This window comes from Lotus japonicus, chromosome 3, assembly GCF_012489685.1.
Source record: "Lotus japonicus ecotype B-129 chromosome 3, LjGifu_v1.2".
Taxonomy (NCBI): Eukaryota; Viridiplantae; Streptophyta; class Magnoliopsida; order Fabales; family Fabaceae; genus Lotus; species Lotus japonicus.
The window spans coordinates 37,827,875-37,938,206 of NC_080043.1; the positions used below are offsets into that span (position 1 = coordinate 37,827,875).

The window sequence follows — 110,332 nt, forward strand, 5'->3', positions numbered from 1 at the left end:
AGTCGGCATGCTTCCAGAATTCCTTTACCAGTTTCTCATACACCGGTCCTCGAAGTCAGTTGAAGTAATTTCCCCAACCTTGAGCTTGGACTTCAGGACGAAGATCATACCCATTTGCAGCCAGGTTGTCGAGGTTGAATCTCCATTCTGCCAGGACTTGGAGTTCCTCAGGAGCAAATACGCAGTGAACGGCACAGCCCCGTTCTGCAATTGGAACACTCTGCTCTTGAGCTTGACCTTGATCTGATGTCGGATTCTCAGGGCCCCTTTGACCCGTTGCTAGACCGACTACCATGTGAGGGAACTGAGGTGCATCTGCAGTAGATCTTCTTGTTTGTCTCACCATTTTTGAAGTGGTTGAAGGTTTGAGGTAGAAGATGAAGGTTGAAAGATGAAGAGAGATCGAGAGAGAAATCGAGAATAAACGGTTTTGAAAAGCAGAGAGAGCGAGAGTAAAAACCGGAAGTGATGGAGATCGTGTGTGTATAGTGGGTTTTATCAAATAACCGTTGTTGATTCAAAAAGCACTTTAAGATCAACGGTTGAAAATTAAAGATAGATAGTAACAGTAAAATACACAAATCACACACAGGAGAGAAGCATATCTACACACAATCATAACAGACTGTCACACGGGCACAAGGAACTATGCATCAGAAATTCTGACACATGTGTTGTTGTCTCAGCTTCAGAGTCAGTACCAGTGGGTACACACACTCTGATTGAGTTACCTTCTGGACTAGACATCTTCTGATCAAGAAGTATCATAGTCAGAGGTTCTGATCCATCTTCACTCTGGACAAAAGTCCATGTTTAGATTTTTCAGAATAAAATTAAATCTATCCTCTGCTAAGGGCTTTGTAAAGATATCTGCCCATTGATGGTCAGTATCAACAAACTTCAGAAGAAGTACGCCCTTCTGTACATAATCTCTAATAAAGTGATACTTTACCTCAATGTGCTTTGCCCTTGAATGCAAGATAGGATTCTTACTTAATGAGATTGCAGCAGTGTTATCACAATAGATTGGGATATTGCTCTCAAGGATCTGATAATCCTCCAGCTGATGTTTCATCCAGAGCATCTGAGTGCTGCATATTGCTGCTGAGATATATTCTGCCTCTGCAGTTGATAGTGCAATGGTTGATTGCCTCTTGCTTGCCCATGAGACTAGATTGCTTCCCAGAAATTGACAATTTCCAGAAGTACTTTTTCTCTCTGTTCTATCTCCAGCATAATCAGCATCACAATAACCTGAAAGCTTATACTCTGATGTTTTCTTATACATCAAGCCAAGGTTAGTGGTGCCTTTCAGATACCTTAGGATCCTCTTAACAGCAGTTAAGTGGGTTTCCCTTGGATCTGATTGGAAACGAGCACATAAATGAACACTAAATAGTATGTCTGGCCTAGATGCAGTTAAGTATAGAAGTGAACCTATCATGCCACGATAGAGCTTCTGACATACTTTACCACTTTTATCTTCTTTCTCCAGAATGCATGTAGGATGCATTGGAGTCTTGGCCACTGTAGATTCCAGCATATTGAACTTCTTCAGAAGTTCTTTAGTGTGCTTGCTCTGATGGATATATGTTCCTTCTGGTGTTTGATCAACTTGTATTCCCAGAAAGTACTTTAATTCTCCCATCATACTCATCTCGAATTCAGCCTGCATCATCTCAGAAAATTCTTTGCATAGAGATTGATGAGCAGAACCAAATATAATATCATCAACATAAATTTGCACAATTAAGATATCATCTTTATAAGTCTTGCAAAAAAGAGTTGTATCTACTTTACCCCTTACAAACTCATTCTCCAGAAGGAATGAGCTGAGTCTCTCATACCATGCTCTGGGAGCTTGCTTCAGACCGTAGAGTGATTTCTTCAATTTGAACACATGCTCTGGTTTCTTCTCATCTTCAAAACCTGGGGGTTGATGAACATATACTTCCTCTGAGATATAACCATTTAGGAAGGCACTCTTCACGTCCATCTGATGTAGAACTATGTTGTGATTTACTGAGAAGGAGATCAACAGTCTGATTGCCTCCAGTCTTGCTACTGGAGCAAATGTTTCAGTGTAGTCTATTCCTTCCTGCTGGCTGTAGCCTTGCGCAACTAGCCTTGCCTTGTTTCTGACTACATCTCCTTTCTCATTCAGCTTGTTTCTGAATACCCATTTCGTTCCAATAACATGGACATTCTCAGGTTTCTTCACTAAGCTCCAAACATCATTCTTAGAGAATTGATTCAATTCTTCTTCCATGGCCAGAATCCAATCCTTGTCCTGAAGAGCTTCATCTATGGACTTGGGTTCAATTAAGGACACCAATCCTTTCAGACTGAGCACGGTTTCTTCAGAGGGTCTGAAGGCAGATCTGGTTCTGACTGGTTCGTCTTTGTTGCCCAGAATCAATTCCTTAGGGTGAGCTGCAGTGATTCTGCTCTTCTTCAGAGTTTGTGAGTTAGAGGGACCAGCTTCTTCCTCTGGTTCATCTTCCTCTGGCTCATCTTCCTCTGGAGCTTTGCCTTTGTCAGAAACATTTATGCTTAAATCTGCAAACTTTTCAACTAGCTTTGACTGGTCAGAGTCAAGCTTATCATCAAATCTAACATGAATAGATTCTTCAATAGTCTTAGCATCAGTATTATAAAATCTAAAACCTTTAGATCTCTCAGAGTAACCGAGTAATAGACACTTAGAAGACTTAGCATCGAATTTATGCAATCTATCCTTAGTATTGAGAACATAACAAACACAGCCAAAAGGATGAAAATAAGAAATGTTGGGCTTTATGTTCTTCCACAATTCATAAGGAGTCTTATTCAGAATTGGTCTCACAGAGATTCTGTTCTGAATGTAACATGTTGTATTTACTGCCTCTGCCCAAAAGTGCTTAGCCATGCCAGTTTCTTGGAGCATGGTTCTAGCCATCTCCTGAAGAGTTCCGTTCTTCCTCTCAACAACACCGTTTTGTTGAGGAGTTCTGGGACAAGAGAAATCATGTGCAATTCCATAGGAATCAAACAGACTCTCAAACTTGTCATTCTCAAACTCTCCACCATGGTCACTTCTGACACGCACAATCCTACAAGCCTTCTCGTTTTGCACTTGAGCAATGAAGGTAGAGAACACAGCATGAGACTCATCCTTGCGGGTTAGAAACTTTACCCATGTCCAGCGGCTATAGTCATCAACGATAACCATCCCATATCTCTTGCCACCTATAGACTCAGTTTTCACTGGTCCAAACAGGTCGATATGCAGAAGTTCTAACGGCCTTGAGGTTGAGACAACATTCTTTGCCTTGAAAGGGACTTTTGTGAATTTGCCTTTCTGACATGCTTCACAAAGAGCGTCTGAAGCGAACTTCAGATTGGGTAAGCCCCTGACAAGGTTTAGCTTGCTCAGCTGAGAAATCTTTCTCATGCTGGCATGCCCTAACCGTCTATGCCATACCCACTGCTCTTCATTAACAGACAGAAGGCACTTCACATTCTGAGCCTCCAACTCAGATAATCTGATCTTATAAATGTTGTTCTTCCTCTTGCTGTTAAACAGAACAGAGCCATCGATCTGACTTACAGCCCGGCAGGACTTTTGATTGAATATAACATCATAACCCTTGTCAGCTAATTGACTTATAGACAATAAGTTATGTGTTAAGCCGTCTACCAATAACACATTATCAATGCATGGACTACTATCTACACAAATAGTACCAGTACCAACAATTTTACCCTTTTCGTTTCCTCCAAAGCCAACTTCGCCTCCAGGCTTAAGTTTCAGCTCTCGGAACATACGCTTTTCTCCCGTCATGTGACGCGAGCATCCACTGTCCAGATACCATGATTGGTGTTTCAGTGGAGCTATCAAGGATATCTGCAGCATAGATAATCTTGTCCTTAGGTACCCACTTTCTGGGTCCTCTTTTGTTAGTTATCCCAGAGGTTCTGATCACCTTGGGTGTCTCAACATGATATTTTAAAGGAATATTTGCATGATATTTAGTCATAGAGAAGGATCCCTTTTTAAGAGGATGTTTAGCAACTTTAGCAGGTACAGGATCAGGCAATATGGTACCAGAGGGAACAAAGCATTCATATAAAGATTTAGCTTTAGACACAGAGGGCTCATTTCTAATTGGTTTAGAATAGCCAATGCCATGCATTCCATTTCTGCTTACGCCATAGATCATTGAAGCCATTAAGCTTCTATCCACGCTTTTAGCTAGGAATCTTTGAAAAGACTTTTCATACTTAGATTCATTTCTACAATCAGAGGCATCACAGGCAACAATTTCTTCTAACTTAGCAATCTGGTTCTTAAGCACAGAGTTAGAATTGATCAAGGCATGATTATCATTTTTCAAATCAGAAATAATTTTCTCATGTTCAGAAGGAGTCTTAGAGACAGCAGATAAGTTCTTTTTCAGCTTCTTATGCTTAGACAATAAGGAGTTATACTTATCCATAATATCAGACAATGCATGTTTCAGTTCAGAGGTAGAGAAAGAAGCGAATACCTCATTTTCATCGTCTGAGTCGGGGTTTCCTTCTGATTCTGAGTCAGAGTCAACAACTCTCTTTGACTCTGCTTCCTTGTCTTTGACAATAGCCATGAGTCCTTGGACTTCACCATCAGAGTCAACATCCTCTGACTCTGATTCATCAAATGTCACCATCAGACTCTTCTTCGTCTTGAAGTGCTTCTTTGGCTTCTTGTTCTTCTTCAACTTTGGACAGTCACTTTTGTAGTGCCCTGATTCTTTGCACTCAAAGCATGTGACTTCCTTGATTGAAGACTTCTTCTGGCCTGAGGACTCATACTTTCCTTTTGCCTTTCCAGAGCCTTTGTACTTGCTCTGCCTGTGCTTCTAGATGCGGTTGAGTCTCTTGGAGATCAGAGTCAGCTCATCTTCATCAGAATCTTCTGATGCTTCTTCAGATTCCTCTTCTTCAGCTTGAAGAGCTTTTGACTTCTCAACCTTAGCCTTTTCAGATTTAGATTTCAAGGCTATGGACTTTTTCCTCAGATCTTGCATCTCTGAGCGCTTCAGCTCATGGCATTTCAAGATGCTGATGAGTTCTTCTAAACTCATATTCTCAACGTCTCTCGTGAGCTCTATTGAAGTCACTAAAGGCATCCAACTTTCAGGAAGACACCTGATGACCCTTATGACATGATCTTTTGTTGTGTAGCTCTTGTTGAGAGGTCGTATGCCTGCTACAAGCAACTGAAATCTGGAGAACATTTCTTCAATGGACTCATTTGGCTCCATGATGAAGGATTCATACTTTTGGATCAAAGACAATGCCTTTGATTCTTTGACTTTCTTGTTTCCTTCATGAGACATCTTCAGAGATTCGAAAATGCCTTTTGCAAACTCACGATCTGTAATCTTCTGGTACTCTTCATAGGAAATAGCACTTAGAAGAATTGCTCTTGCTTTGTGATGTTGTGAGTACAGCTTCTTTTGATCTGCAGTCATCTCTGACCTTGGGATCTTCTTGCCATCTGCATCAACTGGACGCTCGTAGCCATCCACAATAATATCCCAGAGATCTGCATCGAAACCCAGAAAGAAACTTTCCAGTCTATCTTTCCAATATTCGAACCTTTGACCGTCGAACATAGGAGGCTTTGCATTGTAACCATCTCTTTGAGTTTCACTGGTGGTGGCAGCCATTGTTTTTCACACCGGCCCGGATCACTGAACACTGTTAGGTGTGGTAATCAGAACTTGCGCACTGATACCAATTGAAGGTATGAAAAACGGTAGAAAGGGGGGGTTTGAATAACGTTTTCAGTATAAAACTTCCACCTTAAAGATTTTGACAAATCTTTTAAGAACTTAAGTGCTAAAGATAAGAGATAGAAAAGCACACAAGGATTTTATCCTGGTTCACTTGATAAATCACTCAAGCTACTCCAGTCCACCCGTTAAGGTGATTTCTTCCTTCTTAGAATGAAGGCAATCCACTAATCAGGTAAGAGTTACAACTGCACTTGAAACCTACAAGTGACTAACAATTACACTGACTTAGCTCACACTAAGATTCACTCTCTTACTCTTCTCTAGGATCCGATCAACCTTGATCTCCTAAAGGAACTAAACAAACTGTTTATCAAAGAATTGTTTACAAGAGATTTGCTTCTAAAAAGCTAATAGTAAACTCAATGAATTTCAGATGAAAGAAAACTTAGAAGATTTTGAATATGTCTTGCGTATGAATGCTTCTTCTAGCCGTTTCTTTCAGTCTTCAGCCTCTTTATATACTCCAACGATTAGGGTTGAGCGATGCATGGGAAATGCTACCGTTGGAGGGCAGTTCTGGAAAATCCAGCTTCTGCTGTGGCTGAGAACGTTAGGTAGGTCGTCAGGAAGGTACAGTTGCTTTTGTACTTGGATAGCGACGCGACCTTTAAACCTAGGAGACTTCTGATCAGGGGAATGCTTCATATTGGAACTTGTGAAGCCGGTTGATCAGAGTCAGAGGGAAAGCACAGATCCTCTGACCGTTGTATCTTCTGATTCTGAACTCAGAGGGAAGTACATGGTCTTCAGAGTTTCTTGCTTCTGGACTTCAGAGTTTCCACTATTCAGCTTCTGGATCTTCAGAGTCTTCTACACCATCAGAACATCTGAGCCTTCAGTGTTTCTTGGTTATCAGAACTTCTGGATCTTCAGAGCTTCTAGTGACTGAGTCCTCATCAGAGTTTGTGTAACTTCAATTCTTCTGAAGCTTTTCCACTGTTCATACTGAACATGGTGAATGCGAAAGCGTTGCTTGGGTCACTCTTTATACACAGTGCTTCTGATTTGTGTGAGATTGAGTTGAGGTCAGAGCCTGTAAATGGCACACTCAGAAAAACACGTTAGAGTACCACAATTGTTCATATCAAAAGGTTAACTTGTAATCATCAAAACATAGAGTTGTACTACTAGATCAAAACTTGATCTTACAGTAGCATGGGCACTAGGGTTAGCATAGGCTGAAGAAACAGATTGAAGCAACAACAATTCAAAACGCAATCTTGATAGATTCGGTTTACTTATTGCACAAGTAAAGATAGAAATCAATCTTTTACAAAGATTGTTTCAACAAATAACAACCTACAATTAAAACCCTTATGGAAAAGCTACTTGCTCCTAAAGTAACTCAAAAACATATCTTCAGTAAATCTTCAGAGGGCCCACAGTAAAAACTAAAGCTAAGAACTAATGCCCTAGCTACACGGATTCAGATGCCACGACATCTGCCTCGACAATTGGTTGTTTTGAAACAATGCAAGACAACATGTACCAACAATCTCCCCCTTTGTCAAATTTTGTCTAAAACAACACAAAAACCAGAGAGGATAAAAATAGAGAATTAAAGAAACAATTCTCCCCCTTAGTCAGAGCTCCCCCTCAAATGATGGATCCACACTAACAACTATCATACTCCAAAAGGCATAGTTGGAACAAAACACTTAGCAACAAAAACACATAAATAGAAGTACAATCAGTCCTTAGCATATGATGACTTCACAGTTGATCAGCTTGAACTTCAAAATCCAGAAAACACTATCAGAAGTTACTTGCACATAAAACTAAGCTAGCCACATAAAACCAGAAGATGCAACTTGAAACAATCATAGCCATTGTCTTGAACTTGTCTTCAAATTAAACCAGATCAAAGCTAACACTAGCAAAACACGCATAGTCTTCACAGAAGCAACTTCACAGTAGTAGGTCTTCACAGCAGTAGCACAAAATATTACAGACCATAGCAATATTTGGCACATATTTGGAAAAGAGGCACAAATACATCAAAAACAAAAAGAAACTAGCAAAAGAACATAGCAAACTAGTCTTCAGAACTAGACTCCTCTCCAGACTCTTCTGCACTTTCCTCTACACTCTCTTCATATCCTTCCTCCTCTTCATGGCTCTCATCCTGAGCAGCTGTAGCAGCAGCACTTTGCTCACCACCTTGACGTTCTTCTTCTTGTAGCTTGAGTAGCAAAGCATCAACCTTGAGCTTCCTGGCAGTGCTCACCCTGATTGTCTCCTACAAAGCCTTAGAGACTTCCTGTAATTCAGCAATTATGGTCTGAGTGCCAGATTCAGTCACAGGAGGGGCAGATGTCCTACTGGTGGGCATGGAAATGTCTAGGACATGAGGCTCCATAAACAAACGTTGATCCAAGGTGATTGGAACTCCACGAGACATAGCCACTTCATCAGCCATGAGAATCTGAGGATGCTGCTTGAGAATGATCTCAGTGAGAAGTGAAGGAAATGAAACAGGCAGCTTCACAGCACAAGTATCAGTATGCTTCAATGTCTGCTCAAACACAAAATTTCCAAAATCAAAAGCAATAGACTTGCCAATCCTATAGATCAATTTGGCAAGAGATGCAGAAAAACCAGAGGTATGTTGTGTAGGAACCTAATTCACAGCACCAATCCTGTTAAGGATTGCGTACTTCACAGTAAGATTCCTAGTGGACAACAACTTCTAACTGGGCCACTTCTTCACGTAACCAGCAGTAAGTTCCTTGGCAACATCATCCATGGAGACTTCCTCATCAGCAAATTCAATAGCACTTCTTCCAAGTGCTTGATTTATCACAGCAGGTGAGAACACAACACATTCAGCCCTCACAAAAACCTTCCTGAATTCATTATTCTCTGGAAGTCCAACATCCACAGAGAGATTCACCAAGAACTCTCTCACAAGCTTCTCATAGCACCTTCCAACATTCTGGATAGTCTTCATCATACCTGCTTTTTCAATAAGTGCAATAACATCTCTGCATTCAAGAACATCAGGGCCAACTTCCCTTTCCTTGGCCATTCTTCTCTTACAAACAAACTTCCACTTCTGAACATTCTCTTCCAAGTAAAAGACACTCTATCAATAGGAACATCAGGAACATTTTGAGGAATACGCTTACCAGAAAAATTCTTTTTCTCAGAGGGTCGAATGTCTTGGACATCGGCTTCGGCATCTGACTCAAATTCTACAACATCAACTGGAATCTTCCTTTTCTTCTTCTCACTTGGAGTCTTGACAGCCATTTGCTTTCCCTTATCCTTCACACTTGCTTGTCTAGATTTGTAGGTTACAAGAGATGACTTGGATCTCTTTGGTGGAGTAAGAGTGACTTCTAGAGGAGAGACCCTTCTTTTTCTTTTCATTCTGGCAGCAACGCTATCAGGAATGGACTTAACCAGGGGCTCATCATCAGAATCATCATCAGAGATGTCCTGAACAGGGGCTGGAGCCTGGGTTGGCTCTGCATAATTGGTATCCTCGGAATTGTCATTCTTTGGATCAACATCCTTTGAAGAGGATGATACAGAGATATCAGGCTAAGTAGCATCGCCTAAATCTTTATGAGAAGTGGAATGCTTTCCAGGATTTTCTTTGGCAGAAATTTCCTTAGACCCAGATGTCTCAACATCAGGCACAACATCAAGAGGCGATTTCACAGGAGAGTCTTCAGCATCGATTTCCTCTTCATCAGTAACATCCTCACAGAGAGGAACATTGGTGGGTTCTTTGTTCTGAACCTTGGACATGTATGTCTTTCTTGCTGGGTATCTTGTCTTCGTCTTCCTAGGAACCTTTTTGACACAGTAGATGGTTGGGAAGAACCACTCTTCAAACCCATGCATTTCACTCCTTTAGCAGTTCTTTCAATCTTTACCTTGACAGAGTCATTCTTTCCTGAACTTTGAGACATGATGAAATGAGAGCACACGCAAACAGAGCCCAAAACAATGAAGAAGAATTGAAAATGAGAGATAATGAGTCTTGATCAAAGTAGATGAACAAGCGGTTGAGTGAACACAATTTGCCTGTTGGAAGTAGTTATAGGGCAAGTAAGCCATAAATCAACCTTCTCTCTGCTGATGTCACAACGACAGTTAATGATGACCAAAAATAAACTAGTCGTTGACACAGAAGGGCACGCTAATTGCTATGCATCAAAAAGACAAATCCCTAGATTTCCTCTTAATTTCTCAAAAGTAATTGCATCAAGGGGTTTTGTGAAAATATCAGCCAACTGCTTGTCAGTTGCAACATGCTCCAAATTGACAATTTTATCCTCCACCAAATCTCTAATAAAATGATGTCTAATATCAATATGCTTGGTTCTGCTATGCTGTATGGGATTCTTGGAAATATAGATTGCACTGAGATTTTCGCAGTACAATGTCATGACATCCTGTTCAACATCATACTCTTTTAGCATTTGCTTCATCCACATGAGTTGAGTACCACTACTTCCTGCTGCAATATACTCTGCTTCAGCTATAGACAATGAGACACAATTCTGCTTCTTGCTAAACCACGAAATCAAATTATTCCCCAAGAAGAAACATCCACCAGATGTGCTCTTTCTATCATCTGCATTACCTGCCCAATCTGCATCACAAAATCCAACTAACGAAGAATTTGTATCATGAGTATAGAGAATACCATAGTCACTTGTGCCATTGATGTACTTGATAATTCTCTTGACCTGTAGCAGATGACTAGCATTAGGAGCTCCTTGATATCTTGCACATACACCAACAACAAAGGTGATGTCTGGTCTGCTAGCAGTAAGGTATAACAGGCTTCCAATCATACTTCTATAGAGACTTTGATCAACATCTTCTCCTTGCTCATCCTTGGACAGTTTGATGTGTGTAGCAGCAGGAGTTCTCTTGTGACCAGCCTTTTCAAGGCCAAACTTCTTGACTAATCCTTTAGCATACTTACTCTGTGATATGAACATAGAATCCTCCATTCTCTTGACTTGTAGCCCTAGAAAATAATTCAATTCACCAACTAAGCTCATCTCAAATTCAGATTTCATTTGTCGGACGAAATGCTCCACCATCGAGTTCGGCATTCCTCTAAAAACAATGTCATCCACATAAATCTGTGCTATCATGAGCTTACCTTTGTCATTCTTCACAAACAGAGTTTTATCAATTCCACCCTTACTGTAACCATTGCTTACAAGGAACTCAATTAACCTTTCATACCAAGCCCTAGGTGCTTGCTTCAAACCATACAAGGCTTTCCTCAGCTTGTACACATGGTCTGGATGATGTGGATCTGTAAATCCTTTAGGTTGTTCAACATAAACTTCTTCACTCAGATAGCCATTCAGAAAAGCACTCTTCACATCCATCTGATAGAGTCTGAACTTCAAGAGACAAGCAACACCTAACAAGAGTCTTATAGATTCCAGTCTAGCTACTGGAGCAAAAGTGTAAGGCCCAAGTTTTTAAGCTTATGCTAAGTGAATAAATTTCTTATTCACGATTAGGGATGATGTAATGTGAAGGAAAACCTGAACAAAAGTTTATTGAATGAAATAAATTTATGAAGGAGAAAGTTCAGGAAAAGTTCAAGGATTGCATTATGATCGATAAAAGTTATAGCACGATCGTTATACGCTTAACCTAGGTCAGAAACCCTAGTATATAGCTAATTTTCACTTTTAGGCACGACGGAAGTTAATTCCAAAAATCTTCAGAGAAATGTTAGAACTTCTCTTTTTCCATATATTACAATCGTTTCGAGGCGAAACTCTAGGATCTACGAACGTCCGATTCCAATCATCGGAAGTTTGCCGAAACTGAAACCCTGGTATTTCAAAACCCTAGAATTTCTCAACAATGAAGGCTTTTTCTATTCAGAGCTTCAAATGAATATTCTACACGCGTACACCCATTTCTCTTTATGATTTCAATCTTTCTTCAGAAGGAAGTTTTCTATTCCGACATTCGATGCAAAAAGCAACTTATCGGGTAAAATAGTTTTACACCGACTATGCATTAGTTGCCAAAAATACAAGGAGACCTCTTTATAGCTTTGGAATTCTTTTGCCAAAACATATCTATTAATTCACGGAGAATGACGCCGGAAAAATCAGATTCGCGAAACTTTCATTTTCCCGCGAATTTCCATCTTCTATATATAGCCAAGAAAGGAAGAAAAACACAAATTTTCCTCCATTTTCTCTCCTCAAACCCGCGGCCAAGAACAAGGAAGAAGGAAGAAGAATTTTGTTCATCTCTTGCTTGATCGTTGATCCGTTAGTTGCTACTTCAAGGTTTCGAGGTATAGTCGCTAATCCTTACCTCTGATCGCTTTTTCCATAGCTTTTCTGTAGGCTTTTCTGAGCTGATAGTTTATGGGTTTTTGCAAAACTATCCTGAATCTTTCATTTCTGATTCTAAACCTCTTCCTTATATGCCCAAGATCACTTCTGCCGGATTAGATTTTCCGTTATTCCGCCGGAATCAATTTTAGCCTAAAATACCCATTTTTGGAGTTTTTGGAGTAAAGCTTCAACCTTTAGGCTAAAAACTATCGCCTTAGCTTAGTGCTAGTAGGATTAGTTTTCATAAACGTCGTTGGTGACGTCCCTGCAAAATTTGGTTTTTGGGATTTCAGTTTTGAAATTTCTAAGTTAAAAATCATGACCAAAATACCCCTGCGACAGTTTTTGATCCGATAATTTTTCCGAGTTCAGAATACCCTTAGTTACGGCCAATGATAGCATAGGAACCAAGTTTGATCGAAGAAAAATCGAGTCTCCTAATTGTGAAAAGTGGCCGAACCTATTAAGGGGGGAGGAGGAAATTTCCTTTTTCCGAAAACTTGTCTTTCGCGCTAGATTATCGTACCTTAGAGTATAGATTACTTCGTGTAACCTTAGTAAGTATTGATAGCTTAGTTTCCGATAGATTTTGATTGATTTCTGTGGTTTTGTTCTAAAGGTGCTTTTGAAGAGTTTCCCGAGGAACAAGACTTTGCTTGCGAGGAAGCGTTAGACGATCATTCTGGAGAACCTACAGGTGAGGGCTTCTCACTGAATCTCTAGTTAATGCTTAGGGTCGATGTTTTCGACATTGTTTACTGTTTATGCACTGGATTGTGTGTGATTGGAAAATGTTTTCTGAGGCTTCGGCTGACAATGTAGATGATGAATCTACTGAATGCTTTTGAGATTGAATCTTCATGCTAAGTGCTAATTGGGTAATTTAGGATGTGTGGTGCATGCCTTATATGCTAAGTGCTATGTGGTTATTGCTTAAGATATTGACATATGACATGTTGATTGATTGTGATGAGTTAATTCTGCGTTTGCACTATAATCTGAGATTCTGAATCGTGAGAATAGCGGGCAGGTCATGCCGATTTTTATTTGAGAGTTTTGAGAAAGTTTGATAGGACGAATGAGATTCGGGCCTCGTTATGATGTTTATGGATCGAGACATTCTCTGGAGTCATTTGGGGATTTGGAGATCCCGAGAACTGATAGGATTTGCGATAAGACTAAAAAGGATATTATTTTGAAAAGAAAACTCATAAGACATTAAACAACCTCTAAATCTTTAAGTAATGATAACAAACTCGAAAGGAAGCGTCGGATGCAAATCTTAGTTTTGGAAAACGAGAAGTGTCGTCGGATCCAAGTGCTGAGTACGTTGTTGTTGTGCTGTCGGAGCAGCGTTTGTTGTGGTGCTGTTGGAGCAGCTATGTGTTGTTGGGCTATCCTGGGGATAAGTCCGGGAAACCGTTAGTTTTCGAGAGTGTGATACTCTGTGCTCGTTGAGCAGTTGTGACCATCGGATTGAGATGAGTCGGATGATTTGGAGATCGTCATGAGTTACTATGTTGAGGTGAAGAAGTGTCTTTTGTCGCAGAATCGACTTTACCTTAGGGTAAGCTTTTAGAGACATTAATTTAGCTAGAACACGTGGCGACGTGTCGAGTGAGGTCGGAGACATTGTTTGGCTAATCACTGCATTGCATGCACTCATTAAGTGGTTTAAACACGGCGAGATACCGGACCACGGCGGATTCCAAAATTGGTTATAAGACCAGGATTTCCGCGTAAGAGCGCTGCTAGGTGACTCTTAGTAGCAGACCGAAATGGCAGGCCTTCGGGTTTTATGCTGATCTGACTACATGTTGATGTTGGAGTAAGAGGCACACGGGCCGAAATGGTCCCACCGTGGCTGGTGCTAGGGCTGATCCGATGATGTCCATCCGTTCCGGAATGCATATTGGTTGACTGGGTTAACCTGCATTGCATATCATGCAACATGCATACTAATTTAGTTGTCGAGTGTGATTGTTATTTGTTAATCCTATTTTGGAACATGCTATTTGTTATTGTTGTCATTTACGTTCATTATGGAACATGAAACCCTAGGAATGATATCTCTAGTTATAAGCCTAAGTGGCTATCTATTAATTGTACCTATTGGGTTTATTACTTACACAGTTCTTTAGAGTTGACCCTCGCGTCTTCTGTGTGTGTTTTGGCGGACAAAGCCTTTTGTCAGATGTCCATTGCGGATTGGTTCACAATGGTCCACCCTTCGGGGGGGATCAGGTATGAGATGATCGATCAGGACGACCCCGGGTCGTGGGTGGTTGACCCCGCGAGCCATCGAGCGACGTATTCGGGGCGTATCATGGAGGACCACGTGGATAGTGGAGGACTCTTGAGGTCAGGAGTGTTGAGGAGATGCTCTATCAGCTTCAACTTGCCACCGGGCGTTCACTGTGGACCAGGACTTGGAGGACCACCACCACCACCGTTGTCTTCAGACGAGGAGGATCCCTCAGAGGAGGAGCTAGTGGGAGTGTCGTCGGCAGGGTCTAGTGCCCCCTCCGTTGCGATCATTGATGATCAGGGTTCGGGCCCTAAGCCCGTGAGTCCAGCATCGGAGCGCACTACGGTTGCGAGGGGAGGACGGATAGGGTTGGTAGACTTAGTTGTTCTGGATTCTGATTCAAACGACGATCATGCTAGCACATAGTTTTGAGTGTTGGTATGAGCTCCTCGAGTTAGGATTAGTGTAGGAGTAGAGTTTAGCTCTGACAGTCTTGCTTCATTTGCTTCTTTAGGGGACAGGGTAGTTCCGCCTATAGCTTTTTGTGTGGTTTCCTTATGGGAATCACAGAGAGTTGGTTGGACTTAGGAGGTCTTATTTTCAGGCCATTGGGTCAGCTTATTCTCAGTTTTGAGGGATAGTGTTGCGGACACTTACCTTTATATTCAGTTTGTACATATTGCCTACGGGCGCTACTCTTCTATTACCGTCACTGGAGGTTTACTCGTGACGAGGTTGTTACTTACAGCGGGGGCTGTTTATATATTGTATATTAGTTCTATTGTTTTTCGCATTTGGGTTTTATTTAATTCAGTCTTGTCTTAGTTATTATCGGAAAAAAAAAATATTCACGTTTTTCCGCACTAAGTTTACTTTTGGTTACTAAAGTGACGCCACCGAAATCGGGGTGTTACAAAAAGTCTCATCAAAATCAACCCCTTCTATCTGAGTATATCCTTGAGCAACAAGCCTTGCTTTATTCCTTGCGACTATTCCAGTTTCATCTGATTTGTTCTTGAAGATCCACTTGGTGCCTATGATGTTTACTTCTTCAGGCCTAGGCACTAACTCCCACACTTCATTTCTCCTGAACTGCTCTAGCTCCTCTTGCATAGCATTTATCCAGTATTCATCAGTGAGAGCTTCATTTACATTCTTGGGTTCTATCTTAGAGATGAAACAACCGTGAGCAATCATACTTCTGGATCTGGTAGTCACCCCTTCTTGAAGATTACCAATAATGTTTTCTTGACAATGATTCTTCTGAACCCTGATTGATGGAGCTTTGTTTGATGGGATGTCTTTGTCTTCCTTTTCATTAGCACTTGTCTCTGAATCATTGTCGAAGGCAGTTGCTGAAGCATCGGCTAGAACATCAGCATCATCATCATCTTCATTCAAATCTGCTTCTTCCTTCTTGCTTGGTTCATCATCCACAGTCACATTCACAGATTCCATCATGGTCCTTGTGCGAGAATTAAAAACTCTGTAAGCTTTGTTGTTCATAGAATACCCCATGAAAATCCCTTCATCACTTCTTGGATCAAGCTTCGTCCTAGGATCACGATCTGCAAGGATATAGCATTTACTTCCAAATAGATGAAAGTATTTTACAGAAGGCTTTCTACCATTTCATAGCTCATACTGTGTAGAGGATGTCCCTGCCGTGATGGTGACTCTGTTGTGTATGTAACAGGCAGTACTCATAGCTTCAGCCCAGAACTGGTGTGGAATCTTCTTAGCATGTAACATTACTCTAGCTGATTCCTGGAGAGTTCTATTTTTTCTTTCAACAATTTCATTCTGCTGTGGAGTGATGAGGGCATAAAACTCATGGCTAATACCTTCTGTTCCACAAAACTCCAAGAATTTTGAATTCTCAAACTCCCTTCCATGATCACTTCTGATTCTCACAATCACACAATCCTTCTCATTCTGAAGTCTCAAACATAGGTTCTTGAAAATTTCAAAAGTCTCTGATTTTTCTCTCATAAATTCAACCCATGTATACCTTGAAAAGTCATCTACACAGACAAACACATACCTTTTTCCTCCCAAGCTTTCAACCTGGATGGGACACATGAGATCCATGTGAAGCAATTCCAGAACCTTTGTCGTGGTCTGATGCTGGAGCATCTTGTGTGGCACTTTCGTTTGCTTACCAATCTGACATTCTCCACATACCTTTCCTTCTCCCAAGCTCAAACTGGGCAATCCTCTTATTGCTTCATCAGCAATAACCTTTTGCATGCTCCTGTAGTTGAGATGTCCTAGTCTTTGATGCCATACATTCACATCATCTTCTTTGGTTAACAAACATCTAGAAACATGAGCTTTTTCTTCTGATGTCCACATATAACAATTGTCTTTTGATCTGATTCCTCTCATCACAATTTTGTCCTCATCAGTGGTCACAACACATTCTATTTTATTGAACTTCACATCATACCCTTGGTCACATAGTTGGCTTATGCTGATCAGATTTGCAGTTAAACCATTGACAAGTAACACATTATTCAAGTTAGGAGATTCTGTGCTAACAAGCTTTCCTACTCCCTTGATCTTTCATTTAGCTCCATCTCCAAAGGTAACATAGTTGGTTGAGTGACTTCTGATGTCTTGTAAAAAACTCTTGTTCCCTGTCATGTGCTTTGAGCAGCCACTATCAAAATACCAGTCTTCCTTTGATGATGCTCTGAAAGATGTGCAGGCTACCTGACATTTGATTTCACCATTGGGCTTCCATTGCTGCCTCATCTAAATAGGCTTTGTTGTTGTGCATCTGAGGATAGCCATATAACTTGAAGCAGTAGGGCTTTATATGACCATTCCTACCACAGTAGTGACACTTCCAAGGCACAGTTTTGCCAAACTTAAGCTGAGGGTTCACATGCTGAGGCACATGTCGAGACAATGGGTCTGACAACTGATAATTCCTGGGCTTCTTGAATTCAGTTTGTTTTATAGCATAAACAAATTTCTTTGATCCTTTCTGATCTTCTTATTAGATGTCCTATAGTCAAAGCCAATTCCCTTCAAACTCCCTCCTTGCTTGCTGGTTTCTTTCAGAATTTCATCAAGCATATCAGAACCACTGTTCATCATTCTAACAGATTTGTGAGTAGCTTCAAGCTTTCTTGTCAGAGTTGCCACTTCCTCTTGAAGTCCTGCATTAATCAACATTAAATTAGCCTTTTCCATAACATCAGCATTATTAAACTTACTTTGTCATTCCTCCAGATCTTCCTTCAGCTTTGTGCTGAGCTCTTTCAGCCTTTCATTCTGAGAGACAAGTTGTTCTATCTCACTTTTCTTTTCTCTCACAAGTTTACATGCTTCTTCCCACTTGATATGTAGCAGCTTGTAAGTCTCAGCCAGTTCCTCATCTATAATGTCCTCATCACTTGTATCAGATTCATACATGGTTCCAGAGAAAGCATTGACTTTGTTTGCAGATATCTCCTCCTCATCTTTAGTGTCTTCATCTGACCAAGTTACCATCATACCTTTCTTCTGCTTCTTTAGATAAGTGGCACATTCAGACCTTATATGGTCATATCCTTCACATTCATGACACTGCACTCCTTTATTCTGACCAGATCTTTCTTCTTCTTTGGTCTTCCTCTGTGAATTAGAAAACTTGGGTTTGTTGTCGAACTTCATGTCCTGGACATTAGGCCTGGTTCTTTTGTCAATCTTTCTCAATACTCTGTTGAATTTTTTTGCTAGCATAGCCAGAGCCTCAGAAAGATTTTCACCCTCACAGTCTTTGTAAGATCCGGATTTGCAGAACTGGATTTAATGTTTAATTTCCGACTCACGCGTAGGACCGGTGTAAGCGTGACAGGAGTTTGCTGTTTGGGAAAGTTTAATGAAGAAGAAAGTTCAGGAATTTCTTGAGGATAGTACCATAGTCGTTTTAGGAGTTAGTGCGAGTCGTCTGCACACCCGCCTTATGGCGAGAGTGTCCAGAATAGGCTAATTCCGCTCTTAAAGCAACGTTTAAGCGAAATTTCAAATCCTTGGAAAAATAAGAAGTTCTCTTTATTTTTCCCTCGACCAGTGTTTCATTTCGGAACCCTGGACTGTACGCACGATAGGTTTCACTTCTCGGAAGTCCGACGGCGCTAAATTCTTTTCTTTAAAAACTCTAAATTCAAACACTGATTGAAGACTTTTTCTATTCGGAGCTTTTAACGAAGTTTCCATCCGCGCTGCCAGATTTCTTTCGATGTTTCTAATCTTTGTTCAGAACGAAGTTTTGTCATCTGACTTTCACAGCAAAAAGTAGTTTTTCGGGGCAATTTAACTTACACCGCTTTTGGATCATTTTTCTCAAATTCAAGAAACCTGTTTTGAGTTCAGGAATTCTGTCGCCAGAATCTCGCTTAGAATTCACCGATGAACGTGCTGCAAAAATCGGAATCGCGAAATATTCATTTTCCCGCGATTTCACTCTCCTATAAATAGACAAAAAAAATCACAAAACTTACCCATTCACCCATTGGAGGCCGCGAGCTTGGAGGAGAGAAGAGGGAGGAAGAACTTCGTCGTTTCTTGACCGATCTTCGAGCTGTTTGTCTCGATTTCACGGCACGGAGGTAACTTACTTGATTCTTACCTTCGATCATTCTTTTTATCGCGTTTCTTTATCTCTTTCTGAGCTCAAAGTTTCGAGCTTTTCGTAAAACTGTTCGATTTTCCCGATTTTTCTTTAGATCCATCTTCTATACTTACCCAACAACCTAGAACACTCGCCGTTGTGCGCCGATTTCGATCGAGTCGCCGAGGATCTGAAAAACTGTATAAAAAATCCTTTTGCGCACATATTGAAACTTTATCGTCGAAAAGCCACAATCCGACTTAGTGCTTTTAGGATTAGTTGCTACAAATGCCGTTGTGAACGTTCCCATCAAATTTATTTTCCGAAGTTTTAACTTTGAGTTTTTGAGCTTTAATTTTGGACCAAAATGCCCCTAACTAGTCGTATTTCGACCCGGTCGTTCTAAAATTTTTCCGACAGTTTCTTTACCCTAGTTTTACCCTAAAACTACCTAGGAATTAAATTAGATCGAAGAAAAAGCGTCAGAACCTTTTTCTCTTTATGGCCGAGAGCATGTTTTAAGGGGGGGAGGATTTCGTTTTTGCGATAACTCGTCCTCTCGTGCTCGATTGTTGTACTCTGAATCTTCGAACGCCTTTTCTATCTTTAATTAGCTGTTTTGTGATCGGGCTAATCGATTTTGTGTTGATTTCTGCTTCGTTTTCTCCAAGGTTCAGTTGAAGGAACTTTGGGTACTACGGAGCTTTATTGTGAGGAGAACCTATACCGCGAGGCTGGAACAACTCGAGGTTAACTTACCTATTAGCTAAGATTGCATGATAGGCGTCGATAAATTCGACTTGTATATTACTTTGATATTGGATATGATGATGAATTATTGCTATGTTGTTTTCATAACATGTGTTGTTGATGTTGTATTAAATTGTGCGCCTTAACGCGATTTCGGAGCGAAGAATCACTGAACTGATTCCTTTTGATCTTTCAGGTTGGATGAACAACCCTAGGCAAGTCCAAACTCGAGGTTTGAGACCTAGCCATCGTTTGTATACTTAGACTTTCCCCGGGGGTTACATTTGGGGGGATTTTGGCAAACTTAGAATGATTAGAATCTTGGAAACTAGAGACCTTAGGGAACTAAGTTTTCGAAAATGAAACTCATAACTTGACTAATTCAACTTGAAACATTTTTATTAATGAATAAAACCATAGGGAACTTAAATGGGTTATGATTGCGAAAGACGGGCAAATGTTGACAAGTCTTGTCACTATTCGGGAATTGGTGGAAGCCACGGAGGCGATCTACGGTGAAGAGAGGCGGTCACCGAGTACTCTGGTACTCTTTCATTGGGGTTTATGTCGTCTTGGTCGACATTAAACACTTGGGTTTACACATTGAGATCTTCTTTAAGATAAACACTTGCGTTGTGAGGACGATTCGATGTTTGGCTAACCATATTGCATCATGCATACATTCGAGGTTTGTACGATCGAAAGATTGGGCCTCGGTGAAGTTGGGACGGCTTCACGAAGGTTGGGACGACCTTCATCGAAGAACACTTGGATGTATCTTCGGCATAGCGGGCAGAGTGGTACGACCTAGGGTGGTTGGGACTGATCTGACTATGCATGGGTTGTAAGCGACACCCGAGCAGAGTTGTCGACACTAGGCCGGTGTAGGGCAGACTCGTCTTGCCCATCCCAAACAACTATCCGGTTCATATTGAATTGCATTTCACGCATACATTCACCCTGACTGGAATTGTGTGCTGTTTGCCTTACTGAATTAATGTTAGAGCCGATAACATGCTAGGAATATATATATATATATATCTATATATATATATATACACATATATATAAACCTTCTCACACATATATATATACCCCTTATCACATGATGTTTGTATAATTACTCTATTCCGTGAGTTGACCCTAGCGCCTTGGCTTTGGTTTCATGTTTGTGTTTGGGCGGTCGGCCTGCTGCCAAATGTCGATGGCTGATTGGGTTTCGATGGTCTCTCCCTCGGGGGGGATCAGGTTTGAGCTGGTTGACCGACATGCCCCCATCGCTTGGGTGATCGATCCTGTGGATAATCGGGCGACGTATCGGGGAAGGGTCATGGAGGACCGTACTGACGAGCGTGGACGTCTGACGAAGGGAGTACTACGACGCATGGAGCTGAGCTTCAACTTGCCGCCTTCAGTTCGCTGTGGACTCGGACTCCGACGCCGACGTTGACAGCTACTCGCCGAGCGACGAAGGAGAGGAGGAGGATATGTGAGCAGTACTGGGAGGGTAGGTTTAGGCAGGCGTCATATTTTGTGTAGAGCTCTGATTCGTTTGTTTTGGGACAGGGTAGGTTCCTGATGCATGGCTTTTTGTGTGGTTCTCTTACTGAGGGATCACAGTGACTTAGTCGGACCATAGGGGTCTTTGCTTAGGCCATTTCGAGGCCGACTTTCTCTTGGAGGATTGTATTTATAACTTTCTCACTCACATTTCTGGATCTGTATATTTGCCTACGGGCACACTACTTTGGAGTCACTGCGAGTGCGCGTGACGTTGGAGTGCAGCTGAGGCTGTACATGTTTATATGATGTACATCGGTTAGTTTAGTTTGCTGGTTTATGTCTTTATTTTCTATCGCCTTATTTAAAGAGAAAAAGAAAAAAAAATAATTGTTTTCCGCTTAAGGTTTATTTTTGAGTTACTTAAGTGACACCCGAAAATCGGGGTGTTACAGTCTTCATCATCACCTTCATCAGTGTTTGACACAAAAGCAATACTCTTATTCTTCTTTTCAAACCTCCCACTCAGTTTCAACTCAAATGTCTGCAAAGAGCCAATAAGTTCGTCAACCTTCATGTTCTCAATGTCTTGAGCCTCCTCAATCGCAGTGACTTTCATAGCAAATTTCTGAGGAAGAGATCTCAAGATCTTCCTTACAAGCTTCTCATCTGGCATAGGTTCTCCCAAAGCAAATGAAGCATTAGACAAGTCACGGACACGCATGTGGAATTCTGAGATAGTCTCTTACTTCAGTCATCATCAAATTTTCAAATTGAGTAGTGAGCATCTTAAGTCTTGACATCCTTACTCGAGTAGTTCCTTCATGTGCAGTCTTCAGAATTACCCAAGCATCCTTTGCCACAGTACACGTATTGATCAGCCTAAACATATTCTTGTCAACTCCATTAAAGATAGCATTTAGAGTCTTTGAGTTTCCAAGAGCAGCTTCATCTTCAACACTGGTCCATTACTCTTCAGGTTTCTCCACAACAGTAGTAGTGGTGCCTTCAACCTCAGCCTTAGTGGGGTGCTTCTAACCCTTGACAATAGCTTTCCAAGTCTTGTTGTCAATTGACTTGAGAAAGGCTGTCGTGCGAACCTTCCAGTAGTCATAGTTAGTACCATCCAGAATGGGTGGCCTATTGACTGATCCTCCCTCCTTGTTATCCATGAGAACTTGAATAAAACTCCCTGAAGCTCACCCAACCAGAACAAGGTGCCTGCTCTGATGCCAATTGTAATTCAGGTTCCCTGTAGTACGAATGTCCTGCACGATGCTAGGACAATAGGTTCGACAATCGCTTAACAGTAAAAACATAACTTAAACCAGAAACAACAAAACACAAGAATTGTTAACCCAGTTCAGTGAAAAACTTTCACCTACGTCTGGAGGGTTTGCACCCAAAGAAAGGAAATCCACTATCTCAAGATTCAGGAATTACATACACTCATGAACACGACAGTTCATATTTCACTTCCTAATCTACCCAGTGTATTTCTACTTAGAATCTCAACCTAAGTATGAGAGCCCCTCTCACTTTCTCTCAATCACTGCCACAGTGATTGGTGAATACAACGAACAATCAGAGTTTGAATGTAATCAAACACACAGAACCCTTCTTTGCTTTATAGAATCAGTGAGCAAAGAGGATTCACAACTAACAAAGGACAAAGCACAAACACAAATCCTAAAACACTTGATCTCTCTCTTTAGCTTCGGTGATCTTCAAGTTTTAGGTCTTCATCCTTTTATAGACTTCAGCAGCGGTAGCATGGGCTCTAGGGTTAGCATGGGCTGAAGAAACAGATTGCAGCAACATCAATTCAAAACGCAATCTTGATAGATTCGGTTTACTTATTGCACAAGTAAAGATAGAAATCAATCTTTTAACAAAGATTGTTTCAACAAATAACAACCCACAATTAAAACCCTTATGGAAAAGCTACTTGCTCCTAAAGTAACTCAAAAACATATCTTCAGTAAATCTTCAGAGGGCCCACAATAAAAACTCAAGCTAAGAACTGATGCCCTAGCTACACGGATTCATATGCCAGGACATCTGCCTCGACAATCGGTTGTTATGACACAATGCAAGACAACATGTACCAACATAATTGTTTTTACGAACGTTGTGGTTGCTAATACTTTTCACATGCGTAAATGACACCCGAGTTCAGAACTCTGACGCAGACCAGTTTTCTTTTTGTTTTGAGGGTTCCAATTTCTCTTTAACCATTAGAGGCGACTCTTTACTTTATACTATGTGTTAATCCTTTATAATATTATTTTTTTATTCGTCATCCCGCCGCGACTCTGGTTGCGATAGTTTGGCTCATTTTAATCCTTCATATTTTTCCCCAATGAAACTCTTGGCTCTAGAGATAGCTTTGATATTACCTGTTGTTGAAGGAGCTTTATCCACTATGAATATCAACAAGAATCGAATGCAAAATTGTATGGGAGATGAATGGTTAAATGATTGTTTAGTTACTTATATAGAGATACATATATTTAATAGCGTTGAAAATGAACAAATTGTACAGAGAGTATGAAAACTCGTAGAGAACAATTATGATGTGCTTTCTTTTAATAGTATACGTTTTATTTTTTATTTCAAATTTATATGTACATATTGCCAACACAACATCAAATTTCTAGATCCCTATATGTGTCTCATGTATCGTTACTATTGTGATTGTGATGATAAAAAATTAAAATTTAAAGAAAGAAGAGTTGCAAAAATGATGAGTGGGATGAAGGGTGAAGAGTCTCGGGTTCGAACCCGAAAGAATGATTAATTTACTAAAATTTCTAACAATTAACATTTCCCTATAAAAAAAATTGCTAAATGTAAGAAACTAGAGAAAGACGAGTATAATAGATGGTAGAACCGTCTTCAGTTTGGATCGTGTAAAGAAAACGAAAAAGAAAACGGCTCAATGATATAAGAGAAAGAGATTAATGTTACAATGTGGGCCTAGTTGTATCAAGCCTTGATGCTCTATTTTTTTTTTTGTGTCTGTTCAGACAACAGGTTTTTAAATTGACCAAAAATATATTAAGCAATAGGCTTTTTTTAACGTTAACAAGGTTCTATATGTAAATTTCAAAAAGAAAACTTTAACGTTACATGATCATTGTTGATGCAGATGAATTCCTATTGGGTAATATCATACTACGTCGGGAGAGTCCTCGTACCTCGATCAAAGTGACTGGCAAAATGAAATATGCATAACTTCCTTCAGATGCTTCTTACGAGTATTTCTAGATGCTCCACAACCGGTGAATCCTCCCTCTACCATAAGGGAGAAAAATCTCTATCGATGAATCACATATCCTCCTTAATGCATGTGATTCAGATCTTGTTCGCCTCTTATCTCACATCTTAGCCCTGAGGTTAGGGATATTCTTTCTATCTATTCTGCTGCCTTTGATCTCGACCATGAAGTGACCAGGAACTTTGACACCCTCAATGTTCTCTTCCATCCAGGCTCGGTGATCTACAATGCCAAAAGTTCTCATCTGTCCTAGCTCATGCATTTCTATCTCTTCGCTCATATCAACCTAGTTTTTCCATCTTCACCAATCTCTTGATTGCATCATGAAGAATGAGACACTTATCAATAGCGTGGTTGTACCTATAGTGGAATGTGTAGTGCTTCGAGGTGTCTGTGGTGTTGCTTACTTGGGGCGATGTTGGTCGGGAGATGCTAGCGAGCTCAAGGTATATGACTTAATTTTGGATGGGTTGGCGTTTAAGGGAGTATTTGAGGAAAAAATCCCCTTAGGACCATATTAGTAGAATCTTGAATGCTTAGAACAACTTTATTGGGCTTTTTGTTGTTTGGGCCTTTTGATTTCAACTTCCCTAGGTGGGTGGTCTCACATTCTATTGATCCAAATCCGCCTAGATGATGCTCCTTTGATGATGAATTTCATGGATCTTTCCTTGAATTTTGCTATCTTTTTGGGTTGATGAGTAGCCAAAAAAGTGCGAATGAATGTTCATTTTGGAGGGAATCCACCACTAAACGAAACATACTGTTAGGGAGGAGGCTTGGAATTAAAGAGGCCTCATGGTAGAATCTCGCTAGAAAGGATCACAAGAACTCACGATCCTATATCTAACTCGGGCCAAGGAGTGTGAGGTCCTAAACATGACTCTATTGTTGTGATGGAATAATTAGTTAGAAAGTTTATATTATCTAAGGATGGATCTTGGTGACATGGATCTAAACCGGGTTAGGGCGGCCTTACGTAATGTCTAAGGAAAAATTCAACTTAAGATGGGGGTTTTGGCCCCTAAGAAACTCATCTCATTCTCGTACTATCTTGAAGTGCTCACGTGAGCCAGTGTCACCTCGTGTATGGTTTAATAGTAGGTGGCTTTCGGAATCTATTAGGTAGTTGGAACACTGCAAGCCCAAAGGAGAATGAAGTGAAGAAAGGGCGTAATACCCCTATGATCTCTCTTGGGTGAGTTTTCACCGCTTTCTAACCCATGTTGTGTTTTGATTTAGGAGTCACAGTGTATGCTTTATTGTTCTATTGAGGGGCGCAGCTAAGCTCTGCAATTCGTAAATACACAGTTAGGCGGCTACATTTTCTAGTAAGATTGGGGGAGGTGGGACCTTAACATTCTCAACTAGGAGGGGAATTACAACTCTTTGATTATTCTCTTGGGCATGGTGCAAGTGACCATTCAACCTCCTTATGAGATTATAGTAGAGTTTTATTGTCACTCGTGCAACTTAGTTGTCGAGAGGTTTCTATTGTAGTGGTGAGCGCAGCTAGTTCACCTCTACGTCCATGTGAGCATCATTCTGATTATTATTGCCTTCGTGAATTGTAAAGGTACTCCTTCTCGCGAAGGGTTGTGAATCTCATGTTTACTTCTTATAACCACCATAATAGAGTTGAATGAGAGTATGAGTTAACGTTCCCCTAAAATCCTACCGGTGTTCGAATGTAGACATACCGAACCTTAATAGGGGTGAATCCGATTAAGGCTCAGTGTTCTGCAAGTTAGAAAGCTCCTTTGTGTAGAGCTTCAATCTTCTAGTATCCCGACGGTGACGGTGGGCACCAGGTTAGGTATTTACAAGACACTTTAACTCTCAAGTTAGAAAGACTGAGAAAAAGATAGGGCATAGAGAGAGAGAGAGAGAGAGAGAAAGTTAGGATTATGTTATAAAGAGTGTTTACATAAGCGATGCCTCTCTTTTATGTATATATATGTAGGGTTGTCGTAAACTTGAAAAGAATAAGTTAAGATATTATCTTGTAATAGATATATCAAATAATAATAGATATTACCTAAATTAATAATTCTTATTCCATTTGTTGTCAATGACCTATTTTTATTGGGTCAATGGATTGAGCCTATAATATTTTCCACAACAACAATATTTACCACCAGGGGCGGAGCCAGAAATTTTATGAGGGGGTGCTAAGATCTAAAGTAATATGAAATATAAGAAAATTCCATTTTTTATCACATAATACAATATATCAAGGGAACTGGGTAGTGTCAAGCCAACAAATAATTTCGTTCGAGCAGTAAAACTCAATTCGTCTTCTCGTAAACTATTGAATAACCATCATTTGAGCTTCCCCTCTGGTAGCTTCTAGCACTTATAGCAAGAGATGAATAAAACCAATGAGCACCCAACCAAGTCTAAAGAAGGTTGTTCATTTCATTGCCCCTTTTTACTAGTAGAATAGAAAAATTGTACAATCATTTACTTTTGAAAAGAAGAATCTATAGACCAGAAAAAAAAAAATTAGGGCAGCAACGTACCAATTGAGGAAGATGAAACAAGATTTTGTTGATCAAGTTTTTGAAGCAACCAGAAAAAAAAAACCCTACGTTGAAGGCTTGAAAGTTGAAGCAGAGGCAAGATTGAAGTTAGCGCAAAGTTTTTTTTGTTTTTGCTTTCAAAAAAAGGACAGTACTCACTTTATCTGTACTCAATTCGTGTGAAAGAAGCTAAAAGTGATAATATATTAAAGCTTTGCAAAGGTCACACACAGTACAAAATAGAAAAGAGAGCGTGAGTTATGGGTGCTATCCACTTGAAAAAACATATGATATGAACTTCAAATTTTTTTTGTTAATAGAAAGTGAAAACTTCAGGGTGGCTACAGTAGGGAGAAACCCCCATTGTGCCTCCGCCCCTGTTTACCACATAGAACAAGATAGGAAACATAACATGAAGAAGTGTGGAGCTACGTACAAGAACTGGATAAAGTTAGTTTAGTTAAGAAAGATGGGTCACATGACCATTTTTACTTTCATTTTAATTTGAGATTTTAAATTTAATTTAACTACTAATAGTACATAATTGTTCTCATTTCTCACAATAACAAAAATTCTCCTATACAACTTTTCACGACAAAGGAACTGGAAGATGTGCTTTTTTTATGCACTTGGAAAAGGCTCCAAGGTTGGATGGGTTTCTTGCGCTTTTCTACCAGCGATACTGGAACATTGTGGGGGATGATGTGGCACATGTATGTCTGCAAGTTATGGACATATCTTTCCATGTATGGTAAATAAGACGATTGTTGTCTTGATTCCTAAGCTTAAGAAGCTTGTGCATGCAAGTCAGTTTAGGCCAATTAGCATGTGTAATGTTATTTTCAAAATTATAAATGAGATGATAGCTAATAGGTTAAAAGTTATTTTGCCTAATATTATATGTTACACTCAGTGATTTACAAACAATGCTCTCAAAGCCTTTGAGTGCTTTCACCACATGAAGGAAAAATTGTTGGTCGTAATGGCATGATAGGATTCAAACTGGATATGTCTAAGGCATATGACCATGTAGAGTGGCCTTTCTTATCTTGTGTGTTGCAACAGATGAGTTTCCCGGTCATTTGCCTTAAGCTTATTATGGATTGTGTTTTAACTGTTAGTTTATCTATTCAGCTGAATGAGAATCCCAAGCGCCCTTTTCTCCGAAACGGGGTTTACGCCAGAGAGATCCTTTGTCCCTTACTTGTTTATTATACGTGGGGAGGTTTTCTTTGCTCTTATTCAAAGAGATATTTCTACTTCTGCCTTGTCTAGTATTAGTATTGCGCGTAATGCACTGTTATTTCACATTTGTTATTAGCAGATGATAATATTGTGTTTGCTAAGGCGGAGGCCCAAGTGACAAAGAACATTTTGGGTATCCTGTCCTCCGATGAGAGAGCTTTTTATCAAGCTACAAACCTTGATAAGTCGATGTTTTCGGTTAGCCAAAATGTGCATGGTAATCGATTTTATGAGCTTAAACAATTATTGAGTGTAATGGTTGTAGAAATCTTTGACAAGTACTTGGATTTTCCTACAATCATTGGCAAGTTAAAGATGCATATTTTGAATTTTGTCAAGGAAAGTGTGTGGAAGAAGCATAAGGGTTGGAAGGAGAAATCCATTTCTCGAGAGGGGTGGGAGGTTTTTATCAAGGCGGCTGCACATGCTATTCACTCCTATGTGATGACATGCTTTCTTTTGTCGGATGGGCTTTGTGACCAATTCGAAGGTAAGGTTAGTCAATTTTATTGGGGTTGTGATGTGACCCGATGAAGCTTGCATTGGATTAAGTGGAGTAAACTGTGTCGCTTAAAGTGGGATGGGGCCTTGGGTTTAGGGATATCAAGGATTTCTTTCAGCCCTGGTGGTGAAGATTTGGTGGAGGAACTATTCTCATCCTGAATCCCTCCTTAGTAAGATTTAGAAGGCAGTCTACGTCCCCAAGGGTTACGTGGGGCGAAAAAAATCCATAGATCGAGTTATAGTTGGTCAAGTATTCTTGGTGCTGGTTGGATCTTTGAGAAAGGCGGAATGTGGAGAATCGGGAATGGTCATGGGTTTACGTTTGGAGTGATGTTTACCCTATGGGTCTCCAGCTTGTGGTAACCGTATGGTGGCTGTCAACTTTGGGGTGCAGCGAGTTTCTCGTCTAATTTCTTCTCTTCACGGGGGTTGGAATCGGTCCCTCCTTGATATGATTTCCCTTGGTGATGGTGGCTCAAATCCTTGCAATTCTGCTGCTCCCAAAAAGATGGGATGATATGTTGTTCTGGCCCGATGCACAAGATTGTGTTTACACATAAATGTTGGGATATTAGTTTATTTTGAGGACAAAGAGTGCCTCCATAATGTCCAAGTCGGTTGCTAGTTCTTTCCCACCTTCATTCTGAGCAAAGGTCGAGAGCTCACAAACATTACAATAGTGTTAAGAGGTTTTGTGGAGGAGTTGTATGAAGGCACTGCCAGTACTCGTGGCATTGCTCCGTCGAGGTTTGGGAGTGCCTTCAATATGTCCCATATAAAATTCGAAGGATGAGACGGTGTAGCATGTGCTCCGTTCTGGTGTGATTTGGTGTTGTAGCCTGCTTGTGGGATGCAATCTAGTGCTGTCACGTGAAAAGACATGCAGAGGTAGCAATAGTTCTCTACCCTCTCGGTGGCAGTGATCGTGGGACGGTTTCTACAAGCTGAACTTTGATTCAGCGATGGATCGTGATGGTGGTCCGTGGCTTGGGGGTGATTCGTGATGGTGGTTGGCTGGTGTTTGCAGCTGCTACGACGACGCAGATTCAGGTTCTTTCACCTGTTCATGGTGAAGCTCTAAGTCTTCGTTGGGCCATGGCTCTTGCTATTAATGATCTTGGGTTCTGGGCGGTGTGCTTTGAGACAGATTGTTTCCAATTGTTTGAGATGTGGCGGAAGACTGGTAGAGGTCGCTCTTAATTATTAGCTTTGGTTTAGGAGTCTCGTCCTTTGATTTCTCAGTTTGATTTTGTTGATTTTCTTTTGTTTTTCGTTGTGGAAATTGTATCACAAACTTTTTGGATATATTCTAATGCTTGTTCTTTTGGCGATGTTGTTTGGGTGAAAGATGTTCCACGAGTCTTATGTCATTTGTAAACGCGGATATTGTGCCCTCAGTGCCTTCTTTTGAAATACCTTTAAAAATAAACAATTTTCATATTTCAAAAAGACTCCAAAAGAGAAGAGTAAGACTTAATCCACTTACCAATTTTGAGTTTGAGGCAAATAAATAAATATAATAGTAACATTATTATAATAGTAACATTATAGGGTCGATCACCTCATATATAATATAATAGTAACATTATTTTTCATCTATTATAGGTCTTATAGACTTAATCCACTTACCAATTTTGAGTTTGAGGCTAATAAATAAATATATACATGATAATTCATAAATTTATAATGGATCAAGTAACTATGTGGGCATTCGGGGGCAGCTTTCATATTCTCCATTTAACCCGTTTTACAGAACTTAAATCTGTCAATTACTCAAACCTAAAATGTTCTTATATTTATATATATCTATAGAACAAATCTAGAGAGCCCAACTTTATCACCGGTTTGCTTGACATCTATTTGGTTCTGCTCTCTATACTCCCTTAAAGTAAATTTCCTGTACATAGTTGGTTTGATGTGGCTTTGTATTACTGCCTGCTCAGAGGGGCAATAGAAAAATGCTATAGAAAACCTCTCTACCCTTTCAGCAGCAACCACACGGTGTTTTATACTTTTATAAACATCATTGCTCAATGCCTGCAAGGACATAATTAGTCAACCAATGTAGGACAGATTCAAAAAATAATATGATTATAGAAATTGAAAGTAATGTACAGAGATTTAACTTTTTGTTTGGAGCTTAATGATTGTAAAAAAGAAATAGAAAAGAAAAGGTTTTGTGAAAACTTGAAGCAACGGATGCATGTTAGAAATAACGTTTTAATTATTTCAATACTAATTAGGCTATGGTTATATACCTTCGAACATGTTAATTCTATATTTTAATTTGGTCACTAGAGTATATATTTTCTGATCCAAGAGGTAAAGATTGATGTTTTGAGTCTCTGTCCAATAGTATTCTTTTCTCCATACACGTGTACATAGAAGGCAGAATCATGTGCTTAAGAGATCTCTAGACCTTCTATTCAGAGACCAATGCATGTTACTGTTTTATTTGTTTTTAGTGGACTACTATATGATGATATTTTCAAATTTCAAGCTTTTGGTCTCTTCCATACTATTCGGTTGGAGAAAAATTAAAGGGGAGTGACTTTTTTTAATTTATCTTATTTGGTTTAACTTTAAAGGTAGGGAGGGAGGAATGAAAGAAGCAAAAATCACTCAGAAGTCAATTTTGCATTCCCTTTAAAAATGGAGAGAATTAAAAGGGAAATAAAAAAAATACAATTCTTGAGTTTTAAAACATACTCTTTTAAAAGTTTATAAAAAAGTGGTTATTTGTTATTTCTCCTCAACTCTCTTCCAGTCTTCCCCTCTCCTTCTCTTAACATAAGAATTTAAATTACGCATTCCCCACTCCATTATAAAATCTCTCCTCTCACCTCCCTTTGATTCAGTAATTCTAAATCCTCATGGAAATTTTCATACTTACTAAATAAAAAAAGTATTAACTACTTTTATATTTTCAGCATATAAATGTATTAAATTTCATTTTGTTAACGGTCAAAGAAAAAAAAAATTATATATATATATATATATATATATATATAGATAGATATATCATGATTATGAGAAGCTTTTAAAAAAATGTTATGGGAATAAGGTTTTTATGTGAGAATGTTTGAATAAATCACGACGATTAGATTTAATCATGAAAATTAAAATTAAAACATTAACCCTGTTTGGAAGAGCTTATTTAAGCTTATCTGATAGCATAAGCGCGTATGTCACTGTTTGGGAGAGCATATGCAAACAACTTATGACCAACCATAAGCTGTTTTCAACTTATTTTCATAAGCTATTCATGATAGCTTATGAAAAAGAACTTATGCTTATATATAACTTATTTTCAATTTATTTCAATAAAAATTTTAAAATAGCTTATGTCGTAAGCGCTTATGGTCATAAGTGCTTAATTTATAAGTTGTTTTCCAAGAAGGACCAGTCATGTGACTTTTTAAAAATGTCACATAACATTTTTAAGTAATCATGGGACTATGACTATTAAATTGTTTTAATTTTGATGATTCATGATTAGATCTAACAGTCGTGATTTATTTTCATATTCTCACATAAAAATCATCATTCTTATAAAAATATATATCCCAAAGAATATATGCACTAGAAATACCATTTTCAATTAAAAGAATCCCACCTGAAATAAGTCGCCAACGTTAACAACTAGAGCTCGTGGATTAGGCTTGACACCAATCCATTTTCCATCTTTTAGCAATTGCAATCCCCCAACATGATCCTGATAAACAATGGTAAGGAAACTAGTGTCATTGTGAGGCAATAAACCGTACACGTTTGAAGATATTGGGCATGGAGGATATCTGTTCAGTCGAATGTAAGAGCTTTTTGGCAAGCAATTCTGTGGAAAATAGCTGGATTTCACATTCACTTTGCAGGCTAGAATTTCAGCCAAGCTTTCCGCAAGTGGGGCCATTCTTGTTGCAAAAGCTTCAAGGCTTGATCTATAAATTAAAGAATATACCATTAATGAACGGTTATGATAAGTAGACCCTTAATTAAATAGTATAAGGAAAAAGTTGCATTGACAAGTGAAAAAGAGGTGGAAGTTGGAGAAAGTATAAAGAAAAGAAATAAAAGTATAAGATTTGGTAGGTGATGTGATTGAAAAAAAACAAAAGAGATAAAAATAAAATAGAGGCCAAAAAAGAATTGCAAAAATATTTAGTGTGAATAAATCATAGAGAAAAAGGATAACAGTTTAATTTCTATATGCACAGACGGTGTAAAGTTTTTTTACACAGTTAACCAATCAGATTTCAAAAATATGAGAAAATTTGTTTTTTTATTTAATTTCAATAATTGACACGACACATCCTTGCAATCTTATTGGTTGATGGTGTAAAAACTCATATACCAAATTTATTACCTCTTTATTTTTGTCTTCATTTCTACCTCTACATGCATCTCTACATTTCTTAATTGGCAATCCAACATTTGCCATTAATTAACCAAAGCTGATAAAAGTACCCTTTTAATGTTTCACTTTCCCACGCTAAAATGGGTGCGGACATCTCTAATATTAGAAGAGGAAAAAACAAAAACAAAAAAAAATTAACTGATATAAAATAATTTCATTGAAATAGAAAATATAAAAGATGAAATGTTTGCAAGGTGTTCAAACTACTTAGGTATTAAAGAGGCTTTGCTTCCAATGACTTATTTATAAAAGTTTTGTCCACTATTGAAAAAGAAAAATCTGGTTTATAAGAAAAAATAACTTCTCCACCATTTAATCTTAATATATATGAAACATATTATAAATAATATGTATTGAATATGAATTATAAAAATATGTTGATGAGTGGACCCAACCATGTATACAATAGAAAAAGAAAAAATATCTTCTCTCTAAATTAATTTTATAGGTTGTCTAAAAGATTTATGAGAAAATTTGGCTTAAATAACTCATCGTCCAATCGTTTTGAATACCGTTTGTCTTAATTTCTATATTTTATTTATTAATTTATATATAAAAAATCTTTTCAATCCATTGAGTTGTGAATTAGTAATCTACATAAGTCATTTAGACAACCTTAATCTAAGAACATAGCTATTATAAAAGATATGTACTGTTGTAGATATTATATGTGAACCATTTTTCAATACCGTTTGCCCATTAAAAAATAGGACTATTTCCAAATATCTAACGGTCAACGAAAAAGGAATTACACATATATACTTTCGTTATCCTGTTACTTAAAAAGGAAAAAAAGCTTATAACCATGTGCTGAAACTTTTGTTGCCTTAAATGATCATTCCGAATTAATGTACACGAATAATGCAAAAGTAGCAAGAAACACATAGGTCACTAGATATTACACCCGTGCGTTACATGGGTATACTTACAATATTTTTTAAAATTATATATAAACTATTATAATTAAATTAAATTAAAATTAAAATTGTTTTTCATTAAAAATATAGAAAATTTATGTTAAGAAATTTCAATAAATATAATTAGAGTTTTTTTGTCTGAAAATAATTAATAATACTCAAATCTAATTATTGATATTTTACTATAAGTATAAAAACAATTTATAAATTTATTTATAATTTTAATATTAAAAATTATTTAAATTATTTTGAAATATTTAAATTTAGGAAAAAAGGTTAAGTAATAAGTGTTAAATAATTATTTAAATTATTTTGAAATATTGAAATATTGTAACAAAAAATACCACAAAATAAGTTTTTTTCGTTGTTCTTTGGGTTAGTAATCTTAGGCTTTGGGGATGGTTACTATCTGACTTTGTCATTTTTTGATCCATTTGAGGAGAGTTGTGTATCTTGTTAATTCTCTCTCTTATAATGAATATATTTCTACTTTCTAAAAAATCATGAAATAAGTTCTAATATTATTTTTTATACTTTTAACCGGAAAAGTCAATATTTGTTGGGACGATATATAATTTGGTCCTATTACAAATATTATAAGTGACGATTTATAATTTGATCACTACTACAAGTAATATTAGTGACGATTTATGATTTAGTCACTACTACTAATAGTAGTAGTGACGATTTTTAAATTGGGTCACTACTATTAACACTATTAGTGACGACATAAAAAATGGTCACAAATAATAGATATTTAGTGACAAAATTAATGATCGTCACTTTAGTTTTGTCACTAAAACACATATTTCTTGTAGTGATTAATTTAAACTTTTGGAATTATAATAATTTATAACGTAAAATATTATCTAGTGAGTTTAAATTTATTCAACTTATTTGGTTTCTAAATGTTTCCTCACAAATGATTGCCATGAGACTCATCCTTTGAGACTCTACGATCACGTTAAGTGGATAGCTCTTCCACAACAAAAATTTATACAACTTTGGATATTATTATTTTTCTTTATTATGCTTCCTCGAGTAATTTACTCATGATATATTTTAATATTTTTTTCTATAATTCACATATATGTTATAGTTAATATTAAATACCTTTTAGCGGCATTTTTTAATTTTAAAATTTTTTATCTAAAATTATTTATTTAAAAATATTATTTCATTATTAAATAATTTTAACTTTTAACATTTGTCAAATGCAAAACTTAAGATAATTTCGGTTTTTTTTAAGTCAATTTTAAGTTGATGAATGTTGTTATTAATGTAAGAAGTTGAATAGTTTTTGACAATAATTTTTTTTCAGTTTTTAATATATTTTTTACAAAGAAAATTTATTGTTTCTTAATGCATTTTAATACAAATGTATGAGAGTTTTATGGTCTGATGGATTTAATGTATCCTGAAGTCTCATTCACGTATAAATAAAAATATTTTAATTTTAAAACTATTTTATTTAAATTATTTTTTAATAAATATTATTTTATCATTGATTTTTTTTGTTGAAAGTATTTTATATTATAATTTAGTTTTTAATATTTTAGAAATGTAAAACTCAAGCAAGTATGAAGTTTTTTAATGTTATTATTTAATGTAAGTAGTTGAATAGTTTTTGATAATATGATTTTTTTAATTTTTAATTTTATTGTTTAATATATTTATTATAAAGAAAATTTATTATTTAATACTATGCTTTTTGCAACACTTGTGTTTTGCTTATATATTTAATGTAAAACTCAAGTGTGCTTTACATATATAATCGATGCTTTACTCAATCATTCTTTGATTAGATTGATTTTAAAAATATGCATGTCCACCGAACAAATTTATTTAAATTATACATTTATAATTTATTTTTTAAATTTAGGTGGGAGCATGGTGCCGCAATTCAAATCATGAAGAAAAGTTGTAGGTCTAGAGAACTCTTACAAAAAAAAAGTATATTTACCTCAATGTAGGAAAGCAAGAATACTGATTTGGGTTCGAACCTATTATCTGGATGGTATGATACACTCATGCTCCACTAGGCGAAGGTCACACGTCCAGCTCTAGTTTTTGCTCTGTTCCTGTGTTTTTTGTTTTGTTTTGGTTTTGGGTCTTGACCCTTTTATTTGCTCTCTCTTTTTTTTCTGATAAGGTATTTGCACTTTTTTTGGGCTGGAATACCCCTAGTATTCTTATCTATTCAATTTTGGCTTACAAAAAAAAAGCATTTACAATATGTTTTAAAGAGTTTTTTTAATAAATACTTATAAGTATATGACAAAAAATAAATTATTGAAGAAAATGATGTTAATTAGATAGAAAATGGTAATAAGCAGTTATATGCAAATTAAATTAATACTAATTCATCTCAATAACTTTAAATAAATCAAAATAATTATTTTTATCTTTTTGAAAAAGAAAAAAAAAACATAATGTGGTACTTTAAATATTCTTAACTTTATTAAGCATATATAGTTCAATATTCCTACAAAGTTATATTTATTTGATTTCCATAGTATCTTTTGGGTAATTTCTGTTTTGCATAAATTGGTCTAATTAAATTGACTAAATCTCTATATTTCAAATCAATGAAAATTATATAAGTAGATTTTATTTTTAACTAAAGTATAATTTAAAAATGTTGCATGAATCATTTTGTAACTAAAATAATATATAAGTGGATTTATCAAAATATTGCATGAATCATTTTAATTGCAGTATAATTTATAACTTGCATGAATCAATTTACAATTAAAATGATAATAAAAATTTTATTTTTTCAAATTATAAAGACACTCTCAGATAGTTTAGAATTATAAAAGTAAATACTTCTATAGTGAAAATGCCAAAAGATTAAATTTAGCTCTGGCTAAAAGATAATGTTCTTGAATTGAACACTCACAAGAAATGTAACTCTCAAAGTCCTAGCGAATCGAAAACATGGATGCAAGAATGAAACTATGTTATTAGAATAATGAGCCAAAAGATCTTTTACAATGACCCCCCAACCCCTATTTATAGAGGTATGGTGTGGTGGCTCGCCTCTCGCCGCTGCTCCTTAGTATGTTGTTCTACTTACTCAGGAGTCCCTGCCAAAATGTCTAAAATCGACCCCATCCATGTACTTCCTCTATTAACACAACCAACCAACTCTCCTTCAATACTTGGATACATAAAAGTTTCTTGGATCATACTCCTATTATTCCCTGGCTTCCTAGTACTCGCCAGCTTAGCTAACGCGTTTGCCCTCTGACTCTGCATTCTAGACACATATTCCATTGTTACCTCCAGCAAGCGACTCATCATATAACCTACACGCTCCAGATATTTGGCTAGGTGAGGCTCCTTCACCTGATAAACTACCAACTGAGAATATGTCCTATTATGCAGGCTCTCAATCCTTACCTCTATCGCCAGCTTTAACTAGCCTAAAACTCAAACCGTAGAGATTGTTCTAACGTCAAATCCTCAGGCCCTTCCAAAGTTATTCCCGCTCCACTTCTCTTTCCATAAGAGCCATCCAAAAACAAAGTCCATTGAGCATTTACCTTCTAGCCAGAATCCGGCGTCAACTCAATCTACAAAATCCACCAAAACATGTGCCCCTATCATGCCACGTTTGTCATATTGCAATCGATACCAGCCTTCCTGACAAATCCGGCTTATGTAACACCTGTCTCAGAGGAAAATCTATATGTATCTTCACTTGAAACCTTTGAAAGTACGGTCGCAAGCGCTTGGAGATCACCAAAACGACCAACGCTGCCTTTTTAATTTTCTGATACCTAACCTCCGCCCCCCTGCAAGGCATGACTAACAAAATACACTATCTTCCGCTCACCATCCAGCTCCTGCAATAGTACGGAACTTATCGCGTTGTCATTAACTGCAAAATACATGTGCAATGGAGCGCCTTGGACTGGCTTTGGTTATAATGGCGACACGAACAATAACTCCTTTAGGCGAGAAAAAGCCTCTTCACATCCGACAGTCCACTCAAACGTCACGTTTTTCTTGAGACACTTGAAAAATGGAGGCCCCTGTCTCCCGAATGCGGTAAAAATCTAGACAAAGCCGCTATGCGCCCCTGCATTCTTCAGCTCGAACGGCATCGTTCGATAGCAATAGTTTACCCTTGCGGTAATGAAAGTGGTTTTGTCTTCATCCGCCAGATGCATTCGAATCTGGTGATACCTAGAGTATGTGTCCATTAAGTTGAGTAGCTCATTACCCAAAGCCCCATCAACTAACTTGTCAATACTCGACAATGGGTATAAGTCCTTGGGACAAGCCTTGTTAAGATCTGCGTAGTCGGTGCACATTCGCCACTTTCCATTTTCCTTTTTGACCATCACTACCTACGCCAGCTAGGTGGGGTACTTTATTTCTCGGATGAATTGGGCCGCAAAAAGCTTATCCACTTCTTTTTGTACCACCTTATCTTTCTCATCACCCATACGCCTCCTCAATTGCGCATCGGTTTGACTCCCGAATTTAGAGCTAACTTATGACAATGAAATTGGGATCAATTCCTAGCACATCCTTAATATTCCAAGCAAACAAATCCAAGTTCCCACACAAAAGTTTTGTTAGCCTGTCTTCTTGTTCTTTGGACAACATCGTCCCAATCTTCGGAACCCTTTCCCCAAACTTCACCACCTTGGTTTCTTCGATAGGAGTGGGCCTATTTAGGCGCCCCTCGAGTCCCAGACTTCCATTGGCGCGTCAATCTCATAACACTTTTGGCTTGTCGCCGCATTTTTCCTCTCATATAAATCTAAACAGTTATTGTAGCATTCCCTTGCTCGCACGCTGGTCTACCACTATTTTACCAACCTTTCCATTATCCAACGAGTATTTAACCGCCAAATGTGTCGTTGAAATTACCGCACGCAAGCGATTTAATGTGTTCCTCCCAATGATCACATTATATAAAGCCACTACCTGCAACACCAAATGTCACACCCTTAAAACTTTGGCGTTCTCCTTCTCACAAAAAATGGTGTCCAAATCCAAAGAGTCAAGAATCCACACATGCTCGCCTGCAAAACCCACAAGGGTTCCAATATACAATGTCAAGTCCTTGTTCGTCAGCCCAGGCTTATCGAGCGCATCTCGATATATCATGTCAGTTGAACTACCCTGATCAAGAAGCACTCGCATGATATTAAAACTATTCATCCTCAACTGAACCACAATTGAGTCATCCTTGTGTGGCTTGATTCTGAAAAAATCTGCCTTCGTAATTGTAATGTTAGGATGATCAAATCCCAGGGCACTTCATGAACCGTATTCACAGCACGCACATGCTTTTTCTCACCGCATGCATCCCACCTCACCCTCCAAATCCCCTAACAATAGTGTTACATGTCCCCGCTGGCGGACCTAAGTCTTGAGCAAACATTGCTTTCGTGCACCCTTGCAGCTAACGTCTCCTTCTTCTGATCTCCTGTCGGAGCCTGTGGGTGATCACTCCTTTGAACATAGCGCCGCAAGTTCCCCTCCTTTATCAAATTCTCAACCTTCCGCTTCAAAGTGAAACAATCATCAGTATCATGGCCCTCCGTGCAATGGTACTAGCACCCCTTGGCGGGCGCTTGGAGTAACTCCGTCTCGTCAACCATATTCACAGCCTTGATCTCGCGGAAAATATCAGTTAAATTCGCATTCGATTCCGTTCCAAGCTCCCCCCGCCGGTGGGTGGATTATTGCTGCTGCCAAGGTTTTTGGCGCTCGTAAGTCTCACGCGGGGGATACAAAGCCTGCTTGTTCTGCTTCGCCTCATGTGGGGCCTTCTCTTCCTTACGTTTACTTTTCTCGCCCTCGATATGTTCCTTTGTTGACCGCTTATAGGACACACCTTCTCTCTCTCTCGTCACCCGCATACGCTTGAACGCATTATCCTCCTCATCCAGGATGTACATGTGGGCCCTTGCTTGAACCTCTGCTATGAAGCTTCCGGCTTAACTTGCTATTCAGAGACCCAAGGAGCAAACCATTTTTAAATGCCTGAGTGCAAGCATTAGGCATTGAATCCTTAACCTTCTCTGATGTTGCACTATATCACGCCACGTATTGCTTGAGAGTCTCGTCTTCTCGCTGGCGAATGTTGAACAGATCGTTCAACGTCACATTCTGGATTTTGTTCGCCGAAAACTGAATCAGAAACTTAGACGAGAAATCTCTAAAATTGGATATGGACCCTGGTGAGAGAGTAGTAAACTCCGACACTTCACGGCGTCCGAAGCAGCACTAATCACCATTTTGGTGTTGAAGTACAAAAGATGCTCCTTCGGATATGTATCACCACTGTAAGAGTCCAATACCAAAGTCTTCATGTTCTTAGGAATCTCCACAGTCTCAACTTCCGTAGAAAATGGGATAAATTGTGCAACCGTCTACGCTTCGCGCATGCCATCATCCTATTGCTCATATCGCATGAAATCAAGCTGAGCCTGCAAGTGCTCGTTCCTCCGATGTATGTCGCCAATATTTTGCATCATCAACGCCCAATCCATTTGTGTAACCATCAGAGGAGAAGGTGGTGGAGGAGGTGCATGTGGCGAATGCACTGGAGTTCGCAGAAGCGAAGAAGACGGCGGCGAGGAAGGCGGTGTAGGTGATGACGGTGGTGGTGGTGGCGGCGGATGCGGCGATCGATCTCGCTGCAGATCGCGACGATCCGCACCGTCCAACACCGGCTGCTAAAAACGTCGTGGAGGCAAGATGCGCCTCTATTCCGGTCAATCTCTACGTCGACGACGTCGAGTTTCCATCAACTGAATCTGAATGCTAACACAAAAACAATCGTACTACCAATCCACGTGATCTTGGAATCCAAAGTTTACCGTTCCCCACAGACGATGCCAAAATGTTCTTGAATTGAACACTCACAGGAAATGTAACCCCTAAAATCCTAAGGAATCGAACACATGGATGCAAGAATGGAAGTTTGTTATTAGAATAATGAGCCAAAATATTTTTTACAATGACCCCCCAACCCCTATTTATAGAGGTATGGCGGGCTATACATGCTGTCCTAGTGGGCCTATTAGGCCTTGATATCCTAAGCCCAACTCCCTTACAAGTAGCTAACTTTCGCCTGAAGCCAATACGCTAAGCAAAGTCCAGCTCCGCTCTGCTAACTGCCTCTAGGCGAGCACCTTGCGTTGGGTCCAATGTCCCTTGGGCGAGCGACCCTTGGATGTGAGATGCTCACCTAGTCCAGCTATTATAATTAGGTAGAAGTATACGATTATTCGTTTTTGAAAAAAAAAATAAAATTAATTTAATTTAATAAATAAATACATTATGAGAAACATCTCTCAATGTGATAGAGATAAAGTTGAAACCCAAACTAGCATATAAAAGAACACCCAACAAAGTTTGAATAGATAGAAACTAAATTAACAAAATATAATGAATTTTTAATTTCTTATAATGCTCAATAGATCTATTATTTAATTTATTATAGTTTTTTTATAGGCTAATGTTAGTGTTAGTAATGTTAGGAAATTAGTTTCTTCACCAGGATTTGAACCCTTACCCCTTCACCCTTCACCCTTCAATTCCTCCCAATAGTATGAGTAGAGTACACTCATTGTGCCTCCAATTGTATTGGGTTGGAGCTCCCTTATGCCTCCTATTAATTCAATTCAGCTTAAAAGTTTGAGTAGATCACACTTATCCCTCAAGATTTGTCCGAACAACACTTCGTCTTATATTTATTTAAAATTTACACTTAAACTCACTCTCTTTCAAGTTAACACCATTAATTTAAAAGATACTAAAAGAATATTCTCTTAAATAAAAATCTTTTCTTCGAGTGATAGCTCAAACAGTAAGAGCTAGGGGACATATGAGTTAGGTGTGGGAGGTCCTGAGATCAATTCCTGGACGACACAATTTATATTTTCGATGTATAAAAAAAACTAGCACAACGATTCTTAACCCAAATAAATCAAAAAAATATTTTAACGGTCAAGAGTGAAGTTGGTATCCCCCTACTCTATCATTGCACATATAGGCCCTTGGCTTTCCCTTTAGGATGCCAAACCAAGGTCTATGATCATATCCTATAGTGTAACGGTCACCGTCACTATTTTTTACTCAATAATGACAATAAATTATTATGAGTTTGAAGGTCCCCGTTGATGCGTTGTCGACCTTCGTTATTAAGTCGTCAACTAATGAAGTTGAAGTGACTTGTGGACGATCCTCTATGTTCGTACAGGCTCGTTACATTGATATTGGGCCAAAGATAACATGGTCTTGGTAGCTGCCCCATCATGGCCCATCATAGGCATTTAGGAGGGGCTGCGTGTTCAATGAACTCGCGTCAGGTATGGAGGATCATTCTCGTATTTATATAATTAAGATATCTTATTTTTCTGTTAATGTTTATTTCAATAGATGTTAAAAATATTTTTTCTTCAACTGAAAATAACTCATATTTGGTGTAAAATAATATTTGTTATTAGTGTTACCTACCCTAAATTTGTAATAATGAATTATTTATTGTTATAGTTAAACTATAAATGTTTTTAGTGTATATTTTTAATTTCCTCTCATTGTTATGTAATTTAAATAAATATAGAGACTCAGTGTGGACTATTGAAATTCAAGTTTAGAACTAATTATACCCCAAAAGTTAATTTAAATATTTTGACTATATTTTTAGTTAATGCAAATTTCTTATCACGCCTCTCACATTCAAGGCCTGACTTATATAGCGTGAAATTTGTAGAAATGGACATCTACAAGTGGCCTATGCTTTGATATTTATTACGAACCGATTATCCTAAAAGCTTAAGTTATTGGGTAAATACACAAGAGTATTTTTATGCAAGCCCATTGAGCTAATTGGTTTTATCCAACACACTACGTACATAATTAAGATCTAATTGGGCTTGAAGCTTAAATAATATACAAGCTCACCTGTCATATGCATAAATATATTTTTTATTAGAAAAATTGGAGCAGCAAAATTTGAGCTTTAGAATCATTGGGACTATGATACCATATCAAAAATTTAGAGGTGAGAGTGTCTTTCCTATTTATAAGGACTATTTTCATCTTATCTTTAATCAATGTGACATTTCTCAACACAACAAATTATTTATTTTCTTTATATATATATTTATTTTCTTTATCCTCAATGGTCTTTGGAAAAGGGGGCACGCGCTGTATCTACTGATGGTCTGAGACCAAGCTTCTACACAATTAATGCTGTGGTTTATGTTGTTCAGATTGTTTTGTGGTTGATATTATGGTGGAAACCCATCAGTGTGCTGGTCATCTTGTCTAAGATGTTCTTTGCAGGGGTCTCTTTGTTTGCAGCCCTTGGCTTTCTTCTCTATGGTGGGAGATTATTCTTGATGCTTCACGTTATGCCTTTTGGGCTAAAGAACGCCCCATCAATCATCATCTTCCGTCAATACCTTGTCCATCAACCCTTTGACCAATGAACAAGACCTTCTCTTCAGGGCCATTAATTCTATCCCTGATCTTGAGGAAAAGAAAATCTATTTGGAACGCCTCAGGTCTACTCTTGAAGATAGGCCTCCCAAAAGTCCTATAACCACCAATAAATTCAATCTTAGAGATACTTTCAAGCGTCTTGAGAAATCTACGGTCAAACCCGTCACTATTCAAGACCTTCAATCTGAAGTCAATTCCCTCAAGACTGAGGTTAAAAGTCTCAAACAAATCCAAAATAGTCAGCAGCTTATCTTAGAAAAACTGACTAGAAATTATGAGGAAGATGATTCTTCTGTACCTGATTCCAATCCTGCTCCTAACAACAATTGCGAAGACTTTCTGGAGAATATTAACCAGGTCACCATTCAGAAATTCTTCATCCATGTCAAAATCCTCATAGGAGATTTTATTCTCGAAATCCCTGCCCTCTTTGACACAGGGGCAGATTCCAGTTGTATCTCGGAGGGACTCATTCCCACCAGATATTTTGAGAAAACCACTGAGAAGCTCAGCGCTGCTGAAGGATCTAGACTAAAGATCAAGTATAAAATCCCCTCAGCTATCATAAAAAATGGTAGTCTTGAAATCGAAACTCCATTTCTGTTAGTCAGAAATTTGAGTCAAAAAATCATTATAGGGACCCCTTTCATTAAGAAGCTCTTCCCCTATAATACTGACGAAAACGGCATCACTGTTCAGCATCTTGGACAGCCTATCTTGTTCAAATTCTCTGAACCTCCCATAGATAAGACTTTGAACGTCATATCCTACAAGGAGAAGCAGATCAACTTCCTCAGGGAAGAAATCTCTTACAGAACCATTGAGGATCAATTGCAACAACCTTCTGTTAAATCAAGGATTGAGAATATTTTGGAAAATATTCAATCCAGCATCTGTTCTGATCTACCCAACGCTTTTTGGGAAAGAAGGAGCCATATGGTGGAACTTCCTTATGAAAAAGATTTTTCAGACAAACAGATTCCAACCAAGGCTAGGCCTATTCAAATGAATGAAGAACTTCTTCATTTCTGCCAAAAGGAAATCAATGATCTCCTTGAAAAGAAACTTATTCGCAGGAGTAAGAGCCCTTGGTCCTGTGCAGCCTTCTATGTCAACAAACAAGCTGAGATAGAACGGGGAACCCCTAGGCTGGTTATTAACTACAAACCTCTCAATCAAGCCCTTTGTTGGATTAGATATCCTATCCCCAACAAGAAAGATCTCTTAGCCAGACTGCATGATGCTAAGGTCTTTTCAAAATTCGACATGAAATCTGGATTCTGGCAAATCCAATTGCAAGAGAAGGATAGGTATAAAACTGCTTTTACTGTTCCTTTTGGGCAGTATGAGTGGAACGTTATGCCTTTTGGGCTAAAGAACGCCCCATCTGAATTCCAAAGGATTATGAACGAAATCTTCAATCCTTATTCCAAATTCACTATTGTCTACATTGACGATGTTCTAATCTTTTCCCAAACTTTAGATCAACATTTCAAACATCTCAATACGTTCATCTCTGTAATCAAAAGGAATGGCTTGGCTGTATCCAAGACAAAGGTCAGTTTGTTCCAAACCAAAATCAGATTTCTTGGTCACAACATCCACCAAGGAACCATCATTCCTATCAATAGAGCCATCGAGTTCACGGATAAATTCCCTGATCAAATCATTGACAAAACCCAACTACAAAGATTCCTGGGTTGTCTCAATTATGTTGCGGACTTCTGTCCTCAACTCAGTACCATAATCAAACCCCTTCATGATAGACTCAAGAAGGATCCTCCACCTTGGTCCGATATTCATACCAATGTGGTCAAACAAATCAAACTTCGTGTCAAGAATCTCCCTTGTCTTTATCTCCCTAATCCTCAAGCTTTCAAAATTATTGAAACTGATGCCTCTGATATTGGCTTTGGTGGTATTTTGAAACAAAAGGTTTTTGACAAGGAACAAATTATTGCTTTTACTTCAAAACATTGGAATCCTGCTCAACAGAATTATTCTACTGTCAAAAAAGAAGTTTTAGCAATCGTTTTATCTATTTCAAAATTTCAATCTGATTTGATTAATCAAAAATTCTTAGTCCGTGTAGACTGCAAATCTGCGAAAGAAATCTTACAAAAAGATGTCAAAAACTTAGCTTCAAAACATATCTTTGCCAGATGGCAAGCTATTTTAAGCGTTTTTGACTTCGATATTGAATATATAAAAGGATCTAACAATTCTCTCCCTGATTTCCTCACTCGTGAATATTTGCAGGGAAGATCATAAGATGTCCTCCAGAGGAGGATCCTCCTCCTCCCGAGGAAGAGGAAGAAACAAAGAAAAGAGCAAAGGTATTATAATCTCTGACTCTTTAATCTTATCTGGGCCCACTGCCCATCAATCTGGACCCACTGTCCAAAAATCTGAGCCCACTGCTCAAAACCAATCTTCACAACCAAAACAAACCAAAGCTGATTATGCTTTATCAATTCCAACTCTCCTTGCCTTCAAACAAGCAGGCCTGGATAATGTTCCTCAGGGACTCATCAATTTACCAAATAAATCTTGGGCCAGCATCGCTGATAAAGATGATGACCTAGATCTCCAATCCCTCCAATCTTTTATTGAAAGAACAAAAAGCTTAGCAACTCATGATGGAAAGAAACCAGTTGTTGTTGCCCAATCTAGCCCAGTTACCCAATCTAACCCAAAATCGGAATATTTGACCAAAACTATCTCCAAATTCCAAACCTTGATTGAACCAGAATGGTGGGACCATTCAGGAGGGAACCTCGCCAATAAAATTGGTACTAAACTTTTCCCTGGTTATCTTGATCCAATCCACCCAAACAAAACCCAGAGATTCTATGAGTTTATCTTGGTTGATACAAACAGTGTGGATATTAAGCATTTTAGGGATAAAAATGACAACTCCCTAATTACCCACTCCACACTCCAAATTCTCCGTGTCCTTCGTCCCACTGACTTTGGACCCAATCCAAACACCTACAGAAAATTTTCCCAGAATTTTGACCCTATAGGTTTTAATTATTGGGATTACATCAAAGCTTGGGAATTTACAATCCTTGGCCTGCAAAACCAAAATTTCAAGCATTCTTGGCTCATTTACTTCAAATGGACCAACAAATATTCCTTTCCAATTTGGTTCCATTCTTGGTGGAGCTTCTTTGGTCCAACTACTGAAATCTTTCCCCCTGAAGTTCTGGAGGGATACAATCTTTTCCTGAAACATTGGGACAAAGAGTTTAACAATTATCCTGATTGTTTAAACTTTTATACAATCTTTTCCCTTTCTTGGGTATTCTCTTGGAGGTACGGTCTTAAAGCCAAACCCCAACCAATTCTCAACAAACATGCCCTTATCAAGTGGTGGAAGGCTTTTGATGCTTCCAAAGCTCACAAGGATAAAGTAATTCAATGGTTCAAAAACAACCAGAAATATCTCAAGCATGCAAGTCCGCAAACCAGCCTCTTGCTAAATCAAAAGGCCCACATCACAGCGGCCATATATATATATATATATATATATATATATATATATATATAGGTAAAGGTTTGTTGTTAATTGTTAGTAAATTAGTTCTTTTCCCAGGGTTTGAACCTTGATCCTTCGCCTTGCAAATCTCTTCGTTTCACTTAGTTCCAAGTGAACTACCATTCCCCTCTCTATTTTTATATATCTAACAATCAATACTTATCACATCTACTTTTTCTCATTTTCTTTTTTTACTTCTCTTTTGATTTGGAATGTATACACCTTGATCATGCATATGTATGCCCATCTTTATACTCATTCTCATTCATTCCAATTTCACATTTTTTTCATCTTAATTTTCTATTTTTTATCCCATCATTTATATCTCTTATTTCTCTCTTTATTTCTTAATCTCTCTAAGTGAAGGTAAAAATAAGGGATGGAAATTGTGAGTTAAAACATATGTTATCAGTTACAAAAAAAAGGAATAAAATGAAGAAGCTGCAAATACAATGCCCATGTCAGCTTAGTGTTTAATTAGTGTGTTTAGATTTTCCATTAGTAAGGATGAAAAGCAATTTCAAATAGAAATTCATGTCTCACAAGGATAGGAATGAAAGCACTATAAAATGTAACTGAAATCCCAACACTACTTAACCAAAAAGTAATAATAGGCTCATGCACACTATTTTTTCTCTCATCTCATTTAATTTTCACTTATTTACTCTTTTTATCTCACTCATTTTTTACGATCACACCTTATCATATATCTTATTTCTGTCTCTTCCCTTTCTTTCTATCTCCACCATATAGAGGTTGGAAAAAAAAACATTTTTACTTTACCAAATACTGTAATTAATTATTCAAGCAATAATAAGGTAACCTTTCATTTATTGTCCTTCACTCCTAATTTTGGTAATTCATTCATAATAATTATTTTCATTTATTTCTTCCTGACTCCTTTTTTCTTTTAGTTTTTCGTCATATTACTAAATTCTCTCTTTTCTTTTCAAAATTTCAAGACTTTCTCATAGGTCCTTTAAACAACCCTAAATGAAATTGAAGCGGTGAATGATTCATTCCTTTTTTGGAAAGAGCGTGATTGGATAAAAGGGGATAAAAGAAAAATGAAGATTCTTAATTAATTACCTTAGACTCATATGTTGGTCCATTCTGGATATATCTGTCAGAGGAAAATGAAAGGCTTCTGACCACGAAAGTTGCCTCAGATTGGTAGCGGATGGGTTCCCCCACCTGTAAGTTTTGGCTGATAAACCAAAGACAGATTCTGAACACTTGTTCACAAAAGGCTGATAGAACACTTTCCTTTGCTCATATTGCATGCTCTCTAGAAGCTCTTGTGAAATCCCATGATTAACCCCTTGAAAGAAACCCCAATGACTAGCAGCTTCACTGATTTCTCTCATGCACTCATCTCTCTCTGGATGTTCAAGTGCTAACCGGCTGAGATCAATCAAAGGTAGCTCACATGTCTCCACCACAGAGACGGAATCATTTTTTGAGTCCCCAATGTGTTTTTGCACAAGGGTCTTGTAGGTCTCCATGAATGGAGGTTCATAATCCATTACAGAGACTAAGTCTAAGAGGTTCTGGTTTTGTTTTATTTGCAAAAAGGAAAAAGAAATTACATCAGTGATCATAAACGTCGAACAGATCAATCTCGCGGCACGAACTATATATAGCCAAGAAAAACAATTTTGCAGGCTAGCCAAAAGTTAGCTATATGAAATTATATGAAAATAAATCAATTGTTTGGTTTTCAAATATTGTACAAATTCAGCTTTTCCATGATATGCAGATGCCAACTAGTTGAAATGAGTAGTGATTGTCCATTAAACAAACATTATCCAAGCCATTAAAATGATTACTAATCTAACTTGGTATTATTGTATTTGTGTGAGAGCCAATGAAGTTATATAATTTCTTTACCAGTAATTTGTGAAGCAGATGCTTAAACCGCTGTGGCGGTAGCAGGAATCTAAAATTAGGGGCCCAAGATCAAAGAGAGGTCAAGAACTCAAGATCATAGAATATGTTTAAAAAAAATCAAAGAATATGGTATGTCTACAATAGTTTCTATAGCTGAAATACATAACCGCCATAGAGGGGAAGAAAGAATGAAAGTGAACCAGTTTGCTGTGTACCTATCTTTCTAAAACTTAAATCTGGCACAATTTGGAAAAGCCTCTTGCTTAATCAAGCGATCAGTGTAATTTTGAAAGAAATGATGATCAAAATCCCAGACTCTATGGTGTATATATATATATAGTACGAACCAAAAATAAACAATGACGAGGTGATTTCAAAGGTTCATAAAGAAGATTTAGGTTCTAAACTAAACAAGAATAGAAAATTCCCCAGAATATTTAGGGCTATAGTTACTGATGTTGCCCTAATTTTTACAGACATGCCAAACCAATTAACATGTGGAATTTCCCAGTATTTTCAATTGATCTCGATCAATTAAATGATTCAACCGATCTAGCATGAAAGGCTTCATATAATTAATAATAAAAAGAAGAAATATGATCCAATATAATATATATTTACCTGTGCTTCTATTTGAAATGATCGATGATTCTGGTGTCAACCAATGAACTTCATAGCTTTCGGATATCTAAGGAGAAGATGGGGAAAAGAAAAGTACAGTGATAGAAAGGGATCTGCCGTAGCTATATATACAAGGACTTCAATTATTCTTATTTAATGCTACAAAAGATTTGCACTATTCCTAGCCGATTTAGGAACAGAAGAAAATGAAATTTAAGAAATGGGTTGAGTGGGGCTAATATTAAGCAGATAAATCTACTGATCATTTTTAACCAACTTGAGATTTCAACTCAACTCTGCTTAAGTGTGAGTCACAAGTCACAACCACATTATATGTTCATTTAGAAGCTATCCACACTTTAACCATCGACGAGACACGCGACAGACGAGCTTATGGGTCCATGCCCAAAAAATTTTGGAAGCCACATTTTAACTCAAAAATTGAGCCATTAAATTATGAGTTAAATCTTTTGTAGAAATTTTACCTCACTCATTTTTAATCAAACCTTGGCTTAAGTTTGACATGTTACATGGGATAGTCTTTTTCCCATTTTTTTAGGCAGGCATGACCTGACGTATTTAAAAGTCCAGTATAGTTTGATAGTATGTATTTAAACACTTATCTCATTATAAGATATTGAATAGATTTAAAAAGTTATGTGTAAATAAGCTTATAATCCAGTTAACTACAATATACTATAGCAATTATTTTCTTACATATTAAAATGTAATTCATTAGAAAAGAAATGATATAATGTCCGAATAGATACAAGAACTGAAACAGACGTGAAGGGCACCAACCCAAATTTCAACAGAATGAGATAAAGCAAATCGATGTATAAATAGAGGAACAAAATTATAAGTTAATGATGATGTAAAAAATAGATACAATTGCATCATGTACCAAAAAAAAAGATACAATTGCATCGTACTTCCAAATACATGAAAGCTTATTTAAAATTATAAAAATATTTAAATGGGTCATAAGCTCATTTCTAAATAGACTTAGGCTATGTTTGGCATGCCATTTCAGCTAGCTTATAGCTTATTTGACTAGCTTAAAGCTTATTTAACTACCTTAAAAGCTCTTCAAAAGTGTTTGGTGAAGGAGCTTATTTTAGTAGCTTAAAGCTTTAAGCTATAAGCTATCTCAGGTAGCTTATAGCTTAAAGCTTATAGCTTATTAAATTTATTCTCATTTTTATCCTTATTATTTTATTAAAATTCTACCATTACCCTTATATATTTATAAAAACACTAAACTTATTTTCACCTTACACTTACGTATGCAGTTTCCGCCACCATTCCCGCCACACCGCTGCGCACCACAAGTATTATAAATATTATATTAATAAAAATAAATAAAAATAAATATTATGTTTTTAAGATGATATATAACTGTAGCTAATAAAAATATTTAAAGTGATAATAATTTTAATATTAATATCATATTGGTATTAATGTGAAAATAAAGTAATGTTAAATATAAAAATAATTATACAAGTATGTCCTTTTATGTCATTTTACAATTTCAGCTTGTTTAACAGCTAGTTCTACCAAACACTTTTGTTTCAATCACGTAGCTTTTCAGCTTTCAGCTATCAGCTTTCAGCTAGCTTATCAGCTTTCAGCTAGCTTATAAGCTTTCAGCTAGCTTTTCAGCTTTCAGCTAGCTTATCAGCTAAACATGCCAAACATAGCCTTATTATTTTTTAACGTAAAGTAGACTTAGGCTATGTTTGGCATGCCATTTCAGCTAGCTTATAGCTTATTTGACTAGCTTAAAGCTTATTTGACTAGCTTAAAAGCTCTTCAAAAGTGTTTGGTGAAGGAGCTTATTTTAGTAGCTTAAAGCTTTAAGCTATAAGCTATCTCAGGTAGCTTATAGCTTAAAGCTTATAGCTTATTAAATTTATTCTCATTTTTATCCTTATTATTTTATTAAAATTCTACCATTACCCTTATATATTTATAAAAACACTAAACTTATTTTTCCCTCACACTTACGTATGCGGTTTCTGCCACCATTCCTGCCACACCGCTGCGCACCACAAGTATTATAAATATTATATTAATAAAAATAAATAAAAAAAATATTATATTTCTAGGATGATATATAACTGTAGCTAATAAAAATATTTAAAGTGATAATAATTTTAATATTAATATCATATTGGTATTAATGTGAAAATAAAGTAATGTTAAATATAAAAATAAGTATACAAGTATGTCCTTTTATGTCATTTTACAATTTCAGCTTGTTTAACAGCTAGTTCTACCAAACACTTTTGTTTCAATCACGTAACTTTTCAGCTTTCAGCTATCAGCTTTCAGCTATCAGCTAGCTTATAAGCTTTCAGCTAGCTTTTCAGCTTTCAGCTAGCTTATCAACTAAACATGCCAAACATAGCATAGCCTTAGGCTATGTTTAACATGTTTAGCTGATAAGCTAGCTGAAAGCTGAAAAGCTAGCTGAAAGCTTATAAGCTAGCTGATAGCTGAAAGCTGATAAACTAGCTGAAAGCTGAAAAGCTACGTGATTTAAACAAAAGTGTTTGACAAAACTAGCTGTTAAACAAGCTAAAATTGTAAAAGGACAGAAAAGGACATGCTTGTATAATTATTTTTATATTTAACATTACTTTATTTTCTCATTAATACATATATGATATTAATATTAAAATTATTATCACTTTAAATATTTTTATTAACTCGAGTTATTTATCATCTTAAAAATATAATATTAATTTTTACTTATTTTTATTAATATAATATTTTTAATACATATGGTGTGCAGCGGTGTGGCGAGAACTGCATATGTAAGTGTGAGGGGAAAATATGTTTAGTGTTTTTATAAATATATAAGGGTAATGGTTGAATTTTAATAAAATAATAAGGATAAAAATGAGAATAAATTTAATAAGCTATAAGCTTTAAGCTATAAGCTACCTGAGATAGCTTATAGCTTAAAGCTTTAAGCTACTGAAATAAGCTCATTCACCAAACATTTTTGAAGAGCTTTTAAGCTAGTCAAATAAGCTTTAAACTAGTCAAATAAGCTATAAGCTTAGCTGAAATGACATGCCAAACATAGCCTTAATTTATCGACCAAATTTTTTGTTTTTTAGTACATTGGAAATATAAATTATACCTTTCGGAATTTGATCTCGAGAACTTTCCTCTCCAACCTATATGTCCCCAGCTATTATCACTTGAGCTATTCTTTAATTTTAGGACACCGATCAAAATTTTTAAATCTTTAATAATTCAATAATTATAAATTTCCGTTCTTTGAAGCAGATATTTATACGCAAAGCCTTCAATCACACTACAATCACACTACAGTGAAGTATATACAGCGGGGAACACGCGGCCAAGTTTAGCGACTGAGAAAGGGTGAACACACGCATGAAATCAGAACATCTGAAATCAGTGATTTCATCCCTCTCCAAGAGATTTAAAGGAAATAATAATAATAATAATAATAATAATAATAATAATAATAATAATAATAATAATAATAATAATAATAATAATTGTGAAAAAATAAGTGCCGTTGAACTGCATTATCGAATGAACGAGAAGAATTGAAAGGATCAGCATCCAGTGAAAATTTTGCTATCTATATATATATATATATGTAAAACACACTTGTGTTTTTGCATGCAATTAATGTATTAAACCATAAAAGCTCACATACCTTTATATTAAATACATTAAAAAATAAAAAATTTAATAAACTAAAAACTGAAAAAATTTGTATTATAAAAACCTATTCAACTACTTATATTAAATAACAACATTCATAGACTTAAAATTGACTTGAGCTTTGCATTTGACAAATTTAAAAAATCAAAATAAAAAACAAAATAATATTTATTAATAAATAATTTAGATAAAATACTTTTAAAATAAAAAATTTCTATCAATATATATCTATCTATATTGTACTAGGGGCTCTTATTTCCCAAAGTAATTATTTATATATAAATATATATATATATATATATATATATTTGGTTTTTCCAAAAAAAATATTAGTAAAGCTCACTTGAGCTAAGTATTAAGTACAAATACACATATGTATTAAACCATAAAAGCTCACATATCTTTATATTAAATACATTAAAAAATAAAAAATTTAATAAACTAAAAACTGAAAAAATTTGTATTATAAAAACCTATTTAACTACTTATATTAAATAACAACATTCATAGACTTAAAATTGACTTGAGCTTTGCATTTGACAAATTTAAAAAAATCAAAATAAAAAAAATATTTATTAATAAATAATTTAAATAAAATGCTTTTAGAATAAAAAAATTTCTATCAATATATATCTATCTATATTGTACTTGGGGCTCTTATTTCCCAAAGTAATTATTTATATGTATATATATACATATATATATGTATATATATATATTTGGTTTTTCCAAAAAAAAAATATCTATCTATCTATATATATTGGTAAAGCTCACTTGAGCGAAGTATTAAGTACAAATACACATGAGAACCTACATACATTAGTAAAAAAATTAGTGTTTTAATGAGATAGCTTAGTGAGTGAATGAACGGGTAGTGAAAACTTGTGCACTAATGATTTCAGTTTTAAACTTAATAAATATCAAATGTATAAACAAAAGGGTAACATCCATGCCAAAAGTGTAACAGACCACAAAGTTATATCTGCAAATGGTTTTAGCACAGTACCTTAAATTAAAATCAAATTTAATGTTAATTTTAAACTAATATCAATTTAGTCCAAGAAAAAAAAACTATTAATAATAAAGCATACTTCCGCCAAAATTAATCTTGATATGCATTGGTCTTAGTTTGCTGTCCAATTTTCTGCAGGAATATATGTCTATTTTTCTTAAACTCACAAACTCTTAGAATTCCTTAACATAATAACTCTGAAGAAAAACTAACATTAAATTAAAAATAGTGGCATGATGACAATACCAGTGTCAAAAACTGAATAAAATTGTTAATGTCAGGAGGTTATTCAACTATCTAAATTAAATAAATAAAAAAAGAAATGTATTATATTGAACCATGCATCTATTATATCTCTATATAAACAAACCAGTAAAATCACTCACAAACTCAAATTATTCATATTTCTTATACTTCAGCTGCTGGTGAGAAAAAAATGACAATTGTCTCTAACTACTTCAACAAGTATGTCATTTTTAATTATTTTAGTTAATTTCAAAATTGCTTTTTTAAATTACTCATTCTTATTTCTTTATTGCAGGAGAAAAATCATCAACAACAACAAGAAACACACATTACTTAGTGATATATCCCCGTTGCAGATGATTGGAAAATAAAACTGTGATTTTCACATATATGGTAATTTACTAAACAATTCTTCTCCTTCAATTGAAATCATACAAATATATCATCATTTCTATATTTATATGACACAAATCAGTAACAAAGTGTGAGCCACATAAATTCATATACTGCACTAGAAAGATAAGTGTATAATGTAGTACTCACTATATTCTTAATAAGAAATAGGAATATTGTCATATTATGAAAAGAAATAACAACTTAATCATTCAAAGGGAACAAATGACGTCCGTCCATCCTACAGTTAGATAGAATCTATTTTTATGTTCGTGAAAGTTATTTTAAAAGAACTTCTATGCCACCAGCAATGGTAAACAACCACATCAATCTTGATAAAAAAAAATTAGCACAACTGATAACATCACTGCAATGACTAAATCAATATTAGAAAAAAAAAATAGTAGACTACCACGTCCATTTCAATACTAATCTAATTAAGTAATTAAATTTATTTTATATCAAAAAAAATACTACTCTCATTTCAATCTCAATAGAAATCTACCTATTTTTTCTTCCGATGAAGCAAAAAAAAGAAAAGAAATCTACCTGTTTGATCCTTTTTTCCCTTATTAGAGAAAGAAAGTGTGAGAATATCATAACTCAATTATATTTAATTATACTTATATTCTAAATCTTCTTCTAAATAATAGCTTTCTTACCTTTCTGCAAATTTAAATATTACAATTAAAAAATACAAATTAAAAATGAACCCGTGCAACGCACGAGTTTAATTTCTAGTGTAGCAGTAATGCAAACAATAATGGGATTACCAATTAATAATGTTAGTTTAGTGATAAGTAAGTTAGAAGCGATAAGAATGAGAACATTAATTTAAATTTTGGGAAAAATATTTGTCAAGAGGAATAAGGATGAGAGTATTAATTAAAATTTTAAGAAAAAAGCATTTGTCTGAAGAAAATGCAAGCATTTTTCGAAGAGTAATGACATTTGAGTAGCCAAAATATGTGTCATAGTAGGGAAATATTTCTAATGTTTGGTACCCAAAATAGGTGTCATAGTAAAGAAAATAGTGAACGTATTTTGGTAAGGTATCAACAAGAGATTATATTTAGAGTTGTAGATGTGTGTTTTGTATGAACACTCAGATTTGAAAGATAATGTTTTCATCTATAATTTTATCAAGACGGTAACACCCCATTTTTCGTTATTAGATTATTTATTATTTTATTTTAATTATTATTATGCTATATGGTAATTTGATGAATAGATTGATTTCTGTCGAATGCAATTTAAGTAGAAGGAGGTTCATAGATTGATTTCTGTCGAATGCAATTTAAGTCAATGACAGAAAAATGAAATGTCTCACACAAATAAATAAGGCTTAAATATGTTGGGGGCCCCTATAAAATAGGGGTCCTTTGGTTTAAGCCCCTACAAAATTTTTTCTTGGGAATAAGCCCCTAATGAGAAAATAATATATAGTGATAAGCCCCTGCCGTTAACTTCCGTTAAAAAATATATGAGTCAGCAAACGGAGCTGACGTGGACCTTTGCCACCTCATCAAGTGGGCCCACAAGCTGCTGACGTGGAAATGAGAAGAGAAATATGAAAATGCCAAATGTGGGATTTGAACCCAAGACCTAGAACATAATGGGCAACATCCTTCCCACTAGGCTACAAGCTGCATCATTAGTATAAGTGCAAAATTTAATATATATCTTATTTAAACTGAAGCTGCTAATATTTCAACCAAAAATTTAAAAATGTCCTAAGCATGATTTGAACCCAAAACATAGAGGTTCATGGAGGAGGCTCTAACCACTAAGTCAATGCCTAATTTATGCATGTATTTTTAGCGCAAAACTAAATATATATTTAAAAACAAACTGATAATGCTAAATAAATTTGATGTGGTAGATCTAAAAATTACATTTTTAGGCTCTTAGACGCTCTTATATAATGTATCAATTTGAAACAAAATAAAATATTAAATGTAAATAGAAAAACATATTTACAAAACTTTAAAACGTAAAAAAGTTAAATCTTACAAATTTATTAGAGTTCATATATTGACTTTTTTTAAGTACTAATGAGTATATATACTGAAAGAACAAAATAATAGTTTTTTATGATTTAAGTGGGGTTGAATTCTTGTTCTTTTTTTTACATAATATATATATATATATATATATATATATATATATATTGTTGTGCGCATGAATAACAAAATGAGCCAGTGGCTCAATTGTAAGGACATTGAGTATGATCCTCCATTTATGGTGTTCGAATCCTGATTATGGTGTTTTTAAAAAAAATTGTTAGTTTAAATGAGATATATATCAAATTTTGCACTTGTATTAAAGATGCAGCTTGTAGCCTAGTGGGAAGGATGTTGCCCATTATGCTCTAGGTCTTGGGTTCAAATCCCACATTTGACATTTTCATATTTCTCTTCTCATTTCCACGTCAACAGCTTGTGGGCCCACTTGATGAGGTGGCAAAGGTCCACGTCAGCTCCGTTTGCTGACTCATATATTTTTTAACGGAAGTTGACGGCAGGGGCTTATCACTATATATTATTTTCTCATTAGGGGCTTATTCCCAAGAAAAAATTTTGTAGGGGCTTAAACCAAAGGAACCCTATTTTATAGGGGCCTCCAACATATTTAAGCCTAGCCAATAAATAATAATAAACTCTAATACCAAAATTCAAGAGTTCTAATTGGCTTAAAACGAGGGATTATTACTCTAACTCTTTATAATTATATCTCATTTGACTTTTCAAAAAAAAAAATTATATCTCAATCAATCCATAACTTTTAATAATAATCAGCCAACACCACGTGAAAAGTAGCATATTACACGTGACCAGCAGCACATTGCATATATTAACCATTTGGCACCACGTGACAGTGCCATCCGTATACGTTGATGTTATCTTGCAAAATCTCTCTCTCCCCCACCAACGTAACAGCTGAATAAACTGGCTTTCCTATCAAGGGAAGTTGCCTTGAAAAGATGTGTACATAGGCTTTTTCTGTTTGTTGAAATTCATCGGTCTTATACATTTTCCGATGTATAAAAACATTTCCGGAAAATAAAACAAAGAAATGAATTTTTAATACTTCACATCAATAAAGTTGGAATATTACCAATAATTGATGTAAAAAATGAACGATGCAGGATAAATATATTTTAAATATTTTAATATGATTATTTTTTGCTTACAACAATATTACAATGGAATCACCGTGTGAGAGGCAAAACTACTGGCTAAAACGATCGCTTCTAGGCAATCAATCAGAAAAAGATACTATTTGTCTTTAAAGAAACAAATAATGTATAGTATATATGGGTCTCCCGAATGTTAGTTTGAGTGTAGTAAGAGCTAGAAGACATAAGAGTTGGGTGTGATAAATGATGAAGGGTGAGATAAATGATGAAGAGTCTAAAGTTCGAACCGTGAAGATGAATTAATTTATTAATATTACTAACAATTAACATTTGTCTATTAAAAAAATTAGTATAAGGCATAGAAACACAAGAAAGGGGGTTTGAATTGTATTTTTCTAAAACTTTGGTTTTTCAAAAGATCATTTGTTTAAGAAGACTTTTCACAAAAGGTTTTGTGCAGCAGATATGTAAGTAAAGTAATAAACGTTAGAAACACAACAATATATCTTGGTTCACTCATAAATGATGGGGCTACGTACGTCCAGTCCTTGATTAAACTAAGATTTAACTCTCCAAGTATCAAGGACTTCTCCTACACCAAGTATTCTCTAAGACTTCTCCTTACAAGTATTAGACAGGACTTCTCCCAACCAAGTATTATACAAGACTTCTCCTAACCAAGTATTCTAAGGACTTCTCCTTAATCAAGTATTGTTCAGGACTTCTCCTAAGATTTTTCAAGATCGTTTGACTCTACAAGTTTCTCTTCTCATAAGAGGGATCGTAGAAAATGTTAAGCACAAGAACTACAAAGTATTTGAGAGGATTTGACTCTGATGTGTACTTTGAGTTCTGAATCTATATAGATTTGAGTATGAAAATTTGACTCTTAGCTATTTCTCTCAGACGATGCAAGGGATTAATTGACTCTTAGGCTTTACTTGATTTCTGGCTTTTGGCTGACTTGATCTTTTTGGATTGATTCAATAAAGGTTGGATCGTTAATTGCAGAAATCTTCAAGTCTTGCTTATATACTTCTTGATCTTCTGTGAGAGTGATTATAGTTGTTGGAGCTTGTTCTTCACAAAGATTAGCCATTGGATCAAATGGTGCTTTTGTGTACGTGATTCACGTCAATTGCATTAAAATGCATGTCACTGTTTGAAGAAGACCTTTTACCTAAAAGGTGTATTCTGTCAGCTGGAAGGTAGCATAGGTCCTTGCTTCTATCTATTGATGAGAAAAAATTACAATTTGATGGTAACAACGTTGTACTTCAACTTTGACCATTGTTTTTTGTCAGATCACTTGCTCTTTCAGCAAAACTTCTTCTCCAAGTTTGTTTGAGATCTTTTTTTTATTAAAAGATGGCATTCTTTCTTCAGACGATCTTCTCTTTGGAAGGCGATCTTCTTTCTTCTCAAGGCTTGAACTGTCGTTTTGTGTAGGCTAGCCCGACTTGGACAGAACATCATAGTCGTAGATGATAAGTCAAAGGTGTTCCTGAAATATGAAATTTTTAGTGTTCCACTTATGCCCTAAAAATTGTTATCGTACAAAACATGATAAACGATATGATTAATCGTTTGAACTTAACATACCATTTGGAAGTAGACACTTAGTAGATAAGCCAGTTTGGGGATGGAGCAGGAATGTGTACTTTAATGTAAAGTCGACTTACTTTAACCTGCAGGAAGCTAAGATCAATGGTGAAGCAAGTGACTCCTCAACTTTGGTGTTCCCATGGAATCAACTCTGGATAGTACACACAACATCGAAGGTGAGGCATTTTGCCTCTAAGGTGGCCACTAATAAACGTAAAGGAAATTTATCAAAACGCGGGGTCCAAATGCAGTAGGAATGCGTCCTATGCCAGTAGCAAGTAGAGGAGTCACAAGATCACTTATTTTTACAGCAAAACATGATAAACGATATGATTAAATGTTTAAAACTTAACATACCATTGGGGTTTAGACACTTAGAAGATAAGCCAGCTTGGGGATGGAGCAAGAATGGGTACTTCAGTGTAATGTCGGCTTACTTTAACCTGCAGAAAGCTAAGATCAATGGTGAAGCAAGTGGCTCCTCAACTTTAATGTTCCCATGAAATCAACTTTGGATAGTACATGCCCCATCGAAGGTGAGGCATTTTGCCTCTAGGGTGGCCACTAATAAACTGTCACGTAGAGGAAATTTAGCAAAATGCGGTGTCCAAATGCAGCAGGAATGCGTCCTATGCCAACAACAAGTAGAGGAGTCACAAGATCGCTTATTTTTGCAGTGTAATTGGGGAAGGGTTGCTAAATTAGTATGCTACGCAGAATCACCAATAGTGGATAAAGGCCCAAAGCAAGTGCCAAACCAGGTTGCAGGCTAAACGATGACAGTGATAAGCGTTGGCATGCTCCTTTAGTGGGTGGGATCAAATTAAATGTTGATGTCGGATGGTCTGGCCAAAGTTCCATTGGCTTCAGTTTGGTGATTCAGACATTTTCAACTGATTTAATGTTTGCAACATCCAGTTTAGAAGTGTAGCGCATGGAACCTTTGGAGGCAGAAGCAGCGGCGCTGCAGTGGAGCTTGGCGGTGGCACTGGCGCAAGACCTTGAGCTGGACAAAGTGATTGTAGAGTCTGACTTGAAAAATGTAATTAAGGTCGTGAAGACAGGTGATTCTCCAACAATATCGATGCAGTGATACAAGATTGCAGATTTACGGCATTAAGCTTCCAAAGAATTTTTTTACTCACATAAATAGGCTTGCCAATAAGGTTGTCCATATTCTTGCTTCTATTGTTGTCTCATTTCTGTTAGAAGTCCCACATTGGTTAGAGATGTGGCCAAACAAGTGCTTATAAAGTGTAGAGCAACCCTCAACTCTTGAGCTAGCTTATGGGTTGAGTTAGGCCTCCATAATTATAATATGGTATTAGAGTCTGTCCAATATCCATTTGTTATAGAGACCTCCCATATTTGGGCCACCCGTTGATGTTAATTCCATGCTCCGGATGTCCAACCTCGGGCGTGAGGGGGTGTGTTAGAGTCTCACATTGGCTAGAAATATAACAAATCAAGTGCTTATAAAGGGTAGAGCAACCCTCAATTCTTGAACTAGCTTTTTTGGGTTGAGGTAGGCCTCCCTAATTCTAATATGATATCAGAGTATATCCTAGATCCATTTGTTGTGGAGAATCCCTATATTTAGGTCACCCGTTGATGTTAATTCAACGCTCCAGATGTGCATCTCTGGGCGTGAGGGGGTGTGTTAGAAGTTCCACATTGACAACCCTAAACTATTGAGCTAGCTTTTGGGTTGAGTTAGGCCTTCATAATTCTAATAATGTCCAACGTATGAATGGTGGAACGATCAACGAGAATGTGTAGCTAATGTACTCTTTGCAGACAAGTGCCTTAATTAATGAAAGTATGAGCTTTGCCTAAAATATAAATAACTCAAAATAATTTTCAAACGAAAAAGTTCAGATTATCAAAAGAAAAAAGGAAAAACGTTTTTCAAAAGAAAAATAGAAAAAAACTATTAGAATTAAACAAACTTTGAAGACTAAAAATAGAAAGAAAAAAAATCACCCCAAGCAATTTTAATTTTTTTTTTGTACAGTTCATAAAGAAAGAAAAGAAAACGGGAAACCCCGAACTAAGGTCTCACAGATGAGACATCCATAGAATCAGCAAGCAATAAAAAACTCATCCCATCTACTGGGTGAGCAATAGCCTCGAAAAATCTTGAGCAGCTCCAAACTTCGCAAGGAAATCAGCACAAGAATTCTCCTCCCTGAGCGTATGGATCACCTCCACCTACCAATCACGACCCAAAAGGTCCTTGATGAGTAGGAGGGTAACCCAGCTGAAACCAAAGGCCCTTCGCATGTCTACAGTCGCGAAGGCAGTGCATCACAGTTTCGTCGCCGGCATCACAAAGCGCACAACTAGCAGAATTTGCCATACCCCTCCTGAATCTGCAAGCGTTGGTGGGGAGAGAGTCGTCCGCCGCAAGCCAAACAAGGATGACACACTTCAGCGGCATCTTCAAACGCAAAATCCAAAGTCAGCTAGTATCAGGACCCAGAACCCGAGCCATCTCTTCAATTCGCTGGTTAATTAACCAATCATAACTTGTTTTTGTACTATAAACACCACTAACATGCCTCGTCCAACGGATGCCATCAGCCACATGCGGGTTGATACGGAGATGACACGTGGTAATGGACTGAACAAGATGCTCAGGCAGAGACGTCCACAACTGCTCTAACCTCCAACCATTGTCGTCCTAGAGATCTCTTATGCGAGTATTAATGTCATAGTAGTGCACAAAAGCAATTTGTTGACCTAGAGGTTGAGTACTACACCAAGCAGTGTCCCAAAAAGAAGACATACCATTTCCAACTTTGAACTCGAAACCTTACCCTAACGCATCACGAGCCTTCCCAAACGCCTTGAACACAGGAGAGCCCTGCTTAATCTCAACATTCATGAACGAGCCAGCAGGAAAATAATTAGCTTTAAGGAGGTGCACCCGGGGTTTGTCAGAATCAGCAAGGATTTCCCACACATGTTTGCCTAAAAGCGCAACATTATGATCTCTAGCTTTGCGCAAACCCAAACCCCCAACAGACTTGGGAAGAGCTATCTGATCCCAACCAACAAGATGTAATGCCTTGCCATCACGATTTTTCCGGATAAAATTCCTCATAGTAGCATCCAATTTATCACAAACGCCTTGAGGGATCCAAACTTGACGCATACAATAAGCGGGCATGGCTGAAAGGACTGACTAAGCAAGGGTGACACGACCTGCTCTATTTAGAAGCTTAGACTTCCAATCCGCCAAGCGAGAATTGATACGATCAAATATAAAATTAAAATCATACTTGGTAATTCGTTTTTGGAAAATTGGAAATCCCAAATACCTTCCAATATCATAAGTGAATTGAATACCAGCAAGACTAGACTTCTTATAATTCGACATCCCATCAAAGCCTAGGATTTTTGACTTAGCCTCATTCACCTTCAAACCAGAAGCTTTGCAGAAATTATCCAGAAGATCTTTCAGCAACTTAACCTGATTTTTCTTTGCTTTAACAAAAAGAAGCACATCATCTACAAAAAAGAGATGAGACAAACCAGGGTCATTCCTAACAGTGCAGATAGGGTCCCACTTCCCGTCCAAGACAGCAAAAGAAATAGCTGAGCTAAATCTCTCCATACAAAGAACAAAAAGGTAAGGGGAAAGAAGGTCACCTTGTCTCAAACCACGCTTAGCCGGAAAGGATTGCAATCTCTCACCATTCCACAAAATTGAAAGATGAGAAGCTGACACACAAAACATGATTAAGCGGATATAGGATGGGGGAAACCCAAAGGCCACCAAGGTATCCTTCAAGAAACCCCAATAAACCCGATCATAAGCTTTTTCCAGATCAAGTTTAAAAACTAGATTACCATTCTTCCGCTTGGCCTTCCGCTGATGGTACACAATCTCTTGGAGGGCTATGGCATTGTCACTAGTATTTCTCCCTGGTATAAAACTACTATGCATAGGACTAATAATATGATTCAAGAGAGGCCGAATTCTATTGACTAGAATCTTAGTAATCAACTTATACACAACATTACACAAGCTGATTGGCCTGAAATCCTTCAAAGAGAGAGGGTTATCCACTTTAGGGATAAGAACAATGAGAGTTTCCCCTAAAGCCGGATCAAACTGTTGGGTCTCAAAAGCATTTTTAACACACTGAAAAACCTTGTCACCCACAACATCCCAGTAGGTTTTGTAGAAGAAAGCATGGAAACCATCAGGCCCTGAGGCTTTAAGCGACCCTATATGTTGGAGAGCTTTAAAAACTTCCTCCTTGGTAACCTCCTTCACAAGATCCGCCAAACGGAAGGCAGGAATGGTAGGTAAACCTGGAGTAGGTAAGCAAGAAGGATTTATCTCAACTGTTTCAGTAAACAAAGTATTAAAATACTCAATCGCACCCAGCTGAAGGGTCTTAGGATCATCACACCACGTTCCATCCAGCAAATTCAGACCCAATATACGGTTCCTCCTCCGACGAATAACAGTCTGAGCATGGAAAAAAGTAGTGTTCCTGTTGCCATACTTAACCTACTTTTCCCTAGACTTTTGGAACCACAACATCTCCTCTTGGGAAAGAATATCATAATGCTCTTTTTTCAATTTATCAAGCTGGAGCATGAGAGCAATAGAGTCCACAGTCTCAAGCCTACGCTGAATGGATTCCAAGCAATTTTCCACATGTTTTTTTCCTACGAAAGATGTTCCAAAAAATCTTCTTATTAAACTCCATGGAATCCCTTCTGACCTCATCCAGGGTTGCAAGCATACACGAACCCCCTTTATGCCATGCCTCCTGAACAACATCCCTATACAGGTGATGGATAGCCCAGGCAGCTTCAAATCTGAAAGGTCTATCCCCCATATTCTCCATTTTCTGGCCACAACGGAGCAACAATGGACTATGGTCCGAGTGCATCCTGGAGAGAACTTCAACACCTCCCTCTGGAAACCCAACACGCCAACTCAATGGGGCCAAGGCACGATCCAAACGCTTATGAACCGGGAGACGACCTTGGCAATTGCGAAACCAAGTGAAAGCAAGGCCGGATGCACCAATGTCCATCAAGTTGCAAGAATTTATATTATCAATAAACGTTCTGGCCCTCGTGGAGGAGAAAATACCACCCCGTTGTTCCATAGCAGCCATGGTGTCGTTGAAATCGCCAACCAACACCCAAGGGATCGAGATGCTAGCCCCCTAAGCCACGAAGATGTGTCTAGAGGAGTCCTCTGTTGACGGGAATAGGGCTACCATATACACCTGAACAAACCCAGGTCAAGTTACCAGAAGAGATACTCAGGGTGATGACCTGTGGGTGAGAGTCCAGGACACTCACAGATCCCACAACATCATTCCTCCCCAGAGCCCAAATTCACCCTGCTTGACCAGTAACTTCTTCAACACAAATAGGGCTATAACCAAGCTTAACCCAGAAACTCTGCAATCTACCAAATTGTACATGTGTTTCTAACATAAAACAAATATCAGGCTTATATTTCGCCAGCAACTCCTTGATATTCCTCTTAGCCACTACATTTGCAACACCTCTAACATTCCAAGAAAGGACGGAAAATTCTGGTTGTACTACCATTAAAAACCTTGATGGAAGCAGGTAACCTTGATCAATACAAATCTACGTTGTGACATTGGCTTCACAAGCTCCTCCATTCAACTCTTCATTTTCACTATGCATCTCGTTGGCATTACTCATCTCATGGTCCGTCCCTTTCTGATCATCAGGTGGTCTAGTAAGACAGTTAATTTCATTTTGATTCCCTGCTTGGAACACCATATTTGGCACTTCCTTAGTCATAAAATCAGGCCCCAAAACCTCCACTGCCTAGCATGGTCACGAGACTTTGGAGTTTTCTCAATGGTTCCTGCGCCTGGCTCGCTTGTTGACCCAGGATGAAAATAAGGGAGAGACCCAATGAAAGTCGAATTTTGTGTCTTTGAATGTTCTTTATCAATTTTAGTGGGCCCCTCTTTCCTCTTTTTTAACCAAACCTTCTCTCCCATAGGCCCATCTTGGCGGTGGGTCCCAGTGGTCCTCTTTGGAGTTTGCACTTTATTGCCTCCTATTACAACCGCACGTGCCTCAAAACCCTCATGCTTACTAGTCAAGTTCTAACTTTGAGACAAAGCTTTGCCTCCTACTTTCCCGGGATTCGCTGGCACCTTGAAGTGGGAAAACGTTTCATTTTTGGAGCTCCTTCCCCCAATCCCGAGAGGCTGCTGATTTTTAGGGGATCTTTTCTTTTAAGTAACCACCATACATTCGCCTAGAATCTCGCAATCCTTGTAACACCCCGATTTCGGTGGCGTCACTTTCGTAACCAAAAGATATACTTAATGCGGAAAAACGTGAATATTTTTTTTTTCTCGATAATACAAAATTAAAACTGAAAGAAATAGAGCTTGACAACAGAAGATAACAAAACTAATATACAATAATAGTTACAGCCCCCGCTGTAAGTAGTAAACCACGTCACGAGTAACCCTCCAGTGACGGACAGCAAAATAGAGTAACGCCCGAAGGCAAAAGGTACAATCCAAAAGAAAAGGTTAAGTGTCTGCAACACAAACCCTCAAAATGAGAATAAGTCAGCCCAGATGGCCTAAAACAAGACCCCCTAGTCCAACCAACTCTCTGTGATTTCCGTAAAGAGAACCACAAGAAAAGCTAAAGGTCGGGGACCTACCCTGCCCAAAACGAAAGACTGAACATCAGAGCCAAGACGCTACTCCTACACTAATCCCAACTATGCATCCCCAAGATCGTCGTCTGAATCTAAATCCAAGACGACTATGTCGATGACTGCATCGGTCTCCACAGCTGGTCGAGCGGGTTCTGCACCCGATCCCAAGTCTATAGCAGCCGCGACAGTGGGTGAACTAGTGCCTGAAGAAGTCCATCCCACAGGCACCTCCTCCGAGGGGTACTCGTCGTCCGAAGGCGACGGTGGTGGTGGTACTCCCAGTCCAGTCCCGCAGTGTACACCCGTGGCAAGTTGAAGCTGACAGTGTAGTGCCTCCAAACTCCGTGCGTCAGGCTTGGTATCCGGTCAATGCGATCCTCCATTATTCGCCCCGAATAGATAGCTCGGTGGCCGGCGGGGTCGACCACCCATGAGCCCGGGGTGTCTTGGTCCAACATCTCAAACCTGGTCCCCCCCGAAGGGACGACCGTCTCGTACCAGTCCGCCATACTCAACTGACAATGGCGTAGTCCGCCCAAACACACACAGAAGACGCGAGGGTCAACTCCAAAGAATTATATAAATAATAAAACCAGATATATAGGGTAATAATTATTTAGCCTCTCAGGCTTATACGTTTAGGGATAACATCCTAGGGTTGCATATATCACAATGAATATAAAGATCATAATAACAATTAGCATGCCTCAAGTAGGATAAACAGGTACCAATCACACTCAGCAACTAAGTCAGCATGTATGTTGCATGTAATGCAATGCTGGGTAACAAAATGCATTCCGGAAGAAGGATGGACACCATCGAGTCAGCCCTAACACCGGCCAAAGTGGGACCATTCCGCTCGGGCGCCTCTTACACCACACAAAAGTAGTCAGATCAGCAGTGAACCCGTAGGTCTGCCATTCCGTCTGCTACTAAGGACCACCGTAGTGTCCTAAATATGGAAATCCGGGTCTTATGACCATTTTGGAATCCACCGAGGTCCGGTAATCCGCCGTGTATTAACCTCAAAATGAGTGCATGAATGCAAGTGATTAGCCAAACAACGTCTCCGACCTCACTCGACACGTCGCCACGTGTTCTAACTAACTTAATGTCTCTAAAAAACCTACCCTAAGGCAAACGTCGATTCTGCGACAAAATGAATTAATCAAAAGAAGAAGAATGTACTTTGGAACTCATGGTTCCCGGCTAAACTTTAGATAGCCAATCAATAAACTGCTCATCGAGCGAAAAGGTACCGAAGTACTTGGAAACTTATAGTCTCCGGCTAAACTTTAGATAGCCAAACATTAAACTGCTCATCGAGCGAAAGAGTATAAGCATACTCGGAAACTTGTAAGTTTCCTCAAGACTTGGACTCGACGACACTTCTCATTTTTCAAAACTAATATTCGAGCCCTAAACTTTCGTCTGAGTCTTTTATCATTATATTAAGGGTTTTGAGGTTGTTTAATACATTATGGAGATTCATTATGAAATTGTTTAAGTTTCGTCTCTAATCCTATTAGTTTCAAAGATCCCATAATTCCAATGATTCCCTGGAGATGGTCTCAAAGCAAAAGGTCCATCATCACCCAAGTAATGGCCCGAGAAGTTCCCAGGTAAGCTGGCCGGGCACAATGCCTCATTAAAAGCCCTTCTTGCCTTAGACAGAACAACCCAAGTTCTTACGTGAATTCAAATGGGGTTTTTCCAATAACATTTTCAAACTCAATTTTCCTTTGAGAAGGTCTCGATCCATAAAACAATAATAGGGTACGAACCTCGGTCCGTCCCATCAAACTTTCCCAAAATCTCAAAATAAAATCGGCATGACATGCCCGTTATCCTCACTCTGAAGCATAACAGATATAAGTGGAGTAACATAAATAAATCAGCTCAATCAATAAGCATTAACAGCATATTCCAACACATCCTAGATTAACCATTTAGCACATAACATGTGAATCATTTAGCACACAATATCATGGCATCAAGTACTCAACAAGATCGGCCGAAGCCTCAGAAATCATTTCAGACATTTAGCAATTAAGTGCATAACACATAAATCAAGTCGAATTCGTCGACACCTAAAGCATTATCTAGTAATTCAGAGAGTAGCCCTCACCTGTTGATTTTCCAGCTCGCTCCTTGAACTTTCCTTCACGATCTTCCTCCTCAAGTCCTCCGAATTCCTCAAACGAGCCTTAAAGAAATTTCACAGAAATCAATCACAATGAGTCAGAAACTCAGCAAACAATAAGTCCTAGGGTCACACGGAACACTACAACTCCGTGGTACGCCAATCTAACGCGTTAGGACAAGTTTTCGAAAAAGTCGGATTTCCTCCCCCCCTTGGTATAGCTCTCGGCCACTTTTCCTAATTGGGAGGGTCGATTTTTCTTCGATCAAACTTGGTTCCTAGGTTATCATAAGTCGTAACTAAGGCGGATCTAAGCTCGGAAAAATTTTCGGATCGAAAACTGACATAGGGGTAGTTTGGTCATTATTTTAAACTCAGAATTTCAAAACTGGATTTTTGAAAAACAAATTGGATGGAGATGTCAACAACGACGTTTATGACAACTAATCCTACTAGCACTAAGCCAAGTCGAGAGTTCTAAGCTAAAAGGTTGCGACTTTGCTTAAAAATGGGTATTTGAAGCAAGAATTGATTCCGGCGGAATTTCGGCGACATCTGACAAAATCTAATCCGCAGAACACGCTCAGGAGCATGCAGGGAAGAAGTTTAGACGCTGAAATCAGCTTATTTGAACAGTTTTACAAAAACCTCAAAATTTTGTACTCAGAAAGACATAGGAGAAGTCGACAGAAAGGACGATCAGAAGAGAGAAATAGTTTACCTACCTCAAGGTCTTCGATTAGCAACGATCGGTGAAGCAAACGGGCAAGAATTCGCGAATATCAACTTCCTCCTCTTCTCCTCTCTTGGCCGCGGTTTTGGGGAAAGAAATGGGTGAGTTTTGCAAAATTTTCATTTTCTAGCTTATAACCTATATATAGTGAAGGAAATGGAGATATTTTGCAAAGTTTGGATAAGGATGCATTGGTGGATGGATAAGGATGGATAGATATTTTTGAGAAGATATTTTGGTAAAGATATTTTGTAAAGATATTTTGTAGAGATTAGATAAGGATGAGTAGATATTTATCAAGGATCGGATAAGGTTGAATAGATATTTATCAGAAATTGGATAAGAACGAATAGATATTTATCAAAGATTGGATAAGAACGAATAGATATTTATCAAAGATTGGATAAGAACGAATAGATATTTATCAAAGATTGGATAAGAACGAATAGATATTTATCAAAGATTGGATAAGAATGAATAGATATTTATCAAAGACTGGATAAGAACGAATAGATATTTTAGGGAGATATTTTGAGAAGATATTTTGTAAACCGGTACAGATTAGTTTAGATACCGGAGGATTTAACTCATAGAGTTAAAATAAAAATATAAGAATGATTCCTATTTTTCCGGCTTCATTCTCCGTGAGTTCTAAGATAGGTTTTGGCGACAGAATTCCAAAACTCAACAGAGGTTTCCTTGTATTTTAGGTGACTAACGCAAAGTCGGTGTAAAACTATTTTACCCGATAAGTTACTTTTTGCAGTGGATTTCGGATGAGAAAACTTCCTTCTGAAGAAAGATTAGAAATAACGAGAGAAATAGGCGAGCGCGGGTGGAATCTTCATTTGAAGCTCCGAATAGAAAAAGTCTTCATCGTCCGTCGATCTTAGGTTTCTCGAACTATCAGGGATTCCGTTTCGGCAAACTTCCGAGAATTGGAATTTGACGTTCGTACGTTCCAGGGTTTCGCGTCGAAATACTTGTTTATAGACGAATAAGAGAAATTATAATATTTCTCTGAGGTTTTTTTGGAATTAGTTTCCATCGTGTCCTAAAGTATAAATTAACTATTCACTAGGGTCTTCGACCTAAGATTAGGCGAACGTTAGTCGTGCTATAACTTTTATCGGTTTTGATATAATCCTTGGACTTTTCCTGAACCTTCTCTTTCATAAATTTATTTCATCCAATAAACTCTTGTATTTTATTCCCTTATCCAAAACTTAAAAACTTGGGTCTTACAATCCTCATCATTAGGCGGTTTTCCCATAATAATGGAATGATTAGCCAACAAATCCCCAGGAATATTCTCCTGAGAATCTGTTCTCATGATTTTGGCCATAACTGATTCTCTCTTCTGGTTTAGGGTTGCAGATTCTCTCTCCTGAGTATGAGGTCCAGCCGCCGGCGTGATAGGGTTTGTTGCTGTAGCACTAGGAGTTCCCACCATCGTCTGATCCGTCACCACTTCCACCACCTCTGAGACACAATCTCTCCCTCTATGGCCATAGCAGCCACATTTGGTGCAAATAATGTGTAAGCCTTCGTACACAACCTTATGCCAGAAGACCTCAATACAAACTTTTCCAATCACAGGTTTGGTCAGGTTTGACTAAACGCAGATGCGTGCAAATTTTCCTCGTTCTGCTCGCAAGGTGTTCCCATCAACTCGAATAGGTTTCCCCATTGCAGAGGCCACCCCCATCAAAAAGCTCTCATCATAGAACACCACATTTAGCTCTGGAATACGAATCCATGCAAGGGTCTTTGATACCTTCGCAAGTGAGGACAAGAACTCCTTGCTCCATGTAGCAACAGTCAAGTAATGATCAAAGATCATCCATGGCCCGCCCTCCATGACTTTCGATCGATCAGCCGCTATGTCAAACTTCACTAGGTAGAAGCCATTGTCAATATCCAAGAGATCAAAATCCCCTGTGAGCCTCCATACCGCCGACAACCGCGACTTCATGGTTCTATATCCCAGTCTCTTCCCCAACAAAGAAACTACTAGAGCCTCCTGCCACGGATAACACAACTCTTGAATAACATCGGCATCAGTAACTACTTGTGGCAACATAGGATTGCCATTGAAAGGAACGATATTCATCTTTCCTTGTTCCACCAGGCTCACAACCTTCTTGGCCAGAGGAACCACTTTCCCTCCCAGTAGTTTGTCACGAAATGAGGTCTTAGCCCAGCCACCGGCCGCGGGAGGAGGCAGAGGCCGTTGATGCGTTTCACCTTCAGAGGACTCTTCCATTTGAAAATAAGAACTATTTTTATAATATAGTATGAAAAATAAATTTTAGATTAAATATGTTTCTAATCCCTAACTTTTACACCATAATCCAAAAAGATTCTTATAAAAAAATTAGTTTTTAGTCATTAAAAAATAAATTTGAAGGACTAAATTTGATAAAAAAGAATTTTGAAAGTACTAAATTTGATAAAAGAAAATTTTGACAAACTAAAACTGATGTAAAAATTACACGTGGAAACCTATGTGACTAGAATTGCCCATGGGCTGGTGACCGGGTAAAGAAGATTTGAAAAATGTTTTATGACGTCATAAGGACTATTTTTAATCAAACAAAATTTTTCAAGCACTAAAAATTATAACATTTTTTTATAGAAACTATTTTAGATTATGATGTCTAAGTCAGGGACAAAAAACATATTTAACCCATAAAATTTTATCTTTTCAATTTTTTAAATGGCTTAATCCTCAAATTAGTCACTGTCTTTGTGTCGCCGTCTGAGGTAGGTCCCTGACCGGAAAAATTTGTGGAAAAGATCATCCTCATGAATGGAAAACGTATGGAGCAAGTCCTCGCCAGAGCCCGGAACTCCGGCGAGTGATGAAATGGCATGATGACTGGACAAATGATGATGACGTGGCTTTAAAAAATAAAAAAAATTAATTTTTTTTAACATTTAATTAATATAAATTAAGTTGTTAATTGTTATAATCCTAACCCTAACTTAATTCACTTAAACATATTTCCCCCCAATCTTTTCCTAATTTCCCACAAATTACCCCAATTCGCAATCCCAATTCGTTCCTCTTCTCTGCTAAAATATCAACAAAAAAAAAAAGACCTTGATCCTATTTTTTAACCCTAATCTTCCAACTTGATCTGTATCTCCATCTTCATCAAAATTCCATTCCACCAGCTCTCTACAATCAAATCATCTCCATCTCCGTTTAATTCCCTTCCTCACGTGCAATTCCCCCTTCTCTCACTCCCTTAAATCCAGTCCTGGTTCCCTAAAACACCCTCAAGCTCCAAAACCTGAAACCACACAGTGGAGGGGAGAAAAACATGAAGCTATTACTAGACTTTCAAAAACCTCATCAAGCTTGAACCTTCCAAGTCCTTCCCCGCCCACTCCTTCACTTCCTCGTAGATCGTCGTGGAGGCCATGTCCTCGAACCACCCAAACTCGAAGCAGCGGTGGTTAATCATTTGGTCTCGATCTGGGTCAATCTGGGTTCGTCAGTGGTGGGGATGGCTTGATCTAGGTTTGTTTGGTCTCGGTCTAACTTGATCTGATCTCGATCTGGCTCGTCTTGGTTTGTCAGTAGTGGTGGGGATGGCTCGATCAAGCTACTCGATGTTGATGAGCGTTCTTGACAGTGTTTTTTGGCTGCTTTATGTTTGCTTGATTCAAAATAGATGAGAAGGGATTTATTTGGGTATCGAGAAATTGAGTTTCTCATTTGTGTGTGTCTAATGATGCTATATCATGTTGATTGTTGGCTATTTGGAACCATTCAATAGAAAAGTGGATCTCTTGAAGGTCGTGGAGCATCTGTTGATATTCTCATTTGTATGTGTCTGGGTTCGGTTGTTTTGATGGTGGATGATGATGATGAAGAGAATAACAGTGGAAGATGAAGGTGTTGATTTTTTTTATATAAGCAGATGAAGATGTTGATGATTAAGGAATAAATTTAAGTGTTTAAGTGAATTAGGAAAAGAGGAACGAATTGGGATTGGGACTTGGGGCAATTTGTGGGGAATTAGGAAAAGATTGGGGGAAATATGTTTAAGTGAATTAAGTTAAGGTTAGGATTATAACAAATTAATTTATACTGTATTAATTAAATGTTAAAAAAATTAATTTTTTAGAGTCACGTCATCATCATTTGTCCAGTCATTATGCTATTTCTTCACTCGCGAGCTCCGGCGAGGACTTGCTCCACACGTTTTCCATTCATGAGAACCTTTTCCACAAATTTTTCTGGTCAGGGACCTACCTCAGACGGCGACACAAACACAAGGACTAATTTGAGGATTAAGCCTTTTTAAATTTAAAAACATTCTAAAAATGCAAGATAAAAAAATTAATTTCTTAATTTGTCGTACTTTAATATGTGTGGATAACGCCGGTGCTGATACAAAGACGTTTTTAGTTGGCTGGTATGACCAATGTTTGAAATAACTTTGCGTTTTCCATATATGGGCCTCAAGTTCTTGGAAATCTGATCCAGTGGATGTCGGCAACAGAAAACAGAAAATGTTTAACGTAACAGTGCTTCCTAATAATTAACAATGATTCATCAGATTCAATGTCAGCTTGTATCATTGTATGGTTCATGACATAACACTTAAAATGCTCTTTATTATTTTCAAATTATTTATTTGGCCTCTTTCTATAAAGCTATGACTATGATGATAACTCGTCGCTTGCAAAGACATTTTATACAATACAATCTAAATAAACAGTAAGAATCATTTATATTTTCAATAAAAAAAGAATCATTTATATTTAAATATTTTAATTGAATTCATATATCAATCCGCTTTCAAGGGGTAAGACCGTAAGAAACATATGAGTTGGGTAGGGAAGGTTCAGGGTCCAATCTCTGGCGGGTGCAATTTAAATTCTGATGTACCAATAAACAAATTCATATATCAATCCATATTAAATCTTTCTATAAAGCTATGATGATAACTCCTCCCTTTCTATAAATGTAATTGGGTTTAATACTTAAAAATTTGTTATCAACAGAAATCGTACTCGAGTTAAATAAGATTGTCTCAGTTTAGGGCGGGAATATGTCAAGCCAAGGGCGGCCTAAATTTGGCCTTCACTCTAATTTTGCAGCCGAAACTTGACCTGTTAGAGACGGTATGACCTGACCTACTAGTATGTTTAAAAGACTATTTAATAGAAAATGCTCTATTAAAAAGCCAATAGGCCAACAAACTAATATTGCAGGCTATAGGCCAACGGGCTAGTAAGACTTTCACTGTTATGCTTCTTTTTATAAGAACCAAATGAGAGGTGCATCCTTTTTATCTTTCTATAAGAACCAACTTGGATTTTGTAATAGGCGACGCACGGGGATATTCTTTTTTGTTTATTGCGTAAAATTTTAAAATATGTGTCATTGTTGTTATATGGATTAAAAGATAATGAGCATTCATATTAATATTACCCACACCTATCATTATCATCCCTCAATGTGTACCACACTTTAAAGTGTGTTACATTTTCACTACCGCTACACATTAGGTTGGTTGGTATTAATAAGGGTATGTGTGGTATTTTTAACAATGGCCAAACATAATTGACGAATTAATAAAGGATAAATTTAATTTTAGATATAAGAAAGGCTAAAAAGCATTTTTGGCCCCTGATGTTTCAAGTTTGTGCAAATTCTGCCCCTACTTTATTTTTGTCGACGTTTCTACCCCTCATGTTTTCAAACAGTGCACCGTCTACCCCTCCGTCAGTCGAGCTTTCTCATGAGAGGTTCCTGAGTGGATTAGAGAGATGAAGAAGAGCATATGAAGTTGATGATGATCAAGGAAATGATATAAATTAAATTTGCTTGATGTATATATCAATTATGTATGTAACTGAACTGGTTAAATGCATGTTTTGCTACTTACAGGTCTTGAGTTTGAATCTCCCATGCCTCTTTTTTCCAATTTCACTTGTAATTTCCAAGTGGCAGGTCCAAAAAATATTTAAAAAAAAGCCAAATCAGCTCATTCCGTTAGTTTTTTAACGTTTGACTGACGGAGGGGTAGACGGTGCACTGTTTGAAAACATGAGGGGTAGAAACATCGACAAAAATAGAGTAGGGGCAGAATTTGCACAAACTTGAAACATCAGGGGCCAAAAGTGCTTTTTAGCCTATAAGAAAATATTAGTTTGTAAGTATTTTTTCTTGATAAATATTTTTGTTTTTGTTTTGCAGAAAGGAAACTATTTTATATATATATATATATATATATATATTCATACTTATTTATGTTAATCAATAGACATATAAAAAGAAATCCAACAAATAAAAATGAGTATAAGCGGAGAAAGAAAAAATGAAAATACATGAGAGTTTTAAACTGGGCAAATTATGTGAGGTAAATTTGATGTGCATTTAGGTAATTTTCATATAGATTTTTATTTTTTGTTTCATGTGCAATGAAAGTAACTTCCCCCCTAGGAGAGATAACCTCGCAATGATATGGATGTTCTCGACTTGAACATGATTTCCTTCAAAGAAAGACGTCTTACCCAAAAATAAAGTAATTTTCATTTTTTGAGCTAATTATAGAATAATTGTTGATTGAGCACAAAAACATAAAAAAATGGAAAATATAAACAGATTTTGACTCGAGAAGTTTTTTTTTGTTACAATGAGGGGAAAACAGAGCCTCGAAAAGTCGAAAACAAACGAAATTAGCTAAGGCCTACAAGGTGGCAGGTACCCGGGGAGATATCCCTCTGCAAAATAGAATGACACTCTCCAAAAGGGGAGTCAAAGTAGTGGATGCCATGTTGGAGAACAAGACCCACTTTGGCCAAGTAATCCGCGAGAGAATTAGAAGCTCTCGACGTGTGCTAGAGGAGGAGCGTTCCATGGGCATGCTAGTATTGTAACCCGTGAAATACACAGAGATATTCATTTTTGTTCATAATATGTATTTTTTCATATTCTTAGTTTTTTTTTCAATAGATTTATTAAAAGAAGAATCATGAATTAAAAGAATAAAATTCATTTTAAATATAAAAATTGTTGAATCTGCTTCACACCGGTGCTATCATACCTGAAGCCGATGCGTTTAGTGGAGGTTCTAGGGACTTTATGCTTCTTGGTGCTTTTGTTTTGCGTTTTTTTTCCAAGAAAAAGTTTTTACTTAGATATCCAGATAACTTTACTATGTAATATGTATTTGAATTTCATATAGAAAAGACGAGCTTACCTAGAACAAATTGGCGCCCTTGACTCACTGAATCCCAAAATAATTTGTACACTTGATATATCCATCGTTGCACCTTGAATTGCTCTCAGTTGCAAGGTCTTCACAACTTACACGTAAGTTACTTAACGCTCAATTCCTTGTATGCTTCCATTAAACATGGTTCATTTAATTACAATAGTGCTCCAATCTCGAACTTCATCATCAGCATCCTAAGTTTTTGGTTTTACATAATGAACTATCACAACTAAAATTTCTTCGTTATTTTCCTAGTTTAAGTACGCCACCATTTGGTATGTGTACAAGCCTCAAAGTATACACACGTACAGTTGATTGCCTCTGCAATTTCCCTTTTAATTTTAATAAACTAAACCTAATGATTTAGGAAAGCCTTAAATATTAAATATAATCAATCATGAAATTCTGGCGCACACGGATAGATGTTCTACCAGATGTCTAAGACATCTTATACAACATGATACAAAACAGTTAATTGAATGTGCAATATAAAGAACATAAACAGAGACAAGACACACGAGATTGTTAACCCAGTTCGGTGTAAAATCACCTACGTCTGGAGGGTTTTCACCCAAGAGAAAGATAATCCACTATTCAGAGAAATTGTACACAAAATGTCTTAACTGAACTGCCCCAGTTCACAGCCTTTTCTACCTATCTCTACAAGTGTTTATTACTTAGTCTTCCCCCTAAGTATGAGAGCCCCTCTCACTTTCTCTCAATCACTGCCACAGTGATTCAATAGCTCACAACAAGAGCAAAGACAGATCTCATGATCAAACAACAAAAACTCAACTCTCAGCAAAACAATCAATACATGAATAAGCTGAGAGAACAACAAGTGTGAACACACAGACAAGAGTAAACCCTAGTTTTACTCAACAGAATCTCTCTACCTAAACACTAGGTTTCGGTCTTCATATATAGCAGTCATCCAGGCCTTGTCTTCGATGGGCTTGGACGAGCAAAGGTCCACACAAAACTCAGGGAGTTACTAGGAAACAAATCTGTAGAAAAGTCTTCAATAATAAGTTTCCTATTTCAGAAATAAAGCTCCCACACAATCTCAGATCAAATCATTGAAATCGATTTGATCACATAGAATATGAAATTCTGGAAAGTGTAACTGGAATGTTCTACCAGATGTCTAAGACATCTTGTACAACACTAAGAACAACACAACAAATACTACAGCAAAATAACAACTGAAACACAATAAAGAACACAGGAAGTTGTTAACCCAGTTCGGTGCAAAATCACCTACGTCTGGAGGGTTTTCACCCAAGAGAGATAATCCACTATTATAGAGAAATTGTACAAAAAGGTCTCACACAAACTGCCCCAGTTCAACTACCTTTTCTTACCTATCTCTACCCATGGACTATTACGTAGGTCTCCCCCTAAGTATGAGCTCTCCCACTCACTCTTTTGCAATCACTGCCTCAGTGATTGAACTCAAGTATGAGTTACAAAGACAGATCTCAAGATCACACACTGAACACTCACTCTTAGCTTATACCAATGACATAAAGCTGCTAAGATTACAAAACAGTATGAACTCGATGAAAACCCTAATACAATCAAATGTTCCGCAGTAAAGTCTAAGTCTTGAGTCTTCATATATAGTCTTCCATGCCTTGTCTTCATTGGGCTTGAAAGATCACACGGTCCATACACAAATCAGGAAGTTGTTAAATGAAACCCAATCAAGTAGCAAATCTGCAGAGGATCCTCGGTCAATTAACATTAAAGCAGATTCCAACTTCCATATTTATCTTCAATTTAAACTCCTTTGAACTGGGTTTAAACACACCACAGAATATTCCTTGACGGCGCACAAAAGCTTTCAGCAAAACCTAACTTGAGAGCGAAGCTTTACAGAATACCAAATAACCAACTAACAGCAGACACTCCGGGACAGATGTCACATGCAAGATGTTACAACATCGGGTCTGACAAGTTAGCACACACATACTTAGCTAAAATGCAGACAACCACAAAAAGGAACAACAATCTCCCCCTTTGACAAATTTTAGCTAATACACTATACTACCGTAAAACCTCTTCAGAGCCCAACTATCAGCAACATAGCTATCATCATCAACTATGAACATCCAAATGCAGTAACACAGACTAAGAACACGGACTATCAGATTTCAGCATAGCATAGCAGAAGCACAATCATCACAATCAAACCATTTCTCCCCCTTATTAGCATAATTTGGCAAAGACTCATGAAGAGAAGCATTCTATCATAGACCATCCAGTAGAGAATCTAGGAGGACAAATCCACAATTAGACTTATTACAGACCAAGAGCAAATGTAGAAGATAAAGAGCCACACAGGGCTGTAGCAAATACATCCAAAAAAAATTAAAGAGAGGTGCTACGAGGGCTAGAACTGGTGGAGCCAGTGACATCCTCCGCCTCTTCTGCATCAGTCTCCTCATTATCCCGTTCAGATGCATCCTCTTCTTCGCCAGCAGTTTCATACTGAGCCTCTTCTTCCTCATGAGCAGCTGAGTCATCCTCAACATTCTCAGCAATGTCTTCACTGTTCCCTTCCTCAGCAGCAGCAGGAGCCTGGGATAAGACCTGGATGAGCTTGTCCACACTCTTCTTCCTGATCTTGGAAGCCTGAATAGTAGCATCCAAGGATTTGGAGACAGCCCTCAATTCAGCCAAGATGTCATCCTTGCTTGAACCACCTGCCTTAGTACCACTGGTACTGGCAGGACCCTTTGCAGCAGATAGCATAATGTCTGAAACATGTGTCCCAACAAACAAACGATAATCAAACTTGAGAGACATAGGTTTCTTACCTTGAGGTTCATCAGGCCTCACAACATGAGGATGTTGTTTGACGATGAGTTCAGACAGAAGGCATGGAAATAGGATAGACAATCTCACAGCATAAGAGCCTGCATGCTTCAGAGTCTGATAAAAAACAAGCTTGCCAAAGTCAAATTCACCACCAGTACCAATCAGATAGAGCATTCTTGCAAGGGGAGGGGTTTCACCAGAGAGATGATTGGTGGACATCCAATTTTCACATCCAATCTTGAAAAGAACAACATACTTTGTAGTCAATTTCCCAGAGGGGAGAAATCCTTTCTTTGGCCACTTCTTGACCATCTTCCCAGTCAGGGTCGTCGAAACCCTATTCAATTTAGGTTCTTCATCAAGTCCAGCCACTAGTCTTCTTCCCAGAAACTCATTCACAACTTCAGGAGAGAAATTTACACACTTTCCTCTGACATATACCTTCCTATACTCATAGCTGCTCTCATCATCACAGTCAGTAGGGATGTTCATAATGAAATCCCTAACCAGATGAGTAAAGCATCTGTCAATGTCCTTGACAGTCTTCATCAAACCTGCATTAACCAACAAATCCATAATTTTCTTGAGTTCCAAGGCATCTGCATGAAGTTCCCTCTCTATGACTAACCTCTGAACAACAAACTTCCAACTTTGTGCAGAACTGGCAAAGTGGAAGGATACATTATTAATGGGTGCTTCTGGCACATTCAAAGGAATTTTCTTTCCTTTGATCCGTTTCTTGGCCAAAGTGGAGATGTCAGGGACATCTGGCTCGACTTCTGGTTCAGAATCTGTTGTAGCAACATGCTTCCTCTTTCTTCCAGTGGAGGCAGCTATCCGCTCCTTCTTCATTTCTTTCTTTGTCTTCTTCTCAGGAACTGAGATCTGAGATGCTGTTGGAAATTTGAGAGACCTAGAACCAAAATCCTTCTTCTTCTTCTTCTTTCCTGTCTGACCTGCAACATGCTTGCTTGCAGACACTGTAGCCTTCTTTCTAGCAGAGGCCTTTGTGGGCACTTCTTCATCATCAGAGACCTCTTCTTCAGAGGAAATCAACACTGGTTCCTTACCCTTTCTTGACATAGGCTCCACGGTTTTCTCATGAGACATTTCAACAGAGGGAGTCTTCTCACTTGAAGATTCTTGAGTAGCAACATTCGTATCATCTTCCTTCTCTACATCAGATTCACTAGGGTTTGCTTCAGAGTTTGGTTCAGAATCACGATCAACCTGTGATTCAACATTTGGCACGACATTTGGTGCAGTTGCAACATCAGCAAGTGTCTCCAGGACATTGTGGATAACTTGCTCTGCTTCAGCATCGACGACATCCCTTTCTTGATTATCCTCAGACAGTGGGTCAGGAATGAAATCCTCTGAGATATCCTGAATACATGATGATTTCCCTGTACCTCGCTTGACCACATGCTTGATCTTCATGCTCCTTGTCCTCTTGGCAGGTCCAGATGATTCTAGAGAAACAATTTTCGCAGCAGAACGAGTAACCCTAGAGGGAGTAGAAGTAGCAGACTTCAAACCAAGGAATTTGACTCCATGCGAGTTCTTGATAGGTTTGGGACTGGTGACGATCTTCTTTCCAGAATCTTGAGTCATGATTGAGAGAAACGTGATGCAATTATAAAAATAACCGTTAGAAAGCAAAGAACACAAAGAGAGAGACGGATTCAGGTTTGGTAAATCAAGACAAATCAGTTTTGTGTCTTTCTCAACTACATCAAGGGCGGTTATATAGAGGAAATTATAGCCGTTGCCCTTGACATGTGTCAATAACTGCTATAAGTCAGTTATTACACAAATCCCCAATTTTCCTCTCAACTCCTCAAACTTAGCCGCATCCAACGCTTTTGTTAAGATATCTGCTAACTGCAAGTTTGTTTCCACATGCTCAAGAGTGATAATTTTTCCTTCAACCAAATCTCTAATAAAGTGGTGACGAATGTCAATGTGTTTAGTCCTGCTATGTTGAATTCGATTTTTTGAAATATTGATGGCACTCAGGTTGTCACAGTATAATGTCATGACATCTTGCTCGACATTATATTCCTTCAGCATCTGCTTCATCCATAGTAGTTGAGTACACCCAGTTCCAGCATCTATATATTCAGCTTCAGCAGTAGATAGTGAGACACAATTCTGTTTTTTGCTGAACCAGGATATGAGATTATTACCAGGAAAGAAGCATCCTTCTGAAGTACTCTTTCTGTCATGTGCATTTCCTGCCCAATCTGCATCACAGTAGCCTATCAAATTTAAATTAGAGTTGTGAGCATAAAAAATTCCATAGTCAGCAGTTCCATTAATGTACTTTATAATCCTCTTGACTTGAATCAGATGACTTTCCTTAGGTGCAGCTTGATATCTGGCACAAACACCAACAGAGAAGGCAATATCTGGTTTGCTAGCAGTGAGGTAAAGGAGACTTCCAATCATGCTTTTGTACAGGCTTTGATCAACATCAGTTCCACTTTCATCTTTAGTTACTTTGATATGAGTAGCTGCAGGAGTTCTCTTATGAGTTGAGCCTTCAAGACCAAATTTCTTAACTAGTTCCTTGGCATACTTGCTCTGAGAGATGAACATTGAGTCTTCCATCTGTTTTACTTGCAACCCCAGGAAGTAGTTTAATTCACCAACGAGACTCATCTCGAACTCAGATTTCATATGTCTGACAAAATGGTCCACCATGTGGTCTGACATCCCGCCAAACACAATGTCATCTACATATATCTGAGCTATCATGACTTTTCCACCATCACTTTTCACAAATAGAGTTTATCTATTCCTCCCTTGTTGTACCCTTTACTTATCAGAAACTCTGTTAACCTTTCATACCAAGCCCTACGTACTTGCTTTAATCCATACAGAGCCTTTCTCAACTTGTAAACATGTTCTGGACAGGTTGGATCAACAAATCCCTTAGGTTGTTCAACATAGACTTCCTCATTCAAGTATCCATTTAAGAAAGCACTCTTCACATCCATTGGTAACAGCTTGAATTTCAAAATGCATGCTAGTCCTAACAGTAATCTGATAGATTCCAATCGAGCAATAGGAGCAAATGTTTCATCAAAATCAATTCCTTCAATCTGAGTATATCCTTGAGCAACCAATCTGGCCTTGTTTCTTGTCACAGTACAATTTTCATCTGACTTGTTCCTGAAGATCCATTTGGTACCAATTATGTTTACCCCTTCTGGTCTGGGTACGAGATCCCATACTTCATTTCGTTTAAATTGACTCAATTCTTCCTGCATGGCATTGATCCAGTACTCATCAGTTAAGGCTTCCTTGATATTCTTTGGCTCAATCTTGGAGATAAAACAGACATTTGCTATATTGTCTCTAGATCTAGTGATAACTCCTTCATTCAGATTTCTAATAATATTTTCTTTGGGATGTATCTTATGAATTCCGATTGAGGGGACAATCTCCTTAGATGACTCCTGTTCTTTTTCTTCTTCAGGTTCTATGTCCGACTTGATGTCACAATCATTTGGTCTCTCATCAACTATTTGAGGCACATTGTCATCTCCATCTGCATTGACTTCATTCAGACTACTTACTCTGTCATCCACAACCATATTTATGGATGCCATCATAGTTTTTGTGCGAGAGTTAAACACCCTGTAGGCCTTGCTGTTTGTTGAGTAACCTAGAAACACTCCTTCATCACTCTTGGGATCAAGTTTCCTCCTCTGTTCTCTATCAGTTAGAATGTAACACCTACTTCCAAAGACATGAAAGTATTTAACAGTAGGTTTCTTCCCTTTCCATAGCTCATATAGAGTAGAGTCAGTTCCTGACCGTATAGTTACCCTGTTGTGAATATAGCAAGCAGTGTTTATGGCTTCAGCCCAGAAGTGATAGGGAACTTTCTTAGCATGAAGCATTACTCTAGCAGATTCTTGCAGTGTTCTGTTCTTTCTTTCAACCACACCATTCTGTTGTGGAGTAATAGGAGCTGAAATTCATGCTTAATTCCTTCATTTCCACAATATTCTGAAAATCTTCCATTCTCAAATTCCTTTCCATGGTCACTTCTGATCTTTATAATTCCATATCCCTTCTCTCTTTGGAGTTGCTGACTTAGTTCTCTGAAAACTTCAAACGTTTCTGACTTTTCTGCAAGGAAGCTCACCCAAGTGAATCTTGAAAAGTCATCAACACAAACAAACACATACCTTTTACCACCAAAGCTTTCTTTGTGCATTGGTCCCATCAAATCCATGTGTAGCAGTTCCAGAGATCTTGATGTACCAATCTGAGTCAGTTTCTTGTGAGGTATTTTAGTCTGCTTTCCAATTTGACATTCTCCACAAACTTTGTCTTCTTCTATCTTCAATCTGGGAATACCTCTGATGGCTTCTTTAGATATAACCTTCTTCATGCTTGTGGGATTCAGATGTCCTAATTTTTGATGCCACAGTTTTGCTTCATCTTCTTTTGGTACTAAGCATACTGAAGACATAGCCTTGTTGTGTGGAGACCACATGTAGCAGTTGTCTTTGGATCTCACTCCAGTCATGACAACTTCCTCATTCTCATTAGTCACAGTGCAGCCAGCTTTGTTGAATGAGACATTCAGTTCCAAATCACATAGTTGACTTATGCTAATTAGGTTAGCAAGCCTTCTACCAGCAGAACATTACTCAGATTGGGAGATCCACTGCTGAAAATCTTCCCTAATCCCTTGATTCTTCCTTAGAGGAAGCTCTCAGGTTTGATGTTATCAAGGTACATCTTCACACTAGTCATGTGTCTGGAACATCCACTATTAAAATACCAATCCTCCTTAGAGGAAACTCTCCGGGAGGTGTAAGCAACAAGAGCTCTTACAACATTCTTGGGTTTCCACTCTCTTTTCTTTGAATTAGCAGTGATGTGCATCTGAGTAGTTCTCCATTGTTGAGGTGTTCCATACAGCCTGTAGCAGTAAGGTCTTATATGTCCATGCTTACCACAATGGTGACATTTCCAGGTTGTGTTTCTCATTATCTGAGTAGGAGGATATGAATAGGGAATCTGCCTGTACCCTTGTTGAGCAACATGTTGGGACACTCGGCTTGACATCTTGAACTCGGTTTTCTTCTCTACAGGAATGAACTTGTTACTGATCTTCTTAATTTCTTCAGCTGTAGGATCTTCAGTATACCCTAATCCTGTCATGTCCCTTGCAACCTTTCCTGTTTCTAAAATTAAGTCAAACACATCAGTTCCTTTATTTAACATGCGAACAGATTTTATCATACCTTCAATTTTTGACTTCAGTACAGTGACTTCTTCTTGAAGGCTGCCATTCAAAACTAGCAAATTCTGCTTCTCAATTTCCAGATTCTTGATAACTCCTTCCAACTTCATTCCCTTTTCACAAGCAGCTTTCCAGTTATTGAATAGAAGTTTGTAAGTTTCTGCAAGTTCCTCCTCAGATATTTCACCATCACTTGATTCTGATCCAGAGTTGCACTTCACAGTAAGACCCATGACTTGAGGTTCCTCTTCTTCTTCTGTATTATCATCCGACCAAGTTGCCACCATTCCTTTTCCCAGTTTCTTTAGATAAGTTGCACATTCTGCCTTGATATGCCCATAACCTTCGCATTCATGACACTAGATACCTTTGCTTTTGTTGGGCTTGTCTTCTTCCTTGTTTCTGCGTGCAAAACCAGAATGTTTACCAATGTCGAACCGCTTGTCTGACACATTTGATCTGGGTCTTCTTTCAAACCTCCTCATCACTTTGTTGAATTTTCTCCCCAGCATAGCTATTGCTTCAGACAGATTTTCATCAGACTCTTTCTCACTTGCATCATCATCTTCAGTGTTGAAGACAAAGCCTATACTTTTGCTCTTCTTGTCTGACCTTTCATTCACGGACATCTCAAAGGTCTGTAATGAACCAATCAGTTCATTCACTTTTATGCTGCAAATATCCTGAGCTTCCTCAATTGCTGTCACCTTCATATCGAATTTCTTGGGCAAGGATCTGAGAATCTTTCTGACAAGCTTTTCTTCAGACATTTGTTCTCCAAGTGCAAATGATGCATTTTCCATGTCTCGCACCCTCATGTGAAGTTCTGACACAGTTTCATCTTCCTTCATCTTCAGATTCTCAAACTGAGTGGTGAGAAGTTGAAGTCTTGACACTCTTACTGTTGTGGTACCTTCATGGGCAACTCTGAGGATTTCCCAGGCATCCTTAGCCACAGTGCAGGTATTGATTAATCTGAACATGTTCTTGTCTACTCCATTGAAGATGGCATTCAGTGCTTTTGAGTTTGCTAAGGCTTCATCATCTTCCTCTTTGGTCCATTCTTCTTCAGGCCTCAAATCAGTGATTGACGCTCCCTCTTTGTCCATTTTCACAGGATGCTTCCACCCTTTGACAATGGATTTCCATGTCTTGCTATCAATAGACTTAAAAAATGCTACCATACAAGCTTTCCAATAATCATAGTTAGTGTCATCCAAAATTGGTGGCCTATGAACCGATCCTCCTTCCTTGTTATTATCCATATTACCAGAATTATCTCCCTAGATCTCACCCAAAAGTAGAATAGGGGGTGCCTGCTCTGATGCCAATTGAAATTCTGGCAAGTGTAACTGGAATGTTCTACCAGATGTCTAAGACATCTTGTACAACACTAAGAACAACACAGCAAATACTACAACAATATAACAACTGAAAGACAATAAAGAACACATGAAGTTGTTAACCCAGTTCGGTGCAAGATCACCTACGTCTGGAGGGTTTTCACCCAAGAGAGATAATCCACTATTATAGAGAAATTGTACAAAAAGGTCTCACACAAACTGCCCCAGTTCAACTACCTTTTCTTACCTATCTCTACCCATGGACTATTACTTAGGTCTCCCCCTAACACTTTGTTTGGTAGGAAAGAGAGAAATAGAGAAGAGAGAGTAGAGAAGAGAGAAGATGAGTAGAGAGAAATAGGTGAGAAATAGAGTAGATTTGGTAGGTTGTTTGGTATAGGAGAAATAAAGAAGAGAGAGTAGTGTGAGTTCTCTCTCCTTTCGTTTGGTGGAATAGAGAGTAAAGAGAGAGAGAGTTACTTTAATTGGTAAAAGACAGTTTTGCCCAAACTTTTTTCCATTCAACCCTTGTTTGCCAGCTAGTTCTTCCTTGATCTCCCAGATTCCCGTGAGTTCTTCCCATCACCATCTTCAATCCATCTTTTGACGACCCTGCCCACAGTGCGTTCCGCAGCCGTCCGACGACCCACTGCCACCGATCGCACTTTTTTCTGTCATCAAACTCGGGTAATATTGATTCCAACTCGATGCACTATTTGTGTGTCTCTAATTCCTTTATTTCCATCTACTGAAGATCTGAAAGATCGATATTTATTCTCTGTTTTGGGTAGTTAGTGTCTTACAATAATAGATAACAGATGAGGACTACCTTAAACTAAAATTATTGGCAGCCCAAGCAAATCATAAACTGATGATGTTGTATGAAAAGCTTCTTCTGGTTAATTTCAAGCACTTCATTTTCATCACACTATTGATCTTTCATAGCCAAAATCTAAAACTAATATTCAATGAGGTAGCTATCCCTTGTGCTGCAGTTCACATTTCACACTCATTGTTCTGACAAATTAGGCTCCAAAGTCAAAAGCAAATACATGAAAGTGATGAAAATCAATCATTTTGCTGGTCTTCTTCTTTGTGGGACATTGAAGTATCATTTGCTGTTTGTTGATTTACTTCCTCCCCTTCCCATATAATTCTCACCTTGCAACTTCCTGGTGCATTCTGAAGTATCTGGTCAGCCATGATGTTCCCATTCTTAGACCTTAGTTTTCTGCTCAAGCATTATTATTTTTGCGGTTCAAATATGACAAAATTGATATAGGCCCAAACTAAAATTCTACTTAGATGCACTAGTAGAAGTAGTAAGGGATTTTAGTTTACCTTAATTGGGATTTGTTGGCTCCAATCACGAGTTTTCTTATTTGAAGAATGGGAATGAGATCAATGATAGCCTTTTGCAATCAAGTCACTCTCAATCAGAATGGTGTCCACCTTAACCTGTTTGATACTTTTGTCACTTCATCTCTTGATTTTGGGTGAAATTGCAAAATAGATTTTGAAGTAGTTATCTTATAATACTATAATTAGTACCTTGGATGCAGAGCATAATTGAATGAACTTGTGTAGAAGCTCCCTCCTCTTACCTCTTTCTTGGGCCATATAGCTCTCCACTTGCTCAGTACTCACTTGGTCCTTTGGAACCATTCCAACTCCCACTGTCATCACACGAACACAGTGAAAACACACATTCACTAGAGAACAGACTCATATGGAGAAATTGGTTAATTAGAAATAGCATTTTATTTTCAACTTGAAGAAATCAGCATTTGCATAAATTACAGATTATTTTTTTGCTTTATTGTGTTGTCTGAGATTGAATCTTTATCTATATTAGTGTTGTTATAGCAGGGACAAACAATATCAAATTTGCCTACATACACATACACAAATGCTAAATCAAGTTGTATGTGTTTCTCATTTGTATTTATTTTTTATTTCTACAGTTGTTGCAAAAATGACAAAGGGTAAGAGTCAAACTGTGGAACCTAGTCAAGTCCGTAACGAAGTCTTGAGGTGGACGGATGACATGGACCGAATGTTATTGAACGCCTTTAGCGAGGAAGCCGCCAAGGGACATAGGTGTCAAGGTTCATGGACAATAGAAGCCTATGCTAACGTTCTCCAAGCATTACAGATTGCTATTTCACCAACCATGATGAAGCAACATATCATAATTAGAATGAGGGCCTTGAGGGCTAGGTCAACTAGGCTGAGTGATGGTGAACTCCTTTAGCAATTCATGTTCAGCCAAAATTCTTTGTTGTCATTATGGATATGTACTTTTTTAAGTGTTTGTAATAAGGACATCATCTGATGCCTCTTGGTTATTATGTAATTTGCAATCTATAGTGAAAGACATGCAATCTGTTTTAGGACAAATGTGTTGTAAGCCTTTTGGATATCATGTATGGATTATAATGCAACATGACTACTTTTATTAATTATTTCATCCATTCAGTAGTTGTTAATCTATTATCTAATGTCTATTAATTATCTAATACTGTGTCTTTAGTATTTTGTGTATCCAATTAGGTGAGCTCTCTTCCAATAGTTATACCACTTTTTATTAATCTTTGAAGATGGAAGAATATGAGACAATAGACTTCATTACAGTTCTGAAAGTGTACACCCATAAGCATTATCAGATGGAGTTTTCCTGCAAAATCAGCAAGTCTGTAGAGAGAACCACAATTATTCACACCTGGTACCTTTTGAATGCACAATTATCATAGACAACTTGTATAGGACAAATTTGCTATAAACATAAGAGTACTTTTAATGCCTTGACCTTCAACTGTAGGTGAAAGTGAAATCATACTAGAGACATGAAGTGTGATAAATATGAATAAAATGAAAAAGAAATTTGCTAATATAGATTAAGAAATAGGGAGAAAAAGTAATAGAAGTAGTTACATTACATTTACTATAATCCATACATAATGATCCATAACATCAAGCAACCTGACGTTCAAAAGGCTTACAAAACATATGACATTCACCATAACAAAACAAAATGATCCTTTCACATCAAGCAACCTTCCCTAGCTTCCTACTTCTTTACATAATAGATTACAAATTACATAAATAGCTAAAGCTGCCAAATGATGTCTTCAGTACATACATCCCAAAAAAGTACATAATGTAAATTAGCAACAAAAGGCTACAACTGAACATAACTTATCAACGGAACCCACCCTCATTCATCATTTGAAATAGAGTCTGTAGTGGCATCTGACTTGGTACACCAAAAAGCAAGCGCTTATTTTGATCATTAGTGCAAAGAAATTCATAGCACTGCATGCGAAGTGGGTCAGTTACATTCAGTTCAGTCAACATATTCCACACATCCGATTCAGTATATATACGTGGTTTACTATGTTTAAAGACGATCAACTGGTCTTTGTAAATTTCATTGCGCTCTTCAATTGCTCCAACTTGACGTTCTACGACTCCCACTTGTCTTTCAGCCACATCATGTAGCTTATTAGAAATACAATTACCACTGTTCAATGCATCAGCCACCAATCCAAGAGCACTAGTCATTTTCTCCACTTGAGAATCAAAGGAATCAACCATTGATGTCTTACGCTTTGTTCCTCTTGAACCAGATGTACCTGTAGATTGATGAGACGGTGCTTGGGCTGGGCTAAAAGAGTCAACATTAGGAGGGGAGAATTGCCCCTCTTCAAAGACACCAACATTTGGTTCCGGTATAGAAGTATCATCACCAACATCATTTAAGTCGACGGTTTCCTTATCCATTTCACGCAATATTTGGCCAGCACTTAAGGCTCTTTTTCCCGTTGCTCAATCAGCTCCAAAAAGCTCCTTCATTGTATCATAGTGCTTGACTTGCGTTTTTTTCCATTTAGCCGCATGGGGTTTTTCCTTTCACAAATTAAATGACAACATTAGTTAATATTGTACTGTGTAAATAAATACCACAATGACTACCATTACATGCCATGAATAATGCAACTCACCTTAATTAATTCCTCCCATACATGATCCTCAGCCTCAAACCTCCTAGTCGCTGGACTCCATGCAAAGCCACTAAGACCTCTGAATAGATCATAGGCCTCAACAAAGTTTTCCTTCATGGTTTTCATTCTATTTTTAATATGTTGCTTTGTCATGGTTGGTGAAACAGCAACCCTTAATGCCTCAAGTACATTAGCATAGCCTTCTGTTGTCCATGAACCATCTTGCCTATTTCCCTTGGTAACCTCCTCAGAAAATGCATTCAATAATATGTTGTCCATGTCTTCAGTCCACCTCAAGACAGCAGCAGCACGGACTTGAGTAGGTTCCCCAGTTTGACCCTTACCCTTTGTCATCTTTCAACCTATAAATACAATTGTAGTAAATATATAGAATGCTAGAAAATGTTGATCACTGTTTTAGGAATCAATGACAAATACACCTGAGAAGAATAGTCTTTGACATTACTCAAATCAATTTCATACTTAGCAGATCAATGAATAACAAATAGAAAGAATGACCCAACACTAATAACAAATGGAAAACATGAATAACAACAAACATTACATGCACATAATCCAAGTACAAATTACAAGATGAAGACTTAGGAAACATTAGACAACAACACTAAACTTGATAAACATTCCACATTTCATTTGCAATATTATCCCTTAGAAGTTGGCCTTGTCTATACTCCTCATCACGTTGAGTATGAGATTTATCTATGTCACGTTGAAGCAATTCACGGTCAACTTCAGCCATTAAGGCTTCATCAATGTCCACACCCATTAAAAAATTGTGTAGTATACAGCAAGCAACTACTATGTTCCTTATTACTTTAAACGAATAATGTGGTTCTGTTCCGCTGGATATGATGGGAAATCTTTTTTTTAATACACCAAAAGTTCTTTCTATAACATTTCTGAGTGAAGAGTGGCGTAGGTTGAACAACTCTCTAGGATTTTGGGGGCCTCGAGTTGAATACTCCTTCAAATGATAACGAACACCTCTATATGGTGTAAGTATCCCAGGTTTAAGCATAAATCCCGCATCCCCAAGATAAAATTTTCCTACAAAAAGGTTGAGATAAATTACAACATATCATATCGAGTAAAAGAATTGAAATTTGAATGTATTTTACAAATTATTAAATCGGTCTCCCACTAACCTTCTGGAATTATTAAAGGGTCTTCCCTACTCAAGGCATCCTTTAAAATTCTAGAGTCTGAAGCTGTTCCTTCCCATCCAGCTAGAATGTATGTGAATTTCATGTCAAAGTTACATGCAGCGAAGACATTTTGTGTAGGGTAGTCCTTTCTTCCACGAAAGCGAGGGGCTTCTGACCTTGGAACCTTAACCCGAACATGTGTCCCATCTATAGCTCCAATGCAATCCTTTGGTCATAAATACTATGTTAGATCTATAAAATGATGGACTAAAATTGGTAAGATAATCACAAGTAAAAAAAACCACACTCGTACCTTTAAAAATGGATAGAATCTGTCGTTGTGGAGTATTTGTGTCGGGACATCTGCACCTGATGGTTGGATAAAAAATTCTTCTTGTAATGAGATTATGGAATGTAACACATTATGAAAATGACGGCTAACTGTCTCTCCGGATCGGTGGAAGAAGAACGAAACAGTTCAATCTTTAACATTATGTCCTATTATGTGCAAGAATTTCGCCACTTGCTCTTCTAGGGTGGATCGTATGTTATCCTTTACTAAACCTGTGCCTCTTATTTTCTGGCACAATCGAAGGAATGCTTCAGGGCCCATACGTATCACGTCACGACACTTCTCTGTTTGTGTTAGGTAACACATTAACTCACGACGCCTACGCTCTATTTGAGGATCCACATCATGAACTCGCCGATGAAAAGAAGTGGTCAACATTTGAATCAAATTCAATGCATGTACCACATAACAGAGCAAGACAACAGCACCAATATATTGCCTCTTTTCCAACTCTTGTCGAGCACTATTTAAAATTTGCATTTGAATTGGCATTCCAAGATCAATAAGGTCATCTTCGTCCCTCTCAACTTGATATAACAGTTCAGTGTGATCATCAATATTGGCATCTTCATTGTTATCACAATTCATAGCTCTATCCATAGGATAAACTAAAAAAGAACTTATGCAAGACATGAAGTTAGTTCTTCACTATTAAACAACAACATAATCATGATTTTATTGAGTGTTCTTGGTTATATGATCATATTCACACAAGAACTGATAAAGGATTAAATACACCTAAACTTACCCCTCCTTCTTTTTCTTTTTTAACAAGTGAAAACTTTATTCTGCAATTACCAAAAAAATCTAAAGGGGGATTTGTGACCCCTTGATATGACAGTCACACATAAGTATTAGCAATACACCTCAATGGCAAAGTTATCATGCGCTAAAGTCAAGATGGATATAAGCATACTTTAAGATCTAATGTTACTTGAATTGTCCTCTCACAGTAACATAATATTGGGGAAAAAGCCCTTCATAATACAAAAACTAAATTTGTGTACTGATAAATTTTAGTCTAAATTGTGAAATTGCAGAGAATCACCATCACCAAATTAATGTTTTTAAAGAGCATGATTACAAAATAAAAACCCAAGTTTTCCCCATTACAAAGTTAACTATCCCTATTCCAACATTGGTATAAAATTAATAGCACTAAAATGGAAAAAGAAAGCAAACGAATCAATTCCAGACAACACAAGAAAGCATATAATCAATTTGTAAATTATTACTCAAAACAGATCTGGAGAACAATTACTCAGAATAAGGAAATAGATTATAGATGGATTAGAGACACAAAAACAGTGTATGGACTTGAAATCAAGGTTACCTGAGATTGGTGATGAAATAAAGTGTGATCGGTAGCAGTGGGTCGTTGTACGCTTGCAGAACGCTTTGGGTCGTCGAAAGATGAGTGGGTTGCCGTAAGATGGGTCGAAGATAGTGATGGGAAGATCCACCGTTGACAGAGATCAAGCGCTCTTTGCTGGTGGGTCGTCGGCGAATGCTCAGCCGCTGAAGCTTACGTCGGTGCCGGTGCTTCGTACGTCGCGCAGGAGTGGGATCAAAACGCTTGTGGGAAAACTAGGAAGAAACTCGCGGGAATTGGGAAAAAAGGAAAAGAACGTCGCGGGCAAAGCAGGGGCAGAAAGGGTAGAGAAATTCAAGGAGAGCGTTTCTCTTCTTATCTCTTCGCAAATTGGGGTGACCAAAAAAAGTGGTAGGGCCCACATGATTTAATCACCTCTCTTCTATCTCTTTCCCAACCAAACAAGGTTAGTTTGAGCATCTCCTGTAACGCTCCGATTTCTCGAGTGTTACACAGTAACTAATTAACCAATTTTCGTAAAGAGTTTTCGTCGATTCACTTATTAATCTTCAATTAATGACAAACCTTTCATTTTACGAAAACTCTTGAAACATAACCTTTCCAAAAACACGCGGAAGTAACCAACATCGTAAAACTTTTTAAATAACCAACTGTAAAGAGTACGAATCAAAGGCCTGAATGAAAATAAAGATTACATCAAAACTTGTTCATTCGAATTTAAGCAATAAAATTGTTCGATACCAACACTTCGGAAACTCTCAACCCCAACAGAAAACAAAAGACTCTCAACCCAAATCCTATTCCTTAGCCTCTTCCTCTGAAGTGTAGTCGTCCTCCGGTATTGGCACGTCACGTAGCATCAACTCCCAAGAATGAGTCATCGCCATTATCTTCACGACCATCTACCCCCCCCAAATAAACACATAGCAAACAAGCAGGGTCAGGTCCAACAAAAAGAATGATAATGACAAAATCAACAACAACATATATAATATAAGTACATTATATGTCTTTTACGGGAAAGAGTCAGTTACTAACGGAATCTCACTTCACACAACCCACCAAAACTTCCATGGCCATCTTCGTGCTTCCGCAGAGGCACGGTTATCACGGTGACCGCAGTCAACCAAATCACGTGGAGCCGTAATGATCCACAAAAGTTCACGGTGACCGCAGTCAACCAAATCACGTGAAGCCACACCGGCCCACAAGGTTCACGGGAGACCGCAGTCAACCCAAATAACTCCCTCGCGTGCAAGGTACCATCGTTCTCATGGTCCATAGTCTCACTAGACCTATGACCGTTTTATCAAATTTACTTGCAAGCGAGTTATAAATTCATTCTCTTGGTGTTTAAGGCTCTAATGTCAATCCTAGAGTCTTATGAGTTAATATCGTATCAGATTACAACGTCAAGAAATAACAGCCACACTAGGAGGAATTACAGCTGGGTGAGCGACCTCCTAAACAAGTCACAACTAAACTTCATGCAAAGCATAGAAATAATCAGGGCCTCCCAAATTCACAAATTATTTACAAATTCCAGAGGCTCAGTTGACAGATATCATCATATAAAAATCTCACAAAGGTCCCTAATCACATGTTACTAACATTTCCAACAATTTCTCAAATTTAGTGTTTTTGGACAACAGGTGCAGCGTGTACTAAAACTGGTCTACAGACCGCAATACTTAGCCACAAAATTCACATGATACATGACTGGAAAGATAATTCGAAACTCTACACTTTTATAGTTTATCACTTTTCCATTTGAGATCCAGAATTAGGTGATATTAGGCCTTAAAGCTTGCTGTCCGGTACAGGAAGAACAGCAGGTGCAACAGTCACTAAGATCGACCTCCAGACCTCATTACTAGACCAAAAATTATGTTCTTTATATGCATAGAAAGCCAATTCGAAAATCTACAATTTTCCAGTTTATACCTTTTTCATTTGAGACCCCAAATTAGGTGATATTAAGCTCCAAAACTCGCTGTCCAGTACAGGAAACTGGCAGAGATACTTTTGCCTTCAAATTAATTTTTCAACCATTCAAGTCCCAGAGTTTTAAACCATATTCCAGCAGCAAGAACCACATATCATATATCATATATCATGCTTAAATTTCCAGAACCAAGATAACCATCAATTCTAGCACAAAAGGCAGATCTAAGCATATAAATCTTCAATCATTTTAATCAAGCAAAGTCATAGAAGAAACGGTAGTTGTAGTGATGATTAATGGAGAATCATGGCATCAACATTTCATCTCAAATTAGAAGCAAAACATCAAGATCTCAAGGCAGAAAAAAACAGCAAGCATCATGAACACAAAACTCTTGCAAAAGCAATCATGTTCATGGCTTTTCTCATAGTAAAACATGGCAAATACCCTAGGCAATCTACCCAATCCTAGGACCAGCCCTTACCTTTGTCCTTAGGCTTGAAGAAAAGATGAAATTGAAGAGCAAGGTTCTGGTTTCTCTCCTCTTCTCCCACGCGTGACCTTCCTCTCTCCCTCTCGCTCGCGAACTCCTTCTCCCTCTTGTGCGAACACGTCGACGGTGGTGGGGCTTGGGACGGTGACGGCTAGGGTGCAAGGGGAAAGTTTCTCTCACTCTTTCTCCTCTGTTTTACGTGTTTCAGAAGTGCACCAGGTTTCTTTCTTCAGAATAGTGTGAAAAGAAACCCCTTTCCCCCCCCCCCCCAAAACCCTACATAGCCCGCGTCCCCTCTCTCCCTCTCTTGGGCTAGGGTTTGTTTTCCTTCAAGCCCGACCCAAGTCAAAACCCTTGACCCCATCTCTTAAGAACTTACTCAGGTCTGAAACTAATCAAAACCCTCAGCCCTTTTTAGTAATATCACGATCAAACTCGGAATTGAAAGGAAACAAATCAATTAAATCCGCTGGTACTGTACAGCCAGGACCATCGTCACTAAACCGATGATATCTCGAGCTACAGAGGTCGGAATGACCTGATTCCACTTCGAGAATTTTCTAGACTTAAAGGGCTATAACTCTCATGAAGGAAGTTTTCCCAAATGAAATCTATAAGACCCTCTAAAAATTCACACAAGTTGACAGTTCTAATCTGCCAGTTATCAAACATTAGCTAAAACTTCACTTTATTCAAACTTCCATAAAATTGTTTCAAATTGAACTTAGGGCCTTACAATACCACCCCCCTTAAAATAGTTTCGCCCTCGAAACTTAAGGGTTTACAAATAAATCGGGGTGTGACTCCCGCATCTTATCCTCTAACTCCCAGGTCGCGTCACCAGTCTCTTGGTTCCACACGACCTTCACTAAAGGCACCTCCTTGTTTCTTAAGCGCTTTATGCTTCGGTCGACGATCTTGATGGGTGGCACCTCCATTGTCAGATCATCTCTCAGCTGTATGTCGTCTGGCGTAATCACATGCGAATCATCTGCCATGTACTTCCGCAACTGCGACACATGAAGAACGTCATGGATGTTGGATAGAAACGGTGGTAGGGCGATCCTGTACGCCACCGGTCCAACTCGCTCCGTGATTTGGTACGGCCCAATAAACCTCGGAGTAAGCTTCTTGGACTTGATTGCCCTTCCGACACCTGTCATCGGGGTAACCCGCAAGAAGACATGGTCTCCGGCCTGAAATTCCAACTCCTTTCGTCGGTTGTCGGCGTAACTCTTTTGGCGACTCTGCGCGATTCTCATCTTTTCCTGAATTCTCCTGACTTCCTCGGTGGTCTGTTGCACCAAATCCGGGCCAATCACCAAATTTTCTCCATCTTGATGCCAGCATAAGGGCGTACGACACCTCCGACCGTACAAAGCTTCGTAAGGTGCCATGCCGATGCTCGCATGGAAACTATTGTTGTAAGTGAATTCGATCAATGGCAGCATCTCATCCCAACTGCCCTTGTGATCCATCACACAGGCCCGTAGCAAATCTTCCAGCGACTGGATTGTCCTCTCTGTCTGCCCATCGGTTTGGGGATGATAGGCAGAGCTCAACCTCAACTTAGTTCCGAGGGCCTGCTGCAAGGCTCCCCAAAAGTGAGAGGTAAACCTCGGATCTCTGTCTGACACGATGCTGGTCGGTACACCATGTAGACGCACAACCTCAACCACATAAATCTCCGCCAATTTCTCCACCTTGTACTTCAGGTTGATCGGGATAAAATGAGCGGTCTTTGTCAAACGATCAACAACAACCCAAATTGCATCGAACTTCCTCCGAGTTAAAGGTAACGCCGTCACGAAGTCCATAGAAATACTGTCCCACTTCCACTCTGGGACATCTAGTTGTTGCAGCTTCCCTGCGGGCTTCTGATGCTCTACCTTCGCCTTCTGACATGTCAGGCAAGTAGAAACATACTCAGCAACCTGCTTCTTCATCCCAGGCCACCAGAAGTGAAGTTTCAAGTTCTGATACATCTTGTTCATTCCGGGATGGATACTCAGTCTACTCTTGTGTCCTTCATCCAGGATCAATCTTCTCATCTCTGCATCGTCAGGCACACATATCTGTCCCTTGCATCGCAGAATATTGTCATTCCCAATAGAGAACTCTGGTGCCTTTCCCTGAGTCACACGATCTCGCCACTCAGCTATCCCTTCATCAGTCTCTTGTCTAGATTTGATCTCTTCCAAAAGTCCACTTGACATCGTCACCATTCCGAAACTCAGCCTTCCTGGTGCGAGCTTAACGTCCAAGCTCAGATCTCGGAAAGCCTCCAACAGTTCTAACTCCTTGACCATCATTGAGGACACATGTATAGCCTTCCGGCTGAGAGCGTCGGCTACGACATTGCTTTTCCCCGGGTGGTACTGTAGAGTGAACTCATAGTCCTGAAGGAATTTCATCCACCTCCGCTGCCTCATGTTCAGATCCTTCTGATCAAATAAGTATTTTAAACTCTTATGATCGCTGTAGATCGTGAACGTACTGCCATAGAGATAGTGTCTCCAAATCTTGAGAGCATAAACTATGGCAGCCAACTCCAAGTCATGTGTGGGGTAGTTCTTCTCATGAGTCTTCAACTGCCTTGAAGCATAGGCAATTGCTTTCTTATCTTGCATCATTACACAACCCAAACCATTGTGTGACGCATCACAGTACACGTCATAAGGTTCTCCTTCCTTAGGTAAAGCTAGTATGGGTGCGGTGGTCAGCCGCTTCTTCAACTCCTGGAAACTAGCCTCACACTTCTCCGTCCACGCAAACGGTTGATTCTTCTTTGTCAACTGGGTCAACGGCGAAGTCAACTTTGCATAATCTTTGACGAATCGTCTATAGTAGCCAGCAAGCCCAACAAAGCTTCTGATGTCGCTTGCCGTCTTAGGTTGCTCCCATGACAGAATCGTCTCGATCTTGCTAGGGTCCACTGCCACACCCTGACTTGATATGACATGCCCCAAAAATTTCACCTCCTCCATCCAGAACTCACACTTTGAGCCGTTAGCATATAGTTGTTTCTCTCCCAACACGCCCAACACCTGGCGTAGATGCTCCTCATGTTCCTCTCTACTCTTCGAGTAGATTAGGATGTCATCGATGAATACCACAACGAACTTGTCCAGGAATGGTCTGAACACTCTGTTCATGTAGTCCATAAACACTGTGTGTGCATTAGTAACCCCAGACGGAATCACAAGATATTCATAATGCCCGTATCGAGTCCTGAATGCGGTCTTCTGGATGTCAGATTCCTTGACTCGGATCTGATGGTATCCTGACTTAAGATCTATCTTCGAGAAGATCACCGCTCCTCTAAGTTGATCCATTAAGTCGTCTATCCGAGGCATCGGATAACGATTCTTCACGATCACTTTGTTGAGTTGTCGGTAGTCCACACATAGTCTGGACCTTCCATCCTTCTGCTTCACCAACAGCACTGGTGCACACAAACGCACACAGGCGTACACCTTGGGGCGCAAAAGGGATTCCAAAGCCCACTCTTCCTTCGATTGACATTCCATCAATCGATCTCAGAGTTCAAACATCTTAATATAATCAAACACTTAGTCTCAAGTATCACGGCAATGATACTAACTACAGACAATCTCACAGCCAAGCAAACATCTTAGCAAACAAGTCTATCCAATCTCACCATGAAGCTTTGAAAACATCTTTATCAAAAACAAAAACACCAACGAGTTCGGAAACTCGTAAACCCAAAACCCTTAGTGCTCTGGTTTCTCAACCGGAGCTCTGATACCACAATGTAACGCCCCGATTTCTCGAGTGTTACACAGTAACTAATTAACCAATTTTCGTAAAGAGTTTTCGTCGATTCACTTATTAATCTTCAATTAATGACAAACCTTTCATTTTACGAAAACTCTTGAAACATAACCTTTCCAAAAACACGCGGAAGTAACCAACATCGTAAAACTTTTTAAATAACCAACTGTAAAGAGTACGAATCAAAGGCCTGAATGAAAATAAAGATTACATCAAAACTTGTTCATTTGAATTTAAGCAATAAAATTGTTCGATACCAACACTTCGGAAACTCTCAACCCCAACAGAAAACAAAAGACTCTCAACCCAAACCCTATTCCTTAGCCTCTTCCTCTTCCTCTGAAGTGTAGTCGTCCTCCGGTATTGGCACGTCACGTAGCATCAACTCCCAAGAATGAGTCATCGCCATTATCTTCACGACCATCTACCCCCCCCAAATAAACACATAGCAAACAAGCAGGGTCAGGTCCAACAAAAAGAATGATAATGACAAAATCAACAACAACATATATAATATAAGTACATTATATGTCTTTTATGGGAAAGAGTCAGTTACTAACGGAATCTCACTTCACACAACCCACCAAAACTTCCATGGCCATCTTCGTGCTTCCGCAGAGGCACGGTTATCACGGTGACCGCAGTCAACCAAATCACGTGGAGCCGCAATGATCCACAAAAGTTCACGGTGACCGCAGTCAACCAAATCACGTGAAGCCACACCGGCCCACAAGGTTCACGGGAGACCGCAGTCAACCCAAATAACTCCCTCGCGTGCAAGGTACCATCGTTCTCATGGTCCATAGTCTCACTAGACCTATGACCGTTTTATCACATTTACTTGCAAGCGAGTTATAAATTCATTCTCTTGGTGTTTAAGGCTCTAATGTCAATCCTAGAGTCTTATGAGTTAATATCGTATCAGATTACAACGTCAAGAAATAACAGCCACACTAGGAGGAATTACAGCTGGGTGAGCGACCTCCTAAACAAGTCACAACTAAACTTCATGCAAGGCATAGAAATAATCAGGGCCTCCCAAATTCACAAATTATTTACAAATTCTAGAGGCTCAGTTTACAGATATCATCATATAAAAATCTCACAAAGGTCCCTAATCACATGTTACTAACATTTCCAACAATTTCTCAAATTTAGTGTTTTTGGACAACAGGTGCAGCGTGTACTAAAACTGGTCTACAGACCGCAATACTTAGCCACAAAATTCACATGATACATGACTGGAAAGATAATTCGAAACTCTACACTTTTATAGTTTATCACTTTTCCATTTGAGATCCAGAATTAGGTGATATTAGGCCTTAAAGCTTGCTGTCCGGTACAGGAAGAACAGCAGGTGCAACAGTCACTAAGATCGACCTCCAGACCTCATTACTAGACCAAAAATTATGTTCTTTATATGCATAGAAAGCCAATTCGAAAATCTACAATTTTCCAGTTTATCCCTTTTTCATTTGAGACCCCGAATTAGGTGATATTAAGCTCCAAAACTCGCTGTCCAGTACAGGAAACTGGCAGAGATACTTTTGCCTTCAAATTAATTTTTCAACCATTCAAGTCCCAGAGTTTTAAACCATATTCCAGCAGCAAGAACCACATATCATATATCATATATCATGCTTAAATTTCCAGAACCAAGATAACCATCAATTCTAGCACAAAAGGCAGATCTAAGCATATAAATCTTCAATCATTTTAATCAAGCAAAGTCATAGAAGAAACGGTAGTTGTAGTGATGATTAATGGAGAATCATGGCATCAACATTTCATCTCAAATCAGAAGCAAAACATCAAGATCTCAAGGCAGAAAAAAACAGCAAGCATCATGAACACAAAACTCTTGCAAAAGCAATCATGTTCATGGCTTTTCTCATAGTAAAACATGGCAAATACCCTAGGCAATCTACCCAATCCTAGGACCAGCCCTTACCTTTGTCCTTAGGCTTGAAGAAAAGATGAAATTGAAGAGCAAGGTTCTGGTTTCTCCTCTTCTCCCACGCGTGACCTTCCTCTCTCCCTCTCGCTCGCGAACTCCTTCTCCCTCTTGTGCGAACACGTCGACGGTGGTGGGGCTTGGGACGGTGACGGCTAGGGTGCAAGGGGAAAGTTTCTCTCACTCTTTCTCCTCTGTTTTACGTGTTTCAGAAATGCACCAGGTTTCTTTCTTCAGAATAGTGTGAAAAGAAACCCCTTTCCCCCCCCAAAACCCTACATAGCCCGCGTCCCCTCTCTCCCTCTCTTGGGCTAGGGTTTGTTTTCCTTCAAGCCCGACCCAAGTCAAAACCCTTGACCCCATCACTTAAGAACTTACTCAGGTCTGAAACTAATCAAAACCCTCAGCCCTTTTTAGTAATATCACGATCAAACTCGGAATTGAAAGGAAACAAATCAATTAAATCCGCTGGTACTGTACAGCCAGGACCATCGTCACTAAACCGATGATATCTCGAGCTACAGAGGTCGGAATGACCTGATTCCACTTCGATAATTTTCTAGACTTAAAGGGCTACAACTCTCATGAAGGAAGTTTTCCCAAATGAAATCGATAAGACCCTCTAAAAATTCACACAAGTTGACAATTCTAATCTGCCAGTTATCAAACATTAGCTAAAACTTCACTTTATTCAAACTTCCATAAAATTGTTCCAAATTGAACTTAGGGCCTTACATCTCCCCCCTATCTCTCTCCCCCCTATCTCTCTCTCTCCCCTAACTCTCTTCAAACAAACATAGTGTAAGTATGAGCTCTCCCACTCACTTTCTTGCAATCACTGCCTCAGTGGTTGAACTCAAGTATGAGTTACAAAGACAGATCTCAAGATCACACACTGAACACTCACTCTTAGCTTACACCAATGACATAAAGCTGCTAAGAGTACAAAACAGTATGAACTCGATGAATACCCTAATACAATCAAATGTTCCGCAACAAAGTCTAAGTCTTGAGTCTTCATATATAGTCTTCTAGGCCTTGTCTTCATTGGGCTTGAAAGATCACACGATCCATACACAAATCAGGAAGTTATTAAAAGAAACCCAATCAAGTAGCAAATCTGCAGAGGATCCTCGGTCAATTAACATTAAAGCATATTCCAACTTCCATATTTATCTTCAATTTAAACTCCTTTGAACCGGGTTTAAACACACCGCAGAATATTCCTTGATGGCGCACAAAAGCTCCCAGCAAAACCTAACTTGAGAGCGAAGCTTTACAGAATACCAAATAACCAACTAACAGCAGACACTCTGGGACAGATGTCACAGGCAAGATGTTACAACATCGGGCCTGACAAGTTGGCACACACATACTTAGCTAAAATGCAAACAACCACAAAAAGGGAACAACAGAATATAATCCTTGCACGACGCATAGAAGCTTCCAGAAATACCCTAGCTTGATAACGAAGTAATGAAAATGAAGCTTCACAGAAAACCTAGCCAACTCATTGCAGGTTTCGCAGGGACAGATGTCACAGGCAAGATGTTGTGACATCGGGTCCGACATGTTGGCCAAAAACTTAACTTAGCTAAAATGCAGACAACATAACAAAGGAACAACAAATCAATATATGAAAAAGACTCACGCCAAATCGTGTAGCGCAACATCAATATGCATATTTGTCTTCCCATCCTATTTCACTTTCTATTAATCCACCTTTTTGAACTAAATGCCTAACAACATCTAAAATAAAATAAAAAGATAAAGATTAATAATAAACTGCAATGTAAAACATGCAATGCTGCTGTTGTATGAGAAGTAACCTAGCAAGTATTAGTCATTAACGGTTGTCTGAATTTTAGGAAATGGTACACAATCATATTTTGCACCAGGAATTGTGTCAGTTGTAGTCTCTAACATTTGAGATGCTCATTAAAGTAATCTTGTATTTATGCTTTTTGACTCTACATTTCTTAGCACTTGCTTGAACCATAAAATTCTAAATCACATAAACTTGTCCTTCACACAATCTGTCACTAAACTGTGCCATTTGACTCCGGCCAATGTTTTTTTATGGTAACAATAAATAGTTTGAAATAGGTTCTATGGAAATGAGAAAAACTATGAAAACAACATACTAGTTCATCGATTAAGAGCAACTTAATACTATTAACAACTTGAGGTATTTTGAAATCTCTTATTTCCCACACATGGAGCACACGAAGTTTGATCTGTCATTCGATCTTTGCTGCGGAAATATCGGATACCTTATGCAAAGTTCGGGTCATCCTACATAACAAAATATTGAGAATATCAAAAAGGAAATATTTTGTTAGGTGTTTCAATTTTACATGATGAAATCAAGTTGAAAATCATCATTGAAAAAAAGACATGTTAGAACACATGTAAACATTCTAGGCTCTTGTACATCAATAGTTACCCCTGTAAGATCAAGTTGTGATCAAGTAGTACAACTCTATGTTTTGATGATTACATGTTAACTATTATGTATGAACAATTATGGTACTCTAACGTTGTTTTCTGAGTGTTTTAATGACAGGCTCTGACTCTGATCTAATTACACATAATTCAGAAGCACTATGCTCAAAGAGTAACCTACGCAACGCTTTCGCACTCACTATGTTAAATCTGAACAGTAGAACAAGCTTCAGAAGTTCTGAAGATAGTTAAGCTCTGATATGGATTCAGATCACTTGAAGTTCTGAAGACCAGAAGTTCTGAAGGTCCAGAAGCTAAGAAGTGAAGACTCTAAAGTCCAAGAGTAAGCTGACTCTGAAGACCAAGTACTTCTCCTCTGTGTCCAGAAACAGAAGTTACAAAGGTCAGAAGATCTAAGCTTCCCTCTGACTCTGATCACCAAGCTTCACAAGTTCCAACATGAAGCGTCGCTCTAATCAGAAGTCACCTAGGTTAAAGGTCAAGTCGCTATCCAAGTACAAAAGCAACTGTACTATTCCTGACGACCTTACCTAACTTATTCAGCCACAGCAGATCTTGGAAATCCCAGATCTGCCCTCCAACGGTAGCATTCCATGCAAACGTCTAAACCCTAATCCTTGGAGTATATAAAGAGGCTGAAGATGAAAGATGCCGCCTAAGAAAGCTCACGCGATATACAAATATTCTCTTAGCAATCTTTCTTCAAACTGTTCTTATTGTGTTTACTTTAGCTTTCTGAGAAGCAATTCTTTGTAAACCCAAACTCTCAAACAGTTGTTTGTTTTTCCTTAAGGAGACCAAGGTTGGTTAGATCCTTGAGAAGACTAAGAGAGTGAATCTTAGTGATAGCTAAGTCATTGTATTGTTAGTCACTTTGCAGGTTGCAAGTGTAGTTGTAACAAACTCTGATTAGTGGGTTGCCTTCATTCTAAGAAGGAAGAAATCACCTTAACGGGTGGACTGGATTAGCTTGAGGGATTTATCAAGTGAACCAGGATAAAATCATTGTGTGCTTTCCTCAACTCTTATCTTAGCACTTTTATCTTCGGTGTTTGAAGAGATTTGTTAAAATCTCAAGTGGGAAAAGTTTAAGATTGAAAACGCTATTCAAACCCCCCCCCCCTTTCTATCGTTTTTCATACCTTCAACCCCTTGAATATATGTACCTGGAAAAATGTCTTGAAACTTGAGCATTTGAAAAAACAAAAGCAAATACATAAACAAAGCTTATGTGAATAACACAAGTTGAATGAGTATTCACACTTGTTTATATACTTTTAGAGAGAAAGGTTAGTGGAGGTTTTTTTATGGTAAAATGTTATTTAATATTAAGTTTGTCATATTAAATTTTATAACTCATAAGAAATAAATACTAATAAATTCATTTAAAATGTTTTTGGTGTTAATAGTAGAAGTCTATAGAATGACATTGATAAAGGAACTTCAAGAGGAAGGGATAAAGGAGTTTTTTTATTGAATGATCTTTAAATTTAAGGTTTTTTTATTACTATTAATCATCAATTGATTAGAGCTTAAACAAATCTAAACTAATAAAATGTATCTTATGAAATTCCCTATGTTTTTTAGTGATATCATATTTAATATTAATTTTGTCTTATGAAATTTCATAACTAATATGAATTAAATAGTAATAATTTTTTTAAAATAATATTGAGATTAATACTAGAAAGTTAAACAAGTGATGCTTTAAAGAATCTGAATGCATATGGAAAAAGATAAAGTTTTGACACTTTCTATTGTTGATCTAGCCTATATCTCTAAGTGTTTATTCCTCAGGTCAAAAAGAGCTTTCAAAAGACTTCACTGATTAAATCTCAATCGATTCCTAGCCACTTATATGATTAATAAAATTGAAGATTAGGTTCATTTTAGTTTCATGCAATCAACTACTAGTCGTTGCGCAAATGCTCTAATAAACAGACCCCAGTTCCCCATTTCTAAACCAAACTTCCATTTGTGCAAAGAAAGGTAAAATAACTTGCGCCGACTCAAGTTCATATTATCATAGTAGGGTAAGCTCATAGAAAAAAAACTATTTATTCCATATGAAGATTCAGAAAGTTAAAACAATAACAAGTAGAGGATCCACATCCCAAATTCTAAAAGAAACTTAGCCAAGCATGACTAAGGTAAACATGTTTCTAACCTGAATAGGAACGTTGAAAGAGCTGCTTAATCCTTACACAAGCTAGAACTTCAGAAAAACTATGATAAAACAACTGAATTGACAAAGTGTGGTATTTATAGCAGAAAAATTGATGACCTACCCATGTAGGTGCACATTTGGCACACACATGCGTGCAAAATGTCAAGCTACTGACTTTGTACGCATGAGCGTGTGCACCTTCTAGCACGCACATTGTAACACCTTCTAAACCCCGCGCAATTATTATAGCATAAATTAGAGTAAAATGCATAACACAGAGGGTGTCACACTTATTCTCCAGAACATAAATCAAAACACATGTCATGCTCATAATAAATATATAAATTACAACTTTAATGTCATAACATTATGTGCATAGCACAACGGATTTATTTCAACTACAAGATAAAACATAATCCAAGAATAAATAAAGAGAGTTCATCAATTATCTCCTAACATCCAGGTACAATACTAAACGTTTCCCCGTGTTACATAACAGAGCATGACTCCCCTAACTAAACCATAAACGAAAGACTAGCTCATCCAACTAACCCTCGCGAGAAGTTCCACTATCCTTGGTACCTGAGCGATGTCGCATAGAACATCATTCCAACAGAAGGGTGAGAACTCATATCATATGGATAAGCATAATAATAAATAATGTAAAAGCTTATCTATGTTCCACATAAATTCTTTACACTTCACTAACAAAATAATAAATTGTGTAATTTAATATAATCAATCAATCTCACAGTTATGTCAATACTCCATAATTCATAGCATCAAGTAAGCAAATATTATTGTCTCCAATTACCACAACATCAAATCTCAAAAAATATCACAATTATCATTAATTAGCATCAACAACTCTCTAACACATATGACTCAAGTAAGACTCATGCAAATGCCTTTGGTACCAAAGTTGTTATCCTTAGCGGTATCACCGCGTCCACTCCAGACAGATAACCACCAATAAAGCCCTCACTCTAGGCTTTCAAAACCACTCCAGTTTTGGGACAAGGCACTAGCCTCCACGAGAACTAGCAAACATTGCCTCTTGACAACTATGCAGTGTATTGTGCAAAACTCAACTAACATATGCATATTCAGACCATCTCCAAGTCTTAATTATTTTGCCATATTCATCACCAGCTCAACAATTCACATCATCTCCAATTTCACAAAACACACACTCAATCACACAACTTGCAATCGCAGTAACATAGCAACTTAACACATAACATCAATTCAGAAACAACATCATATAATGAACTATTAAACATATATAAATTAAATATAATTCTTATATAACAGGTTTTGCAACTATTATACAAAAACTGAATTTTCCTAATTTTCTCTAAAAACTCGTCATCTCCCTGCACCATCCCCCTCATGCGCGCGCTACCGCACGCCCCACTACCTACATGCGCCACCTCCCTCGCGTGCAACCCTCGCCATGGCCACGCGCCACCGCGCCTTGGGCATCACCACGTACGCGCACCACATCTTTTTTCGAAAACAACATTTGCACCTAAAATGACTCATTTTGTTCAAAACGTTTATAAACTGTACAGCAACCTAGGAGAATTTTTAAATACCTCAAATACACTCATAAAAATTCAATATTTTTATCATGGTTCCCTATACAAGTTTTGTAAATCCCTGTAAATTTTCAAGGCGAAATTCGAAGTCCAATAAAAGACTCAAAAAGGACTATAATGCAAATGAAAACTCTAAAATATAAAAAGACCTAAATGCAACTAAAGAATCTAATTAATTAACTAAAAAGATAATAAAACCTAAGAAAAAGACAAGAAAATAAGGGAAAAAGACCATCTAAATTCCTGTCATCATCAGTCTTCCACCATGCTTTTGTAAACTGTTCATTGTTTTTAAGTCAGTTTCACCTTTTACTCTTTAATTTACTATTTAATGATGGTTCCAATTTGGTGTTTTCGTGATACACCGATATGTCATCATATGTGAGAAAATATTTGCAATTGGCTCCTTGTTTGATAGATGGGATCATTTAGGGTAATGAATTTGTTGATGTATTTCTTCCTCTGTGTTTATAAATTGAAAAAATTGACCCACTATGACAAATTAATAATAGCAAGAAAATGAGGATGTTCACAGAAGGGTTTACAGAAGGTTCATGAGTGTTTTTTTCTATTTTTTATTTGCTAAAATATATATACAGCGGTTCAATATTTAACCGCTATAAAAGCATATTATCCGCTCCGTGTTTTTGTGTTTACAGCGGCTGCAAAGTGAACCGCTGTTAATAGGCATAGCTTTTACATCGGTTCTTTATGAAACCGCTATAAACGCCTATAATCCGCTCCGTGTTTTTGTTTTTGCAGCGGCTGCTACGTGAACCGCTGTAATAGGGGTGCTGTTAAAGCCCTTTTATAGTGTAGTATTCTTTTAATAATATAATTAAAATCATAAAAATAATGGTAATAATAATAATAATAATAATAATAATAATAATAATAATAATAATAATAATAATAATGATAACATATTATTCTAATTGGAGAAAAATGAGATGTTACAAGCTCTGTAACCTTTACAATGCTTTTCTCTAACCCATCCATTTTGGTTTCCAAAAATTTCTCTCCTTCATTATGTTGTGGATTGTTTCAAATTATAAGAAAATTACCATCCATTTATTTTAACTTTTATGATTTCAACAAATTTTGGTAACAGCTGGCTCGTGTTGCATTTTTTTCTCAAAAGGAAAACATTTATTTTACTAGAATGAGGACTAAGATAACAACCTTCTCATGGAATAAGTGATATTAAAAATCCCCACCCAGATCAAAAGCTAAAAGTTACCTAAAAAATAGCAGTCAAGAGAGGAAACTACATAAAAACGGGAAAACATAACAACCCCTCCAAAACACCAAGACCAAGCAAACAAACCCTGCAACTTACCTTAAAAATCACATTATATAAAGTAGTAGCTGAGAACACCAAATGTCTCATAAATGCCAAAAACCAAAAGCAAAAACTACTCATAGATTAAATCATTGAAACAAAAACCCTGCTTGAACTATTACATAGGAAGTAAAGGCAACAACCACACTCTCCTTATAAAAAGGTTTCTACCGAGATGAGACACTTTAGTGTTCTCACAAGAAGGTAACACACCCACTTTGTCAGAGAACATCCTTGGTTCAAATGGTTGGGGTTGTCGAAGAATCATCACCTCCCAAGATTCATGAAACCAAAGTTGGTATAGATGGTACCTTTTTTCCTGCTATTCTTGTAAAAAAAATTCTTTTTGTAGATGCTAAACATTCATAGGTTCATGTTATTTTAGTGCAAGTTTTTGTGTTTGTTTGGACTTTTGTTGAGCATAATATGTTGAACTAAATACCGTGAAATCATTTTTTTTTTCATTTTTGCACTGATATTTGTGAAATTATGTTTATGTTGGTGCAAAAGGAGCAGCAATTGTATTTGAATAAAAATAATATTATTTGTTAGGAAAGAAAGTTGCAAAAATGGTTATGTGACATAGTTAATTGTGTTCACTTATCCATTGAGATATGCGAAATCATGTTTGTGTTGTTTCAAAAGGAGAAACAAGCATACATGAATAATTTAAATAACATCAATTTAATATGTTTGGACTGAAAGTTGCAAAAACTGCTGATATGGCATAGTTAATTGTGTTGCTTTTTATTTATACGTTGAGATATGTAAAATGATGTTTATGTTGTTTCAAAATGAGAATCAAACATATACGAATTATTTCAATAAAATCAATGTTATATGTTAGGAAGGAAAGTTGAAATTTTTTTTTTATGTGGCAAAGCTAATTGTGTTGAATGTTATACGTTAGCAAGAAAAGTTGCAGAAAATGCGATGTGATAAAAGTAAATATGTTTTTTTGGCAGAAATTAAGGGACCTTCTAACTACAACTTTTTGCGTTTCTTTTTAACTTTTCATATTTTTCTTTGAATAAAGTTGAAACAACTTTTTTACTATCATATTATTATTATTATTTATTATTGGGGTCCTCAAGATTTTTATCTGTTATTATATTTTATGAATAAAATTAGATTGTAGATGGGTTACACCCCTCACAAGTTATGGCTTTATGCAATTCACTAACTATCAGAATCTCAATACAAAAATATAGGTTTGCACATAGTGAATACTTGTAACTGCTAAACATATATAATTGCGTCTAGAGCGCATGCTAAATGTTTGTGTATTGTTATAAATGACAGAAACGAGGTGGAAGACGACCCTATAGAGCAAGTCAGACTCATTGTTTCGATATTCGACGACCCTACTCAACCGACACTCATGGACACAGATTCAGGGTTGGCATCATGTGGCATCTTGGCATCATGTGTCATTCGAAGGTAACAATGAGATCCCACTAATAAGATAAGTGAATTATATCACTTGGGGAGTTGTTGAAATCTTCTTCAACTTGTATGTTTCCTGCAAGTTCAAGGCATGGTGGGCTAGGAACACTTAAATTCTCTCTGCTGCTTTGGATGCTGGTATTGCTTTCATGGATGTGTTGCTCTATTTTGCACTCCAATCCTATGATATCTCTGGACTAGCTTGGTATGGTCTTGATGCTGATGATTATTGTCATTT

General features: G+C 37.7%; 4 protein-coding genes and 1 long non-coding RNA gene across 10 annotated transcripts; 1 reads left to right on the forward strand and 4 right to left on the reverse strand.

Moving 5' to 3' along the window:
- Positions 1-30,477: 30,477 nt before the first annotated feature.
- Positions 30,478-49,789, reverse strand: LOC130748274 (gibberellin 2-beta-dioxygenase 8-like). Its single transcript, XM_057601457.1, has 4 exons — positions 49,679-49,789; positions 48,257-48,717; positions 32,432-32,753; positions 30,478-30,852 (listed from the first exon to the last, which is right to left on the reverse strand). The coding sequence occupies exons 2-4, from the start codon at positions 48,691-48,693 to the stop codon at positions 30,622-30,624; spliced, it is 990 nt and encodes a 329-aa protein (XP_057457440.1). The 5' UTR covers positions 48,694-48,717; positions 49,679-49,789; the 3' UTR covers positions 30,478-30,621.
- Positions 49,790-70,969: 21,180 nt separating this feature from the next.
- Positions 70,970-71,620, reverse strand: LOC130744090 (uncharacterized). The gene has a single exon (XM_057596284.1). The coding sequence runs from the start codon at positions 71,618-71,620 to the stop codon at positions 70,970-70,972; it is 651 nt and encodes a 216-aa protein (XP_057452267.1).
- A 7,348-nt stretch (positions 71,621-78,968) lies between these two features.
- LOC130744091 (uncharacterized) lies at positions 78,969-81,032 on the reverse strand. The gene has a single exon (XM_057596285.1). It carries the CDS (start codon positions 81,030-81,032, stop codon positions 78,969-78,971), a length of 2,064 nt encoding a protein of 687 aa, XP_057452268.1.
- Positions 81,033-86,397: 5,365 nt separating this feature from the next.
- LOC130742372 (uncharacterized) lies at positions 86,398-88,492 on the forward strand. The gene is made up of 2 exons (XR_009021134.1): positions 86,398-86,717; positions 87,995-88,492. It is a non-coding gene; the product is annotated as an uncharacterized LOC130742372 (long non-coding RNA).
- A 449-nt stretch (positions 88,493-88,941) lies between these two features.
- Positions 88,942-93,228, reverse strand: LOC130742373 (uncharacterized protein At2g29880-like). Of its 6 annotated transcripts, none has more exons than XR_009021136.1 (5): positions 92,886-93,228; positions 91,514-92,160; positions 91,201-91,426; positions 90,035-91,102; positions 88,942-89,939 (listed from the first exon to the last, which is right to left on the reverse strand). XR_009021136.1 is itself a non-coding variant. In XM_057594474.1 (3 exons), the coding sequence occupies exons 2-3, from the start codon at positions 90,386-90,388 to the stop codon at positions 89,859-89,861; spliced, it is 435 nt and encodes a 144-aa protein (XP_057450457.1). In that variant the 5' UTR covers positions 90,389-90,396; positions 92,886-93,221; the 3' UTR covers positions 88,942-89,858. The 6 variants fall into 6 exon arrangements, 2 of the variants coding, with proteins under 2 accessions (XP_057450457.1, XP_057450456.1); XR_009021137.1 differs by having other exon boundaries at positions 91,514-92,171; XR_009021138.1 differs by having other exon boundaries at positions 91,514-91,569; positions 92,886-93,227.
- Between the last annotated feature and the right edge of the window lie 17,104 nt (positions 93,229-110,332).

Bases quoted from the DNA above. Each gene is read 5' to 3' on its own strand.
- LOC130748274 (XM_057601457.1), bottom strand. From the start codon at position 48,693: ATGGATTATGAACCTCCATTCATGGAGACCTACAAGACCCTTGTGCAA. The intron at 32,754-48,256 runs GTAATTAATTAA...TTTAATTTATAG, and splicing joins GACCAACATATGAGTCTAAG to ATCAAGCCTTGAAGCTTTTG. The intron at 30,853-32,431 runs GTGGGATTCTTT...ATGTCCTTGCAG, and splicing joins ACGTTGGCGACTTATTTCAG to GCATTGAGCAATGATGTTTA.
- LOC130744090 (XM_057596284.1), bottom strand. From the start codon at position 71,620: ATGGAAGAGTCCTCTGAAGGTGAAACGCATCAACGGCCTCTGCCTCCT.
- LOC130744091 (XM_057596285.1), bottom strand. From the start codon at position 81,032: ATGACTCAAGATTCTGGAAAGAAGATCGTCACCAGTCCCAAACCTATC.
- LOC130742373 (XM_057594473.1), bottom strand. From the start codon at position 89,813: ATGGATAAGGAAACCGTCGACTTAAATGATGTTGGTGATGATACTTCT.